This window comes from Arvicola amphibius, chromosome 1, assembly GCF_903992535.2.
Source record: "Arvicola amphibius chromosome 1, mArvAmp1.2, whole genome shotgun sequence".
Taxonomy (NCBI): Eukaryota; Metazoa; Chordata; class Mammalia; order Rodentia; family Cricetidae; genus Arvicola; species Arvicola amphibius.
This window is the reverse complement of record NC_052047.1, coordinates 65,939,917-66,053,028: the sequence shown is the minus strand read 5'-3', so window position 1 is coordinate 66,053,028 and position 113,112 is coordinate 65,939,917. Positions and strand designations below refer to the sequence as shown.

The 113,112-nt window shown below is 42.2% G+C and overlaps 2 protein-coding genes and 1 pseudogene across 4 annotated transcripts; 1 reads left to right on the top strand and 2 right to left on the bottom strand.

The window, feature by feature from the left end:
- Positions 1–18,939: 18,939 nt before the first annotated feature.
- Nsd2 (nuclear receptor binding SET domain protein 2) lies at positions 18,940–89,558 on the top strand. 3 transcript variants are annotated; one of them, XM_038327989.1, is made up of 23 exons: positions 18,954–19,077; positions 19,842–19,911; positions 34,742–35,364; positions 37,943–38,102; positions 44,709–44,875; positions 45,912–46,391; positions 51,853–51,997; positions 56,046–56,164; positions 58,212–58,293; positions 59,382–59,506; positions 70,090–70,221; positions 71,091–71,214; positions 72,030–72,230; positions 73,444–73,623; positions 73,880–74,036; positions 74,163–74,368; positions 78,675–78,778; positions 79,042–79,311; positions 80,194–80,310; positions 85,523–85,664; positions 85,933–86,039; positions 87,454–87,658; positions 88,968–89,558. In XM_038327989.1, the coding sequence occupies exons 3-23, from the start codon at positions 34,771–34,773 to the stop codon at positions 89,237–89,239; spliced, it is 4,089 nt and encodes a 1,362-aa protein (XP_038183917.1). In that variant the 5' UTR covers positions 18,954–19,077; positions 19,842–19,911; positions 34,742–34,770; the 3' UTR covers positions 89,240–89,558. The 3 variants fall into 3 exon arrangements, with proteins under 3 accessions (XP_038183924.1, XP_038183917.1, XP_038183928.1); XM_038327996.1 differs by lacking the exon at positions 19,842–19,911 and having other exon boundaries at positions 18,940–19,077; XM_038328000.1 differs by lacking the exons at positions 70,090–70,221; positions 71,091–71,214; positions 72,030–72,230; ... (8 more) ...; positions 87,454–87,658; positions 88,968–89,558 and adding an exon at positions 62,120–67,880.
- On the bottom strand, positions 47,504–48,265 carry LOC119818797 (annotated as a pseudogene).
- Positions 89,559–92,373: 2,815 nt separating the features above from the next.
- Positions 92,374–112,728, bottom strand: Nelfa (negative elongation factor complex member A). Its single transcript, XM_038348931.1, has 11 exons — positions 112,424–112,728; positions 101,638–101,809; positions 100,330–100,491; positions 97,749–97,838; positions 96,191–96,321; positions 96,036–96,105; positions 95,388–95,476; positions 94,570–94,681; positions 93,474–93,745; positions 93,224–93,323; positions 92,374–93,125 (listed from the first exon to the last, which is right to left on the bottom strand). Exons 1-11 carry the CDS (start codon positions 112,631–112,633, stop codon positions 92,941–92,943), a joined length of 1,593 nt encoding a protein of 530 aa, XP_038204859.1. The 5' UTR covers positions 112,634–112,728; the 3' UTR covers positions 92,374–92,940.
- Between the last annotated feature and the right edge of the window lie 384 nt (positions 112,729–113,112).

Genomic DNA, 113,112 nt, shown 5'->3' with positions numbered 1-113,112 from the left:
GTGACTGGTGGTCAGAGAGAAGAGGGGAGCCAGCCAGCCAGCTGAGGGCCAGCCAGCCATCTGAGGGCCAGCCATCTGAGGGCCAGCCAGCTGGGAACCAGCCAGCCAGACATGGAGGAAGCAGGAAAGCAGGATGGACAGTGTGCAGATGAGGTAAATGAGCCTCAGGGCAGCAATAGGTTAATAGAAATGGGTTAATTTAAGTTTAAAGAAAAAAGAGCTAGCTCGAAACGTGCCTAAGCTAAGGCCAGGCATTCATAATTGATAAGTCTCCATGTCATGACTTGGGAGCTGGCAGTCCACGAAAGCCTGCTCCAGACACCAATAAAGACAAGTAGCCCAGGTGATCCAGCCTCTCAGAATGCCTCTGTTAACAGTTTCCTCACACTCCTGCATCCACAACAATTTCAAGGCTATTAGCTGAGATGATCCAGCATCACAGACTATCCAATCAAAAATTAAGATAAGATCTACACTTTCCCATCACACAGAGACTAAACAAAAAATAATACAACTAGCTCTCCCAAGACTTGACCATTAATCTCAATTTTCTCAAGGTCCCCTAAAGATGTCGTTGCCCTCAGACAACAGAAAGTAGTTTTAAATAATGACACCCACATTTTCGAGAGCTGGGGTGGATGACTTTTTTTTTTTGTAGGGTATGAATGTTTGTCATCATTTAGGGGGGTTGTTTGCAAATCGTTACTGGTTATGGTAAGGGAAGAAACTAAGCAAGGGAGGTGAGATTCAAGGATCACATTCTGGAAAGGAAAAGGGGGGATATAGGAATGATAGGATAAAAGGGTATTGTTGAATCTACTTTGAACTAAAAAGCAACTATTAATATCAAATACTTAACACTGGTATGGATTTTTAGTGTGTATATATATATATATATATACATATATATATACACTAAAAAGCAACTATTAATATCAAGTACTTAACATTGGTATGGATTTTTAGTATATATATATATATATATATATATATATATATATATATATATATATATATATTGGTTTTTCGAGACAGGGTTTCCCTGTAGTTTCTAGAGCCTGTCCTGGAACTAGCTCTTGTACACCAGGCTGGCCTCGAACTCAGAGATCCGCCTGCCTCTGCCTCCCGAGTGCTGGGATTAAAGGCATGCGCCACCACCGCCCGGCCATATTTTTAGTATATTGATATAAATTAAGGTTGTTTTTGTTAGGAAATACTCTATGTCTCTACTCTTGTTTAAGGTATTTTTGTATATTAACTAAGTTTCTCTTGTAGTAGGGACATTGACCTGCTGTTTCTTATGACATTCTGAGGCTTCTATTTCTTATTAATAGCTGATAAATTTCATCATTACGTTGAGCTAGAGGAACTGGTAGACCATGTATCTGATATGTGTAAAAAAGGTGCGGGCCCACCTGCTTGCCCTCTCTCTTCTCTCTCTCAGCTGGGTGCTGGGTTTGGTTCCTGTTCCCAGTTCGTACAGAGGCCTGTGATCTGTGAGTTCCCTCTAAGTAAAGAACTCTTTTACTATACTTAATTCTTAGCTACTGTGGAATTATTTTATTTGCATTTGCCTTCATTTCTCTGTACTGCCAACTCCCACATAATCACATGGAGACTTAATTATGAAAGCCTGGCCTTACCTTAGGCTTGTCCCATTAGCTCTTACAACTCAAATCAACCCATTTATTTTAATCTATGTCTGTCATGTGGCTCATTACCTCATCTCTGTAACACTCTTGCTGCTTTCTCTGCCTCAGGCTGGCAACCCTGCCTTTCTTCTTCCCCGAGCACTCTCTGTCCCCAGAAGTCCCACCCAAACTCTTCCTGCCTAGCTATGGGCCATTCGCAATATGAAAACGATCACAGTGGCACATCTTCACACAGTGAAAAGAAATATTCCACAACACTTACCTGTCAGGCTTTCCTCTGGAACCCAAAGAAACATGTACTGATTATTGCCAAAACTTTGTCATAACATCCTTATCAACCAAAGGTTTGAATCATGTAATTGTGCCCCCTCAAAGGTTTATACAAGTCCTAATCAGGGGTACCTGACTTTACTTGGAAATAAGACCCTGGCATACTGTCTTCATAGGAAAAGAAATCAGAAACGGGTTAAGCAGGCAAGAGGCCATAAGAAAACAGGGGCAGAGATTGAAATGATGCTCACAGGAGCTAGAGATTGCAGGTAACCATGAGATAGCTGGAAAGAGGCAGGAAGGCCCTACCCAGAGCCTCCTACACCGACATACCCAGGTGTGGAGCATTAGCCTCCACAACTGTAAACCAGTAACTTTCTTGTTGGGCAAATTCTAATTGGTCTTACTCATAAAAACCTGGAGCCAGATATTGGGGTAAATGCTGAAATATCAGAGACAAAGGAGCAAGCCACAGCCAACTCTTATCTTGCTAACTCCTCAGCTGAAAAAAAGGTCGAGGGCCTGTCTCTCTCCTCCTACCTTCTACTCCTCTCTCCACCCAGCCATATCACTTACTGTTTGTCTTTACAGACAGACCTGTCTATCCTCCAGATCTCTATGGTTAACTAGTGGCTAGCTCCACCCCATGATCTTTAGGCAAACTTTATCTGACAGAACACAAACAAAACATCACCACACTTTCTGTTGTTCAATGTCTAAGAAACTAGTAACGGGGAAACCAGATTCCAAATCGAAAGGTAATGCTATAAAACAAAACATGAAAAAAGAAAAAAAGGGACTCATTAGATGGCTCAGAGGTTAAGAGCACCTGCTGTTCTTGCACAGTATTGGAGTTTGATTCCTAGCATCCATATGGTGGTTCTCAACCATTTGCAACTCTAGTCCTATACAACCTCTTCTGACTTCTGCAGGCAGCAGGCATGCATGTGGCCCATTTATAGACATACAGGCAAAGCAGTCATACGCATTAAAAAAAGAGGGCCAGAGAAATGGCTTAGTATAACCACTGTGTGCTGTTTCCACAGAGGACCTGAGTTCAGTTCTCAGTACCCACATCAAGTGGCTTACAACAGTCTATAACTCCAGTTTCAGGTGGCTGTTGTGGGCTATTTGTACACTGAGAAGAGGTATTGCTGTGGTTGGTGTAATAAAAATCTGCATGGCCTATAGCTAGGCAGGAGAGAGAGGAAGAGGGTAATCGAGGCGCAAAGGAGACACCAAGGAGATGTGGAATGAGTCAGACACACAGAATGGGAGAGAGGTAAGAGCCATGTGGCAGAACACAGACTAATAAAAATATGGGCTAATTTACTTTATGAGCTAGTGAAACAAGCCTAAGCTAAGGCCAAACTTTCACAATTAATAATAAGTCTTGGTGTTGTTTGGGAGCTGGCAGCCCAAAGAAAAGCTTGATTACACATGGCATACAATGTGGGGGCATGTATTTCCACAAAGGACCTGAGAAGTTTTTAAAAGTTCCCATGGTGGCTCACAAACATCTGTAGTGAGATTTGGTGCTCTCTTCTGGCCTTCAGGCACACATGCAGGCAGAACACTATACATAATAAATAAATCTAAAAAAATTCCAAACATACGAATGTACTGATATTTCATTTATATTTTATATTTATTTGTTTGTTTGTTTGTTTTCTGAGACAGGGTTTCTCTGTAGTTTTGGAACCTATCCTGGAACTAACACTTGTAGATCAGGCTGGCCTCAAACTCACAGACATCTGCCTATTTCTGCCTTCCAAGTACTGGAATTAAAGGCGTGTGCCACCACTGCCTGGCTTCATTTGTACTTTAATAAATAAAGCTTGCCTGAAGATCAGAAAGCAAAACAGTCATGCTAGTCAGCAATACAGTCCAGACAGTGGTGGCACACACCTTTAATCTTAAAAGAGAAAGGTATTTTCCACTTTAAAAAATGGGGAAAAAAACATTACAATGTAGGGATTTGGGTCTCTGTATGATAATATGCTAGACAGTTTGAAAATGCACCCATTAAATGAGAGTATATCTAATTCAGATGGGATTTATGTAATGTTAATTGTAAACACTATCAGCTTTATTATTTTTGTCTTATCACTAAAAATGTGGTTAATCTGAGTGCTAAAATACAGGCCTTGGAAAAGCCTAATAAAACAGATCACAGAGATATTTAAATTCAAGCAGAGGAATTTAGTGGAGAATCAATTTCAGCGTTACATTATAAGAATAGAGAAGAGGGGGCTGGAGAGATGGCTCGGTTAAGAGCACTGGCTACTCTTCCAAAGGTCCTGAGTTCAATTCCCAGCAACCACATAGTGGCTCACAACCATCTATAATGAGATCTGGCACTCTCCTCTGGCTTGTGAGCATACATGGAGACAGAATGTTGTATACATAATAAATAAATAAATCTTTAAAAAAATAGAGAATAAAAGCCTAAAGTTTTCAGACTAACTTTAATATATCCAGTATATATTACAGGATTTGCCAATTGGCAGAGGCTTTGTAAGAGCTGAGTGGACTCTTGTGCCAATGTTAGATTTCAGGAGATTCAAGGAAGCAATAGTCTCATATAGCATGCATTCACCTTTTGTGGTCAGTTTGTAGTAGAACTATCCCTAAAGACTGGATAGAATTGGCTAAAGGTGTTTTAGAGCCTGGTCCACAGTTACAGTGGAGTACCTGGTTAGAGAAAAGGCTAAGATTATTGAACAACAGAGTAAATCTAGAGGTAGGGAAACCTCCCAAAATCAAATTCTTGGAGAAGGAGATTATGCTACTATAGAAAGGCAATCTGTATATGATGTCCACACCCTGGATTTGTGCCATGCAGCAGCTTTGAATGCTCAGGAAAGAGCTAATTGAGTGATTTACTAAAGTTATACAGGGCCCAAAGGAAGCCTTTAGGGATTTCTTACGAAGATCAACTTCAGCAGTAAATAAAATAATACCAAATTCAGAAGCTAGACAAATAGTAATTTAATCTCTGGCTTTTGAAAATGCCAATTCCTTATGCAAAAAGATAATTAGATCAAAGGTCAGAACCTTTGGAGGAATGGTTTTGAGATATGATTAATACTGAATGTCATGAACATGATGATACATGGATAGGAGAGGTGATTTCCAAAGGTTTGAGGAAAAATTGAAATGTCAAATGTAATAATTGTGGTAAACAAGTTCACCTTAAAAGGGATTATAAGCAGGGCTCTCCTAGAAACAATGTTTTTTTCTAAGAATAATCCATTCAAAATGCCCCTTCCATTCTAGATTATGTGGAAGGTTTGGCAAAGGTAGGCATTGGTCTAATGAATGTAGGTCAGCGAGGAATATTTATGGTAATCCTTTGCCATCAGGACACTCCACGAAGGTCCTCTCGCAGGCACATATGCCAAGTCCAGTGCAGTCATTTACTCCATTGTATTGGAAACTCCTTTCCAGAGCAATCAAAGAACCCAGGGTCTAGTGTAAGAAACCATACCGCTCTGGATAATAGAACAGAGGAAGAACAAAAATTCAGGAGAAGCCATAAAGTGAGTATTTTGGCAAACTTCTATAAATGATCAAAGACCAAAATTAAAAATGATGTTGTCAGCAACTGATGGAAACAGAGGCAGAGACCTGCATTGGAGCTCCCAAAGCCCAGTTGAAGAGTGGAAGGAGTGAAAATATGAGCAAAGAGGTTAAGACCATGCTGGGTACACCCACTGGAACAGTCTACCTGAGCTAATGGGAGCTCACTAACTCCAGCCAGACTGGGAACGAACCAGCATAGGACCAAACTAGTCCCTCTGAATGTGGTTGACAGTTGCATGGCTGGGGCAAACTGAGGGGTCACAGGCAGTGGTGCCAGGATTATCCCTACTGCATGTACTGGCTTTTGGGGAATGTATTCTCTTTGGATGGATACCTTGCTCAGCCTAGATATAGAAGGGATGGCTTTAGACCTTCCCGAAAGCAATGTGCCTTACCCTCTCTGAGGATTGGATGGGGGTGGGGTGGGAAGGTATGTGGAGGGAATGGGAGGATGAAAGGGAGTGGGAACTTGGATTGGTATGTATAATAAAAAAGATAGTTTGTTTTCTTTTTTATTATTTCATGTGCATTAGAGTTTTGCATGCATGTATATCTGTGTGAAGGTGTAGGATACTCTGAAACTGGAATTACAGGCAGGAATGAGCTGCCATGTGGATGCTGGGAATTGAACCGAGGTCCTCTGCATGAGCAGCCAGTTCTCTTAACCTCTGAGCCATCTCTCCAGCCCCTTGTTTTCTTTTTTAAAAAAAAAAATAAAAAAGAAAAAGTGATATCATTGACACAGGTGTGGATGTAACAATAATTTCATCAGAATCTTGGCATCCAAATTTGCCTCTTCAGGATATAAATTTCAGTGTTTAGGGATTTGAACTTTATCTCAGGTAAAGCAGAGCACAAGATGGGTTGAATGTATAGGACTAGAAGGAGAGAGAAATATTAAAACCATCTGTGGCTAACATGGCAATGAGTTTGTGGGGACGTGATTTGTTACACAATGGAATACTCAGATTAACATCCCCTAAATTCAGAAACTAACCATAGATTAACATATTTCTGGGAAAAAATATTAGAAGGTTTTATAAAGAACAGTCACTGGCCATTCAGGTTCTGCAAGAACAGTGCACAACAGCTGCTGATCTTCCAAAGGCACTAACAGACCCACCTCTAAAAGGGTTAACAGACAGAACTGTATGGGTTGTGCAATGGCCTTTACCTATAGAGAAACTGCAGGCTTTAGAACAATAGATACAGGAGCAACTAGATGCTCAGCATATTGAAGAATCAAGCAGCCCTTAGAATTCTCCTGTATTGCTAAAAAGAAATCTAGAAAATGAAGAATGGTAACATGAGCAATGAGCTCTCTACAGTCTCACATTCCTTTGCCTTCCTTATTATCGAAAGGATGGCCTCTTATAGTTATGGCTTTAAAAGATTGTCTCTTCACTGTACCTTTACAAGAAGACGGAGAAAAATTTGCCTTCACAGAGCTTACTTATAATAATTCTCAGCCTGCTGAGAGATATCAATGGAAGATTCTCCCACTGGAAATATTAAATAGCCCCACCCTGTGCCAATATTTTGTAAGTTAGTCATTGGAAATGATACATAAGCAACTTCCTCAATCTATAGTTTACCATTAAATGGATAACATTTTACTGCCTGATTCAAATATAGATATTTTAGAAAGAATGTTTGAAGAAGTAAAGAAAAATTTGCCCCCCCCCTTTTTTTTTTTTACAAGTTGTGCCTGAAAAAATACAAAAAGAAGATTCTATTAATTATTTAGGCTATACAATAGATTCACAAAAATTAGACCCCACCCCCCCGGGCTGGAGAGATGGCTCAGTGGTTAAGAGCTTTGCCTGCTCTTTCAAAGGTCCCGAGTTCAATTCCCAGCAACCACATGTGCTCACAAAAATCTGTAATGAGATTTGGTGCCCTCTTCTGACCTTCAGGGATACATGCAGGAAGAACACTGAATACATAATAAATAAATAATCTCTAAAAAATATTAGACCCCCAAGAAGTGCAAATTAGGAGAGATTGATTGCAGACTCTTAACGACTTTCCAAAGATTGCCAAGAGATATTTCCCATCTATGGTCCACTATTGGGATAGGTCCTGATGGCCTGATTAATTTAAACAAAACTTAGATGATGACAAGGACTTAAATGGTTACAGGGAATTATTAGCTGAAGCTGATGGAGAATTGGCTTTCACAGAAGGCAAATGTGGATTGTGTGGCTCTGAATCTTAATTGCATTCTGGTCATATTACCCTCCAAGCATTCCCCTACAGGAATGCTGAAGGAAGGTATTATCTTAGAATGGATTTTTTTTTACCACATAAACTAAGTAAAAAGTTAAAAATTTATGTGAAAAATGTCTGTAAGTTAATTCTAAAAGGAAAATTGAGACTTTGTCAATTAGCACGGATAGACCCAATGGAAGTTATAGTACCTTTTTTTTTTTTTTTTTTTTTTTTTTTTGGTTTTTCGAGACAGGGTTTCTCTGCAGCTTTAGAGCCTGTCCTGGAACTAGCTCTTATAGTACCTTTTAATAATGATGAAATTGACAAATTATGGGAAGAAAGTAAATCATGGCAAAGAACTTGTAGTAATTTTTTTGGAAGATCTTAACAACTATTCCAAAAGCAAGAGAATTCAACTTATAAAGAGAACTTATTGGATCCTTTCTGGCATTGTACAGAACATACCAATAAATAGAGCCCCTACATTCTATACTGATGCAAATAAATCAGGAAAGGGAGGTTGCAAATCACAAAATTTAAGTAAAGTGGATAAAAGACTTTATGATTCTGTCCAAAAGTCAGGATTGTATGCTTTTCTCATGGAACTAAGGGATTTTAAAGAACCTCTAACACAGTTACTGATTCACAATATGCAGAAAGAGTTGTTTGCATATTGAAACTGCTGACTTTATACCAGATGACACAGAATTGGTTTTATTATTTATTTAGTTACAAGATATTAAGAATAGGACTCATCCCATATACATAACACACATCATTACCATATGGGTCTGCCAGGTCCTTTAGCACAAGGTAATGCAGAAATCAATCAATTATTGATTGGAAATGTGCTGAAGGCCTCAGAATTTCATAAAAAAATCATGTCAATAGGAAATGTTTTAAAAAAAGACTTTTGCCTCGCATGGCAACAATTCAAGGAAATAATATAGAAATATCCTACTTGCTCTTTATACCTCCACTGCCTCCAAGAAGTAACCCAAAGGGTTCTCAAAACAATGAAATATGCCAGATGGATATGTTCCATTTTGTAGAATTTGGAAAACTAAACTGTGTACAGCACAACACTGATACGTACTCAGGTTTTCAATGGGCAACTGCTCGGAGTTTGGAAAAGGCTGATTTGATAATCACACATTTGCTAGAAATTATGGCCATCATGGTTATGCCTGTACAAATAAATACAGACAATGCTTTTTTTAAAAATATTTTATTTATTTATTATGTATACAACATTCCTTCCATGTATGCTTGCATGCCAGAAGAGGGCACCAGATCTCATTAAAGATGGCTGTGAGCCACCATGTGGTTGCTGGGAATTGAACTCAGGACCTCTGGAAGAACAGTCAGTGCTCTTAACCTCTGAGCCATCTCTCCAGCCCCCAGAAAATTCTTTTTATAATATAAAAAAGTTTTTGCTTTTTATAATATAAAACATATTGCCGGTATACCACACAACCCTACAGGCCAGGCAGTTATAGAAAGATCAAATTGAACCCTGAAGGATATGTTAAATAAACAAAAAGGGATAATAAATAATCCCAGAAATAGATTGTATAATGCTTTATTAACTTTGAATTTTCTAAATGCTAATGAGAAAGGAACAACAGCAGCATAGAGACATTGGATAGTAGAAAAAACTATGGAATTAAATCAGCCGATATAAAGATGTACTGAACCTCAGAATGGAAACCAGGGTATGTGTTACATTGGGCCAGTGGTTTTGCTTTGGTTTGCACAGGAGAAGAAAAGCAATGGATACCATAAAAAATGATAAAGAATCAATTTGAACAATAGACACCTCTTAATTAGTAGAGATGATATTTCATTAAACAGCATGCTTGTTTAATCTAAATTAACCTATAAAACTAACAAATGCTTTTTTTTTTTCGAGACAGGGTTTCTCTGTAGCTTTGGAGCCTGTCCTGGAGCTAGCCCTTGTAGACCAGGCTGGCCTCAAACTCACAGAGATCCACCTGCCTCTGCCTCCCAAGTGCTGGGATTAAAGGCGTGCGCCACCACCGCCCGGCAACAAATGCTTTTCATTTGATCAGATATAACTTGTCAAAAGAGAATATCCCCAAAATTAGGGTTGGGGAATGGTTTTATTTCTGTATTTGCAAGAGAATAAAGGAATGCAGCTAAGGAATCTGAAGACCACTGGACAAATGAGACATCCGAAGAAAAATGACAATTCATTCAGAAAAAAAGTCTCGAGAAAAAGAGTAAATTGGCCTACTGGTGTATCACATTCCTAACATGATAAAATTTTATAAATCTCCCCAAATCTTTGTTTCTGCTATTCTCTACAGACATATAATGCAAATGGTCTTTTTGTACTTTCAGTCCAATTAAAGATTAAGGCTGGCTTTGGAGTTGGAGCATGGCTTTCTCTTCTCTAAACCCAAGCATGCTTATTAAAGTAAAATACAAAATCTATGTCTCATGTCAGAAGAGCCACTTGATATGGGACAGAAGAAAAACAAATATTTAATCACCACTTTATTGCCACTTATAATCCTTTGGTTTATAATGACTCTTTAACAGCTTTTCTTAAGGTAAAAGATTTATAAGTTAATATGTATATACACAGTTAAAGTTTTTATGATGATATTAATGGTCATAAAGAGTACTAACTAATTCTAGAAAATGGTTTCATCTACACTTCTGTACATAATTTTGGGTTTGAGTCTCTATCAGTTTTCTGCAGTGAACCATAAGCACACGTAACAGTGACCTTTGAAGTTTCCAAAAGAAAGATGGCCCCCCCCCCCCAATGATGAATCCTTCAGGACTATAATAACACCACTAAGTTGAAAAACACCACCTAAAGATTGGCTTTGGACTACAAACTGCCCAGGACAATTTTGAGGTGGCTAGCTAGGATGGTCCATTCTAAGAGACTATTCTAGCCAGGACTCAAGTCCAGCACTTTCCCAGGACTTAACAATTAAAAAAACCCAAATTTTTCTTTTCAGGATCCATCCCTAAAGATGCTGTTGCCTCAGACAGAAGGAATTAAATTTAAGAATATAAATTCCACATTCCCAAGAGGTGGGATGAGTGGTTATGGATATTTGTCATTGTTTAGGGTGGTTGGTTACAAGTTGTTATTGGCTATAGCCAGGAGGAAAGTTGAACAAAGATTAGATACAGAATTTTTGTTTTGAAAAGAGAAAAGGGGGTATAGATATGATAGGACAAAAGGGTAGATTATTGAATCTACTCTGAAAAGAAGAAAGGAAGGATATAGATATAAGATAAAAAGGAAGATCATTGAATCTACTTTTAAAAAGCAACTACTAGTTTTAAATGGTTTACTTTGGATTGGATTTTTGTATATTGTATACAAATTTTGTATATTGATATAAATTTGAGATTATTTTTCTGGAACATACCATACAAACATTTCTATCCTTGTTCAAAGTATTGTACCTAAACAACTCATTCAACAATATAATGCAAATTTCTAGTCCTTGAAAATTATTATTACCAACTGTTTAGGATAATAAGGAAATGCAGATTAGTAGTTAATCAGCTACAATAATCGAACTCGTAGTCACATTGGGCATGTTTTCAAAGTCAAACAAAGATATATTTTAGATAAACAGATCATCTTCAAACACTTCAGAGATGTAAAGAATATGGCATTTAAGATGTTTTAATAACATAGGTTCTTTTTTTAATGACAATGAGACATGTCTGCTCCTGGCAGCACCAATCTACTTCAGAGAAGATAATGGATATCGAAGAAACTCCACATGGAGTCTACTTTCTTTGTGGCAAAAGTAAGCCATTGGGCAAGAAAATGTCCTTGCCTCGATTGCTGACAGTGTGCTGTCTGAATTGGACAAGCAGGACACAAAAGAAAGTGACTGCCAAATTGTTAAGACAAGGATGGAGAGCCCTTCAGAATATCCTGATTCACAGAGAAGTCTGTCAGATATGTTAGGGCTGTAGGCTGAAGGTGGATGTCCCAGCGTTGCAGAGGAACATTGGTGACTGTCTGTGCAGCTAGCTATTTCTGCCATTTCTCACAGCTTTTGGAAGTCACTTGCTTGAACTTCCTGCTTACTCAGTTAATATTATCTCCTTGTGTCTCTGAGGGAGATGAAGACTAGATAGTTAATAGTTTTCCTTGTTTACCAGGTGCAGAAAGCAAGTTATGATAGAAAGTAAATTAAGCACAAGACTTTGGACTCACCAAGATAGGACAGATATGGAGTATTTTCTCTGAATTTGTCAAATGCAAATGGACAAATGGACTAGACATTGTTGATGTATTTATAGCTTGTATATATTGCATATAGTCATTGTACTTATTGTATATACTTTTTCTTATATATTAGTTATAGCCTTTTTATTTTAGAGAAAAGGGAAAATGTGACATTTCATTTGTATTATTATTATTATTATTTTGTTTTTTCAAGACCGAGTTTCTCTGTATAGCTTTGGTACCTGACCTGGAACTAGCTCTTGTAGACCAGGCTGGCCCCGAACTCACAGAGATCCACTTGCCTCTACCTCCTGAGTGCTGGGATTAAAGATGTGTGCCAACACCACCTGGCTCATTTGTATTTTAATCAATAAGGCTTGCCTGAAGATCAGAACACAAAACAGCCAGACTAGTCAGTCATACATGCCAAACATTGATGGTACACATTTTTAATCCCAGCAGCCACACTAGTTAACCATACGGCCAGGTGGTGATAGTGGTGTGTGCCTTCAATTCTAGCACTGGAGAGGATATGGCGGGATGAGATCAGAACTTGTTCTCTTTCAGTCTGAAGATTTCATAGAGGTAAGAGATCTCTAGTGGCTTGGCTGCTTTGCTTTTCTAATCTTCAGGTTGAACTCCAACATCTGTCTTTGGGTTTTTATTATTTGTGTTACAATCATTAATCTCAAATATTTTACAATGGTATGCATATTTGTATATTGATACAAATTTAAGGTGTATGTTTCTACTCTTGTTTAAGGTATTTTTGTATATTGATACAAATTTAAGGTTATTTTTGTCATACTGTATATATGTTACTACTTTTGTTTAAGGTATTGTACCTATGCAGCTCATTTAAAAATTTAATTGGGGGTTAAAGAGATGGCTCAGTGGTTAAGAGCACTGACTGCTCTTTCAGAGCACCTGAGTTAAATTACCAGTACTCACATGGCAGCTCACAACTGTCTGTGACTCCAGTTCCAGCAGACCCAACACCTATGGTAAAATACCGATGCTTATAAAATAAAAATAAATAAATTCAAGAAAATGTAATGTACAATTAAGAAATACAGGTTAATGGCTAGCTATCTATAACGATCATCTTGTAGTCATGTTAGGTATGTTTTTAAAGTTAAACAGAGATGTACTTTAGATAGACAGATGGTCAACACTTTTAATGTTGGCATTTAAAATGTTTTAATAACATGACTTTCCATGACAGTGAGACATGTCTGCTCCTGGCTACACCAATTTACTTCAAAAAAGGATAGTGGACATTGAATAACCGTCACATGGACTTTGCTTTTATTGTGGCAAAGTTAGCCATAGGAAAAGAAGCTGCCCTTACCTTGACTGCTGACAGCATGCTGTCCAAATAGGACAGGCAGGACACAAAAGAAAGTGACTGCGGAAATTTGCCAAGACAAAGTATAACAGTCCTTTAAACTTCCTGCTTCACAAGAAAGTCTATCAGATATTCTAGGCCTGTAGGCCAAAGATGAATGCCCCAATGTTGTAGAGGAACCTTGGGCGACTATCCAGGTAGTCAGCTGTTTCTGTTATTTATAGTTTTGGAAGTGGTTTACTCTGCACTTTGTTTACTCAGGTAAAATTATATGCAATTTGATGTTTCTCTTCTGCCCACCTGTTCCCACATGCCTGGCAGCAGCTTCCTAAATTAGCACACAGGGGCTTATATTAATTGTAAATGTTCAGCCAATAGCTCAGGCCTGTTACTAGCTCTTACACTTTAAATTAACACATAATTCTTATCTGTGTTTAGCCACATGGCTTGGAACCTTTTCTCAGTACAGCATTCTCATTTTGCTTCCTCTGCATGCCTCCTAACTCTGCCCCTTTCCTCCCATCATCCTTTGTTTGGTCACCCTGCCTATCCTTTCTGCCTGGTCAATCAGTGTTTTATTAAACCAATTCAAGTGACATATCTTTACAGTGCATGAGAGGATTATTCCATAACTTTTCCCCCTTTCTGTCTAATTAAAAAGGAAGATTTTACCTTAACATAGTAGGATTATATGCAACAAAACAGTTATCAAGTAAGAATTACAGTTAAAATATCCAGTCTATTTCTACTTGGCAAAATTAGAGAATATACTCTATTATATATCTTATCTTTGTGAGTTTAAAGTTTTGTACCTAATTTATCTTTTTTTAAAAAATATTTTTAGGGTTTATTTAACTTTTATTTTATGTGCATTGGTGTGAAGGTGTCAGATCCCCTGCAACTGGATCTTCAGACAGTTGTGAGCTGCCATATGGGTGTTGGGAATTGAACCCGGGTCCTCTGGACGAGCAGTCATTGCTCTTAACCACTGAGCCATCTCTCCAGCCCCCCCAATTTATCTTTTATCATAACCAAAGAAAACCATAACTATCTAGTCTTCAGTATACAGGAGGATTATTCCACAGCAATTATATCCTTCTTGGGTCTCTGATGGGGTTGAATACTAGGTAGTTATAGTTACAGTTTTCCTTGCTACCAAATTCAGAAAAGAAACTTACAGAAGAGATTTTAAGTTTGTAATGTTGAGAAACATAAAACCTTACGTTGCCTAGTTGCCTATTTTAACGTTTTAGGTCTAAGAAGATTTAGGATGATAATACAGATTATAATAGAAAACGGTTTAGGTACAAAACTTTGGACTCACCAAGAAAGGATAGATAATACAACACTTTCTCCAAATTTGCCAAATGTGGATATATTTCTTACTTGATAATTGTTCTTATTGTGCATAGTTTTACTGTGTTAGAGTTAAAACTGTCCCCTTTCCTTTTCTTTTGAGACAGTTTCTCTGTGTAACCTTGTGTCCTGGAAGTCATTCTGAAGGCCAGGCTGGCCTTGAATTTACAGAGATCTTCAGACCTCTGCCTCCCAAGTGTTGGGATGTGCCACCACCACCCAGCAAACCTTACTGTTTTATTTAGATAAAAGGGAAGATGTTGTGGAGTATTTGTACACTGTGAAGAGGTATTTCTTTGACTGGTGTAATAATAAGATGAATGGCCAATACCTAGGCAAGAGAGATAGGTGGTCCTTTGGGCAGAGAGAGGAAGAGGACAATTGAGGCCCACTGGAGGAGGCACCATGGAGACATGGAATGTGTTGGATACAGAGTGTGAGAGAGGTAAAACCACATGGTAGAATGTAGATTAATGAAAATAAGGTTAAGGTGGTATAAGAGCTAGTGTGGCAAGCCTAAGCTAAGGCTGAACTTTCATAATTAATAAGTCTCCATGTCATTATTTGCAAGCTGCTGGCCCAAAGAAACATTTAATTACCGGTGCCCTGACACTCTGGCACCTGCACTCACACGCACATACCTATAGACATTCACATAATTAAAATAATAAAATTAAAAGGTTTTTCCTTTTTTGGTTTTTCTTTTTTTTTATTTTTTTGGTTTTTCGAGACAGGGTTTCCCTGTAGTTTCTAGAGCCTGTCCTGGAACTAGCTCTTGTAGACCAGGCTGGCTTCGAACTCAGAGATCCACCTGCCTCTGCCTCCCAAGTGCTTTTTTGGTTTTTCAAGCAGGGTTACTCTGTGTATCTCTGACTATCCTGAAACTCACTCTGTAGACCAGGCTGAACTTGAACTCACAGAGAACCACCTGCCTCTGCCTTCCTGAGTGCCGGGATTAAAGGTGTATGCCACTGTTGCCCTGCTAAAAAATTCTTTTGAGACACGGTTTCTCTGTGTGACAGCCCTGGACGTCTTGGAACTAGCTCTGCAGAGTAAGCTGGATCCCAGCTCCAGGTGTTCATCTCTAGATGGCAGCATTATTTTTGGATTTGGAATCTGGTTTCCCATTACTTGTTTCTTAGACAGAAATTTACTGGTTTACACACCTAGATATGTCGGTGTAGGAGGCTCTGGGTAGGGCCTTCCTGCTTCTTTCCAGCTATCTCATGGTTACACCTAGTAGGAGATTACTCTCCCAGGGCCTCTGATGGGTTGGGTGATCACCCTAGGAAGCATCCTTGGTAAGAGATGGGTCTGCAGTTGTTCTGGGCTGTGGTTTGTGTCTGGAAGCATCTACTGAATCCCAATGGCAGATATCTCAGGCCTCTGAGCCAGGACTTGTGTGAAAAGGGGTTCTTAGTCAGAGTTCTGTCACATGCTGTGATCTGTCTGATAGGGACCTTCGGTAAGTGGAAAAGCCTTGCAGAGCTGCCCAGGAATCCAAGAGTGTTCCTTGCCTGGGTGGGACCTCAGGTGGAGCCTTGGTTTGGAGAAAGTCAACTCTCCAGTCTAGAAAGCAGAATGATCACTTCTGGGGAGGTTGGAGGGTAGGAAGTCCTTCATTGCTTCTGCCTGGGCTCAGGGCCTTCCCCCAACCCCCTTTTTGGAGACAGAGGCCACCTAGGGCATGGGAGGAGGGGCAGCCCAAGCTGCATTTCCACTTGGAAGCCCTCTTTATTTGGCCTGGGACAGAGAAAGACTGGGGTCAGAGTGCACACATCTCCATGGAAACAGCAATGAGCCTGGCCCCTAGGGGACCCTAACCATAGTAGGGGGTCTTAGGATTTTTTTTTCCGTTTTTGGCTAATGGGCCTGGGCCCTATCTTTGGCAACAGCTTTTTACAAAGTCCCAGCCATGAGGCCTGGAGGAGCAAGCAGAGAAGTGGACTTCAGTCAGGGCCACACGGAGCAGAGACTGAGCCTTTTAGGACTGCAGGCTCCAGGTAGGAAAACAGTGCAACAGCTAGAATGTGGAGTCTTTAGAGACAAGCACTGGAGACCAAAGAAAGGTTAGCTGTGCTGTTGTTCCCGTGTCCTGCTCCACTCATGGTCCACCTGGGATCTGAGTCCCACCAGGCTGCCTAAGGCTTCTCTCCAGGAATAGCTCCTCGGATGGTCTCAGAATGTCCAGACTGCTGGTACAGACACCCTACAGAAAGAAAATATTGACTTGGATCCTCTTGGGAAGGATGCAAACCTTGGTGGATGAATTCCTTTTTTTTTCTTCCAGGATTCTACCCGTGGAGCACTATGTAGGCACCTTTTCTGCCTGGGAGAATTAGAACATATATAAAGTACTATAACTGCTCAGGAGTCCTAGGTGAGGCTGGCTAGACTCACTGAAGGAGGCTTATGAAGGCTCAAATGGAGTAGGCAAAAAAACAGCCTCAAATAACATTCAAGATAATTCAAACACACTTGCAGGTTTTGAGTACATCTGCGTGCTGACTGTAGTACTCTAAACGCAGATTTCTTTTCTTGTGTTGTGTTGTTTTTTAAATGCTTCTGCAGCCAAATCTGATATCAAGTAAGCTCATGGTATCCTACATGTGCTGCAGGAATCTAAAAGGGTCTAGGGAGTAATGCAGTGAGTGGGCCTAAGGGGACAGAGACTTCTTTTCCACTGCCAGAGGGGTTTGACCATACCTAGGTAGATATGTTCCAGGGGTCATGGTGGCCCATGGTAAGCACTGGCATGGACATGGTGAAGCTAAGCATCTCATTGTAGCACCCATCCTGCCTAATGAAAGGTGAGGAAAGCTAATAAGGAAGGCCTTGAGCTACTGTGCCTTTGGCCACCCTGATAGCATCAAGCAGACAAGTCTGTTCCAGCTGGGCTCTGCAATCCTGCCCTCCACCCCACCCCCAGCCTTTCCTGGACTTAGAACCTCAGGGTTTCAGGTCTTGCTAAGTTTCCTGGACAATGCTTAATTGAGGGTTTTTTCCCCACACCCCTTTCAGTTCAAAGCAGTAGACCAGGAATATCCCTGAGGATTAGGGGAGATTTGTAGGCTGTGGAAATAGCAAGTAAGTATTCTCAGGGATACAGCAAAGGGATGGGGCTGTCTTGGGCCACGACCCACAGCAGCACCCAGAGTTGGAGTGTGGACACCAGCTGAACCTGACAGGAAGTGGAGGCAGGAGAGCTGACAGAAGGGAGCAGTGGACAACAAGCTGCCAGTGGTTAGAGAGGGGCCTGCCTGAGTCCCACGAACTGAGCCGTCTGGGAGCTGTCTTTAGGAACCTGAGAACATTCGGCAGCTGGCTTGATCCAGGGAACACCGGAGACAGGGACTTGGGCCCCGGACTCCAGGGAACCAGAGACTTAACTTGCGAGTCAGACCTCCCAGGACCACCGCCCTTCTTGCGTCTCCGATCGCACTTCCCCGACTCTGCGCCACGCGCACGCGCTCCGCGCAAAGCACTCGGACTACCCCGACCACGGGGCTACGTTCCGATCAGACGTAGCAACGCTCTCTGGAGACTCTGCTTCCTGACGCCCTGCCGGGACGCAAGTCATTCATCTTTGACAAGTGATTCTCCCGGGCTTCTGACAGCCGGTCCGGCCCGGCGTCTCAGGACGAGGCCAGGCTCTGACCGCTGGACCTGGAGCACCCCGCTAGCACGCTCAGGGACGCGCGACCCGCCCGCGGACAACTCAGCGTCGCCGTGTCCAGCTGTCCACGCCGGGAGGCGGGCGAGCTCCGGCGCGCCACGCGCTGCTCCCGCCAGGCACAGGAGCTCGAGGCCCGAGCACTGGGCGGGGCCGCGGCCTCCCGCGCTCCCCATCTGCCCGAGGCCGTGTGCCCGCGTCCGCGCCCACGCCGGGCTCCGGGGCCGCGCGCGGCGATTGGGCGGTGGGCGTGACGTCACCGCGCCGGGGCTCGCCGCGGTTGCGGAGCTGGCCGCCGCCCTCGCGCCGCTCCAGGAGCGGGAGCGGGAGGCGAGCGGAGCGGGCGCGCGCCCGGCTCCTCAACAACCGCGCTCGGGACCACTGTCTGCTCCGCGCGTCCCGCCGTCCGTCGCCCGTCGCCCTCCGCCCTCCGCGCGCGACCCCGGCGCGGATTTGAAAAGCCCGGTCCGCGGGCGCCTAGAGGCGGCAGCCAATCAGCGGAGCGCACTTTTCCCGCGGCTTCTGGGGGCGGCGGCGGCCCCGGCGGCGGCGGCGGCGGGCGGGAGGCGCGGGGGCGGGGTCGGCGCCGCGCGCGGAGAGCCTCGGCCTGGCCGCGCTGCGCCCGCCGCTGCCGCCGCCGCCGCCCCCTCCCGCCGCCCTGCCCTCCGCGGCCTCTTGTCCGCCGCCGCCGCCGCCGCCGCCGGACAGCTACTGCCGGACAGCCGCCGGAGGATGCGACGCAGTGCAGGTCACTGGGGCCGCCGGCCAACCGCCGCGGGAACTAACCGCTCGCCGGGGAAGGGAGGCCGGGCGGTCGAGGCCCGAGGGCTGAGGGGGCGGCCTGAGGGGCTGTGGGCCGGGCGGCGCGGGCAGGCCGGAGGTGGACGCACGGCCTGAGGCGAGGGCGGAGGATCTAGAGGCTGGGAGGACTCGGCCTGAAGCGCCGGCCGGACGCGCACGACCGGCGACGGCTAACGGGGCGGCGGGCGCGCGGCCATGTTGGGCCCGCTGGCCGGGGCTGCACCTGTGCCGGGCCGGCGGGCGGCCGCCTTTGTTCCCGCGGCGCCGGGCGGGACGAGCGGGCCTTTGTGCGGCGCGGGGCGCGGGGCCGGGAGGCGCGGTGGGAGGGGCGGCCGGGTGGACCAAGAGGCGCTTTTTGTGTGCGGAAGCGTCCGGCGTTGACATTCGGGGCGCCGGCCGTTGGTCAGTGCGGCGCCGCGGTCGCCGGCCCTTGCGTGGCCTCGCAGGTGGAGACGAGGCTGGCTGGACCCGCGGACCCGCCCGGGGATGTGGCCGCGCCTCATGGGGCGCGCTCCCTCGCTCGGGATGCAGCTCACAGCCTAGAAGGCGCAGGGCGCGGCGAGCCGGACCGTGGCGACCGAGCGGCTGCCGACTGCCGTGGTTTAAATCTCGGCATTTAAAAGATGCTTGGGTTTGACTTTCTGTGAGAAGAAAATGGATGAGGATATTGCTTAGGACCCGTTGGAACACTGAGCTTTTCTCCCTTCTCAGCTCAGGACGAGGTTTGACATTGACGACGAAACGGTATGAAATCGGATGTTCTGACAGGAATCATTTCCAGGTAGATAATTGGGGTGTGCGTGTGTTATAACGGACCCCGTAAGGAGACCAGTCCGATACCGAGCGAGTTCAGAACTAGGGGAGAGAAGTGCCTGAGTACTGCCAGCCTACTCACAGACTTTGAAGGCCTTGGCTTTTAAAGGCATTAAATTTCAAGATTGTGCATGTATTATATCCTATTCCGTGTATTTAAAATAAGATCATCACTACAGAAAAGTTTATGAAACATTTCAGGAAGCTGAGACTTTGAACTCCTTCCTTTCCCATGTTTTAAATTCTGGTTACATATTTAAGTACACACACACACACACACACACACACACACACATATTTAAGTACACGCACGCACGCACACACATATATGTTCACACATATACGAATGCACACACATATATACACACACTGCATATATATGTATATGCACAGTTACTAAAAGTAGCACGGAGGGAGCAAGTCCTGTAAACACTGCTTTTTCTGTGTGTTCTCCTATTCCCCAGACCTAGAGTTCAAATCTTAACTGCCGGCCAGGGACGAATAAGGTCCATGCCTGCCGTATACACTCTATTACTTTGAGTCATTTCCTTTTCTTTCTTTCCATTTTCTCTTCTGCCCAGCGACCTTCATTTTTGGGTTGATGGCTTGTAGTATGTGGACTTAATATTTGCTTGTGAATTTGTGTACATTTTTGTGAATGACTCTTAACATATTCAGAACAAAAATCCTTCTATTTTGGCCTCTGATTATAAGGGTCAACATTCCATTTTAAAGAGTATTTAGATAATTAACTTAATTTCGAAATATTAATGGACAATTCTTATGTCTCCACAGATGGGATGTGTTCATTTTAATGTTATAAACTATCATAACTTGAAGTTTGTGGAGACATACAGAGAAAAACAGTCGGACTACAAATGAGATTACTAAGTTGTTTTATGCAGCCAAGCTGTATGGGGCTGTTAAGCCGCTGTCTGCAGAAATGTGAGGAACCAAAAGAAGACTTAAGTCAGAACTGCAGAATGAGTCAGGCGTTAGAGACCCTGTGGGTTACTTCAGGGAGGAGTCTAGCTTTTCATCTATTCAGGCATCCTTTCCAAGAAGTACTCAGGCTTTAAAAAGGTTTACTCACATGGCAGAATGTGAACTAATTAGTTACTTCCTTTTTTTACAGTTTTGACAATTCAGTGTAAAACGTGAATGTAGGTGGAATTAGACTAAGAAGTGCTGGTGAGAAGATAGGAAACACTAGTTAAATGTGCCCTATATGAGCTGTAAAATTGAGTCTCCTTACCAAGTAATTGCACATGTAAAAAACTGCTAAAATAATCTGAAGAATATAATTTGAATATATTATTTTTAATTTAGCAAGTAACTTTTTTGCTGAATTACAACTTTAAATGGTGAGAATTGAAAGCAGATTTGAGACATGGTCTTGATAAGTAGCTATGGCTGGCCTAAAACTTGCTATGTAGACTAGGATAGCCTTGAACTTTGAACTAACTGTCTTTGTGTCTGAAATTACAAGTATGAAATGCCCAGGTATTGTGTATATGTGTTGCAGGCTGAGCCCTTGACCCTTAGGCAAGCTCTCAACCACTGAGCTACATTTTTATATTGTATTTTTTTTTTTTTTTTTTGAGGAGATAAGTATCTTGGTCACCTGACTGCACTCTCCTCTTTCTCCTCAGTCAGTAAAATCAGAGTCTCTCTCTTCCCAAATTTGTGGTGTTCTGTCCTCACTCGGGGTCTTCGTGCAGGTTGTTTGGCATGGGCCACTGATTGTTGTCACTTTCATAGCACAACACATGGCCTTTTAATAACCTCACCTTTTGGATAAGTTCTTGGATATGGGACTCTTGTTAGTCTTGGACTCTCTGGTCTCTGCTTTCAACTTTACATGTCAGAAATTCAGTTAAACTACTAAGTGGGCATATGGCTTAGGGTAAGCAACCCATTTAATGTTAGCATATAACCTCTTTGCCTCTCTCTCTCTCTTTTTTTTTTTTTTTTTGGTTTTTCGAGACAGGGTTTCTCTGTAGCTTTGGAGCCTGTCCTGGAACTAGCTCTTGTAGACCAGGCTGGTCTCGAACTTACAGAGATCCGCCTACCTCTGCCTCCCGAGTGCTGGGATTAAAGGCGTGCGCCACCACCGCCCGGCTTTCTTTGCCTCTCTTTAAGTCATATCGGAGTAGGAAAGTTCCAGAAAGCTGAATATGTCAGAGAAAGAATTGAGCTGAGGTCCCCCTTCAAGTACATCTTAGCTTGAGTTTCATCCTGGAAGCCAAGCCCTGTGGTTCCTACCTGTTTTGTTTGGAAGGCTCTTGTAGGTAGACTACTTCTTGGGGCTTCCCTTATCTTTATCTGGTCTCTCTTCTAGCTAAATAACATTCAAACAAACAAATGTTTTAGCTAATGAGGCCTGCCTCTGTTGGCTAGTTTTTGCTCATTATGCTAAATGGAGATAAGTTCGTGAAACATTGCAAGTATGTAAGTACAGTAAATGACAACAAGAAGCAAGAGTTTCTGTTTTCTTGTTAGGAAAAAAAGAACATAAAATATAGAACTATAAATGCAAAAGGAGTCACTTATGCAACTAGATTAGGCTCAGTTTGCCTATCAGTATGGCTTGTTAGTTTCTCTGGAAATCATTATTTATAGTGGATATTGTGGGAGACAAGAGATTTAATGTTAGTCCCTGGAGATCTGACACACCTCTTCTGGTTTTCTCTGGCACAAGAAATGCATATGATGCATATACATACATGGAGGCAAAAGTCTTATCCACATAGAATAATAAATCTTAAAAAATTTTAATTAAAAAGATTTATGTCTGTGTTTGTGTGAATGTAGACTGGGTATGTTTGCCAGTATGTGAATGTAGACATGTGTTTGCTGCTCTGGAACTGGAGTTAGAGGTGGTTGTGAGCCTCCTAACATGGATTTTGGGAAGCAAACTCAGGTCTTTGGGAAGAGCTGCAAGTGATCTTAACACTATTTCTCTGGCTTCCATTTGTGTGTGTGTGTGTGTGTGTGTGTGTGTGTATGTGTATGCAAGTAGAGGTCAGAAAACAGTTTTCAAAAGTTCTCCTTCCACTGTGGGTTCTAGATTTGAACTTAGGGCACCAGGCTTGCACTTTTGTTCTTTTATTTGCTTAGACATCTTGTCGGCCCCATCCCATCTCTTTTTGCCATATTTCCTTTTGGTTAATTTTTATTCCTGTTTCCTACCTTGTATGCATACTCTACCATGTGTGCATGGTTTTTTTCTATTAAATTTCCCACTATATCTTAGCTTGAGCCTCATGCTGGAAGCCTGTTTTAGAAGCAGCCTGTTTGGAAAGGCTCTTGTAGGTAAGATTTTACTATTTATATATTCCCTCATCTTATTATCTGGTCTCTTACTATCATCTGTTTTAGCTATACCTCTTGCCTGCCCTAAACCCTAATCCTGCTGTGCCTCAGAATACTATTTGTTCTCTCTGGAGTGTTTTACAAACGTCTGTGTCACTTGATTTTTATCCTCAGAGGCTTTTGCTCAAACTTCTTAGGCACTGTTGCTGACTGCTAGTTTATTTACTCCCTTGATGCTGGGTGTGGTTGCTCATTCTTTTAATCCCAGCACCCAGGAGGCAAAGGTAGGAGAATTTCTGAGATCAAGACTATCCTAGCCTACTTAGTGAGCTCTAGATCAGCCAGGACTACATAGTAAGACCCTGCCTCAAAAAGCAAACAGACTTAACTTGTCTGGCATTCCCTTCAGTCTTAGCTTTTTTCTCTCTCTTTTCCTGTTTTTTCGAGATAGGATTTCTCTGTAGCTTTGGAGCCTGTCTTGGAACTTGCTCTGTAGACCAGGCTGGCTTCTAACTCAAAGAGATCTGCCTGCCTGTGCCTCCGGTGTGCTGTGATTAAAGATGTGCGCCACCACCACCTATCCCTTGTGTGATATCTTAAAGTGATGTGGATGAAAGGGTTGTGTGAGTGTAATTACTTGTCTTGGTATGTGAGAAGAAAGGAGAGCAAGGACTGGTAGCAGAGGTCAGTGAGGAGGTCTGTAGACTAGGACTAGAGTAGAGCACTGGACATAAGAGATGGGAGTAGGAAGAAAGCACAGATACAAGAGTATGAGCTGATGTGTGTTTTTAAGTTACTTATTTGTGTGTGTGTGCCCTTATGTGCTCGTGCCACGATTCATGTCACCATGCTGTGGTGTGCATGTAGAGGTTAGAGGACGGCTAGCAGTTGTCTCTGTCTACTGTGTGGAATGCAGGAACCAGACTCAGGTTGTCAGGCTTGGTGACAGACACCTTCACCTCTTGAGCTGTATCTTGGATCCATGATGTACTTTTGAAAGGCTGGAGGGGTAAAAAGGAAAAATGGCCAGATATTACGGTAATTATAGTATGAAAATTGGTTAGTATTGGCCCATTTTTACCTTGTTATAAACCAGTCAGACAGAAGAAGGGCCTAGTTTGTGACCTACCTTTGTTCTTTCTGAAAGGAGGCTTTGATCTTTTTGTTTTGGAAAGTACCCTAGATCCCTCCTAGTGTTCCCAGGGTAATCAGAAGAATCTTTAGGTCTGGAGGATTCCCTTTATTCCTGGACCATCGTCTAGTTAGTCCTTTGTTGTCTCAAGATAACACTGTCATGCTGCCCATCTCTCTTAAAATAAGCTTGATTTATTTTTTAAACTTCAGTGGTATTTTTACTTTATATTTATTAGAGTTTTTGTTTGTTTTTTGAGACAGGGTTTTTCTGTAGCTTTGGAGCCTGTCCTGGAACTAGCTCTTGTAGACCAGGCTGCCCTCGAACTCACAGAGATCCGCCTGCCTCTGCCTCCCAAGTGCTGGGTTAAAGGTGTGTGCCACCACCACCTGGCTTATTTATTAGATTTTATTTATGTGTATGGGTGTTTGTTTCATTTGTATGTTTGTACATGGGTCATGTGTGTGTCTGGCACCCACAGAGATCAGAAGAGGTCATTGGGTCCCTGGGACTAGATAGAGTTATTGGTGTTTGTAAGCTACCATGTTGGTGCTGGAAATAACCCAGATTCTCTGCAAGAGCAGCAAGTCTCTTAACTGCTGAGCCATCTCTCAAGCCCCCTGCAGTAGTTTTGAATGGCTCAGATCTTGTCTCTGGAAACCTGCTTTCACTGGTGTTGCATATTTGGAACTGAAGCCCAGATATACCAGATGTACTTGTGCCAAACTTGTTATGGTTGTGTCAGGCCTCCAGCATATTGTCCAGGTTTCCGTATTCTTTTAAAATAGTTTTTCAAGGGAAGGATCCTGTCTGGTAGCTCGGTACCTTTAGCACCTGGATATAGAAGGGACTCAGTTAACAAATGGAGGTCAGTTTGGGGTATTTTCCTAAGGATTTTTATTTCATATGATTGTATAGGTTTAGTTTTTTTTTTTTTTTTTTCCAATTAGAAATAGAGGTTTGACTGGGTGCGGCGGCACATGCCTTTAGTCCCAGCACATGGGATGCAGGGGCAGATGGGTGGATCTCTGAGTTAGAGGTCAGCCTGATCTATAAAAATCGAGTTCCATGACAGTCAGGACTGTTACATGTAGAAATTTTGTTACAAAAAAGGCAAAAAAGAAAAGGAGAAAGAAAAAGAAATATGCTTGTATTGCTTCCTTTTAAAGATTTGAAGTTAGAAGTTTATGTCATCTATGTGGAGCTTTGTTCTATGCAGCTTAAAAAACCCCTTTTATTGTGTGTGTGTGTGTGTGTGTGTGAGAGAGAGAGAGAGAGAGAGAGAGAGAGAGAGAGAGAGAGAGAGAGAGAGAGAGAGAAGGAGGGTGGCTTTTGGTTTGCATGTAGGGATCAGTTGTACAATTTTAAGGATCCTGGGCCCTCTGCACAGCTTTTGAGTTGCAAATCTTTTTTTCCCCTTCTTATTTTTAAAACAGAGTTTCTCTGTGTAGTTCTGGCTGTCCTGGAACTCTACACCAGGCTGGTCTGTAACTCAGGGATCTGCCTGTCCCTGTCTCAGTGATGTTCCCACGATGCTTTTTTTAAAATTTTTTTTTAAAATTTACTTTAGTATTTTATGTCTGTGAGTGTTTTGCTTGCATGTATATATATAAGCCAAGTGTGTGCCTGGTGCCCAAAACTGTCAGAATAGGGCATTGAATGCCCTGGGATGGAATTTAACCTAGTTGTGAGCTACAGTGTAGGTGTTAGGATAGAACCTGAGTCATTTGTAAGACTCTTGACCACTGAACCAACTCCCCACCCCTGCAAAATCTTTACCTCACCTTAACTAAATATCACAGCAGGAAATCCCAAAGATGTTAGTTAAATAACTTGCCCCAAATCACTATGCTTTATGTGATAAAGATTTTGCAGGACCTGGAAAATTACAGGTCTGCTGCTTTAGAATTTTTTTGTTTTTTGTTTTCTTGAGACAGGGTTTCTCTGTGTAGCCCTGGCTGTCCTGTAACTCGCTTTGTAGACCAGGCTGGCCTCAAACTCACAGAGGTCTGCCTGCCTCTGCCTCCCAAGTGCTGGAATTAAAGGCGTGTGCCACCACCGCCCAGCCAGGAAAAAGTTTTAACCTAACTATATGTAAGTGGGATAGAAGGGGAGAAAGCCATTACAGTTTTATTTATGCATCACATTTACTTTCTATATATATTTATATTTATATACATGTATTGATTTGTTCAGTTTTAGTTTTCGAGAGAATCTTGCTATGTAGCTCTGGCTGGTTTGGAATTTGGTATGTATAACAGGACAACTTTCAACTGTGGTGATTGGTCTTCCTGTGTCAGATTTCCAGGTGCTAGAACTGCAAGCATGTGCCACCATTCCTGACTCCTGCCATTCGTTATTTCTTATTTTATTTTTATTATTACTGTTAACCGTGTGTATAATGCTTGTGTATAAGAACCCCATGTGCCATGGGGTGCATATAGAGATTAATTCTCCCTTATCTCGTTGAGGTAGGGTCTCCTTTTCTGTTTCTGTTGCTCTGCATGCCTCAGTCTAGCTAGCCCTAGAACTTTCAGGTGATTGTCCCATCTCTGCTTCTTATCATGCTTGTTAGAGTGCTAGGATTATAGATGTATGCCACTGTATCTAGCTTTAAAAAACAAAACGGTCTCACTGTGTAACCCTTGCTGGCCTGGAACTCATTATGTAGACCAGAGTAGCCTCAAACTCAAAGATATACCTGCCTGTGATTAAAGGTAGGCACCACTACACCTGCCCCCAGTTTTTTGTGTTTCCAAAGATGGAATTCTTTGTTAGGTTTGCTTGGCATGTGCTTTTATCTGCAGGGCTTTTCCCCTTACCTGCCTGCCTGCTTGATTGGTTGATAGATTCATTCCCTCCCTCCCTCTTCCCCCTTCCTTCCTTCCTTCCTTCCTTCCTTCGGGTCTCATATAGTCAGGACTGGCTTTGAACTCACTCTGTAGCAGAGGATAACTTTGAACTTCAGATCCTTGGGCCAGAGAGATGGCTCACTGGGTAAAAATACTTGTGCACAAGTATGATGACCTTAGTTGATCCTATAAACTACAATGGAATGAGTGAATTTACTTCCAAAAGTTGTCCTCTGCCACACTTGATGTGATATGTTTGCTGTGTCAATTATAAACACACATCATACATAAATGCAATAATAACAATAGTAATAATTACTGTTTTTTTTTTTTTTTACTTTTAATTCTCTTGCCTTCACCTTTTAAGTGCTAAGATTAGTGCATATACCACCATATTCAGTTTTGTGGTCCTAGGGATTTAGTCCCAGGCTTCCTGCATGCTATGCTGAATGCTATATAATATATAAGCCCTCTACTACCAATTGAGCTATTTCCCCAGCATATTCTCTCTGATATTTTTTCTTTTTTGAAGAACTAACTGAAATAAGCCCTGTGACAGTAATAAGCCAGAACTCTTGACCATGAAGTTTAATGACCCATGAGAGAACAAAACAAGAGGGAAGAAAAGACAAAAGATTTTGTTTTTGAAAACCTGTAGGATAGTCGTGGGGAAAAATATCAACTCCAAATTTGATGAAATATCCACTTTCAAAAACTGATAAAACTACTGAAGAGAGAGGAACATTTTAAATTGTGCCATAGTACTGCCATTGGCAGAAGTTAAGGACACAGGAAACCTCAAGACTAGCAACCTGTTATCTTCTACAGGGAAAGACAGGAGAGGACTGTAGATGACAAGGGGTCAGAATTACAATGACAATATGTAGGGCTTATTTGCATCTGTGTCTGGTCAAATATATGACTAAATACCGTTTATATTTGAGGAAATTAGACATTAGAGTGCTGAGTACTGAGGATATAGCTCTGTAATAGAGCTAAAGGCCCTGGATTCAGTTTCTTGTCACCCCAATTTAAAAAAATTTGGAACAATGTCTAGATTTGTTACTAAGAAAAAGAATGTTAAAAATTCTGTTAGGTGTTATAAGCAACACAAGAATGTCTAATTTTAAAATGCACACAAACATTTACTAACAATGATTTGCAGTCTGGGATTTATTTCACACTCTTAACAGGAGACAGGGTGAGTATGTGGCTAGATCAGAAGTGGATGATGATACTATGAGTATGCAGGTTCTGCCTGCTCTGCCCATTTTATGTATATTAAGAATTCCCAGAACAAAAAAGTAACTCTTGAAGGAAAGAGCTAGGTACATCTACTACTAGTATAACTGTTGGTATCAGGAAAAACTTCCTCATGGGTGATTTGGAGCAGAGCTAGAAGTGGTCTGGGTGTCAGCTCAGTAGAGGGTAAGTATGCATATTCAGGAGGGAGAAAAAAAGCCTGGTATGACTAGAGTAGATAGTGAGGCAGGAGAGAATCTGGGCAGATGTATGAAATGTTGAGAAGTATCTTTTAGCTGTTGGTATTTTTATCCTGAGACAATGTTAGGTTTCAGTAGTGTTTTAAGGGAGTTAGGTTATGTGAGCAACATAAATTTATGTGCTTTGGAAAGTCTTTTGTTTTGAAACAGAGTTTCTCTGTGTAGCCCTGGCTGTCCTGGGACTGACTCTGTAGACCGGGCAGGCCTCAAACCTACAGAGATCCCTGCCTCTACCTCTTAAGTGCTGGGAATTAAAGGTGTGAACCACTACCACCACCGTATATATATACACTACTTTTCCTTTATTTAGTTTATTTATTTTTACATGTATGGGTATTTTTCCCTGCGTGTTTGTGCACCACACCATGGAGTGCCCATAAAGTACAGAAGAGGACATCAGTTCCTCAGGGAACAGAGTTACAGTAAGCGTGTGAGTGCTAGGGATTAAACCTGGGTGCTCTGGAAGAGCAACCAATACTCTTAACTGCTAATCAATCTCTCTAGCCCCTAATAGGCCATTTTTCACTCACCAAACCAAATCACACAGCCACATCAAATTTCAAAGAGATTAGGTGTTCAAACAGACACACAAAGCAGAGAAAACTGGAAAGTGTCTAACCTGAACAGATATGGTTACTGTAAACTGGTTATTTATAAGTACTCTTATAGGGTGGCTCACAGCCATCCATTTGAAATCTGTTGCCCTCTTCTTGTCTGCAGGCATACATACAGGCAGAACACTGTATGCTTAATAAACAAATCTTTTTAAAAAATGGTTTTTGATCTGCTGATATACCATAACCTATATCTGTGGGTCTCAAAGTCTTGTCCCCAATCTGGCAGTATCAATCTGCTCAATAATTTGTTAGAAATTCAGATTCCTTGGTTCCATCCTAGACTCACTGAATCATGGGCACCTGCCTGTCATCTGTGGTCTAGCAAGTCCTTATTATAGTTCTGACACCTAGGAGTTTGTTGATTGATAAACTAGTTAGGAGATTACAGTGTTAGACTTGGTAAGAGATAGTGATGATGATTGGTTAGTGTTGTAACTAGAATATGGAGAAATGGGGTTTAAGTAGGCAAAACTTTATCTTCGGTTTTCTTGAGACAGGGCTTGATATATATATATATATATATATATATATATACATGATGTATATATATCTGTTCTGATATCTATCTACAGGAATTCACTATGTAGAACAGACTTTCCTTGAACTCACAGAGATCCACTTGTTTCTGCATCATAAGTCCTGGGACTAAAGACGTGACATGACTCAAGATTTTTTTTGTTTAATTTATGTATATGAATGTTTTTGTCTGCATGTATGCTCTTGGTGAGGACCCAGTTTTGGTTTCCAGCACCCATATAGCAGCTCACAACTGTCTGTAACTCTGTTCTACCTTTTTGTGGATTCTAAGTATTAAATTTAGGAGGCAGGCTTGTTTCATTGTTGATTGTTAATCACTTTATCTGCTGAGTCTCAGTTTCCAGTAATTCTTATTTCTTCTTTTAAAATCTTAAGAGATTTAAAAGAAATCCTGCTTCTTAGAGATCTATGGAACATAGGATCTAGGACATGCTAGGTAAGAGTTCTTCCACTGATCCATCCTAACTTAGTAATCCATCCTAACTTATTCTTTTGGATTCTTAGTGATAAAGACTTCATCTTTCAAGTTCTGAAGTTTCAACATTGATCTGGGGGGGCTGTTATATTTACCTTTCTCTGAGAATAGGAAGCTCTTAATCTGAATGCTAGGTTTTCTTTATTGGTCATCCCTTTGAAAATTGCCTTTCTCTCATTCTTCCCTAGCTTCCTAGAACTTTCTTTAGGATGTAAGCTCCTTGAAAGCAGTCTTTGTCTACTTCCAATGGTGTGTATATGTCGGGTTACATATATATGATAAAAATTAGCATTTTGGGCCAAGCGGTGGTGGTGCACGCCTTTAATCCCAGCACTCGGGAGGCAGAGACAGGCGGATCTCTGAGTTCGAGGCCAGACTGGTCTATAAGAGCTAGTTCCAGGACAGGCTCCAAAGCAACACAGAGAAACCCTGTCTTGATAAAAAAAAAAAAAAATAGCATTTTGACCATTTAAATGTGTACATGTTGGTCTGGAGGATGCAGCTCAGTGGTAGAACATTATTTACTTAGTATGTGTAAGGTCCTGGCTTCAATCCCCAGCAATGTTTAAAAAAAGAAAAAGAAAAAAAAAAAAACCCAAATCTTAAAAAGCCAGATGGGATCTCTGTGAGTACAGAGTCATCTTGGACTACATACTTAGTTAGGAAGATCCTGGCTCAAAAAAAAGTATTTTTTGTGATAATCATAATTACATTGTTTTAATTTTAATAAATTATTTCAGTCAGAATCTAACTCTTTAGCCCTGACTACAACTTACTGTGTAGATCAGGCAGACATTGAAATTGTGTAAATCTGTCTGCCTCCACCTCACAAGTGCCAGCTTCAGGATTAAAGGCCTGTACCACTATTCCTGGCTCTCAACTTGAACTTAAAAAAAAAAGATTTATTGTACCTCCTTCTGTATTCAAAGATGTGTCCGTAGGCCTATGTCAACATCACAGGACAACTTTGTGAAATTAGTTATCTCATTCCAACTTTTCTTGAATTTTGAGGATTGAATTCATCTTCCCAGTCCTGCAAATGCTTGACTGGCTGAGCTATTTCTACCCTCCCCGAAGCATTTCTTGCATGCCTGCTGCTAACAACTTTTTAGTTTGTATTTCTTTTTTTTTTAAATTTTTATTTATTATGTATATAGTGTTCTGTCTGCACATATGCCTACTCGCTGCCAGAAGGGGCACTACAGTGAACCATTACAGATGGTTGTGAGCCACCATGTGGTTTCTGGGAATTGAACTCAGGACCTCAGGAAGAGCAGTCAGTGCTCTTAACCTCTGAGCCATCTCTCCAGCCCCCTTAGTTTGTATTTCTCTCAGTGCATTTGGTCATTATTCTTGGAGGATATTTTTATATGTAAAATTGACAATTTTTCTTACAATACTTGTACACTGCCTTCTGGCCTTTCTTTTTTTAACTAAAATAATTTTTTATGGGGCCTGGAAAGATGGTTCAGTGATTAAGAGCACTGGCTGCACTTCCAAAGGACCCAGGTTCCACATGGCAGCTCACAACTGTCTGTAACTACAGTTCCAGGGGATCCTACACCCTCACACAGACATACATGCAGGCAGATTACCAATGCACATAAAAAGTAAAATTAAAAAAAATTATGTGTATAGGTGTTTTGTCTGCATGTCTGTCTGTGTAACATGTATTCCCAGTGCCCAAGAAGTCTAGTAGGGGATGTCGGAAGGTTGTGAGCCTCCATGTGGGTGCTAGGAATTGAACCTTGGGTCCTTTGGAGGAGCAGTCATTGTGCTTAATCATCTCTCCAGCTTCTGGCCTTGGTTTCTGATAAGTCATCATCTATGTTACTGTTTGTAGTTGTACTTTTCTTTTGGACCACCAGTTCACAAAACGACATGGACACTAATGAAAGCTTGGCTTTAGCTTAGACTTTTCCCCAACTAGTTTTTATAACATAAATTAACCTGTTTCTATTAATCTACTGTTTGTCACATGGCTCAGTTACCTCTCCTGTACTGTATGTCCAACCTTTTCAGTGCCTCCTTGGCATCTCTTGGACACCTAGGTTCATCTCTCTGCCCAGAGGTCCAGCCTATTTTCTCCTGTCTACCTATTGGTCATTCAGCTTTTTATTAAACCAATCAGAAGGTGCCTTGACAAAGACATCTTCACATTATACAAAAATACTATCCCACAACAACTGTTTCGTATTTGAAAGGATATTTCAATTTTTTGTTGGTGTAGATTGAGTCTAGATAGATAGATACATGCTAGACAAACACTCCACTAGTGAGCTATATCACCCAGTCGATGATATATCTATTCATTACTTTTTTTTCCAGAGCGTGGCGAAATTGTATTCTCCCCTCTCCTAATTTTTTTCCTGTTTTGTTGTTGTTTGTTAGCTTATTTATGTTTGTTTTTTGAGACATGGTTTCTCTGTGTAATAGTCTTGACTGTCATGGAACTCACTCTGTAGACCAGGCTGGCCTTGAACTTACAGAGATTCATCTGCCTCTGCCTCCTGAGTGCTGGGATTAAAGACATGCGCCAGCACTAGTCAGCATTTTTTTTTTCTGTTTTTAAAGTTTGAGTATTTTAATCTATTTTCAGTGTTTTTGACTTCTGTTTTCTCCCATGTGCTTTAATTTTTTTTTTGTTTTTTTGGGTTTTTTTTTGTTTTGTTTGTTTTTTAGATAGGGTTTCTCTTTGTAGTTCAGGTTGACCTTTAAAACTATAGACCATAGGACTGAAGAGGTCACTCAGTGGTTAAAGGTGAGCATTGTTCCTCCTGAGAATCTGAATTGAGTTCAGCACTCTTGTCAGGCAGCTATAAGCTAACTGATAACTCTAGCTCCAGGGGATCTGACACCACCTGGCCTCTGCAAGCTCATGATGCTTTGTGTGTGTGTGTGTGTGTGTGTGTGTGTGTGTGTGTATGTGTGCGCGCGCACACACACGAATAAAAAGTAAAATACTATTTTTAAAAAGAATCTATAGACCAGTTTGGTCTTAAATGCAGAGAGATCCTCCTGCCTCTGCCTCCCAAGTGCTGGGATTAAAGGTTTATACCTCCACAACTAGCTTCCTGTGTGTCTTTATCTTAAGATAGTCTTTTAAGATTTCTCAGTGGTTAAGAACATTTGTTCTTTTTGCAGTGGACCTAGGTTCCTATTCCAGCACCCACATGGTGGCTCACAATCTAATTCTAATCCATGGGATCCAGTGTACTCTTTTGACCCCCATGGGTACTGGGAACTAAATGCTTCTGTGGTACATGGACATATATGCAAGCAAAACACTAGTGCACATAAAATACATCTTTAAAAGAAAATCATCCATTGACATTTTGAATTGTTTTGATACAGTATTTGTTTTTTTTTTTTTTTTTTTTTTGAGCTTAAATGTGGAGTTTATTGAGATGAAATGGGGGAGGAAAGAGAACAAGAGAGAGACAGATGCGGGGGGGGGGCGAGAAAAGAGAGAGAGACAGAGGGACACAGAAAGCTGCATCCTCTAGAAATGGCAGAAAGGAAGAGCTTGATACAGTATTTCTTAGCTACAGATATTCCATTCTCTTCTCTTTCCCTTATCTTTCTCAGTACTTAAGATTGGTGCATACTAGGTAGTCATCCTACTACTGAGTACATCCCTAGCTCTCTATACTTTTAATTTTGAGACAGAGTATCACTAAGTTAACCAGGCAGGTACTGAATGTATTCTGTAGCCCAGAAAGGTCCTGAACTCATCATCCTAACTCAACCTCCAGTGTAGTTCAGATTATAATCCTACTCTGGTATGGTAACATATGGTCTTTTTAAAAATAATGTCTGCTTCACTCTTGTAATTTTTAATTAATCTTAATTTAAGTTTTTAAATGTGCATGGCTATTTTGCTTGTTTATTTGTGTATCACAAATATTTCCAGTTCCTGCAAAGGCCAGAAAGGGTGTCAAATCCTTCCACTGGAGTGGAAGGTGGTTGTGAGCTACCATGGAGTTACGGGAACTGAAACTGGGTCCTCTTCAAGAGCAGTTAAATGCTCTTAAACTGCTGAGCCAGCTCTCTAGCCTACAAATTAAATTCTTAAGTTGGGCATCCTGCTACATTGGTTGTTGGTGATAGTGATATACCTGAACTTTGTTCTCCTGACTCAATTGTATTTTCCCTTTTACAAATGATTTGTCTTTTCAGTTGTATTGTGATATTAAATTGTCATCTGTAGCCTAAATTATTATATACAACATCATAAATTACCTCAAAAGATAAAACAGAATAAAATCCAATTTCAACAAAGCTATATAGATATTGGCACATTTATCCTAGCTTTAAATGTAATGTTACTTTTTTTTCCTTTTATTTTTTTCTCTTTAAACACTGTAGAGTTCTAAGAACCAAAGCATCTGGACTGGATGGAATTTAGCATCAGAAAAAGCTCTCTTTCTGTTCAGAAAGTTGTAAAGTGCATGAAGATGAAGCAAGCACCAGAAATCCTTGGCAGTGCAAATGGGAAGACTCAGAACTGTGAAGTGAATCATGAATGTTCTGTATTCCTCAGCAAAGCTCCACTTTCTAACAGCCTACAGGAGGGGGTCATGCAGAAATTTAATGGTCATGATGCACTTCCCTTTCTTCCAGCAGAGAAGTTGAAAGATCTTACTTCCTGTGTGTTTAATGGAGAACCTGGTGCTCATGATGCTAAATTGTGTTTCGAGTCCCAGGAAGTGAAAGGAATTGGGACACCACCCAATACTACCCCTATTAAAAATGGCTCTCCAGAAATTAAACTGAAAATCACAAAAACATACATGAATGGAAAACCTCTCTTTGAATCTTCAATTTGTGGTGACAGTGCTGCTGATGTGTCTCAGCCAGAAGAAAATGGACAAAAATCGGATAAGACTAGGAGGAACAGGAAGAGGAGCATAAAATATGACTCTTTATTGGAGCAGGGCCTTGTGGAAGCAGCTTTAGTGTCCAAGATCTCAAGTCCTGCAGATAAAAAGGTATGTGTGAAGGATGCTTTTGGGTTATGTGACAATAAATGGTGAGCTTGAGACCCATGTGCCATACCTTAAAAAGTATGATGAAAAATGGAAGGGATGGGTAACAACCCTGGTGCTCACAGTCACTGTCTTTTGCCTTGGTCCTGTGCAGGTACTGAATGAGGCTTGGCTCTTGGTTGGTTGTTGGGCTTCCAAATACCTAGAGATCACCATCTTTAGATACCATAGCCACTAGTTTTGTCACTTTAGAGGCCTAGTTGGGTTTACCATTCAGGATTAAAATGTCAAAAAAAAAAAAAAAAAAAGAAAGAAAAAAGAAAAGAAAAAAAGAAAGCCAGGTTTGGTGGTCCAAACTTTTCATTCTAGCCCCTAGGAGACAGAGATAGGTGGATCTCTGAGTTCAAGACCAGTCAGGGTTACATATTAAGACCTTGTCTAAAAAAGCAAGAACAATTATTTCTGTATCTAGGTTTGTCACTTTTCATGACCTTGCTAGGTCTACTGCTCCTATGGGTTCCATCTCCCAGGTGTTCTAGACCAGCTAGTCACCGGAGATACATTAGACCTAAGTAGATGCCGTACAGTGAATGACGGAGCAGAGCTGTGTTATACAGAGGTGCTCGTGTCATGTTTTCTGCATACAACACTGTCTACTTAGTGGTTTCCTCAGTCAAGTGGTTCAGCAGTTGACTGCCTCCTTGACAATTAGACTATGTTGCACACCTTATTCTTGGTTTTTACTGCAGAGCCCAATACTTTGTATATAAGTGGGCATGTGCTGGTTAATCCATCAAAGACTGAGGAGGAAAAGTCCTGACTTCAAGTGGAAAGACATGTGGTTCTTATTTTCTTAGATGGTTTGTGTCACCAGTGTCCTAAAAATGACCTTCAGGGTGGTCCTGATGCTTGAGTGAATATAGATGATCATATAAGACAACTAAGTGACATTGGCCTTGGTGCAAAGAAATAGGGACACCAAAGCAGATCCTTACTCATCCAGGCTGGTGGCTTGGAGGGTACTAGGTATTTGTTGACGTTCAGTTGCAACAGTGGTAACACTGGGAAAACTCCGAGCAGGTAAGTTGAAGCTCATAATTTATAATTGTGGACATCATGAAAGTTGAAATATTTAGTTTCAAATTGTAGTTGTGAAATTTTGTTACCACAAATAAAGAACAGTTGAAATTTCCTTGAAATCCTTAAATCTACGAAGTACTTTCAGGGTTTAAAAACAGTGGTTTTGATGATCTATTCTACTCTTGCTAATATAATTCCAAAGGTAAATCTGTGTTCTTCCTTTTTTTTTTTTTTTGGAGGGGAGGGGAACATGATCTCACTATGTAGCCCTTGCCTGGAACTCAAAGATATCAGCTTCCTAAATGCTGGAATTTGGGATTAAGGGTATGTACCATCATGCCCATCCCAAAGATAATCTTTTAAAAGACCAGTATAACAATCTGGGCTGATTTTAGAGTGTTTTGGATATGCCTATAGATGTGGTTAACCTTATGCTTTCACAGTTCTTTGAAGAGGCCTCTGAATATTGTCACAGACCAGACTTTTATTCCTAGTTTTGCCACTTGATTTGGTTAAAATTACCATCTACTTAAACAGTGAGGTAATACTGAGATGCTGTGCAATCATTTGAGTACTAATATCTCATGGAAGAATAATCTGATTCTCCAGTAGTCTCCAGTGCCATGCTTACAAATCTATAACAGGCATTGAGGTTTGAGAGTAATTATGAAGCAGGAGCAGGACCTAGAGAGTGTCTTGGGGAAGAATTGCCCTAAAAGGATGTTCAGTTTACCCATGTTCCAGAGATTGAGAAACTGAGCTTAGTTGAGCTTTGAGCACTCAAAACACATGCTCACACATGGGTACAGAGCACTTGTCTTTATTGGTGGGGTTAGACCCCTGCTTCAGCACAGGAGATTGGTATGTTGATTGGGACACATATTCTCAAAGACCATCTAACAGATACATGTGTGGTCAGAGTAGGGGGCAATATGTTTTGAGAGTTTTTGAATAAAGCATACCTGCTATGTGTCCAGCTTTGTGATAATCCTTGAGATGAGAATGAGAGAAAGCAGTTGTGAGAAGTGATTGATATTAAAGATGAAACCTAAAATACATTAAAGGGGGCATTCTCTGAAGGTTGAATTTGGGACCTTAAGTATGAAGAAAAATGCTCTTCCAGTGAGTTATACCCCCCCAGTCATCTCCATACATTTTTTTTAAAAACGACTTTTATTTATTATGTATACAGTCTGTCTGTATATAATATATTTATTATATATAAGTCTGTCTGCTTATATGCCTACTTGCCAGAAGAGGGCACCAGATCTCATTACAGATGGTTGTGAACCACCATGTGGTTGCTGGGAATTGAACTCAGGACCTCTGGAAGAGCAGTCAGTGCTCTTAACCTCTCTCCAGCCCTCCATACATTTTTCTGAACCTTTAATTAATTTCTGATTTTAAACCTCTGATTAATACTTGTTCTTTATAGATAGAAGACTGAATTTAAGGTAAGTTACTGAATGTTAATATTTGTCTTTTGTTGTTCACTTTTCAGATTCCAGTTAAGAAGGAGTCCTGTCCAAGTACTGGCAGAGACAGCCTCTTGTTGAAATACAATGTGGGTGATTTGGTGTGGTCCAAAGTGTCAGGTTACCCTTGGTGGCCTTGCATGGTTTCTGCTGATCCACTCCTTCACAGCCATACTAAGCTTAAAGGTACTAAATCTTTACTCTTTTTTCCATATTCCTCTTCTACACCAAACCTTTCTAATTTGCATGTTTTTCCTTCTTTGCTAAGTGACCTTACTGGCTACTTTTGCATCTTTGCCAACGGTGGGTGATTGGTTCTGATGTGACACTTTTATTTCCTATGTATAGTCTTCATCTGATTGAACTAGTACTAACAGGAAGTGTTGAAGAAAAATCTTTTTAGATTTATTTATGTGTGAGTGTTTTGCCTTCCTTTTTTTTTTTTTAGTTTTTTTCTTGTTTCTTTTTCTTTTTTTCTTTTCGTTTTGTTGTTGTTTGTTTTTGTTTTTCCAGTTTCTCTGGTTGCTCGCTATGTAGACCAGACTGGCCTCAAACTGACATCTGCCTGCCTCTGTCTCCTGAGTGCTGGGATTAAAGGTGTGTACACCACTATTGCCTGGTGTGTTTTGTCTTGTATGTACATGAACCACATGTATAACGGATGTACATAGAAGTCAGAAGGTATTGGCTGTCCCGAAACTGAAGTTATGGATGGTTGTGAGCTGCCACATAGGTACTAAGAACTGAATCCCCATCTTCTGCAAGAACAAGTGCTCTAAACTACTGAGCCATCTATCTCTAGCTGGGGAAAGAGTATCTACCGTTGTATTAGCTCCCAAGTTTTGTGACAAAAATTACTACTTAAATATATAGTGATTGCTTATTATAGACTACTATTTTATGATATAAGTTTGAATTACAAAAATCTCCATTTATTTCATTAGACTTGGGAAGGGGTAAAAGTTAGAAATGATAATCTTTGATTTAGAAAACTTGAATAGATAAATTTGCTCATGAAATAGTTAAGTAATATATTTAAATTGTAATGTTATTGATACAAAGCAAATACTTAAAAATAATTTAGCACATAAGTATGTTAATTGCATAAGAACAGGTTTGAGAGGAAAAGTAACAGGATCTCGCAGTTTGAGTGGGTTTGGTTTTTGTTTGTTTGTTTTAGACTTGGTCTGTGTAGCTCAGGCTGGCCTTGTACTTATGATCCTTCTACTTCAGCTTCTGGTGCTGGGATGTGTGGTACTATGCCCACCAAGGTCTAAATCATAACCTCAAGCATGTTGATGCCTATCTTTTGTCCTTTGAACCTCTATGGTCTTTTGTCTATGTGACTTTCTGTATGCTTTATTCTTATTTTGTACATAGTTGGCCTTTTCTTTGTTCTCAGATTTAGCTCTGAGGTAGTTTTGTGTCTTGTAGAATTGACTGTGAGTACATAAATGCCTACTGTCAACTCAGGAGCTCAGTAGTCTTCACAGAATCTGGGGAGTGTCTGGGCATACCTCTCTCTAGCTCAGAGAGCCAGGGGTCACACTGTGGACTGTCTTGATGAGTAGTGATGAGAGAAGAAAGCACAGTACACAATTGGATTCCTGGATGTTTAAAGGGGACAGGCTCTCTTAAGTATATGTATGGGCAGGGGTCAGTGATGAACATTTTCATACAAATTGTGACTCATGAATACTGGATTTTTCAAAAGAAAAGATTACTAATTAGTGATGCTGAATAACTGACTAATTATGTGGTAAAATAGAATATTAGGGCTGGTGAGATGGCTCAGCAGATAAAAAGTACTTGCCCAGTAATCTTTTCTTTTTCTTTTTCTTTTCTTTCTTTCTTTTTTTTTTTTTTTTTTTTTCCTAGTAATCTTGATGATCTGAGTTTGTTTTCTGGAACTCAAGGTAGAAGGACAACAACTCATGTTGTTCTGGAAAGTTATGTCTCTCTCTCTCTCTCTCTCTCTCTCTCCACACACATAATAAAAAATTAAAAATATTTAGAGTAGAACATCAACTTTTACCATATGTTAAAATAAATTTCTTTGGTAAAATTAAATATTTACTTTTTCTGTTTCTTTGTTTTGTTTGGAAAAGGTTTTCTCTGTGTAGATCTAGCTGTCCTAAAACTTGCTCTATAGATCTGACCTCAAGATCAGAAATCTACCTGTCTTTGCCCCCTGAATGCCATGTGCCATCACTAACTACTTTTATTATCTTAATTATGTGCATTTGGTGTGTGTGGGTATGTATGTGGAAATATGTGCACATGAGTTCAGGATTCTAGGAGGCCAGAGGCCTAGGATCCCCTTTCAGACAGTTGTGAGCTACTATGTGGGTGCTAGGAATTGAATTTCTGTCCTCTAGAAGAACAGCAAGCACTCTTAACTGCTGAGCCATCTCTTCAGCTCCCAAATAATTTTTTTTCAAGACAGGGTTACTCTGTGTAACAGCCCTGGCTGCCCTTGAACTCAACTGAGATCCTCCTGCCTCTGCCTCCCAGGTGCCAGGATTAAAGGTATGTGTCACCACCGCTTGGCCCAACTAAAATTCTTAAAGGTTAAAGATACTCATAAAAAAGAAAAGTGTGTTGAGGCATGTCTTTAATCCCAGCACTCAGGAGACACAGGCAGTCAGGTATCTCTGAGTTTGAGGTCAGGCTGGTCTACAAAATAAGTTCCAAGACAGCCTGTCTAAGTGGGGGAAAAAATTAGATTATTTTGGCAAATTTTTAGGTAGAAAAGAACTTCAGAAATACTATACTTAAGCTAAGTGTGGTGGTTTATTCCTATATTTCTAGCACTGAGAAGGTGTTATAAAGAAAAAGGTTTAAAGTTGAAGTTAGCCTAAACTGCATAGTGAGGTTCTGTCTAAAAGAAAAAAAAAAAGTATTAGGGCATGGTGACACACATCTTTAGTCCCAGCACCAGGGAAACAGATGATTAATTCTCTGTAGGCTTGAGCATGGTCATGGCTGCATAGTGGGACGTTGTCACAAGAAGAAAAAGTAGGACCTTGAGAGATGACTAAGTGATTAAGAGCACTGGTTGCTCTTCCAGAGGTGCTCAGTTCAATTCCCAGCACCCATATGGTGGCTCACAACTATAATTATATTTAATTCTATACAGAAGCCAGGTGGTGGTGCACGCCTTTAATCAGAGCACTCAGGAGGCAGAGGCAGGTGTATCTCTGAGTTCGAGGCCAGATGGGTCTATAAAGCAAGTTCTAGGATAGCCAGATGTAGCAGGCTTTCTTGGACCATCAGCCTCCAAATAATGACACAGAAACTTAGTATTAATTATTGTTATGCCATAGTTTAGGCTTGTTTCTAGTTTTGTTTAACTTAAATTAACCCATTTTTATTGATGTATGTACTGCCCCTAGGCTTGTTTACCTCTACTGTCTGTCCTGCTTTTTTGTTTCCTCTGTGGCTGGCTGACTGGTCCTTGATTGACTGGTGGCTCTTGACTGGATCCCCTTTTTTGTCTGCTCACCAACCCCACCTATCCTTCCTTTATCTAGCTATTGGCCAGCTAGCTTTTTATTAGACCAATCAGGTGCCTTAGGCAGGCAGGGTGAAACAGCAACACATCTTTATGTAGTTAAGCAAATGCAACACATCTTTACATAGGAAATAATTATTCTGCAACACATCTTGACATAGTTAAACAAATTTCTATTCCACAGCAGCCAGAGCTACACAGAAAAACCTTGTCTTGAAAAAACAAAACAAAAACCCTCTCTACAGTCTCAACTGAAGTCTCAAGGGATCTGATGCCCTCTTCTGGTGTGCATATATGCAGACAAAGCAGCCTTACACATAAAATACATAAATAAGAATTTTTGTTTTCTGGTTTTTTTGAGACAGGGTTTCTCTGTGTAGCTTTGGAGCCTGTCCTGGCACTTGCTCTGTAAACCAGGCTGGTCTCAAACTCACAGAGATCCATGCTTCTGCCTCCCAAGTGCTAGGATTAAAGGCATGCACCACCATGCCCAGTTATAAATAAGTTTTTTTAAAAGTAACATTTTACAGACTTTGGGCCAAGCTATAGTAATCTGTTTTATCAATAGATAGATACATCAAGATTTTCCTTTCTGTGTTATTAGCTGTTTTTATTTTTTGAAATAAGATTTCTCTGTGTAGCCCTGGCTGACCTGGATTTTGCCCAATAGACCAGACTGACTTTAAACTTGTAGAGATAAACCTGAATCTCCATCCTGAGTACTGGGATTAAAGGTGTTTGCCATCACCCTGTGCTAGGCATTAAATTGTTTTCTTCCTTAAAAAAATACTTTTTTTAGAGTTTGTGTGTATTTGTGTGAATTTGAATGCAGGTTCCCATTGAGACTAGACATATCAGATCCCTCTAAATTGGACTTAGAGTTGGTTGTGAGCTACGCAGTGTGGGTGCTAGAACTTGGCTCCTTTGGGAGAGCAGCAAGTGCTCTTAACTTCTGATCCATGTCTCCAACCTGACATTAACTATTTCTAAACATCACTTAAATTAATAGCAATTCATTATATATAATAAAAGATTCTCTTCACTATGAACTATGACTCATATCTATATTAACTTTCAATACTATGAAAAGATTAAGGTATTGGCAAAAGCCATAAACTGCTTGGTGTTCCTTTAGTTTTTTAAAAAAAGATTCTTATTTTTAAAGTAATATTATATACAATATGTACTCCTGCCTTCTCCTCCCCAGCTGAGAGGTAATTTGTTTTGTTCATTTGTTTTTGCTTTTTGAGACAGGGTTTTTCTGTTTATCCCTGGCTGTCCTGGAACTCCCTCTGTAGATGAGACTGGCCTCAAACTCACAGAGATCCACCTGCCTCTGTCTCCCAAGTTCTGGGATTAAAGGTGTGCATCATTTTTCTAATGTTGAGTATTTGCCTGTGTGTATTTATGTGCATTGTGTGTGTGTAAGTGCTGAAGGAGACCAGGAAAGGCACTGGATCGTCTGGAACTGGAGTTTTGGACAGTTATCAGTTACCTGGGTTCTGGGGACTGATCAGACATGAGTCCTCTGTAAGAATATCAAATTTCTCTTAACCACTGAGTCATCTCTCTGACATAAGATTTTTTAAAAGGATTTTATTTATTTATTATGTATACAGTATTCTGCCTGCATGTATGCTTACATGCCAGAAGAGGGCACCAGATCTCATTACAGACCGTTGTGATTGCTGGTAATTGAACTTAGGACCTCTGGAAGAGCAGCCAGTGATCGATTTCTCCAGCCCTTAAATTTTTTTTAAAAATATACTTTATTTCTTTTTATTTTATATGTGTGTTTGTCTGAATGTATGTTTGTGCACCATGTATGTGCAGTGCATATTTCTGAAGGCCAGAAAAGGGCATTATGTCCTCTAGAACGAGTTAAAGATGGTTGTGAGCTGCCAAATAGGTGCTAGAAAATCAACCCAGACATACATGCAAGCAAAATACCTATACACATAAAATAAAAATAAAATAATAAAAATAAAAACTAGCTAGGCACGGTGGAACACTCCTTTGATTCCCGTACTCTCAAAGCAGAGGGTTGTTTTAGAAGGTTGGACTCGCCTTGAGCCACTCTTTTTTTTGGGGGGGGGGGCTAGTTGAGACAGTGTTTCTCTGTAGCTTTGGAGCCTGTCCTGGAAACTAGCTCAGACTGGCTTCGAACTCACAGAGATCCACCTGTCTCTGCCTCCCGAGTATTGGACTGCCCAGCCATCTTGAACCACTACTAGAGGCATCTTCTTTGGTTTGTTCCCCCATGCTACCCCCAGATAAGGTTTCTCTGTGTAGCAGCCCTGACTGTCCTAGATCTCGTTTTGTAGACCAGGTTGGCCTTTACCTCCCAGGTGCTGGGATTAAAGGCATGTATCACACCACCTGGCAATTGGAGGCATCTTTGAAAGATTCAATGAAGATGTTTTTCTTCTGGGTACTTTAGCTATCCAGGAAGTCTATTTGTACTTTCTTTAGGATAGGGTAAAGATTTTTTTTCCTATTATTACTGAGATCTGCCCTTTCGCCTGGCTTACCTGTGTTCTACCTCTCCTTCAACTCCAGCAAAATTTGAAATTTCAGGGTATAGTAGTCTCTTTGCTCATCCCTCTGGCTGCATTGAGAGATGTTTCTTCCTGTGGCTAAGAGTTATAGCGAGGAGCTCGCCTTTAATCCCCACACTTGGGAGGCAGAGACAGGCGGATGTCTGAGTTCAAGGCCAGTCTGGTCTACAGAGTGAGATCCAGGACAGGCTCCAGAGCTACACAGAGAAATCCTGTCTTGAAGAGTAACATCAGGGAATGCCTGAGGGGGGTTGCTGTGATTGCAACAGTTCTTTGAGGCATTCTGCTCTTATTCTAAGCATTGTGTCCATGGTGGCTAGAAGAGGGCATCAGATCCCCTGGAAGTGGGTGGGTCAGTCATCAGTGGGTAAGGATAGATTGGTTACTGAATCAAGCCCAGTGTATTGCCCTCATGCTGCTGTTTGCTCTTTTGGAAGTTCTCTTTTGCTGATGTCTTGTCCTGTCTAAAAATCTCTCTAAGAAGATATTGAAAGGGGAAAAGAATGTTCTTCAGCTTCTTCCTAGTCTACTTTTGTATTTTCTCTGATATCTCTGATTAGTGAATTTTCCTCTTGGGCATGGAATATTGAAGATAAAAAGGTAAAATTTATGCCGAAATTATGCACAAACTACACCAAGTAAAATAATTTTAAAGCATTAGTAGATTTGCTCAGTTTCATCCCAAATTCTGATATTCATGGTTTTTATTTTTAAAATTAGGTCAGAAAAAAAGTGCACGCCAGTATCATGTACAGTTCTTTGGTGATGCCCCAGAAAGAGCTTGGATATTTGAGAAGAGCCTTGTTGCTTTTGAAGGAGAAGAACAGTTTGAAAAATTATGCCAAGAAAGTGCCAAGCAGGCACCCACGAAAGCTGAGAAAATCAAGGTGATAGAAGACCCTTTAATGTGTTTTTAAATAAAAATTTTAATTCTTACCAAGTTTATTTTATTTTGACCTTATAGTTGCTTAAGTAGTTTCTTATGTTGGTTATGTACCTTGTTTTATCTATTTTGATGCAGAGTGTAGACAGACTACCCCTTTGTTTCTCAGCTACCCAGACCCAAATAATCACACAGAAACTATATTAATTACAATACTGCATGGCCAAAAGCTTAGGTGTGTTCCTACCTCTTATATCTTAAATGAACCCATTTCTTTTAATCTGTGTATCACCACAAGGCTGTGGTTTACCGGCATCTGTCTTCTTCAGCAGCCATGTGATGTCCCCTTGACTCTGCCTACTCTTTATATCTCTGTTCAGATTTCCCGCATGGCTTTATTCTGCTAAGCCATTGGCCAAAACAGCTTTATTCATTAGCCACTAAAGCAACTCATATACAGAAGGACTTCCCACATCAGCAGAATCTTACTATATAGCCCTGGCTGGCCTGAAATTATGTAGGTTAGCCTGAATTCATAGAAATCCTCCTGTTTCTGCCTCTGTAGTCTTGGGATTAAAGATGTCTGTTATCGGCAGGGTGATGGTGGCACACACTTAATCCCAGCACTTGAAAGGCAGAGGCAGGAGGATCTCTGTGTGTTTGAGGCCAGCCTGGTCTACAAAGAAAGTTCCAAGACAGCCAAGGGTACACAGAAAAAGAAAAAAGAAGAAAAAAAAGATGTCAGTCACTATGCCCAGCCTAAATTTATCATGTACTTTTACCCAAGTATGTTATTTTTCATTTATTTGATGACTCACAGAAATAATTTATTTTTTGATTTTTTCTTTTTTATAAATTATATTAGGTAAAACTATTAGAGTTGATTTATAGTTTAAAGAAACAAGAGTTGTTAGCTGAATTATATCTAAAATTTTAATTGTGTTTTTATAGGTTTTCCTTATCTGATATTGTAAAAGTGCTTTTAATTGAGTTACCTTTTATACTGTATAATAAAATTCATAACGATTTTTTTTTTCCAGTTACTAAAACCTATTTCAGGGAGATTGAGAGCCCAGTGGGAAATGGGCATTGTTCAAGCAGAGGAAGCTGCTAGCATGTCAGTAGAGGAACGGAAAGCCAAATTCACCTTTCTCTATGTGGGGGACCAGCTACACCTCAACCCTCAAGTGGCTAAGGAGGCTGGCATTGTTGCAGAACCTTTGGGAGAAATGGTACACTCTTCAGGGGCCAGTGAAGAAGCTGCCACAGACCGTGGGTCTATGAAAGAAGAGGATATTCCCATGAAGAGAAGGCGAAGAGCCAAGAGGTCTAGTTCTGAGAACCAACAGAGTGACCCTGGCACAGAAAAGAGTACCCCTTCAAAGATGGCAGAGGCTGAACCTAAGAGAGGAGTAGGATCTCCTCCTGGGAGAAAAAGGTCCGCAGCTTCTGCTCCACGGAGCAGGAAGGGAGACTCAGCATCCCAGTTTTTAGTCTTCTGTCAAAAACACAGGGATGAGGTAAATATGCTGGTGGGTTCTGAGTTGTCATGCCACAAGATTTCCAAATTTGAGGAACATTCCTGTATTGCAGAATCCTCTTATTTCTTAGTATGCTGCATAAGCACTGTTTAGTTTTTTCTTTTTTTAATTTTCTTTTAAAGGATTTTATTTATTATGTATACAGTGTTCTGCTTGCAGGCAGACATGCAGGCCAGAAGAGGGCACCAGATCTCATTACAGATGGTTGTGAGCCACCATATGGTTGCTGGGAATTGAACTCAGGACCTCTGGAAGAGCAGCCAGTGCTCTTACCAGTGAGCCAACTCTCCAGCCCTTGACCATTTCTTTTTCCTTCCTCTTAAATCACATGTTTATGGGGAGAGGGTACAACAGTGTATATGGGGTCAGAGTACAGCTTCCAGGAGTCAGTTCTCTTTTTCCATGTGGATGGATAGCAGGCTTGATAGCAAAATGGTAAGATTCTTTAAGCCTTTAGTAGTAACAAATCACCCACTGTAGGTCAGACAGTTTCAGAGTGGTTTATATAAATAATAACTTGGCATAGCCCTATGTAGTGGGTACCATTTAAAGGGTGTATACCCCTAGGATCCTCTAATTCAGCAATTCTCAGCCTGTGGGTCAAGACCCCTTTAGGGTTTGGAGGAGACTTTCACAGGTGTCGCCTAAGACCATTGGGAAAACATTTACATTATGTTTCATAACAACAAAATTAGTTATTTCAATAACAACAAAAGTAATTTTATTGTTGGGGGCTACCACAACATGAGGAACTGCATTAGAAGGTCACAGCATTAGGAAGATTGAGACCTACAACTCAATAGTATCTTGGAGTACTACACAAAAATAGTAACAGGTATGAGTCCAATATTTGAAGGCAGCTGCTGATTTTGAGTCTGTCTTGTATGTGATTTGTCTTGGCCAGTGTAAATTGAGTCTTGACTCACTTTGAGAGCTTCAGGAAATAATCAAAATAAAATGTGCTTTCATACATCTTTAATCCCAGCACTTGGGAGGCAGTTCAGGCAGAACTCCGAGTTGGAGTCTAGTCTGGTCTACAGAGTGAGTTCCAGGACAGCCATAGCTTCACAGAGAAGCCTTGTTTTGAAAAACTAAAAAAAGTGCTTTTTCAAAACCCAAATTGTACCCAAAATAAATATACCAAAGTGGGATCCCACAGGGGAAAGGTATGAAGGGCCCGGGGATACAGGTAGTGAGACACTGGGGCTAAGCCAGCTTTGTGCTCTGCTGGAATTCTGAGGTTTGGTAAGCATGGATGCTTAGATGTAGTGCTAGGGTGTACTGAGGGCTGTACTAAGCCTAGTAGGGCCAAACGTTGGGCAGGTGGGGTGGAAAAGTAGGTCTTCTGTTCTTCTGAGTACTGTTCTTCAGGAGTCCCAGCATCCAGTAAGTCCAGTCACACCAATGGAAATTGAAGCCTTCAAGCATAGTGATGCGGCCAGCTCTTGTAGGCACACAATCAGGAGGCTTTCTGGGTGGCAGATTTGGCACTTCAATCCCTGGCAGCAACATTACTCCTTGGATAGCAAACCAGCCCCCAAATTGGGGATGTATGCACATACCTGCTATGTGCTGGATCCCCCATGGGTCAGGATCCACCTCTTGTCCTTGGTAGTAGTAAGCAGCCCCTGCCACATTGGCTGCAGTCTGGGCTAGAATCTTAGGGCGCCGGTTGGAGTGGACCTCATAGTCATCAATGATTCCATTTGCAGTTCTGGAAACTTCTCTGCAACACTCCTCAGGTGGTAGGACACGCACTGATCCACAGGGTCTCTCAGTGGTTGAAGGTGGTAACTCTTTAAGAAGGGTTTGAGGGCTTTGTCAAACATAACAGGTGTGCTGAGTACCAGGAAGGCCAAAGGAAAGCACAGCACTATTCAACTCTAATTGTCAGTGGTAGTTGTGATCTGTTCTTATGGCATATTGTATCAGAATGGGTTTAGTAAATGTTGAAGAAAGCCAGCTGCTGAATGCTAGGTAGATAGAGTCTGCTGCTTCTGTAAAGTCTGAAGAATACAATATATCCACTCTTTATTTGTACTTCAGTATCTACCTATGTTCATCCAAAAAGAGTAAGTGGTCAGCTGAGAGGGTGTATGCTTTTGCCCAGGTGCCAAGTATGCCCAGAGATGTGTTAACACTTAGTAGCAAACTATGTTTAACTATTGGATTTGATATGGTACAAAATACTTAGTAGTATGTGGTCAGTTTCCATGTAGGCAGGGTATGATGATAAGCTCTAAATGGATACCACCAGTATTTGACATTTAGGCTGGAACATAATTGGTGAGGAACTGTGTGCTCTTATCCTTTGGAAGTTGGGCAGGGCTATGCCAAATGTGAACTCTAGCTAGCTATATTCCAGCATGCTCTAGGCTGTTTCTTTGGCATCTAACCATAGAAAAATTAGGTGCTTGGTTAAGAGAACTGGATGCTCTACAGCAATTCCCAGCAACCACATGGTGGCTCACAAACCATTTATCATGAGATCTCGTGCCCTTTTCTGGCATGCAGATGTGCATGCAGATAGAGCACTCATATATAAATAAATCTAAATATTAAAAGAAAGGAGAATTTAGATTACTAAATTCTCCATTCTTATTTCTATCTGGGGCCCACGTTCATTTCACCTAACCCTTGTGGTACTAAGAATTGTAACTGAACTCGTAGATTAGCACTGTGATGAGAACAATGTAGACCAAGGTAAAGGTGTATAGTAGTTAAGAGTTCACTTACATATTCATCTGTCCTGTTCCACTCAAGCCTCGAACTGTGACTGTGAGGCCCACTAGGGCCGTTACGTTGGGTTCAGGTGCTGTTCAGAAAAGGATGGCAGTGTTCACAGTTCTATGTTATTCATCCCCAAAGGCTGTTTTTTGAGGTAGGGTTTTTCTATGTGGTCCTTCCTGTTCTAGAACTCTCCACGTAAATCACCCTGGCCTTGAATTCACAGAGATATACCTGACTTTGCCTCAGTGCTGGGATCTGGGATTAAAGGCATGTACCACCATGCCCAATTAAGGCTAGCTTTTTGTGTTGTTTGTTGTTGTTGATGCTGTTATTCGGTTTTTAAATTTTTATGTATATTTAAAAGTATATAAGGCAGAGCTCTGTGAGTTTGAGGCCAGCCTGGTCTACAAGAGCTAGTTCCAGGACAGGCTCCAAAGTGACAGAGATACTGTGTTTTGAAAAAAACAAACAAAAAAAAAGTATGTGTGCATGTGCCTTCAGAGGTAATAGAGGTGTGAGATCACTGGAGCAGGAGTTACAGGCAGTTGTGAACTGCCTCATGTGGGTGCTGAGAATTGAACTTGTGTCCTCTGCAAGAATAATATATATTGTTGTTTCTAACTGCTTAGCTATTTCTTCAGTCCTCAAAACTGTTTTTTTTAAAAACATTTTAAATGATTTATTAATTCTTATTTTATATGCATTGGTGTTTTGCCTGCATGTATGTCTGTGTGAGGGTGTTAGATCCCCTGGAGTTATAGAGAGTTGTAAACTGTCATGTGGGTGCTGGGAATTAAACCTGGGTTCTCTAGAAGAGCAGCCAGTACTCTTAGCTGCTGAGCCATCTCTCTAGCCTCTTTTTTTTTTTTTTTTTTTGGTTTTTCGAGACAGGGTTTCTCTGTAGCTTTGGAGCCTGTCCTGGAACTAGCTCTTGTAGACCAGGCTGGTCTCGAACTCACAGAGATCCGCCTGCCTCTGCCTCCCGAGTGCTGGGATTAAAGGCGTGCGCCACCACCACCCGGCTCTCTCTAGCCTCTTAAAGCTGTTATAAAAATGGTCTTGAATTAGTCAAGGGCCAGCTTTTGAGGCACATACTTCTCTTAGGCCACCTGAACCCTGTTTTGCTAGGGTTATTGGATAGAAGACCCAAGACTTTTGAGGATATTTGGTTGCTACCTTTTGATTTTGTGTGTGTGTATGCATACGTATATGTTCATATGGATATCAGTACTTATGCATATACCTGCATGTGGAGGCCAGAGGTCAGTGTTGAGTGTCTTTTTAAATTGTTTCTCCATCTTATTATTATTATTATTATTATTATTATTATTATTATTATTATTATTTAAAAAGTGTGTGTGTATATGTATGGCAGGTCTTGGTGGGTACTCATACTTTGGTTTATCTGTTGTGGTTAGAGGACAACTATATGGAGTTGGTTCTCTCCTTACATTTTTACTTTGGAGCCTGGTGATTGAACTCAGATCCTGATTTCAACCTTACAAATACAAAAGCTCATGATCTTGAAATAGGTGGTAGGCTAGAGTATGTTTCTGAGCTTAGTATGCTTTTTTTCTTGTGTCTTTTCTCTATTCCTACTTCTTGAATTCGACTGCATATTAGAAATCCTTGGGAAGCCTTTGAAGTATAGATGTCAGACATATATAGATTGACTTGATCTTAGGTAGGATCTAAACACCATTGGCTTTAACTCTGTGGTTATTGCCATCTGCAGTTAAAGCTGGGAGTTGCTGCTCAGTGATTACTGTGTACCCAAACCACCTAGAAGACTTGTGAAAATGCAGATTCTTTGCTAGTAGGTTGGGAGGACCTTTAGCATATTCCAAGGGTACTGATACTCAGTAAGTAGAGAATCTGTTGCTTTAGTAGACCAGTTATCTTTGTGCTGGTTTAGTTTAGACAAAAATTAGGGCTTGCTTGTTAACTGTCGTCTGTATTTCTTATCTATGACTTGAAATGAAAGATGGAGTGTGGCTACTGTAGTTGGTGAGGATGACATACTAGACCTCACTCCATGCTCAGAGAAGCATTTTTGCACAACTTTCTGGACTACTAATTTTTCAAGGATGTCTAGGAAATTATGATTTAAAAAAATGACTCAGTGGCCGGGCGCTGGTGGCGCACGCCTTTAATCCCAGCACTCGGGAGGCAGAGGCAGGCGGATCTCTGAGAGTTCAAGACCAGCCTGGTAGACAGGAGCTAGTCAGGCTACAAAAGCTACAGAGAAACCCTGTCTCAAAAAAAAAAAAAAAAAAAAAAAACCTCAGTGTTTTTTAAAAAGTACTTTTTGTTTCGTTTTGTTTTGTTTTTCGAGACAGGGTTTCTCATTGTAGCTTTGGTACCTGTTCCTGAACTTACTCTGTAGCCCAGGCTGGCCTTGAACTCACAGAGAACCTCCTGTCTCTACTTTCTGAGTGTAGGCATTAAAGGCGTGTGCCACTACCGCCCGGCTAAAAGTACATTTTCTACTCATCATTTTTCAGTTATTTTCACTTAGAAATTTTTAGTGAATCACTGAATTGGTTATGTGCTATTTTTCTCTGACCCAAATTTTCTGGACAAAATTCTATACTGTGGGAATAAAAATGCTACATACTCAATTTCATAGGACTGTGTATTTGGTTTTATGTAAATCAAAATGAATTTTGTGAGTGTAGAGTTCTTATTGTCCTCCTTTCTGTGTTCATAGGTTGTTGCTGAACATCCAGATGTCTCAGGGGAGGAGATTGAAGAATTACTTGGATCCCAATGGAGCATGCTCAACGAAAAGCAGAAAGCACGATATAATACAAAGTTTTCCTTAATGACCTCTGCCCAGTCTGAAGAAGACTCTGGTAAACATGCACCTGTATATATGTCTTTTGCTTGGGTGTGATGTGTAGATTGTCACCACATGAACAGTGTGCATGATCCCATCAGTGCATGTCATTATCATTTCCTCCCTTATCACCAGTGCGGTTCTTGATGCTGTTCAGGACCTCACTTTATTGTTTACAGAGTAGGGATTCTGGTTGAAGTATTTGAAGGGGTGGTATAGGAGAGAAGAAAAAAGGAAAGGTGGGTGGTTCTAGCACTTTGGGCTTAGTGGCATGGGTCAGGCCCAGTGGAGAACAATTAGTTCTTGTCAGAACTTACACAAGTGAAGTGACTGGTTGACCTTCACTTAGGTGTCTCATTTCTAGGTTTTCAGTTTAAAACTTTAAAATATACTGCATCAAATACCAGTTTAGGCTATGGCAAGATGAGGAAGACCTGGAGAAAATGTGTAACAGTGGTGAGGTTTGTTACATGTAAGCACTTAGACACACAAGCTGGGAAAAATAACCCTTTTAGTGTAAAAATAAAGTGTAATGTATTTGAGTGTTAAATAAAAATAATAGTCTGTAACTGTAAAGGTTCATTATTGAGTTTTGGAGATGCTAGATATCAAAGCTAAGGCATCCTAGGTTGTCCTAGAATAACTGCCAGGTATTAGATTGTGACAGTACATACACTAGTAGCCCCTTTGCACCTCCTGGAGATACTCATCCTAATTTAGGGCTTGCTAGGTGTCTGAGTTACTTTGCTGCTGCTATAACAAAGCAGCATGACCAAGGCAACTTATAGAAGAAAGTTTATTGGTGGCTATTCTGCTGACTTAGTGTTAGGGAACTCCGATTTCTTTCTTTTTGGTTTTTTGAGACAGGGTTTCTCTGTGTAACAGCCCTGACTGTACTGGAACTCATTCTGTAGATCAGGTTGATCTTGAACTCACTGAAATCTGCCCGCCTCTGCCTTTTAAGTGTGTGCCATTACTGTCCTGCAAACTCAGATTTCTTTAGGAAGGGCTCTGTCTAATCCTAGGTAAAGTAGGCAATGCTCTGGGTGTTCATGGGAAAGAAAAAGAATCACCTCATACCTCACAGTGGAAACCCTGCTGCTGGTCGGTAACGTTGGACTTAGTGTTTAAGGTTGTGAGTGCAAACCAGCTGAAGTGTCTAATTGGGTGTGCCACATGGTGTTCATGACTCCTGTAGTGGCTGTGTGAGCTTACTCCTGCTGTCTCTGTCTCAGACTCTGCAGGCAGACCTACAGTGATGTGGTTAGGAATAAAGCCTAGTCAAGATTTTGTTAGGTCTTGTTTATACTAGCTGAGAGTTAACTGACTGCTTGATTCCTTCAATAGTAATTTGAATTCCAGACCTGAGGAACAGCCCTGTGCAGTTGCTGGCACCTAAAGCATGGCACTTTCGCCTCCTCCTGAGGCTTTCTGGACATGGCTGTGCTGGTGTGTTCTGTCCCAACAGGTAGTGAGTATGAGAATGACAGTGTTCTTAAGTTTTGTAAACAGTGAAGCCTGCTGGCATAACTTGTAGTCCCAGCTACTTAAGAAGCTGAGGCAGGAGGATTCAAGCTATGTCCAGCCAGTGTAGTGAGATTTTTTTTTTTTTGTCAAAATAAAAGGTAAAAAAGATGTCTGGGGATATAATTTAAGTCCTGGGTTCTATTCTTAGTACCATACGCATACATACATAAATACAACAGGAAGTTTGATAAGTCGAACCCTAACAAATAGTTATGCAAGTGAAAATAATTTGTATTAAAATTAAACTTTAGCACATTCAAAGTGGTTGTCTCTCTAAAATTCTCTTGCCTTCCTTCATATCTTTTGAGGTCAGTGACATTTGGATACTTTATCATAGATTAATGATATTTCCAGACACCTAAAATAAGGCACTGTCAAATGTATAGCAGGAAGCATATAACTTTAAGATGTAGATGTAATTTTGCTTCTTAAAAAATATTTAAGAGAACAAATAGTAGCAACTTTTTTATAATTTAATTTATTTATTATGTATACCTACAGGCCAGAAGAGGGCACCAACCTCATTACAGATGGTTGTGAGCCATCATGTGGTTGCTGGGAATTGAACTCAGGACCTTTGGAAGAACAAGGAAAGCTCTTAACCACTGAGCCATCTTTCCAGCCCTAGTAGCAACTTTCATCTGTTTTGTTTTGTTGTTTGAGACAGGGCTTCTCTGTGCAGTACAACCTTGGCTGTCCTGGAACTTGCTATGTACCCCAGGCTGTGTAGTTGGAAATTTTCGTGTCTGAACCACCTGCTCCCTAATAACTGGCAGCCGCTTCCCAAGTAACTGATTTGGAAGTTTAATATAAATTATAAATGCTCGGCCAGTAGCTCATGCTTGTTACTAACTAGCTCTTACAACTTAACCCATTTCTATTAATTTGTGTGCTGCCCTGAGCCTTGTGGCTTTTACCTCTAACCCATTTTGTATGTTCAACTCATGCTCCATCTGGCTGGTGACTCCTTGGTGTAGATGGAGCTGTGGGCCGCTTCCCAGCTCCCAGTCGCTGGCTAGCTTTACCGAAAATAATTATACAGAAACTATTCATTTAAACACTACCTGGCCCATTAGTACTAGCCTCTTATTGGTTAATTCTCATATCTTACTTAACCCATATTTAGTAATCTGTGTAGCACCACAAGGGGTGGCTTACCAGGAGACATCTTAACCTGCCTCCGTCTTGGAGAGGAGAGGCATGGCGTCTGCCTATGGCGACTGCCTGAAGCGTCTGCCTTCTCTCTCCCAGAATTCTGTTCTGTCTACTCCGCCTACCTAATTTTCTGTCCTATTAAAGGGGCCAAGGCAGTTTCTTTATTAACCAATGAAAGTAACACATAGACATTCCTCCATCACCTTGGACTCTGTCCTTCCTCATCCTATCATTCTCAGTTTGACTTTTGTACCTGTCTTTATCCTGTTCAACTATTGGCCAGTCAGCTTGTTTATTAAAACCAATTATAGTGACATATTTACACAGTGTACAGAAGGATTATTCCACAGCTAGGCTGGCATCTACCTGCCTCTGCATCCCAAGGCATGTGCCACCACCTGCTCTTAACTTTTTTTTAGATCTGTTTTCTTTCATATGGTTGATTGCTTTGCCTACATGTATGTATATGTACATAGAGGCCAAAAGAAGGTGTTGGAATTACAGATGATTGTCAGCTACAATGTGAATTCTGGGAATCAAACCCAGGTCCACTATAAGAACAAGCACTCTAAACCACCGAACTATCTTTCTAGCCCTTAAGTTGTAGTTTTTTAAAAGTTGACTTAAATTCTACTTGTCATTACATGTTACTAAATAAATGCTTTTCTTCACTTTGAGACAGTGCCCTGCTGTATAGCCAACGCTGGTATTGGACTCAAACCTTCTCATGCCATGCCTTTCTTCTTGTGTGCTGGGATTACCATGTCTAACTGTAAACAATTTTTTAAAAAAGACTGGTGCTATTAAGTGATCCTTCTATACACTGTGTTACTCCATTGGTTAATAAAGATCTGATTGACTGGTGGCCAGGCAGGAAGTATAGGTGGGACAGCCAGACTAAGAATGCTGGTAGGAAGAAGAGCAGAGTCAGAGAAGCCTCCAGGAGAGACAGAGGGAGCAAAACATGATGGAGGACAGGTAAAGCCACAAGCTATCTGGTAGTATGTAAATTAATAAAAATAGGTTAATTTAAGTTGTAAGAGATAGTTAGTAATAAGTCTTGAGCTATGGATTGAGCTTTTGTAATTAATACAAGCCTCTGTGTTAGTCATTTGGGATAGGAATACTCCCCTTTTAACTTGGTTATATTTAAATTTAATGCTATATTTTTAATGTATATTAAGTACAATGGTAAGATAATAATTAGTAAAATATTTGTGCGTTCCTGTTCTGTTTTGCAAAGAATTGTTTTATAAAACATACACCTTGGACATGTACCTGGTTGCTGAATACCTGTCACTGTTTGCATAATGAATGCCAGAGCATGTTGTGAACTCTCTTTTTCCTCTGCATTTATCCCAATTCTCATTCTTCATTCCAAGGTAATATAAATGGAAAAAAAAGAAATCACACAAAGAGGACAGATGACCCTTCAGAAGATGTTGATGTTGAAGATGCACCCAGGAAAAGGCTTAGGACAGATAAGCACAGTCTTCGGAAGGTAATGTTCTGGGCTTTCCTGGCCTGTAAGAATATATGCTAGAGAATTCTTGAGATTCAGCCAAGAAATAGGCAGTGAGGTATTTTGGATTCTTGCCAAAGTGGTATTCAGAAGTAAGTCTTGCCCACCCCCCCCTTTTTTTTTGGTTTTTTTTTTTTTGTTTTTGTTTTTTTTTTTTTTTTTTTTTTTTTTTGGTTTTCTTCAAGACAAGGTTTCTCTGAAGCTTTAGAGCCTGTCCTGGAGCTAGCTCTTGTAGACCAGGCTGGTCTCGAACTCACAGAGATCCGCCTGCCTCTGCCTCCCGAGTGCTGGGATTAAAGGCGTGCGCCACCACCGCCCAGCAAGTCTTGCCCTTTTTCTCCATTGCAAAGACCACTGAAGAAAGGACATGCTCATTAACAATTAGGAGCATCACCACAGAACAATTGATACTAGTCTGTTCAAGAAAAGAACATCCAGATGCTTTGAGTAATACACAATATTTTGATTTTATGTGTTAAAAATTACTCTTAGGTTGAAGGGGATTAGTTCAGTGCTAGATTACTTAAGTAGAATAAGCCCAATATTTAGTTTCATTGCCAATACTAGTCAAAACATTTTGTCTTTAGGGATTATTATTTATTCAGTGTGTGGATGAGGTGCATGAAACACATCAAAGATACTTTGCACAGCAATAGGAAGTTAAAGAATCTATGATAGACACTGGAAATGGATTATATGAATTTATTCATTTTGTTAGTAATTCATGATCTTGTTTACTCACTGGGAATCCAGTCTGGGCATCATAGAGGCAAAATTGAAACTAGAGTATGGGTGAAAAGGCAACTCAGGGCCTTGAGCCTCAGTATTGCCAGCATCTGTTATGACAACTTGCTTGGTACCTTATTGGAAGTGAAATTGACCAAGATCCATGTGTGCAAAGCAACAGTGGATTTCTCTGTCTGCTATTTGAAGCTCACACAGAGAGAGTGAGCCTTTTAGCACCATTTGTATCAACTGTCTAAGATATCTAAATAACTTTTTGGTAAATTGAATTTAAAGGATTCTCACCATTATGCCCAGAGTTTTCATTTATTTGTTTTTTTTTTTTTTAATAGTACTAGGAATTGAATCCATGGTTATGCCAGGCACATGTTCTACAACTAGCTGGTCCACCCTTTTTATTTTGAATCTTTATTTTTAATAAATTATTTGTGTGTGTGTGTGTGTGTGTGTGTGTGTGTGTGTGTGTGTGTGTGTGTGTGTGTGATTGTATTCCATGGAGGCAACAAAAGGGTGTATAATCCCTTGGAGGTCGAATTCCAGATGTTTGTGAGTTGCCAGACAAGCGTGCTGAGACCCAAACTTTGGTCCTCTGCATGATCAGCAAGTGCCATCTCCTCAGTTTTTCTTTTCAAAGTGGGATATTACTAAATTGCCTGGCCTGGTCTTGAACTCACTCATTAGCTCAGACAAGCTTTGAGTTTATGATTCTCCTGCCTCAGTCTCCCAAGTAGCTAAAATTATAAATGTATAGTGACTGACTCAGAATGTTGAAACTCTTCCCCCCAATCTTTAGCTGTGGAAGGTGTTTTACTATTGATCTCTGAGAGCTAAATATTCTCTAAAATTTTGAAATCCCCAGTGTAGTAGCATTATGTGTTACACTAGTAATGCTGAAACTGATATAGAAGGGATGAATATTTGATTGGACCTTTTGAATAGAAAACTAGATTTCCTCTGCTTTGGATTCAGTGGGATGTTTAGGCAGCACATGAAATATAACTTATGTAAGGTATCTTAACAGAACTGTGGCAGGTATTGGCACAGCCCTGCCCACAGTACCCGTCTGACAGCTTCTAGCATAGGAGGTAAGAAAAGAATCAGTTCATAGTATTTAAAAAATCAGTTTGGGAAACTTTGTTCCTCTTGAGTATGAGGAACACATTTTCAAAGGAAGAAGTTTCTATTGTGTAAATTTTCAGCAACATGTGTTCATTCACATTAGGAGAATTTTTTCCTTTATTTTCTTTCTCTTTGTCTTGCCCCCCCCCCCCCCGAATAATAGAGAGAGACAATCACCGACAAAACGGCCAGGACAAGCTCTTACAAGACCATAGAGGCAGCCTCCTCGCTCAAGAGCCAGGCAGGTAATGTGGTCAGGCTCCTTTATTCCTGGCTCCTCTGGGTGCCTGGGCGGGTAAGCAGGGCAGCCTGCTCCTGCTCTTGGGGAGCCTCTAGTGTGGGCACCTGAGAGATATAGAGATAAATGAGAGCAGGGTTGGGGAACTCCAGGGATGCCTCAGAAGAATCAGCAATTAAGCTAGGATCAAAAACAAGTATAAAAGATCTTGTGGAATTGAAAAATAACTGATTTAATGTGCAAATTGTCATAGCCATATTGAAGTTACTTTTCTCCTGATTTTTCACTTAACTTTTTCAATTTGAAATTTTATTAGAAGAGAAATTTAAACCAGAAATACTCAGATTTCTTTATGAGTTGTTATTATAAATTCTTTCACTCTAATTTAGGCTCCTGATGGTTCATACTTACCAACCAAGAGTAAAAGTCGTGACTAGTTGTTTCTATTTCATATGAATAAGAAAGCAGCTTAAAGGATTTTCTATGAAAAACAGCTAAGCAGTAAAAAGGACAAAATCAGACCCTTTGACCTGTTGGTGGGTTATCCTGTTGAGACATCTGTCTAATAGATTAGCACAGGCGCTCTCCTTCTCCATCTTTGGGGTGAGGAGGTATGGTTGGAAAGACTGTTTTCTTTGTGCTGCAGAAGATGATTAGGTTTTAAAAAATGACCTATTTTTTAAGCAAACACTTGTGGATGATTGGAAATTTGAACATAGAACGACTATTTTTAAATATTAAAGTGATAATGTATTTAAGTTTTTACTTTAAAGGTATACACTAGGCTTTTTATGCATGAAATTCTATATGGAATTTGCATCAGTTATAATGGGGGGGTCATGGATCCAAGTGTGGAAAAGCTGCACTGGCCTTGGGTTGTTGGTTGGGGGGGCTGTAAGCAATAGTATGTGGGACTCATTGTATAGTTTGCTTTTTTAAAAAAATAGAGTCAAGAGTTTTTTATGATAAAAAGTTAAGCCCTTACTGACAACTAAGGATGTCATCTTTACAACTTCACTTACTTCACTTATTTAAAGCAGTAAGGAGGTGGAAGATTTAAGATTTTAAACTTTATAAAATAAACTTACTTTACAGCAACGAAAAATCTGTCCGATGCTTGCAAACCACTGAAGAAGCGAAATCGGGCTTCTGCAACTGCATCTTCAGCACTGGGGTTTAGCAAAAGTTCATCTCCTTCTGCATCCTTAACTGAGAATGAGGTAAAATAATGACGATAGTGATATCATGGCATTCATGTGAAGGCCATTAGTTACTCAAGTTGCAATGTGAGTGAAAATCTTATTTTAAAAGAATTATGTTGGTATTCTCCATAGGATAGGTGAGATTCAGGTGTTCTTAGCCATCTAAAATTCACAAACTTGAAAAAAATAGTGCACTGAGCACTTTGAATACAAATACATGCACATGGTGAATGTGTAAGTGTACATACATATTTCAGTCTTGTTGCAGAGTAATTGTTACAGTCTGTTTTAAAATGGTCTGTTCTGTAAACCTCACTCTGTTTTCTCACATGAAAGGAAATTCACACTGGCTTTACCAGGACATGCTACGATGGCCACTCTGAGCACTGTTGGCCATACTGATACTGACCACTGTACACCCACACTGGTGGAACGGAGGGGTTCAAAATCCTGTGGGGAAGCCAAAGGTTTCTTGGTCCTCATGCGTTGCGTGTCTCTGATACTTTGTTCTGGCATACTTCAGATGTGACTGTGGAGGCAAGTTAGAACTGTCACTATACTAAGATTCCTATGTTCTCTGAACTTGCAGAATATATGATAGCAGAGAAGTCGGTGTTATTATAACAAGCTGCTGCTGCCATCACTGTAGTATAGCATGTAGATGGTGTTACCAGTTCTAAAGTCTGACATTGCCAAAACAAGGAGCAGCTACAAATGAAGGGTGTTTGTTGCTTTGTTTTTGTTGTTTTTCTGTTTTTGTTTTTATTTTTGTTTTTTTTTTTGTATAGAGGTAGTTTTAATTTGATTTCATTTTAGTGACTACCTTTATGGATCTTACTTTCCATTTTTAATTTCTTGTTATCTTGGTCTCTATAATTCTGTGGTTTTTTTTTTTTTTTTTTTTTTTTTTTGATTGTAGACTGGAGATTTATTTTCACAATATTTGTAAGGAGTTGGTAACCTTGGCCTTCATGGAACAGGATAGTGATGTGGGAACTAGACAGTTCCCTTTCTCCTTTTGGATCAAAGGCAGCACTTCTGGTCTGGCCTCTACTGTGGTCCCTAGTAGAAGGTTGGATGTGTCTTTGCTGTTTCTTCCCATTAGTGGAGGACTGGGCTTTCCATTGCATGATGATCAGGGACCTGGTTGGCCAATGGAACACCCTTGAGAACTCTGCTGTTCACTGCTCTGAACTTGAAAGTGTGGTGTAAATTCAGACTGTTCCCTTGGTATGATGTCAGTCACAGACCAACTCAGTCATAATCTCAAGTGCTCATATTCACAGGTCTGGGACTTGCTGATAGTTGTTATATGTAGAAAACTAAGCATTTTGTTTAAGTGTGTACATTCAATTCATTGCTGAGCTTTTATCTAAAATATTACTAATACAAAAAGACTAGTTTTATACAAATTATTTTCCATTTTCCTCTCTTATCCACATTTAGATTAGCAGTCTAGAAAATTAAATAAAGATGATCTAAAGTTCCAGATAATCATGTTAAAAATGGAAGGTTTCTGTTCTAGAAACCTTTTCATTAAGACATTTAAGTTGGAATTTTCATTTATGATTTTTTTTTTAAGTGCTGGGGTTGGAACCCAGGGACTTGTGAATCCTGTTCTACCACTATGTTATATTCCAGCCTTATAAAGATTATAAACAAGTTTTTCTTCATATTTTGGTTTAGTTGTCCAAGTGATATTTTACTTATGTTGTTGTCAGAAATGGGAGAGAGAAAAATACTGAATTACTGAACTTTTGTCTGTCATTCTTGATCATCAGCATTGGGTATTGAAGGTGACAACAGTGAGGGTGGATCAGAGACAGCAGCTGGTATCATCTCTGGCTCAATAGTCTGAACTTGGAAAGACTAAGATAAAGCATTTTGTAACAAGACTTAGTTGCAGTACCAGAAAGTTGGTAGATGATTTAAGTACATTTTATATTATGTAGGCGATGCATTGAATTAAAATCCCTTCTTATATTTTGAAGTTGGTAACATAAATCTCACAGTATACATTACATTCTTTATATAAAATAAATTTCTAGGCCTTCTGTATTGGACTACTTGTATGACTTGTGTGACTATTCTTTATAGCTTGTTTTATAGAGTTGCACTGTTAATTTAAAAAGTAGATTTATCCAGTATGCGTCAGTAATACTGACCCCTACAGTGAATGTTTACAGGTGTACAGTGCTGAGTGCCTGAAACAAATGAGCAAAGCATTAGTGTCATGAAAAGCTGTGGAGACTGTTGAATCTAGTTCTAATGTGAAAATTACTCTTCAGGGAATCAGACCACCTCTTCGCTTTGGAACACTTATGTTTTGCATGTTTATAGTTCCCTCCCTTTACACACTTGATTGAAAGAAAGAGGATTATGTAGGGTTGGTATTACAAGACATTTTAGGTCATGTTGTATTTTAAATTCTTGAAAAATGTATATGATAATTTTATATTGGAATAATTATTAATTACATGGTATTACATCACCCCAATGGAGAGATTAAAATTGCACACTTGCATGACAAAGACCTGTGAAGGAATTGATGTGATTTAAGTGTTTTGTAACTTCATTTTTTGTTCCCTTAGTAGAGCAAATTCTTATTTTTTTCGCCTTCACTGGTAACAGCTTTTATGGGAGCCCACATCAGTCAAGTTGGACTTGAATTCAGCCGCCCTGTACTGCACTTAGAATGATGTAATACCCCAAGATGTCTGCTGCAGGTGGTGCATCATCGTATACACTAAGTGACATTTCTATCACAATCATTTTATGGAAGATGTGTGATAATCTGTTTTTACTGGTATTAATAAACACATACAATGAAGAAAACAGATAACAAATTTTAAGACCAAGGTAAGATACCCAATCAAGGCCATTTAATCAATCACATTCATCTCATAATAGAAACACATTCATATCCTAAAGACTAATCTGAAGTTCAAGTTGAGGAGAAGGCCCTCCAGTTGAGGCTGTCCCAGGACAGAACTGTGACAATGGCACCATATTGAAGAGTTAATGCTCATTTTTTCTCTCTAATTCATAACTTACTGAATTTTTATGGAAAAATGTCAGCATCTGTTCACCATCAATAAGAAAAAATAAACAGGACACATTAAGGGGTCCTTCGTCAACTATTTTCATTGCCAATGAGATGTATTCAGTATTGTAGATAGTAAACCAGTTTCCCACATAAAAGGCAGGAGGAGTTTTGATTCTGTCCTTTTTTACTTGACAGTTTTACTATGACACTAGACACAGTAGATTTTTAGGGGAAAATGCCATTTACAGTATCATTGTGAACCATTCAAGTAATGATCCAGTCACTGATATCTAGAAGACACTATAATCAGGTTATTTACAACAACCACATCATCAGTTGCTTTTGTAGAACATCAGCATCATGTTTTAAATGTTGTGGTCCTGGATGCCCAGCTGGGGCATACTCAGGTGCCCGCATGTTTGCATGGGAAGAAAGGCTCCAGTTGTCCTCAGCTCATGAAGCAGAGCTTGTGCTGTGCACAGGTGTGTGTCCGGTGACCAGGCCGTTCCACACAGACACCTCAGTATTGGACCTGTGATGAAAGTTTTTGAGAAAAAATTTTGTTCCAAACCATTAAATAATGTAACGCATGTAAAACACATAGAGTGCCTGGCACCTTGCAAGGACTCAGTGGTTCACTATTGTGACAGTAATGGTTATTACAATAAAAATAATAAAATCACCACCATTCCATTTTTATCCAAAAGTATAAATTTTTCTTTGGCATGAAAAATGATCCTCTTGACTGCATCATGCATGTGTGGATAAAATAAATCCAGAAGTAGCAGAACCCTAGCTCTGTTTGTGTGACACAGTAGGGTGTTGGACTGTGAGGTTGTGGTCTGGTAGGTCACTCAGTTGGCTCTGCTCAAATGTAATGAGAGACATGACCTCAGAATACCTAATGTGAGCATTTTAAGTTGTACTGTTCTTAAAGGACATGAAAGATCTCAGGTAAATTAATTTTTTAAAAAAATAGAAATCACAAAAGTGTGAAGAAATATAATGATGTAGACATGGCCCTGGTTCAAGAAATGATTTCTCAAAAGACACTATACTGAAAGGTCTTGGACAGAAATGAAGGGATTTCATTTGAAATTAGAGCATGATGAATTTCAAGTGGGTTCCCAGGATGCTAGTATGCATGTATTCTAGTATTCTAGCTAGATACAGCAGGAATCAGCCACAAGACAGTCACTTTGCTCTGTAGTGGGGAAATGAGAACTTCACAACTAATGGTGATGTCCGCAACATGGTACAGTTAGTATCTTCTGAGTTTAGAGAGTATGAGGGGAACAAAAGTGGGGGTCATGGAATATTCTTCAAATAGGGAAGACGTAGCCAGCCCACCTGGATCCTCAGGATTCTGGAGTGAGTGCAGAGTAATAGTCCTCCATGTAGGATTTTCCTGCCCCAGCAACCAGCGTTAGTCTTACAGTAAATAAGCAGAATTCCATGTCAGCTCTTGACTGACCTTTCCTAGAAGAGATGAGTAGGAAAGAGGTGACTCTTAAACAAGTGTTTATCAAGAAGCAATAGCTTGTCTGCTAAGAGTACAAAAATTATGGAAGAAATTTGTTATGCTATAAATTTAATATGGAATTCCTTCATTTTCTATAAAAATGTCAAAAACAATGCTACCTCTCTAGCCTTAGGTCTTTTGAACTGCCCAGTGTTGAGTTTTGCTTCTGCCGTATAGAGGATTATTACCATTTGATCCTATTTGGCTTCCTTCAAACCATTGTTTGTATACTATGTTTGCCTAGCAAGGGGAGGTAGCTCTCTGATTCGAAAGAGGTGAAGACTTGGGTGAATGTATAAAGGTTTGGATTGTAGCTGTTGTAACAGTGCACGTTGGCTGTTACACAGAGCAGCACACCAGGGAGTACACGTGCTGGATAGAGAGAGGCCTGTGCCCAGCAGCCCGGTCCTTCAGGAGCTCCTCAATCAGCCCCTCTGCTCCAGATGGACTTCTGCCTCCCTGGCAGCTTTTCCTCAAATGAAAAGTGAATGTTGTCCTTTAGTCACGATGCCTTTAAGTGTAGTTGTTGCTTAAAACTTTATTATTCATATCTATTTGCATCTGTGTTTCCCAACACAAAACAACTCTGATATTTTTTAAGAGGATGTCCTGAAAACCAACAAGAAGTGTAAGCATGACAAGGAAGTAAAATATCATAGGATCTAAGAGAAAAGGGTTCCTGCTCCATGCATGAGAGCATCCATTCTACCCACTGCCTCTGAAGAGGTATAGAACAACCTGATTCTGGCATGGGGTGGGGAGCTTTTAAGGTTGGTCTCTCAGCCAAGATATATCTAATTCTGGGTTACTTGAGATAGTTCACACAAAAGCACCAGAAAACTTAAAATAGTGTTCTCTGGTGCTGGAAGGCAGATGAGGGACAGGGCCTTTTTATTAATGATAGGACATGTCACAAGAAAACTAAGAAAAAAACAAGAAAACCTCACTTGGCAACATGTTCTCATGCCATGGTTGTGTCTGGAGCTTGTGGGCTGGCTAGATGAAATAGGTTACTAGTTCCCATTAAGGGTCTGTAACAGAAATACAGAAATGCTATATAAAGAAGGAACTAAAAACATAAGTAAACATCTCATTTCTCAAACAAAAATTGGTGCCTGTGTTTATGTAAAATTTAAATGATTAAAGAGTGCTCCTGAGAAAAGGTCTCTTAGCCTGGAGTGATGGCCAGAACTCAATTTTGTTCTGTCTATATCCTTCAGCATTGGTGTGTATTCTATATAAGCTCCTAGCTCACTCAGCCCACTTGAGTGTAATGAGGAACCCCAAGTGAGTGGTTCCTTGTTGGTCTCAAGTTGCTTTATGTGGGTCTGAGATGCCCCATGAGATCATGGCTCCCTTCTTTAGGAAATGTTTATCCAGTGGCAGGTAAACCATAGGGTCATTAGTACTTAGTAAGTTTGCTTTGTTTCTCTGTCACTGATTCTAATGTACTATATGTCTTACACACATTCAAACATGTAGGTTGCTGATCTACCTTGATCCCTACTGTCCAGGTGGACTTCTGTTAGGGATCCCAAGGACCCTTTGGATTGCTAAATGTGCAGCACCTTCTTATCAGTAAATCCATTATCCCAGTTTTTGAAAAGTTAATTACCAAGGACTGCTTTTTATCTTTGAGTTAATAAAATTCAAATTATCTTTGCTAGAGAAAAGTAGAAGGGCTTTTTCTAACATGCTTTCAGAGCTTTTATTGCTTCTTACTGATATTTAGAAAGCTTTTTGAGTTTCACTTTTGTTTTAAGAAACATCAATTTCTGTATATCTTAGCATTTTTGGTGATTGAAATTGACTTTGTTCCTTTTAGGTACTGTTTTTATTGTTAGATTATTAGAATTTTTTTCACTAATTTTCTTGTCAGTGATGAAAAAATGGTCACCTAAAACAGAAAAGTATATTTGCATTTGTCCTTGTACAAGAAGGGTAAGAGACATGCTCTCTTGGGCTTACTAGCAAGGGTGTCTTTCCAGGAACCTGACATTTTGTCAGACCTGTGTGTACATCCATATTTATAATTTCTTTCTATTCCATGTAGTTGTTCAGCTTTTAACATATAACTTTGGCAGTATTTTTAACTTGCTAGCATTCCAGGGGTATTCTGCTTTTAAAAAACAACTGGGATCAGGTGGCGTCCTAGTCTTGATACAGGGACATTTTGCCAGTCATGTGAACTAAGAAAGCAGGTAGACTACTGGTTCTTGTTCTCAAGCCTTCCAGGTGAGGACACATGGCCTGTTGTTGCAGCTGACTGGACCACATTTAGAGATCATGTAAGGGTAAGGACTGGCCTTTATGGGAGCAGTAGCTGTGCAGCTGACTGGCCACTACTCTCATGTAGTCTTTGCTTCCCTCTTAGGCTAACTGTATAGAAACTGGCATAGAATAGATGAATATGAAGCACAATGACTTTCTGTGGACTAAAGAATTTTTTGGATTTCTTTTTTCTTTTTTTTTCCTCTCTTTCATATTCTCAGTAACTCATACCTGACTTTAAATTAAGAAGCAACTAGGAGAATTCTAGTCTGTATTAACTTTAATAAAAAATATTTTGGACTCTAGGATTTTAGAATGGTTGACTTAATTTAAAATTGTCTTAATTCCACTCTTAATATTTCACTGTGATGTTAACTGGAAGCCCTGCTTGAGATCAGTCTTTTAATTTTAGATCGTTATATCTGCTGAGCACAGGATTCTTACCATTTGTAAATCTAAAAGTCTGTGAACGCACTTCTACGCTTCTTCCTTTATGAAATCATAACTTAAACATGAAAATAATGTTGGTTATAGAAATATTTATTGTTCAAGGTCTGTAATTGTGTTTTAAAATGATGTAGTATTCAACTTGTGAAGGGAATTGTTTTGTCAAAAAAATTAAAAACTCAATGTATATCTGCCCACGGAAGGGCAGGGGTCTACTTTGTGGCCATCGTGGGTAAACCCCAGTTGCACTCATTGAGCTTTTCTGGTGGCCACATAGCTCCTGGCAGTAGGTTGGAAGATGTCTACTGGGTCACATGATGTTTGGTAATGCCATCTTCAAAGTCCCTGTAATAGATGAAGGAGACGACATTTCCTGTTTGTGAAGGAATGTGTGTCTAAGGAAGGTAGGCAACTCAGTACTGTCCCTTACTGAGTAGAAAGTGGAGAAAGTATTTTCAAACTCAAGAAAACTTTGGAAAGTCAGGAACTAAGCTACTTGGAAATATGTGCCACAAGCATGACCTTGGTGGACACAGGAAGCCACAGGAAAATTCTTGACAGTCTATGTCCCATCAGTCACTTCAGTTTTCTTTTTTCAAATACATTCTGTTGGATACTGAATAGGTCATAGATGTCGTAGACTGAGATCTGGGACTGTGTTGGGACCATTCAGGTGATATGTCACTTCCACAAATGGCATCTCCAAGTAAGCTGTCACCTGGTACACATGGAGGTGGAGCCTGCAGCTGGAGTGAGGCGCACACTTGGCTTCTACTTGCAGGTGGTTTGCTGAGCAGAGAGCTGAGGGGCCCTCTTGACTGGGTAGGGGTTTCGTCCATTTGTGGGGGAGGATGTGGTGGGTGAAGGTGGACCTTCTACAATCTGTCATGGACTGTGATATTGTAAGGTCTATATTCTGTATGTGGATAACAGACCCAATCAGGAAACGAGCCTTATGTGTGTCATTAACATTTATATTTCCATTCAAAATATGTATTCAGTGTTTATTTCCGCAAACAGACTTTGTTAATTTAGGAAATATCTCCAAGTGGAAACGTGCTAACTTTCTGTAAATCTTAAATAAAAGGTGCTGTTCCTTCCTCTGACCCAGGACTGGTTTGTGTTTTCTGTCTTTCTTTCCATTCCTTTCTCTTTATAGTTTTTAAGTTTGTTTTATTCACACTAAGGGAAGAAGTGGGTTGGTGAATGGAGCATGGGCTCTCTTCCATGGATGCTGTGCTAAACATCCTTTGGGTCTCAGTTCCTTCGTCAGATGGGTCAGCCTTGTGTGGCTATGGGAGCTGCTCTCTGAGCCAGGGCAAGCTAAGTGACTACTGATTCCTAAGGACCTGGGCTTCCCTAGTACTCACTTCAGTCTCAGAAGTGCTCAGATCCCCACCTGTGATCCCCATATCTGATGGACATACTAATTTGGAGTTTAAGCTCAGAGCATTTTAAATGACCTCTTTCTGAATGTTGATGTTAAAGAAGTGGGAGGTGAGCTGATGGGAGAGGGACTGGCAGTGGGCCCTGTAGTTCCAGCTAGTCAACCTCTTGATGACAGACTTCATGATGTGACACTAATCTGGTGTTCTTAATGCTATTTCCATCTTCCTGCACAAGGTGAGAAAATTGAGTTGAAAGGCCTTTTCCCCCCCATGACATCCTTGTTGCTAGATGTGTCTAGTGAGACTAGAACAGGTGATCACACAAAGCCTGTCCCTTGTTCCAGTGAACCATCAGAGCCACAGGAGTCATTGTTAATTTACAGCAAGTTAACATTGAGTTCAAATCTGAAAATGCCTTTTTTTCCCCCTCTCCCATTGCTCCCAATAATTTCAATGATATAAATCTGGTAAAAGCTCATCAGTAAGCCTGCATAATCTGGGCCAGAGTCCCTGGTGAGGTTGTTTGGTTTGGTTGTTTTTTGTTTGTTTTGGTTTGGCTTTTTAATCTGTTTGTTTTGTTTTGTTTTTTTTGTATTGGGTTTTTCTTTGTTTTTGTTTTGCTTTTCAACAGGGTTTCTCTGTGTAGCCCTGGCTGTCATGGAACTTGCTTTTTAGAGCAGGCTGGCCACAAACTCACAGAGATCTGCCTGCCTCTGACTTGAGTGCTGGAATTAAAGGTGTGTGCGCCACTGCTCGGCTTGTTTTTAGTTTTTAATGTGGCCTAAATACAATTTCTAGCTTTGTGTTAGCTGGCAGATAGCAAGCCTATAACGTAATTACTTGTGATTATTGAGGTAAAATAGTTTTTTGCTTTATCTCCAAATTTCAATTTTCAACACTAATATCAGTTAAACACCCCCCCCCCAATTTAAGCACTTGAATTTGATAGACAAAAGGGTTTTCTGTTTACCCATTTTAACATTTATGGCTAGTACTTGATAAGCAAGGACAGGATGCTCCATGCAGCAAGGGTGACGTTGTAACTGGATACTAATCTCTGTTCAGTGGAGGAAACCCAGTAAAATAGATACTTCCTCTGTACACTGCATTTCTCCCAAGTTTTTTTTAAACATTTATTTATTTATTATGTATACAATATTCTGTCTGTGTGTATGCCTGCAGGCCAGAAGAGGGCACCAGACCCTGTTATAGATGGTTGTGAGCCACCATGTGGTTGCTGGGAATTGAACTCAGGACCTTCGGAAGAGCAGGCAATGCTCTTAACCTCTGAGCCATCTCTCCAGCCCCCTCTCCCAAGTCTTTTTATTAGACTCCAGTGTTAACAAGACAGGCAGAGGTTGTTTCTTGCCTTTCTGTGGGAGAGGAGCAGTTGAGCTGTGACTAGTTAACAGTGAGAGAATAGACAAGGCACTCAGGCTGTAGTGCAAGTCAGTGACTCTCCTGAGTCTTGAATCAGTTCCAGGGGAGCACCATGCTTCTGGAAGAGCACAGTGTCCTCAGCAGAGTGAGAAACAGCTTCTGTGAAGTCTTTTTGTGACTTCACGTCTTTTTTTTCTTTCTTTTTTAGTTCATGTTGTATTTGGGTTTGAACACATTGGATAGGAAGCTGAAAGAGTATATTGTTTCCAGAGCTCATCTCAGTTTACTTAGCAAAGATAATTGGATTTTCATACGTTGCTTTACTTAAAGGAATATGTCTTATATACATATGTATATTAAATATTGAGTAGAATTAGGTCCACTTCTGAGTATGCTTTGTAACTTTTGCAAGTTTTATTACTTCCAAGCCGGTGATATATCTGTACCGCATCACTGGGCAGTAGGGCTGGAAGTGGGCTGTGTCCAAAGGATGTGGCCACCTGTTTTCTGTGGCTAGTGAACTGTCGTCAACCTCCTTCATCTCCAGGTCTCAGACAGCCCAGGAGATGAGCCCTCAGAGTCTCCGTATGAAAGTGCAGATGAAACACAGACCGAAGCATCCGTCTCGTCTAAAAAGTCGGAGAAAGGAGTAGCTGCCAAAAAGGAATACGTGTGTCAGGTGAGGGATAGGCGGTGTCTGATGTGTTGGTGAGGGCTTCTCCTGAAGTCACAGAAGATGAGAGTGAGTTTCCAGCATCCTCTTTTTCCTCCAGACCTCTCTTCTGCCCCATTACCACTCACAAGTAGAAGATACCTCTTTGGAAGGGCTAGACCACTAGCAGAATTCTGGTATTAAGTTGCCTAAGTTAACATTCATTCTCAGGTGGGATGTTTCATGTACAGCACCAGTATACATATGGGAGTTTGAATAGTTCTTGGGAATGTATGCTGTAAGAAATAAGGTGCTAGGGTGATGTGGTGCCCTTGCTGCTTTCTTAGTTCACTGGGAGACCAGTCATGGGCTGGGGTTACGGTGTGACTAGACCCAACAGTGGTATTGCTCTGGTCAGTGTCCTACATGGGCTGGATGCTGGGTTGATGATCTTAAGAAAGCTACTCACCTTTCTGTGCCTTAGTCGCTGCGCCATCCTGAGTTGTGGTCAGTGCTACTATCCATGTGAGACTGCTGTTTTGTCCACAGTTGAAATGGTTGACAGGCAGCTCCATTGCTGTCATCTGTGGAAGGATGGCTGGCTTGTGAAAATGCAATGGGTTTTGGGTTTTTGACATTCACGTCTGATCTGAAACACCCTGTATGTATCCTTCAGGTTTTGATCTTTTGTTTCTTTAGCCCTTGCTGAGGGATTAACATCTTTTTGTGTAACTTGAACTGGCTGTAGTCTGTAATCCTGCTAGGCATTTCACTGTGTGCAGGTACTTATGTTCATCTGCATGCCAGAGATGGAGTCAAATTGCCCCACGTGGTGAGGAGAGTCCTGAAAGGGCTCTGACTAGGTGTGGGTTCATGCCACCCTCTGTTCCCTGCAGTTGTGTGAGAAGACAGGCAGCCTCTTGTTGTGTGAGGGGCCCTGTTGTGGAGCATTCCACCTAGCCTGCCTTGGACTTTCCCGAAGACCAGAAGGAAGATTCACCTGCACTGAATGTGCCTCAGGTAAGTTCCAGTTTCTGAAGCTGGGGATTGTGTGTGGAGGTTGGTTCTGTTTGTCCCTTTTTTATGTGCTTCCTCAAGTTGTATATGAGACATTTGGCAGAGAACAAGTTGCACAACATACTGACTCAAAGGTTGTATGCTTCTAAGTTCTTCCACTGTACTGTGGACTTTACTATTTGAATGACAGTATCACTGAGCAAGTAGTTCAGGATACAGCGACTGGTAGAGTGAGGGAATAAAAGGCTGTGTACTTTTCCAAACCCTTCCTGTGGGGCTAGCACACACCTTGTTCTATAGGTGACGGTTATGAAGCTTGGCACTTCGAGACAAACAGTTCTGCCTAACTAGTAGTCAGCTATAGAACACTGGTATTTATAGAATGCTCAGTCCATTACAAAGACTAGATGCCATTTGTAGCTTCATTTTCAACAGCGAGAACTTAACTGGGGGGCTAGTGCTTCTGCTTCTAGTGCCTCAGGATTCGGCCGACAGTCTTGGATCACAGCGGTCCCTGCTCCCTACTAACTAGACCCAAGAAGGGTCGAGCCGCCCAGACAGCCCAACAGCAGTAGAACACTTTAGATGTCAGTCTTCTCCAGCCAGAGCAAGTCTTTGCTGCACTGGTGAGTGGGCCAGGAAGCTGGAGATTTGATGACAGCAAACTCAAATGACTTGGCTTTTTTCTGAAGAAGGCTTAGATTAGTCAGCAACACAGGCTGCCCCAGAAAAGTTGCTTAATTATAGTCGCTCAGAACTGCAATATAACTCTTGTTATCTGCACCTTCCTCTTACCCCTTTCTTTAACCACTTGTTAGGGATTCACTCATGTTTCGTGTGTAAAGAAAGCAAGATGGAGGTGAAGCGCTGTGTGGTAACTCAGTGTGGAAAATTTTACCATGAAGCTTGTGTAAAAAAGTACCCTCTCACTGTGTTTGAGAGCCGAGGCTTTCGCTGCCCTCTCCACAGCTGTGTGAGCTGCCATGCCTCAAACCCTTCAAATCCACGGCCATCAAAAGGTACAGATAGATGTGATGGGGCCTTACAACTTGGGTTCACTCGCAGTGTATAGGTGGGACCACTGATGTTAGACAAGTGTTATGAACTCCAGTGGTCTCCATTATCTCCTGTTATTCTGCTGACTCATGAGTCAAACGTTTTGTTTTGTTCTTGTAACATAAGACTTGCCCCCATTCTATTCTTTCTATATCAGTTAGCACTTTCAGATTCTTGATTCTCAACAAAGAATACTACCTGAGTTGTCTCTGGATTCTCTTTGCTCCTTCTTAAAGGCACTTTTATATATAAGGGAAACTTCTATTTGTAATACAAGAGACAGAGCCATGGGCCTAACATACTAGTCAAGTGCTTTACCTCTGAGCTTCATTCCCAACTGGGAAATATTTTAAAATCAGATTACATATGTGGAAGATAAGGGTAGCTGTGTGGGGTTGGAGAGGGCTGGTGCTGTGTCCTTTTGTTACAGGGCTTCTCTGGTAGGATATATACACACACACATATATATATGTGTGTATATATATGTGTATATATATGGGGGGGAGGGAGGGAGGAGCACTCGCAACATTTAGGGGCACAATGCTACCAACATCTGCTAGGAAGGGTACCCAGAAGAGACTCACAAATCCCAAATGATAGTAGCTCTGGTTAAGAATTGCTGGTTGATTGGCCATGCTGTGGTGGTGCATGACTTTAATCCCAGCATTTAAGAAGCAGAGGCAGGTAGATCTCTTGAGTTTGAGACCAGCTTGGTCTACATAGTGAGTTCCAGGACAGCCAGGACTACAAAAAGAAACCTTGTCTCAAAAAAAAAAAAAAAAAAAAAAAAAAAAGAGAGAAAAAGAAATGGTGTAGAATGTGTTTTTTTTTTTTTTTAAATATTTATTTATTTATTATGTATACAATATTCCATCTGTGTGGATGCCTGCAGGTCAGAAGAGGGCACCAGACCTCATTACAGATGGTTGTGAGCCACCATGTGGTTGCTGGGAATTGAACTCAGGACCTTTGGAAGAGCATGCAATGCTCTTAACCGCTGAGCCATCTCTCCAGCCCAGAATGTGTTGTTTTAATGGTGTTTCTCAAACACTGCTTTGAAACACCTTTGCATTGATGGAAGATAGTGTTATTAAGTATCTCCAGGCTCTTCCATCATAACTTTCTGATTCATGGGAGTCAACAATATTTGTAGTCCTCCGTGCTTATTTCCTTTAGGTAAAATGATGCGATGTATCCGCTGCCCTGTTGCCTATCATGGAGGAGATGCCTGTCTGGCAGCAGGATGTTCAGTGATTGCTTCTAACAACATCATCTGCACAGCCCATTTCACTGCTCGGAAGGGGAAGCGACACCACACCCACGTCAATGTGAGTTGGTGCTTCGTGTGCTCCAAAGGTAAGGATGGGTTCTGCTGTGTGTGTTGCTGCACACACAGTTCTGCTAGTACCAGAGGCATCACCTTGGCTCTTTAAACTAAGTGGATTCCATAGACACAGGAGACGACTTTGGTAAAGCAATGCCATTGGGTGTTGACTTATGGATTGACATACTGACACTCCTGCTTCCATCAGGTTTGTGCCAGTTACAGGCTGAGAGAGAGGGCCTAGACTGACCTGGTGAGACAAGCTCAGGCTGGCCTGTTCTCTTGTAGGGGGAAGTCTTCTATGTTGTGAGGCCTGCCCAGCAGCCTTTCATCCTGATTGCCTGAACATTGATATGCCTGATGGCAGCTGGTTCTGCAATGACTGCCGGGCTGGGAAGAAGCTACACTTTCAAGACATCATTTGGGTCAAACTTGGGAACTACAGGTATGAAATAAAATTTTGTGCTTTTGTGTCTGTATTTATTTAAATGTTTTTGCTTTACTTTACTAAGTATTGGAAATTTTGTCACTCTTAAGAATCTGTGAATCCTGTTTTTAATGTTTATAATAGGTGGTGGCCGGCAGAAGTTTGTCATCCCAAAAATGTTCCCCCAAATATTCAGAAAATGAAGCACGAGATTGGAGAATTCCCTGTATTTTTCTTTGGGTCTAAAGATTATTACTGGACACATCAGGCACGAGTATTCCCATACATGGAAGGGGACCGGGGCAGCCGCTACCAGGGAGTCAGAGGGATTGGAAGAGTCTTCAAGAATGGTATGGAGATTTCCCAATGGCATGTAGATGGCATTCTTATATGCTTGTTAATCCTAATTTCTGTTCTTTTGAAATTTGATCTCTTTAAAAATTCCTAGACTAAATATTCTATCTCTACTTCTATAGTAGAAAAAAGAAAGTTTGCAGTCTGATGTGTCTCTTGATACATATGTTTATGCTGTTGGATAACTTTTTACAATATTAGCTTATAATTAATTTCATTAAAATGAAATAAGGCTTTTTTGCCAGACAGTAGTGTTAATCCCAGCACTTTGGAGGCAGAAGCAGAGGAGGATCTCTGAATTTGAGGCCAGCCTGGTCTATAGAGTGTGTTCCAGGACAGCCAGGGCTACACAGAAAAACAGTGTCTTGAAAAACCAAAAAAAAAAAAAAAAAAAAAAAAAAAAGCTTTTTAAAAGATATACTGTGTTTAGAACTAATTATAAATATTTCCCATAACTGGCCTTTTGTACGGCAGCTCTGAAGATGATTTCCCATGATTGGAACCTTAAGTTCCAGCTCTCTGTTTCTAACTCTTCAGTAGACACAGTTGTACCTTGGGTATCTTACACGGTGTTAGGGTGAGCAGACCAACCAGCATGCTGTGTCTTGATTCCACAGTCTAGGAGATAGTGTCAAAAGTGTAGTTAAGTTAGATAATGACTGGGGCAGGAAGGAGATAGGAGAGAAAAGAGTGATGTTGCATAGTAAGATTTAACATTTTCTCTAGATGCATAGTGAGTGTGGACAGTAGGAAAAACTTCAAGTGCTTACATGATTTATGCAGGGAGAACTAAAGCTTTGTCCCTGCTTGTTGTAAGGAGGCTGCTTGTTTGTTTCCCAGCTGCCCAGACTCCCGAAATAATCACACAGAAACCATATTATTTAAATTATTGCTTGGCCCATTAACTCTAGCTTCTTATTTGCTTTTATATCTTAATTTAACCCATCTCCATTAATCTGTGCATCACCATGAGGTCATGCCCTACCAACAATGTTTCAGTACTTCTGTCTCCAGCAGCAACTCCATGGCTTCTCCCTAACTCTGCCTCCTTTCTGCATTCAGTTTAGTTTTCCCTGCCTAACTCTGTTCTACCCTGTCAAGCCAAGCCATTTTCTTTATTCATTAACCAGTAAAAGCAACACATAGACAGAAGGACCGCCACACCATTTCCCTTTTTCTATTTAAATAAAATGGAAGGTTTTAACTTTAATATAGTAAAATTACATATAATAGAATAGGTATCAAGCAAGAATTATGGTTACAATATTTATACCTACCTTTATCTTCTATCATAACTAAGGAAAACTTTAATTATAACTATATATTCTTCAACTCCATCAAAGACTCCAAAAGGATATAATATTACGTAAGTAAACAGGAAGTGTATTGTAAGCAATTGCCAAAACTCTAGAATTGACAGAGACTTCTTGCTGCCTGGACAGTCACTTCTGTATTGTTGAAGCATCCATCTTCAGCCTACAGGCCCATAGTATCCTGCAGACTTTCCTATGAAGCAGGGAATTTCGAAGATAGTTCCACCTATATTGGCAGTTTGTCAGTCACATTTTTCTGTGTCCTACAGAATGTCTAGCAGACTATTTTATGAAGCAGGAACCCCAAAGGATAGTCTCATCTTTAGGCAAGTTCAGCAGTCATTTTTCTGTGGGTTCTGCATGTCCAGTTCATACAGTTTAGCATCAAACAGTTCAGCAAGGACAGTTTCTTGCCAAAACGGCTAGCAAACTCTATAAGAAGCCTCTTTGATGCCCATCTTACTCTTGAAGTAATTGGTGCTGCCAGGAGCAGTTGTGTCTCATTGTCATGAAAAGTCCTAAGTTATTAAAACATTTAAATGCCATATTCTGAAGGTTTCTGAAAGAATTGAAGAATAATTATCTAACTGAAATATCTCTCTCTATATCTAAAAAACCTAACATGACTACAAGCTTGACTATTTTAAATGATTACTAACCTGTATTTCTTAATTATACATTACATTTTTAAAAAAATTTTTCAAGACAGAGTTTCTCTGTAGCTTTGGATCCTGTCCTGGAACTAGCTCTTGTACACCAGGCTGGCCTCAAACTCACAGAGATCCACCTGCTTCTGCCTTTCGAGTGCTGGGATTAAAGGCGTGCGCCACCACCACACAGCTATACATTACATTTTTAAATGAGCTGCACAAACACAATACCTTCTTAATCAAGACAGAAATATACATACAACAAAATTAATCTTGTTTGATCAATAAATTAACATCCATACCAATGCAAAGTATTCATCTCTATATCATATTGCCCTTTAAATGTAAACAAACATTTACAAACAACATTTGGGAGTTTGGGCATAGTTCTTTCCAAACTGCTTCCTGCTTTTTTTTTGGGTGTGTTCATGGCGATCTTTTGGGGAGGTGTTAGTCCATCAAACCACATTAGTTTGGAAGGATTCCACAGGTTGTCAGCCTCTGTGGAAACAAAAGAAGAACCTCTTTTCGAAAGCCACAAATCCTTAGACCTGAATTTTGAAGTCAACATACCTTTAGAATATATATGCTGGTTTAGTTTAACAGTCTGTACAATGAAAAGTCTCTCTGTACTTAGCTCATTCACAGTCAAAATATTCAAAGAAAACACAGTAGTATAAATAATCCAGACTCTCTGTGAATTTTCCATCTTTATGTAGATTATTTTTTTATTCCTTTTACTCTATGACTGTCTGTATTGTGTCTCTTTAAAGACTTTGTTTTATTTATTTTTTAAATGATTTACTTCTTTTCCAACCCTCTGTACTCCTTTTCTTCTCTCTCCCAAGCCTATGTACATTTATCCAACAATGTGACCCATTTAGATGTCTTTTATCTGGATTTGTCTTTATTGTGTATCTGTAATCCTTTTCTGATTAGAAGTGCTTCTTAAAATGCTAAGCCCTTCTTATGAACTTAAGCAGCGGCATTGCTAGAGGAAATAGGGCCCTGCCTGCTTGCCCCACCAGTCCGACATGGCCGAAGTCTGCTCATTGCCTCTGAGACTGCAGGGCGCGATCCATCCTCACCACCTCAACTCTGATAACTATTTGGCCCATGCTGCCACCAAGTAATTTGCAGCATGCTACCCAGAAGTCCCATTTAAATGCTCGGCCTCCTGAAAGAGCCAGAGTTCTCATGCTGGCAGCATGGCCCAGAAAGCTGCCATTTCAAAACCACTTAGCTTTTTTTCTGCTACTGTTGAATCAGGAAAACCTCTCTTAAAGGAACCACGGCGTTAAGCAGTGCTAAAGTCTGTTTTTTCTGTGTGTTTGTCTCAAATTACTTTTTAAGCTTTTTTAGGTTTTACAATGGATTTAGTCAACCACAGTGGGATTTGCCATGGTAGATGAAAATGTATGCCTTAGGAGCTGTTGGCTCCTTGCTGCTGAGAGTTTAGCAGATATCAAGCAACAGCAGCCTGTCCTCTTTCCTTGATGCCTCAACATTCAGGGGCTTCAAGAGGACTTGAGTAAGAATGGATAGCTAGTAGCCCAGCAGTGGTGGTACACACCTTTAATTCCAGCACTTGAGAGGCAGATGCAGGCTGATCTCTGTGAGTCTGAGGCCAGCCTGTTCTACAAAGCAAGTTCCAGGGCAGCTAGGGCTGTTACACAGAGAAACCCGTGTGTAAACACACACACACACACACACACACACACACACACACACACACCCCAGATAGCTATCAAAAGATAACTTGAAAATCATTAGAAAGGAGAGATTCTGGTAGAGATTGGGAACCCAATGAGTTTGATGTGGTATCAAGTGGTGAAGGTGGGACCCCAGGCTTCTGACTCCTGATACTGACCTGCTATTAAGTCGTGCCTGCTAATGACTGACTAGCAGCTGCCAGCTCAGCTCAGCCACTGACCTGGCCTCACAGTGACATTGACAGTTTGCAGATTGGGTGTTGATATGGCCTCTGTTGATCTGAACTGGTGCTTCTTCTCAGAGACCTTTTACTTTAAAAGGAATAAAAGTTCACTTTTTTTTCTAAGTACGTATGTTCCAAGCACTGATACTGTTGCCTTATCCTTAGAATTCAGTATAGAGAGTGGGTAGTGCTTGAACTCCCAGGCTTTGTGCAGAGCTGGCATAAATCAGCTCCTAGTGTTTAGTCACTGGGGAGGCAGGCATTTGTCTGCCTTTTACAGTATTTCATAGCCCTTAGCTTCAGGGAAACCAACAACAGTACTTAGCAGTGAATATGGAACTCCTTAAAAGGTCAGTATATTTATTTACTGAAATATATTTCTCATATCCTATTGGCTTTTTAGCACTGCAAGAAGCTGAAGCTCGTTTTAATGAAATCAAACTTCAGCGGGAAGCCCGAGAAACACAGGAGAGTGAGAGAAAACCTCCACCATACAAGCATATCAAGGTGATGGGCATGTCAGGATTATGTGTACATGTTTGTGTTTTCCTTCTCAACAAAGTGGTTCTGATGTGGCTCTTGGGCTACAGATTTTTCAGTTCCAGGTTATGGCCATTAAGAGGTCTGTCAGAAACTATCTTTGTGGGCCCAGTCATGATTATCAGAATGCATATTTCCAAGGTGGGCCCTTGAAGGCACAGTATGAGTGGGCAGGGATCCAGGACTCTATTTACAAAGTAGAGTCAAGACAACTTGTTTTTTTCTTATAGGTGAATAAACCGTATGGTAAAGTCCAGATCTATACAGCTGACATTTCTGAAATCCCAAAGTGCAACTGTAAGCCCACAGATGAGAACCCCTGTGGCTCTGATTCAGAATGTCTAAACAGGATGCTGATGTTTGAGTGCCACCCGCAGGTGTGTCCTGCAGGGGAATACTGCCAGAACCAGTGTTTCACTAAGCGCCAGTACCCGGAGACCAAGATCATCAAGACAGATGGCAAAGGGTGGGGACTGGTTGCTAAAAGGGACATCAGAAAGGTATGCCATATGTCCCCTTGCTTTTTATACTGTGTAGTGATTCTTAAGTGTATGCTTGTGTGTGCACTGGAATACGTGTGGATATGCATGTGCCCTGACATGTATGTAGAAATCAGATGACAAGTTTCGGGAGTCAGGTATCTCCTTCCACATGAGTCCCAGGAACTGAACTTGGGTCCTCAGACTTGGTGGCAAGTACTTTACCCACTTCATTATCTCACTAGCTCTCTCCTCCCCACTTGTAAGAATTAATGGCTCACCTTATTCCCTCCCCTCTTCCTCCCTCTCTCCCTTCTCCAATTTTGGTGCCACAATTTTGGTGCCCAGCATTCAGGAGGTAGAAGCAGGCAGAAGTCTGTGAGTTCAAGGTCAGCCTGATCTACAGAACAAGTTCTAGGACGACCAGGACTTCACAGAAACCCTGTCTCTAAAAACAAAACAAAAACAAACAAACAAAAAAAAAAGATTGCTGAGATGCACTCTTCTCCAGCTTTATTCCTTGGTTGCCTCAGCTGTTGCTTCATGTAGACTTGCTGTGGAGCCTGCCTGTCAAGTTCTTCATAACCTCTTTCCTATTAGAAACCTGCATGTAATTTACTACTTACATGGATAGTGGGTTAACAAAGATGCTCCTTTAAGGCAAGACATTGTAGAAAACAGTCTGGGATGTTGCTACTCTGCATGATTATATCTGCCACTGGCAATCTTTATTTATAAATATGACATTATTTGAACTTGAACTTAATGAAGGAGCTCTAGGAACCACACCCCTGAGGTATTAACATGTTATCCTAGACTAATTGATGGTGTCTTGGTATCTTGAACCCTGATTCTAAGAATTGGCTGGTATGTACTCAGTTGTTACATTCTTCTGATTTCCAGGGAGAATTTGTTAATGAGTATGTTGGTGAGCTGATTGATGAAGAGGAGTGTATGGCAAGAATCAAATACGCTCATGAGAATGACATCACTCACTTTTACATGCTCACCATAGACAAGGTAATGGGAAGTGTGTCTTTGCTATTCATTTATGACATCTTGAACATGGACCTGGAGGGTTCATTACCTCTATAATTGGCCCTTGTATTTTGGTGATATTCTCATTTCATCTCCTTAGTAACTTTTCCCAAACATCTGCATATTTTTTCTAAATGTAGAGCTGCCTTTGGCATTGAACATCCTAAGAGCCATGTGTTTCCAGTACAACATAAGAAGTATATCAAGATTCTTCTTAATATCAAGGGGGAAAAAAGGGAAAAAGCATAGACATGAGCATTACATGTTATCTGAGCTACATTGTAGAGTGGTTTTGGCTGTGCTGTGCTCTGTTTGCTTATGAATCCTGTGCTTTCCCTCTCTGTGTGTGTTTCCAAGGCTCACTTCAAACTTCTGAGTGCAAGCACTTTTCTGCCTCAGCTTCCCAAATATGTGGAATAAGAGACTTGTGCTATTCCCTAAGACTTTGTAATTCATAGATTTAAACATCTGGAACCTAGTTGATAGATGTTTTTAATATTCTTGGAATGAAGGTAACTAGGTAACTAGGCCTAGGTAGAAAAGTGCATCAGAATGGTACTATTGTGCCTTCCGTTACCAGTCAGCTCAAAACCCAGCAGAAAAGTGGGGCTCTGTTTAAAAGACATGACTTAAATAATGCCTGAAAACAAGATAGGAAATGGCTATGGACCAGGCATTTTGATTCTGGTATCTGGGACTATAGGGCCTCTGTAGAAATTGCAATGGCCCCAAAGTCCCCAGCCAGCAGTCCCTCAGGAAGCTTGACCATTCTCATTCTATGGAGTAGTATTGGGCTCCTGTCATTTGCTATAGGCTGTGGGGGTTGGGCCTTTTAGTGAAGTTATTGTCAGGACAAGATTAAATTTTTTTTTTTTTTTTTTTTTTTTTGGTTTTTCGAGACAGGGTTTCCCTGTAGTTTCTAGAGCCTGTCCTGGAACTAGCTCTTGTAGACCAGGCTGGCCTCGAACTCAGAGATCCACCTGCCTCTGCCTCCCGAGTGCTGGGATTAAAGGCGTGCGCCATATTAAAATATTTTTAAAAAGATACAGGAGATACCCAAGCCAGGGATATGCCTATAATTCTAGCTCTTTGGAGAAATAAGGCAGTAGGATCCTGAGTTTGAGGTCAGTAATTACTGACCTCATAATGCTGAGGGGGTGAAGGGGAAGGAGGGAGAGCAAGCAAGCCTATGTGCAGGGATAGAGCAAGTTGTTCCCAGCTATCCCTGAAAGGATTGGCGGTGGTGGTGGTGGTGTGTGTCTGTTTCTATACATATACATGTATGACATGTATGTCTGTGCATACATAGTAAAAAGATAACGTGAACGTGGAAAAATATCAGGTGGGTGGGATACACTAATCTGCCATTTACATCCCCCCACTCATGGATTTGAATTTAAAAAAAAAATTAAAAGAAGTGGTTGCAAAAGGTATGGACCCTAGAGCTTAAGAGGTGAGTAGCATTTCTTCCTTCAGGCTCTGCCATGACACAGAATTGATAAGATAAACAGTGAGCAGGTTCGCAGAGGACCTTCTGTAGGTTATTCTGGTTTTCTGGGAAAACTGCAGGCTAGGATTTTGGAGGGCAATGAAGAAAAACCAAGACTCACCACTGCAGTAAATAAACTGAGCCCAAGGGATGCTCTGGTACCCTGTGTGGGGATAGCTAAAGAGGCTGCTACTCATTTCCCCACTTCATTTTCTACCTTTCCCCCTTTGGATTTATACATTGAAAACTAAGCCTTTCATGACTGAGCCTGCCCTTGAGAAAGTATAGGCTCAGTAAAAGCCACAGAGATGGTCTGTTTTAAAAAGCCTAGAACATCAGTAGAAGGAAAATCATTAACAATGAATGAAGAACAAAACTCACGGCCAGAAGAGGTGAAATAATCTGATTTTCAGAGTTACTATATTACTAGTTTTAAATGTCCAGTTTTCGGCGGAAAAAAAAATCCTAAGACCTAAAAAGAACAAAAAAGAATTAATTCTAAAGAAGATCTTAGGCAGGCGGATCTCTGAGTTCAAGGCCAGCCTGGTCTACAAGAGCTAGTTCCAGGACAGGCTCTAGAAACTACAGGGAAACCTGTCTTTTTTTTTTTTTTTTTTGGTTTTTCGAGACAGGGTTTCTCTGCAGCTTTTTTAGAGCCTGTCCTGGAACTAGCTCTTGTAGACCAGGCTGGCCTCGAACTCACAGAGATCCGCCTGCCTCTGCCTCCCAAGTGCTGGGATTAAAGGCGTGTGCCACCACCGCCCGGCAGGGAAACCTGTCTTGAAAAACCGAAAAAGAAAAAGAAAAAAAAAAAAAAAGATCTTAGCTCTCTAGGCAGAAAACTTTGAAATAACTTTTGTTGTTTTTGTTCTAAATGTTGGAGAATCCAGCTCTAACCCTATAAATTCTAGGCAAGTGCTTTACCACTGAGATATATTCCTAACCCTGATTTTGAACTAGCTTTATAGCCCACACTGGCCTTGAACTTGGAATCCTCCTGTCTCAAGGCCACCTAGTGTGGAAATTACAGACACAGGCTGCTGTGCCTGGTCTGTATAACAAGGCTTTTAAGTTAATTAAAGACCTCAGAGGACTGAGCATGGTGGCCCATACCTATATTCCCAACACTTGAAAGGTAAGGCATAAGGATCCTTCCCATGTATGTAAAGGATTAAAGAGGGTACCCTTATAAATGTATTTATTACAATTAATTATACACCTAAAAATGGTTAAGATGTGGTTAGGCATATGGCTCTGTAGTAGAGTGCTTGCCAGCATGTGCAAGGTTCTGGGTTCAGTCTCCAGACACACACACACACACACACACACACACACTAAAACAAACAAAACCAGTAAACTTTTATGTCAGGTGTACTTTAAAATAATCAAAGAATTTGAGACTGGTTTAGTTGGTGAGATAACTTGCTGCACAGAGCATGAGGACCCAAGTTCAACCCCCAGCATTCACATAAAAAGCTGAGCATGGTAGCACACTCTTTATAGTCCCAAAGCTAGGGAGGGGGAGACAGGAGGATCCTTGGCTTGTTGGCAAGACCAGGCTAATTGGTGAATCGTAGATTCCAATGAAAGAATTTATCTCAAAAACAAAGTTTGGTGGTGAGGTAAGATCACTCATTGGATAAAGGTGTTTGGCAAAAACCTGATGACCAGAGTTTGATCCCCAGGAACTACATACATGGTGGAAGAAGAGCACCACCTCAAGAAAGTTTTCCTCTAGCCTATACACATGGCACACACAACAAATAAATAAGAAAGGAAATGGATATTTAAAAGAAAATAAAGACGGAAAGTTTTAGAGAAATAGCGTCCAAAGTTGACCTGGCCTCTACGTGTATGTACACACATATACACACACTGGAATGTTTTTCTGGAGGACCTAAGTTCAGTCCATAGGACTCACATCAGGCAGCTCCCAATTGTCTGTAACTCCAGCTCCAGATCCAGCACCTTCTTCTGGCCTCTATTTGTAATCTTATTCATATAACATATAGTCAGAGAAAAAAAAAAACACATAAATAAAAGTAACTTTTAAAAAAATATTCAGTTGGAAAGCTCTCAAGTCAGCTAGCCTGGAGTACATGGTGCAGTGTTAGAAATCAGAAACCCTATCTCAAGACCGAACTGGAAGAGAGAACTAACTTCTAAACAGCTGTCACACATGTGCCTGCAGTCACACTGTGCACTTTTTAAAACATGTATTTACTTTGTGTGTGCATATGTATGACCGTGCATGCTATGGCACACTTGTGGAGATCAGAGACAACTTTTGGAAGTCAATTCTTTCTTTCTATGGTATGGACTGTTGGGCTTCAAACTGAGGTCATGGGCTTGATGGCAAGTACCTTATCTTGTAAGCCATTTCACCAGCTGGTAAATGTACAAATACAGCTGAGGCTGATTCAGTGATAGATTGTTTGTCTACTGTTTAGAAAACCTTGGAGTTTAAAACAACTATTATAGTAGAAAGCAGATCATTGCGCTACGGTGTTTCTGCTTTTATTCTCCTGAGGTGAATTCTGAGTTCTGAGCTGAAGTGATATCCTTTGTGAGCATCCTGAGTGGCTAGGACTGCAGGTATCTACCCACCAAGTTTGACTTCTCTGCTTACAACAATCAATTGGTGCTCACTTTGGAGGTTTCTCAAGGGACCTATATATTTACTACCAAGAGAAACCTCCAAAGTTAGCACCCACTGGGTGGTGCAAGCATAGTCTTCCAGTGTGGTTGCTTTTGTAATGCTCTGTGGTCACAAGGCACAGCTAGAGGTTCTCTTGGCACAAATTCATCCCTTCTTGGACATATAATTTTGTACCAATTCATCTTTGATCTCAGAAATAAACACTGAACAGCAGAGATCCTACTGAGCTGTATATTTGGTCTACAGGTTTTCAGGGAAGAAGCTACAGCTGTGTATCCACCTGCCTATCTTCTTTCTTGTCTGAGCCATAATAAGTGGTTCTTATTCCTCCATAGTGCTTGGACCCTTGAATTTCAGTGAGTCAGTTCCCAGGGCCACTGTGTGCTTGCATTTGTGATTTTGCAGACTGCTATCTCTGAACTGTCAGCCTGTGCCTGTCCCTCTTATGGCAGCATAGCATCGGCGTCATGGGCAAAGTCCTTTGTTTCCAGCCAGTGGGAACTTGAGCATGCTGCTTGTACCGCCTTTGCTCTCTAGGAGTGGATGCTGCTTGTCTATTTTCATTGGAGTTTGCTGTTGTCTGGCAGTGCTGGTTTTGTATAGACTCTTGCTGCCTTTCCCAGGGCTGTGACACTTGTATTTCTCCTAGCTTATTTGTGGCTGGGGTGGTGTTATAAGTGCCAGTTCACAGTCTTCACTCTCACCTGGGCTCAGTCTCTCCTCGTGTTCTGCCCTTACGCAAGAATCTGGACTGGTTGAGGGTTGTCTGGTCCAGGTGGACAACAGGATACCAAGGTTTTCAGTGTGACAACACTGTATCATCTGATACAACCTATGGCATTAAGAGTCCCTTTAGAGATAAGATGTTAGCTGGGCATGATGGCGCATACCCTTAATCCCAGCAGAGGCATGCAAATTTCTGTGAGTTTGAACCTAGTCTGGTATAGTGTGAATTACAGGACAGCCAAGGTTGTTACAGAGAGAAACCTTGTCTTGGAAAAAATAAAATGAAAAATTAAAGATGTCCTTGACTTTTTATCCTGCAGGACCGCATAATTGACGCTGGCCCTAAAGGGAATTATTCACGATTCATGAACCACAGCTGCCAGCCCAATTGTGAGACCCTGAAATGGACAGTGAATGGGGATACACGGGTTGGCCTGTTTGCTGTGTGTGACATTCCTGCAGGTACATCACTGGGGTCCTACAAGTTTCTGGTGCCATATGGACAGGCAGAGAGGCACTGGCTGGTATTTGGTGTGGTCGGGTTTGGAAAGGCTCTAGGATAGTGATTTGAAAGCTTTGTTTGGGATATCATTTTAAACAGCAAATTGATGAGGTATATGAGCCATGCCAGGGTGTATATGAAGGGCATATGTTTTCTTGAAACGGAATCTTTGACATCCACTGCCACAGGAGAACAATGGCCTCTAACATTGTATTGTGTCTCTTTTAGGGACAGAGCTGACATTCAACTATAATCTTGATTGTTTGGGCAATGAAAAAACAGTCTGTCGGTGTGGAGCCTCCAATTGTAGTGGGTTTCTTGGAGACAGACCAAAGGTAAGGACATCACAGCTTTCTGTGAAGCTGAAACACATAGCTCTGGTGGCATACTAGAGGAAGGTTGCATTCTGGTGAGCCATAGACCTGTTGCTGTGTCAAGGGCAGGATCCATGTAGCATGTGGGTTGGGGTTAATGAAGTCTTCTCTCAGTATAGGCTGCTTGTTAAGATGACTTCACTGATGTAATTCCTGTGGGGATTAGCCTAATTAAGCATCAACAGATGTGTGACTTAAACATCAGAAACATGGATTCAATCTTGAAGGCAGGTCCACATTTGCTCCTAAGTTTCTTTGAGTCTTTCAGGCCTCTTTTCCAGCTCTGTTGGTGACTAGTCATCTTTGTTGTTCCTCAGGTTGTAGAATCCTTACTCTAGCATTCTGCTGCTTCACATGAGGTGCCATGTGGTGTTTGTCTTGACCACTTCCCTCCATTGTCCTACTACTATTGTTTACATTGCTGTGTATAGATCTCTCAGGGCCCATACTTACTAGGCAAGTGCCCTCCCACTGAGTCACACCTTTGGCCACCAGTCCCTTTCAATCTAGTCACAAGTCATGCTGGCTTGATGTGCTGGTATTGTAATTATATGCATTTTAAGATAAAGTCATGTTCCAAGTCCTTGGAAGGACATGAATTTGGGGGCACCCCTTGTTGGAACAAAGGTTAGGACAATCATAGGCACCTCCAACCTGAGCTGGCATCTGGGCACACCCAATAGATGTTTTCTGAAAGACTGCTTCTTTGACACTAGTTTGCCCTTATGTGTTTTAGTTAGGGTTTTATTATTGTGAAGAGACACCATGACTATAGCAGCTCTTATAAGGGAAAACATTTAATTGGGGCCGGGTCCAGAGGTTTAGTCCATTTTCATCATGTCAGGAAGCATGGTTGCATGCAGGCAGACACGGTGCTGGAGAGGTAGCTGAGAGTCACATCTGAATCCATAAGAAGAGAAAGCCACACTGGGTGTGGCTTGAGCATTTGAGACCTCAAGGCCAGCCCCTACTAACACTTTTCTCTAACAAAACCACATCTACTCCAGCAAGGGCACACCTCCTAGTAGTGCCATTCCTTATGGGCCTATAGATTGGCTTTACTCAAACCACACCTATACTGCTCATAATTGAGTTCTTAGCTTCTATATTGTGCTTTTTTTTGTCTTAGCAGGAGTTGCCCAAGGTATAGTAGGCCATGACCTGCTTTGTGTAGGTGGCATGCCCTTCTATTTTGTGATGCTAGAAATGGAATCTACAGCCTTAACTACACCTCCAGCTCAGGCACCACTCACCATGTCGGAACAGCCCAGGAATCTGTTTCCTTTTTGGGCATCTTTGTAGTTTCCTTTTTTTTCCTTTTAACTGCTTCCATCTATGTTCTTTTAAGTGAACTATTCTTAATTCTTTATTCTAGACCTCAACATCCCTTTCTTCAGAGGAAAAGGGTAAAAAGGCCAAGAAGAAAACCAGAAGGCGCAGAGCCAAGGGAGAAGGAAAACGGCAGTCAGAGGATGAGTGCTTCCGCTGTGGTGATGGTGGACAGCTGGTGCTGTGTGACCGAAAATTCTGCACCAAGGCCTACCACCTGTCCTGCCTGGGCTTGGGCAAGCGGCCCTTTGGTAGGTGCCCAGCACCCATGCAGCTTCTGACAACTAGCAGTACACTTGCTTGCCATTCTTATTCAGCCTCGCCTAATCCACTGGGTCTTATCTAGTTGCATATTCATGGAAAGGTCAATGTGGTAAATGTCCCCAGTCCAGGGAACCAACTGGAACACAGGGTGGGAGCAGGCAGTAGCTTCCAAAGCCCAGTGTTGAGTGGTCATCTTATTAGTGCCAACATCTAAAGTGACATGCACTGTGGCTCTACTGAAGAAGACTGGTTTTGTCATTAGGCGGCCTGGTTGTAGGACATGTGACCTAACTCTTTTCCCAGGACTTGTAGGCTCTGTCCCTAGAGATGACACAGGACTGGAAGACAATAGGCTTTTCCTCTTACATACTCAAGAGTGGTCACAGCATCAGAACGAAAAGTTAGAATTTCAAAAGAAAAATTGTAAACATTTGACCCAGAGACAAGAAACCTAATAATGAAAACCATATATATTTAGATTTGACAGTTATCCCTAACCCTAATCTTCAGAGATTCATATCTAAGCATAAAACCATTTCTTTATAAATAAGCAAGTCCCAAGCTGGGTGTGATGATGCACACCTTTAATCCCAGCACTCTGCATTGGCAGGTGGACTTCTTGAGTTTGAGGCCAGCCTGGTGTATGGAATAAGTTCCAGGACATCTAGGGCTACATAGAAAAACACTGTCTCAGAAAACAAAACAGAAACACAAAAGGGCAAGTCAGGGCAGCTGTTGCTATCAGTAGATTCTGCTAGGGACCAACAGCAGTGAGCTGCCCTTGGTGTCTTGTGTAATGCTCCAGCTGGCCTGTATGTATACTGTAGTCTGCAACACTTGTTACCTACCTGGCCTTTGAGCACCAACTACTAGCTTCTCTCTGGCAACTGAAATGCAGTCTCTTGTGTTAATTTGCGCTTATGTGACTAGCCAGTCTTACTTATTTTCGAGGCAGGGTTTCCGTGTACTTTTGGACCCTATCCTGGAACTAGCTCTTGTAGACCAGGCTGGTCTTGAACTCACAGAGATCTGCCTGCTTCTGCTTCCTGAGTGCTGGGATTAAAGGCGTGCACCACTACCGACTGGCTGACTAGCCAGTTTTAAAAGTAATTTCTACTTAGGTATGTTGGTACAAGCAACGCAAGCAGAAGATGACTAGTTCAAGGGAAACATACTTTGTGGATATTAACTCAGTACAAGATCACATGCTTGAGTTCCTTCTGGGCCCAATCTCAACACTTTTCAAGCCCTGAAAACGTTAAAGCTTGTTTGCTGATGGTGTATTTTGTTTTGCAGGGAAGTGGGAATGTCCTTGGCATCACTGTGATGTATGTGGCAAACCTTCTACCTCATTTTGCCACCTGTGCCCCAACTCATTCTGTAAGGAACACCAAGATGGGACTGCCTTCCGTTCCACCCAGGATGGGCAATCCTACTGCTCTGAGCATGACTTGAGGGCAGAATCTGCAAGAAGTACCAAGACTGAGAAACCGTTTCCAGAATCACTGAAGTCAAAGGGGAAGAGGAAGAGAAGACGGTGTTGGCGAAGAGTCACAGAAGGCAAATAGCGCTTGGTCAGATCCAGGGGTGGCATGGGACAGCCAACCCTGCCTGTAATGGGAAGGCAAGCACGGCACTTGCCCCAAGGACCCAGCTCATAATGCTATGACATGTATAGGCCTCCTTGGGTGGGAAGGAGCACCTTCTACCACTGAGCCATCCTCAGCAGCTGTGCTGCGTCTGCACTGATGCTTGTCAGCTGCACACTCAGCGGTCCAGGACAAACAAGCCTTACTACGCAGCATCACCGCTACACTTGAATCTGAGACCCAACGTCAAGGTGCCCTCCCATTTTTATTTTAGATTAAAGTTATGATTGAAGATTAACTGGCATGTGAAATGCTTTTATCTTATCCAAAATGTATAGAATAGAATTTTCTAAAGGTCACTATTAGCTCTATCCTGATGGTTCAAGCTTCTACTCACATACTGCCCCCACTCAGGACAGACTGGGACTCAGGCACTGGGCTATTCCTAATCAGGACTGATCATTATTTTGCTCTTTCGAAACAGCCTATGTTCTTCATACTAATGTGAATTTTTCCCTCAAAGTGCTGTTGCAAGATTCCTCTCATGACTTTCCTTTGTGTGGACTTGACAACCATGATGGCAGTGTGTCCTGTGCAGCAGTGCAGCTGCCTTCATTGTGGCTGTTTCTCTGATGTCTTCTGAACCCACATTCTTGATCCAACATTTGGGGGAAAACCTTGTATATTTTCTTCAATTGGTTTTTCTGTTTCTGGCATTTATTCCCAATATACTTTTGCTAAAACTGTTTCACAAATTATTACCAGCTAAAATGTATTTGAGTTGTCAGGCAGATGTAAAGTATTGAGCAAGCATGGAGGACACGAGGCACACAGCCTGAAGCCTGGACTGATGCTTGCTGATGTGCTCTCCTCGGTGCATCTGTTCGCTGAGCCCAAGCTTCGTTGCTCTTTCCACCAGGGCACCACATGGTCTCATGGTAGACAGGTCTGATGGTACCTGTTTCCCTAAAAGCCCAGCCCAAGGGCTAATTAGATTCTTTGGCAGGCTTCTTTCTGCCTTCTCAGGAGTGTATCTTGGCCCTGGAGAGCTTGGACACTGAGAAAGGAGACCTCATGCATTCCATTGGGAGGAAATGTGTAAGCAATGTAACAGAAATTGGTTTTAGAAAAGCCACAAAGCAAAAAAACTTAAACTCTATCCACTAAGTCCCTAGCACGGTTTGCTACTGATGTCCTGCTGCCTTCCAGCCTTGGAGAACTGCAATCGCCATTGAGAACAGGATTAACCATTCTTAGTAGTCAGGGTTGTGTGTCAGCCATGACACTTGCAAGCCTAGCATGTCATGACCACCCCTTTGCCCCTCTCTAGTAGTAGTCCCCCAAAAGTTAAAGCAGCTTTGCAGGCAGCCTATGGCTTGGCTTCCATAGGCACAAGCCTAGTAACCTCTGGAGACATCTGTTTGAGCAGATGAGACAAGGAGCATTTTTCAGCTTAGAACTCAACCTGGCTCAGACTGTCCTCTTAAAATATTAGATTGGCTCATAAATTTGTCATCTGTGCCCTAAGTTTAGAAGGCTGGTGTGGTGATAGGCCAGACAGCCTCTTCACACGCACACAGCCCCTAGGCCCCAGGGACTCCCCGGGGGTCCATCTTGTTAGTTGTCTACCAGCTTCTTCGAAAGAGCATCAGAACTGGTTTTGCAGCACATTGTGGGGGATCAGATTAACTTTCTTTTTTAATGTTAAGTAAATCTTGGGAATTTTGGTTCCAAATTACTATTTATGATCTTTCTGAAGGAAATATTGTGAATTTTTTAGACAACTTATCTTCCCAAAAAGTATTGAGTAAATAACACTAACTCTGAAAACCAACCGAAGACCATTATACAAATCTGAGTAAAGTAACTCCCGGGGTGATGGTCTTTCCCACAGAAGGGCCAGCTGTGACTCGGGATGTGCCAGGTGCTCTGATGAGCCTGAAAGATGTGTGACTTTCTGAGCATCATCTCCAGTTGTTGTTTTCTTTAATGTGAAGCAAACCAAATGAAACCTGCCCAGATTCCATGTTCCTTAGGCACCTTCAGTATCCAAAAACCAGCAAGCTGTTCCCTATACACGTGTGTGCCTCTGCAGGGTGGCAGCAGCCCAGGGGTGCAAAGCCGGTGTCCATGCCAGCATTGGTCTAAGCGAATGTGGAACTATAGCATTTAAACCTAGGCACCTGTAAGCCAGTGCATTTCAGAGTGACAAGGGTTCCGGTGCTAGTTCCTGAGGCATTTCCTGGCACTGGCACCTAGGACTCCCTGGGTCCCAGGCAGGCACACTCAGGTTGGCATTTCTGATGACTTCCAAGTGATACCTGTAACACGATGTGTGAAGTGCCCATCTTCCAGAGCTACCTTATTTTTAAGAATTAAAGATAGAAATGTTTTGATTAAAGTTAATGCAAACACCTGTCAGTTGCCAAATTTCTTTGTCTACAAAAGAGTGTAGCTGATGACTGTTAGTCAGTAGAATAAACGCTGTGTCCATATGTATCATGGTGTCCCCGTATCCTGTTGAGATGTGAAATGACCTATCAGAAATTAAATTTAAGTTTAAATGTGCCTACTGGTGTCTAAACTTCATACAATATAAAGTCAGGTTCCTTTTAGGAATGCTGGGTACTGTCACCAGGTCTGATAGTGAAGGCTTAAAAACTTGAAGTTTGGGAGGGAGGGGGGAATAATATTGAAATATAGACAAGAATTACCAGTTGGGGGAAAATAGCATTTAAAGTGGAAAGTTGTGTTTGGAAAACTGTATTGAGTATTTTTTTATTAAAAAACTTTAAAGGCCTTTTTCTCACACTTCTTTTATATGGGACTGTGTTTGACTCCTCCAGCTTCCTAGGTGCTATGAACTCAAGGCAGCAGGCTTAGGCCCATTTCCCAGTGCTATGGCTGTGGCCTTGACTTTCCTGTTGCTGCCTTCGACTGTGGCCTCACTCTACCCCCAAGGCTGCCTTGCCCATTACCTACCTGTTTTGTTTCAGGCAGTCTTGTTATCTCCCAGCCCTGCTGCTTCTCCCTCTGGGATTCTGACAGCTGTATAGGAAGGGGTTTGGTCCCAGGGCAGGGAGTCAAGCTAGCTTGAAACATAGCTCTGTGGGTTTTCTTTAGAAAAACTAAACTTTAATACTCATACCATTTTACAATGAAAATAGGTACCCAGAGACAGGTTTGAAATGTTTACAACTGTACAAAAGACATATACAAATCCCTGGCAGGCAGTGGCATCGAGGCTGGTTATAGCCCCCCTCACACCCTAGCCTGTCGGGTGTCACCTTTGGTCCCCTCAGCCTTGTGAGGGAAGGCATGCACAAGCAGAGGAAGTCCTCTCAGCCAGTGCAGTTTTTTAAAGAAAAAAATAAAAAAGGTAAAAGTCTAGCAGGCACTAAAATGAAGTTGTAACTTTTTTGGTTTCGCATTTAAAGTGTAATGTTGAATCAAAAAAAATGTATCTTAATCACACAAAAAAAACTAACCCATTAAAATTTTAAAAAATAAGCCTAAACTCCCCAGAGAAATGACCTAAAACTTAAAACAGCCTGGGGCCCAGTAGTCTGTGGATGGCAGGTATTGGGTGGAACACATCCTTCGGTATCTGCTCAGGTCACTTAGCATAGCCAGCAAAACTTGTCTTCTGGCCTGATGCAGGTCAACAGCAGAGATGGCACTTAGGACACATTGGTCATGGGCTTGTACTTCTTGAAGCGTGTCCACTGGCCTGTGGCGTAGTTCATCTCGAACACTGTGTCCACTAGCATGGTGGTACTGCCCTGGCCGTCTGCCTTGGGCAGATCCTCTGTGTGCTCGCTGAGCTTGATCTGGATCACATCCCCCTGCTCCGGGCATGGGTTCTCTGTAGGGAGCAGGGGCTGCTGGACTGGTGCCTGGGGCCAAGGAACCCATCCCCCACCCCATGGGGGGCACCTCCCCAGGCTAGTAGCACAGACGCACCTCGAGAGCCAGCCATGAAGCCCAGGATGAGGGCCTTCTCTGGCCGAGTGACCTTGTTTGCTGTCTTGAACATCTCCTGGGCAGCAAACATCTGTTCTCTCTGTAAAGAGAGGATGTGGGTGCAGGGGCTGCTGGGCCCACCCATTGACCTTGCCAGGCTCATCCCATAACAACAGCCCCCACCCCCTGCTGCAAACAGGCAAAGCTATGCCATCCACCTAATGGCTATGAATCCTGACAGGGTACTTACCGTGAGAGACAGGTTCTTCTTAGGTTGCTGCTGAACAGGGGCAGGCGCCTGGGTCTGCGGGGCCACCATGGCCACTGGGGGTGTCTGAGCAGTGGGGGTGGCAGCTGGGGGAGTAGTAGGTGTCAGAGGCGAGGTAGGTGCTGCAGGTGTTGGTGTAGCTGGGCTCAGGCCACTGTTATACATAGGTGCTCTTTGTTTAAATTGAGCTGGCAGTGTAGGACTTGGAGCATTGGGCTCCTCAGGGGGTCGGCTGGAATCCCGGGATGGAGGGGCTGCAGGAAGAGCAGGTTTACTAAGGAGAGTTATTCAGGAAAAGGAGTATACTCCAAATCTAGTCATCCCAGTCTCCAGGCTGCCTGCTCCAGACATATTCTGGAGAGACAATAGGCTCAACTCAAATCTTCAGGTTCTGACAGCAATTGTGTCCCATACTGGCCTGCTCTGTCTTGCTCCAATCACTGCTGACCAGAAACCCTTGCTGGCCTTGGCAGCTAGGGACATGTGCCTTGTGCACTACCACCCAGCAGGGCAGAACCTATGTCCTCAGGCATTTCTAGATCCAGAGACTAAGTTATCCAGAACTCTGGTTAGCTCCTGACCTATGACGAGTTCCCTATAAAGTGGGTGCTGGTTACAAGGCACTGGAAAGCAATTCCCCCAAGCCTCGCACCCTTTTTGCTCAGCAGGGCTTCTTAGATGACCCTCAACCCACTAACGAATAGACAAAGCTGAGCCCAATGGAAGCAGCCTCCCTCTCCCGCAAACAGCTGACCAACCTAAGCTATATGTCTGACCCTGAAGGAATTATCCCCTCTGCAGTATCCTTCATCAGAGAAGAAACAATCCTCATGACCCCACCCACCCACCCAGAGATCAAGGTGCCAAAAGTGGCAGTCTTGGCAGCCACTCATGCACTCAAAACAGGACTTCGGGCATATTTCTTGGCCAGGAGGAGTTCCCTCCACGCTGCCTGAGATCAAGAGCCAATGAGACAGGCGCCTTAAAGCTGAGCAGCACCACGTATTCAAGGCTACTTCCTAGGTGCGCATGCTAGGGCAAGTCCTTGTGTGGGCTTAGCATACTGCAGGCTACTCACCTGGAGGAGTCTCAGAGCTGGGGATGTAAGATGAGGCAGGGACCACACTGGGGGTAGAGGGCAGATAACTTGTGGAGGGAAGTGCTGGCTCGCTATTCAAAGACCCAAGTTTCTGGAAGACAGAGGCCATGATCCCTTCAGGCAGATCTCAGGGTTTTAATACACCTCCCAGACAGCCTCCATCAGCCCCTGCCCATCAATGGAGCAGGACGACTCATATCCCCAGGACAGGGACAGTGGCTTCTCCAGGCCATAGGTCCCTGGTTTTAATAATGCTGGACTCCAAACTTAAGCCATGGCTACCACCCCATGGTCCCAAACTGACACCTGGAGAAAGAAGTTCAGCAACGCAATGACCTCAGAGACAGAGACCATAGCATGCAACAGGGCCACACTGCCTCTACACATGCAACCTCTGCACCTATGGCTCTGAAAACCTATTTCTATTTCCACAGACAGCCTCTGGGGAAGAGCTGTGCTGGCTGACTCACCTACATGCAAGACCTGGTCTCCAGGGCACTGGGGACTATACCCACTGGACAGAGAGGAAGATCAGGCGCAGAGGTATGAAGACAGCCCAGGCAGTAATTTCAGTATAAAGCAGGTATTCATTCCAAACACGTGGCTGATGCCAAGTCAGGCTCTGGCTCCCTTTGCCACTCACATACATTTACATACATACACATCTGCATACATGTACACTTTTACAGGACACAGCTTAGTGGCTAGCAATCAGGACAAGGTGGGGCATATTATTTTGACAGTTGAAAGATGTATGTAGCATGCATGCTCATGGCTGCACTGCATGGAAGCCCTACCTGTGTGGACACCAGGCCAGCAGCATAGTCAGGAGTGGCATTTTCAACAACTGTCTCTTCCTTGGTGGGCTTTTCCACCACTTCTGTGTCTACCAATAAAGAGAGTTGGTTAGTGACTCTCTGACCCAGCTCCAGTTCAGAGGTCACAAGTGTCCCCTGGTCTCTGCAGAGAATAAATGTAATCCTAACACTTGGAAAGTTACAAGCTTAAGGCTAGCCTGGACTACAGTGTAAGACCTTGTCTCAAAAGCCATTCCTTCTCTCCACCCCCCCTCCACCCGCAAATAAAAGACTCCTGGGAAAAGTCCCGTTACCACTGTGGTAAGATAAAGCACTCAGGTATACTGGACCCAGAAAGAAACCCCAAAGCCGCCGGGCGGTGGTGGCGCACGCCTTTAATCCCAGCACTCGGGAGGCAGAGGCAGGCGGATCTCTGTGAGTTCGAGACCAGCCTGGTCTACAAGAGCTAGTTCCAGGACAGGCTCTAAAAAAGCTGCAGAGAAACCCTGTCTCAAAAAAACCAAAAAAAAAAAAAAAAAAAAAAAAAAACCCCAAAGCACCGAGATACTACTCAGGCACAACCAACCATAGCACACTACGCTACAGTGCCTCTAACCTCCCTCCAAACTTGAAATGCCCCATACACACCTAAAGTCTTCCTCCTCCTCTTTGCCTCTCGGCCAGCACCAACCGTATTCAGCTCAGAAATATCCAGTAGCTGCCAAAACAAGTACATTCCATACTTAATTATAGAACAAAGAATCAAGACTTGGCCTTGCCAGGGATGAAAAGGGATGTCCCACCTTCACACCCCTTTCTTTCTGCAGTGGTGTCCTCGAAGGTGGTATTGGGGTCCGGTTCCCAGAGGGACTGAAGACGCTGGGTGTGGTGGGACTTCTGAAGGGGGCTTGCTTCGGGATGCCTTTGAGAGGGGCTACAGAAAAGACTGATGTCAGTGGAAACAGCAGCTTTTGAGCACAGGTGGGTTAAACAAGGCTGCTTCTGCCTTGGGGAAGCCTCATACAAATTAGTCTCTCCTATCACATTTTGTGTTTTGTATATTTCATCCCGGGCTAAACAGAACTCGAGGCTGGGCCAAGGGTGGTGGCACATGCCTTTAATCTTAGCACTGAGAGCAGAGGCAGGCATATTTCTGAGTTCAAGGCCAGCCTGGTCCACACAGTGAATTTCAGAACAGCCAGGGCTACACAGAAAAACCCTGTCTCGAAAAAACAAAACAAACCAAACTCAGGGCGGGAACAATGGCTCAGTGGTTAAGAGCATTCTCCTAGAGGTTCAACTCCCAGCCCCTCTGCTAGTTCCAGTCGCAGGGGATCTGGTTCACCCTTCTGGTCTCCAACAGCACTGCATACAGGTGCAGACAAATCCAGACAAAGCACCCATACACATACAATAAAATAATTTTTAAAACAATTAAACAACCACTCAGACTGTTTTTGCCAGGGTCACTGTGGTGAAGGGACACTGGTTCAGACTGTACAAACCTAACATCTCTGAAGGTCTGCTGGGAAGACCCAGGCTTGATACTCTGGAAGTTCACGACTCTTATCCTTTCTGGGAAGGCTGGAGTAATGGAAGATAACAGCTGTCTGTGACACCAGAGACCTTCAGACCTTATAGGACAAGAACTATCCAGCTATTCTCTCTGCCCAGAAAAGTGCCGACACCAATGTATACCTATATACATTTGTTATCGCCTGGGAAGCCTTGTGCTACAAGCTGGTCATCAAACGTGGACACACAGTGATCGTCAGACTTCCCCTTTAAAGAAAAGTTTCTGCAGTGCCGGTCCTCAGGGACAAGGAAAGCAAGGTGGAGCCTATGCTGTGGCAACAAACGGCAGCAAGGGAAGAGCCCCGCCCTGCAGTAATAATGGTAGAATGGTGACCCATACTGTAAACTCTCCACTACTAGCTCTATGTCTGCTTGGGGGTTATGGGAACTTGGTATGCCAAGACACCAGATGAACCTCATTCTATAGCTGTCCTGCCTGCTGGGCCCTGGACATGGTTTGAGGAGTCCTGTCTTCTTGTACTTCACAGAATGCAAAGCAGACATTCATATAGGCACATGCATGAAGAGCCAAACTGCTGTGTGACCCTCCATCTTGGAAACTTGCCCTGAGCGCTCAGCCTAGCCAGCCAGCTGTTACAACTGTTACACCCAGGAGGGCAGCTACAAGTGACAGAGCAACAGCAAATGTTCCTCCAGCTGGTCTGTTGCCGGCTCACCACACACGGCCACCTCCCTCAGGACTCATGTCTGACTCCTTCCTTTCCCATCAAGTCACCCTGCCTGGCAAGCAGCCAGAGCGCTGGCCTGAGGACACACGGAGCTTACTTGTCGTGTCCATCTTGCGGAGCAGCCCCCGGCCCTTGGCGTGGAACGGCACCCCGGCACTTCTCTTCAGCTGCTGGGCTGTCTCAGTGGCTGTGTAAAGAAAGCCACAGGGTCAAGGGTCTCTTAGATCATAGGGCCTCTCAGCCCATAAAGTAACCTCAACAAAAGTGATTCATAAAAATACCCAAGGTAACTTCTTTGTATAACCCAGCAGGAATGCAGTCAGTAATGCACTGACCTTACAGCAAATATTCCTTTAAAAAAACAGGAAGGACTGTTTCCTGGTGATTTGTAAAACAAATACAAATCATTACCTACCTACCCATATAATCTAACATTAAGTGAAAAATTAGTGGAAATTTTTTGCTACTCTGTCAGAGCTTCTAAGAAGTCTATTTTTCACTGGGCAGTGGTGGCACACGCCTTTAATCCCAGCACTCAGGAGGCAGAGGCAGGCGGATCTGAGTTTGAGACCAGCCTGGTCTAGAGAACAAGTTCTGGGCAGTCAAGGCTACCTATTCAGAGAAACCCTGACTCAAAAATACAAAAAAAAAGTTTATTTTTTTTTTTAATTTTCATCGCCATTCCCAGTAGCAAGATGAAACAGAAGGGTGAAGGGTGACAGGAGACATGGGCTACAGCATGTGGGGGCTTTGGTTTCCTTGGCGGGAAAGAAGGAAGTGGACAACTGCTCACTGCATGGCTTCTGGGGTGCCAAGTCTCATCCTGGGTGCCTGTTTCTAGGTGTTTCTGAGGATACACTGATGGGGCAACAGTTAGTTAAGACCAACTTAATTTCCACTATATCTCCTCCAAAAGGGCACTGCACTCGCCTGTAGCCATAATTCAATCCACTGAGGCCTTCCCTTTGCTCTGGTAACCAAAGCTTGTTTTGGGACAGATCCTGGCGGCAACAGATGGACAGAAAACAGAAAAAAGTCTGTCCCCTGGGATGGCCCTGACTTGGCTGCCTGTCTTCATCTGTGGACTCTCAGACCCCTGCCCAACCCTGCTCCATTCACCAGGGACTCTTGTAGCCATGGAAGGACTAACACCAGGGCTAGTATAGCAGGCGTGTTTTCTCTTCTTGTGTCCCTTAACAGGAAATGTTAAATTTCCCTCTTAACCGCACTGGCTTTCTAAAGTGATGACCTAAGCCAAGAAAATACCACTGATGGGGCACTTGAGATCGCAGCAAGATAGAGTCTTCCATTAGCACAGAGTGGATGCCAACTGTGAAAGAGCTCAATGTTAAAGAAAAGCCGTAATAAAACAATATCAAACAATAAACCCACCACTTGTAAGCATATGTTCACGGAGTAGCTTGACACAAGCTTAAATACAGCCAAGACTGTGTTTGGAAGTGGAAACATCACAGCCACCTGCTGCACCCAGAGGAACCTGGAGCCTGAGAGGGGTTGGCATCTCACAGGTCCCTGCAGCCATCTTTACAGGAGGCCCAGGCCTCACAGAGTTCTACATAAGTCTGAGAAAGAAACAGATTATCCTGGAGTGGCTCGGGAAAGCTGCAGGGTTAGACTGAAGGCAGTGGCCGTGCTACTGACTGTCGACAGCAGAGACCTTTCAGAGCAGCTCAGTCGGCCTGCACCACAGCTACCAGGCAGCACAGACCGCAGCCACTGACACAGCCGGCTCCAGGCTCTTCTCAGATTCCTCCAAACCATACTTGCTGGGCTTGGTGCAGGTCTGGGATCCCAACACTCAGCAGGCTGAGGCAGGAGAAGGCAGAACTCAAGCCAGCTTAGGCTACCCAGTGAGACTGTATTCCAAAAACAAAACAAAAAACCAGAGCTATTTACAAACTTTAGTAAATGTTAACTGTACAGCTAAAAGAACAGTTTATGACCCGGGCAGTGGTGGCACACACCTTTAATCCTAGCACTCAGGAGGCAGAGGCAGGTAGATATCAGTGAATCTGAGGTCAGCCTGACCTACAAAGCAAGATTCAGGACAGCCAAGGCTACAGTTTATGGAAATTTATGGGTTTTTTTTTTATTTTTAATCCTTTTCATTTGTTGGGCTCTTGTTTGTATTGTTTTGCTAAAATGAGGTTTTGAGCTGGATATGGTGGTGGCCCACACCTTTAATTCCAGCACTCAAGAGGCAGAAGCAGACGGATCTCTGAGTTCAAGGACAGGCTGGTCTATAGAGCTAGTTCCAGGACAGCCAGGGCTATAACAGAGAAACCCTGTTAGTCTGAGCTCAAGTGATCTTTCTGCCTTAGTATCTCAAGCAGCAGTGACCCAAGTACACAATACACCCAACTTAAAACCCATACTTCAATGTTATTTAGCTAAAGAACACTTTCTCCAGCAAGTAAGTGCCTTCTACACAAACCGTTGTAAGACATGATTTAGGAAAGCACTTAATGAAATCCTTCAACCTCTTCTATAATAGAGACCAGATCAGGACACAAGCGGTAGTCTCGTATCCCGTCTTGGCCGGCAGAGTCTACGTTGTGAGATTACAGGCACCACACTTGAATGCGTGTTTCTAAACAACAGTGACCTCACACAGAAAGACAGCACAGAGAGAGCGGGGTTGTAACCCGGGTACTCACACTTCTGTAGCAGCTCTGCCCGCAGAGTGGCACTCTTGGGCTTCCGCTTCAACTGAAAATGCTTCACTGGTGGGGTGAGGGGCCCGGCAAGGGTGGTCAGGGCACTCTTGTTCAGGTACTGGCACTCCAGTGGCAGCATGGCAGATGCCTCACACTCGCCCACTGTGGAAAGCCAGAGTGTCACGGAAGTCAGAGCCCGTGCACCAGGGAGCTCAGGCTGTTTGTGACCCTCACAGCTCACATGCCAATGGCTCCATGCAGGCTTTCATTTTACAGGCATGGCAGCTTTCTGCTTTGGTTTCAACCCCTGTAGTTCCCACCATTCCAGTCCCACCATTTCTAGAACCCAAGATCATCCAAGTGGGTCAGGAACAAATGATAGGCCTGCCACCCTAGAGGAAGGCTCATCAGACTCTCCAGCGGCGTTTTAAAAACAAGAAATGCTAGAAGACAAGGATTCCTCACTTATGTCAACTACAAGCCATGGGACTGCAGAGGTGCAGGAACCACAGCATACTGTGTAGAGCAGCATGGAGAGCAGTAGCCCGTGTCCTAACGACTGGGCAGCCTCAACACCAGGAAAGCCCTCCCACTTTAACTACAGAGCACCGGTGGTTGGTCACCCTAGACACTGCTCAACCGCGGTCTTAAAAAACTACCCATGTGTGCCCCTGATTCAGTGTGCTCACCAAGCGGTCAGAGCCTGAAAAACTCCAAAGAGTTGCCCCAGTCAGTTACATAACAAGAGAAGTAGATTCATGAGAAGTTGCTTCATCCTTCTGCTCCCAGAAGAATCAGCTACCCCAGCAATGGGGATGTGTGACCTGTGCAGGCCAGTGTTCCTAGACTGCAAATAAAAATCAAAACCCCAGAATGTACTAGGGCCTCACAAGCAGCCATGTAGGGGTATATAGCCTCAAGCCTTTATTTTCCAAAGAAGGAGAAGGCACCAAAGGCGTGGAGACTCCTACTGTCACTTCTCTAAAACCACCTCAAGTTCTAGCAACTTATTTGTTGATTTTTCTTTATGATTCTGTATTCATTATGTAGAACAGAGAGAATGTTTTAGGTTCTGAAGACATAACGTGCAGCGTTCAACCCTCACGGAGCTTACGGAGAGACAGCAAGTACACCATGGATGAGTCATCTGAATACAGACGTAGCATGCAGGAGACAGGGCTGTGTGAGTCAGACTGCAGCATGAGGAAGGAGCGCCACAGCACGCCACACCTACAGTGTGATATGGACAACCCAATTCTAAAGTGAGACCCACTTCTTCCCATTGTAAAATAAAGCCAGACTACTTACCTTTTTCTCTAAGTTCTCCTAGGATGTCTTGAACATTGGGGTTCTGCTCCTCAAGGTCTAGATTCAGTGAGCCCGTGTCAGGAAAGGATTTCAGAATGTCAGCAACCATAAGGACCCAGGGGTCTGAGTCCAGGGTAGCCAGTTGGATAATATCCATCAGAGCGCCCTTCATCTGCCAAGACAGAAGATGCCAATTACATGCTATAAAAGTTCCCAGCCCCGCTTCCCCTCCTGGAACAGTGACAGCTTCAAATGCCTCCTGCCACGAATCTACCCATTTTCACACTGACCTCTGGGTGGCCTGTGACAGTAATCACTGTGATAACCTGTCGGGGAATATTACTTTAACTATGTAAAGGTGCATTACTTTTGTATATGCTGCATTTGTTTAATTATGTAAAGATGTGTCTGCTATTTCACTTCGGCTAAGGCACCTGACTGATCTGAAAAGCTGAGCAGCCAATAGCTAGGAAGAAGAGAGATAGGTGGGACTGGCAAGCAGAGAAAGTAAGTAGGAGGAATCTAGGCTCAGGAGAAAAGGAGAAAAGAGAAGGATGTGTCAGCTAGCCAGACATGGAGTAACTAGGGAAGTAGGACATACAGAAGAAAGGTAAAATAAACCCCAAGGCAAAACGTAGATGAAGAGAAAGAAACAGGTTAATTGAAGTTGTAAGAGCTAGTGGGACAAGCATAAGATAAGGCCGAGCCGTCATAATAATAAGTCTCTGGGTCATGATTGAGGAGCTGGTTGGTGGCCCCGAAGCCTGTTACACTTAGTGTTCCAAATTTCCACATAGAGCCTGAGAAAGCTGAAAAGAGAGAGAGAGAGAGAGAGAGAGAGAGAGAGAGAGAGAGAGAGAGAGAGAGAGAGAAGAAAAAGAGGATACAGCTCCTTTAAGAGGCTCTGCAGAACCAACAAGCTAAGTAAAATCACCTGCCACAGTCCCAGGCACCAACACCCCAGGGTTGGGGCAGCTGAATGCAACTCCTGTTGAGACTGAGCAGCAGCCTTCAGGCTGGCTGTAATGGACCCAAGGAAGGAGCAGAGCCAGTCACCAGGGCCACACAGCAGTAGCTTAAGGTTTGTTCACACAGTCAGATGGAAGAAAAAAACTCTAAATAGGTTACAGTGTGTTTAAAAGTGTGCAAAATGGCTCAGAAGTTAAGAGCACTGACTGCTCTACTAGAGGTCCCGAGTTCAATTCCCAACACCCACATGGTGGCTCACAACCATCTGTAATGAGATTTGGTGCTCTCTTCTGACATACAGCCAGGACACTGTATACATAATAACTAACTAAATCTTTAAAATAATAATAAAGTCTTTAAACAGAGAGTAAAGCAACCAACAGGCACATAAAGGTGGGAAATAGAGAGTCTGGATCCTATGATGTTGACTTTGAATTTTTTGAATGCTGATGAATAACCACAGATGCTGAGACAAGGGATTGTGAAAGGAACTGCTGAATTAAACCAGCCTAAATATGCTGTAATGATGTTTAATACCATTAGTTTATAAAGAAGATCCTTTGGCCTGCAGCGAAGCAGGACAGAGCCAGGTGGGAAATCCAACCAGATATACGGGGAGAAGAGCGGAGTTGGGCAGAGGTACTAGAGAACAGGTAAGGATGAAGCCACATGACAAATTACAGATTAATAGGAATGGGTTAACAATGTGCAAGAGTTAGTAAGCAGTAAGTTTGAGAATTTGCAAAAAGGTTTGTAATTAATATTATACCCCTGAGTGATTCTTTTAAAAGTAGCTGCAGGACCAGGCAGGACAGAAAAGCATGTTTACAAGATACTTTAGGGATACCTTCACTTTAAAATGGAATTCAGAAAATGTATTGTGTTGGGGAAGACATTATGCTTTTGTTTCCTTAAGAAACAAAAGACTGTGGATTCCTTCAAGACTGATAGAAATCAGGTTTGGTCTGGGTAGGCCTCCTGAAAATTTTGGCTACAGACATAAAGAAGTAAACCAAGAAAAAGTACATGACAGGTGACATATGCTGAACAGTTCTAAGACTGGACAACAAAAGTTACAGCTACTTTTCCCAGGAGTTGACCTTTACCTCAATTTCCTCAGGGTCCCCTGAAGATGTCATCATCCTCAGGCAACAGGAAGCAGTCAAGAGAACACAACACCCACATAACACCCACATTCCCAAGAGGTGGGGTAGGTGAGCTTTGGTCATTTAGTGGGTTATGGATGTTTGTCACTGTGTAAGGGGGTTAGAGGAATATAGGGTAAAAAGACAACTATTAACCTCAAATATTTTACATTGGTATGAATTATGGTATAGTAATACAAATTTTAATATATTTTGTTATACTGTATGTTGTTTAGGGTATTATGTTTATGCCACTCATGTAAAAATGCAGTTAGTCATCTATAATAATCAAACTTGTGGTCATGTTAGGCATGTTTCAAGATCAAACATTTTTAGATAGATGATGTTCAAACATTTCAGAGACTTACGGAATATGCATCTAAGACGTTTAATAACCTAAGGCTTTTTGTGACAGCAAGACCCATCTGATCTGGCAGCACCACTTTACTTCAGAAAAGGATGATGGGCATCAAAGAACCTCCATATGGAGTTCGCTTTCATTGTGGCAAAGCTAGCCGCTAAGCAAGAAACTGCCTCGCCTCAACTGCTGACAGTAACTGCTGTGAAATCTACACAAGTAGGACATACAGGAAATGACTGCTAAACTTTGCCAAGACAAGGTACGTCAGTTCTTCAAATTTCTTGTTTCATAGAAAAGTCTGCCAGGTATTCTAAGCCTATAGACCAAGGATGGACTCCCCGACACTGCAGAGGAATCCAGGCAGCCAGATGCGTCTGTCATTTCTATAGTCTTAGAAGTGACTTGCTGGTGTGGATTATTTTAACTATATAAAGATGTGTTACATTTGTTTATGCTGAGGAATATTATTTTAACTGTGAAAAGGTGTGTTACGCTTGTTTATGCTGCCTTTGTTAACAATGAAAATATGTGTTACATTCGTTTCTGCTGTATTGTTTAATTATGTAAACATGTGTTGCACTTTTTTCACCTTGCCTGCCTAAGTCACCTGATTGGTCTAATAAAAACCTAAACGTTCAACAGCTAAGCAGGAGAAGGATAAGAAGGGCTGGAGAGCAGAGAGAAAAATAGGAAAAATCTAGGCTTAGAGAGAAAATGGAGAGAACGAGGGAGAAAGAGAGAGACACACGGGCCAGTCAGCCAGGCAGCTGCCAGACAAGGAGAAAGCAAGAAAAGTAGAACAGACAGACATGCAAGAGAGAGGGAGAGGGAGGAGAGGGGGGAGAGGGAGAGGGAGGAGAGGGGGGAGAGGGAGAGGGAGGAGAGAGAGGGGAGGAGAGGGGAGAAAGGGAAAAGGGGGAGAGGGGGAAGAGGGGGGAGAAGGGGTAGGGGAGAGGGGGAGAAGGGGTAGGGGAGAGGGGGAGAAGGGGTAGGGGAGAGGGGGAGAGGGAGGAGGAAAGAAGGGAGAGGGAGAGGAGGGAGAAGGAGAGGGGGGAGAGGAGGGAGAGGAGGGAAAGGGAGGAGAGGATGGAGAGGAAGGAGAGGGGGGAGGGGGGAAAAGAGGAGAGGGGGGAGAGGGGGGAGAGGAAGAGGGAAAGAAGGGAGAGGGAGAGGGAGGGGGGGGGAGGGAGAGAGGTAAAAAGCCGCAAGGCAAAATGTAGATGAAGAGAAATGTGAAGTTATAAGAGGGACAAGCATAAGATAAGGTTGAGCATTCGTAACTGATGAGAAGTCTCTGATTTGGGAGCTGGTTGGCAATCCAAGAAAGCCCGCTACAGAGTACCTTCCTATCCAGGAGCAGCACTTCCATTTCTGTTGTCTCTGCAATCATCTGCATGCTTACACAAGGTATCCTTACTTCCCAGCCATACATTACGGTGTTAGCAACTCCAACTAATTCTGCATCCCTCACTGATTCACTGAAACACCTTTCTCTTTGATGAAACTGGTTGAAAACCCCAGACCCTGAATTTCCTGTAAACAACTTGTTATGCTTGCAGCTGCTCTGAGCAAAACAACTTGTTTTCCTGTGTTGCATCTGCTCTGAACACCGGACCCTCAGGAGTTCCTGAAGAAGTTCCTTCCATGACAGACTTTATAAACTCAAGCTGAAATAAGTGACTCCCTAAGAGGTTTTTAGTTATGGTATCTTTTTAAAGAATCATTCATTCATTTATTATTGTAGAATGTTCTGCCTGCATGTATCCCTGCAGGCCAGAAGAGGACCCCAGATCTCATTACAGATGGTTGTGAACCACCATGTGGATGCTGGGAATTGAACTCAGGACAACTGGAAGAGCAGCCAGTGCCCTTACTAGTGAGCCATCTCTCCTGCCCTGGTTATGGTATCTTATTATAGTGATAGAAATCAAACTAAGACAACAATATATTAGTTACTTTTCTATTGTTGTGATGAATATCATGACCAAGGCAATTTACAGAAGAAGAATTTACTTGGCTTTAGGGTTCCAATATTAAAGTCCACCATGGAGGGAGGAGCGGCAGCAAGAAAAAAACACACGGCTGGAGCAGAGCTAAGTGTTCACATCCTCAACCACAATGACGAAGCAAAGAACGAACTTGAAATGGTCAGAGTCTTTAAAATCTTAAAGCTCACCCCACCCCCAGTGGCATACTTCATCTAGGAAGGCCACACCTCCTAAGCATCCCAAAGCTGTGCTACTAACTGGGAGCCAAGTATTCAAATCCCAGAGCCTATGAAGGACATCCTCATTCAAATCACCCCCAACACTCACACCAAGAAAAAAGATAACTAAGCTAGTATTAATGTCAGATAAAAACTGTGACAAAGGCCAGACATGGTGGTTTATTTCTTTAATTCCAGCACACAGGAGACAGAGACAGATGGAGCTTTGTGAGTTTCTGGCCAGTCATGGCTGCACCGTGAGTGAGACTCTGTTATTAAAAACAAACATAAAGGACCTAAGGGCCAGCAAGACAGTGTAGCAGTGAGTAAAGACTTCCCACTAAGCCTGACAAGCAGAGTTCAATCTTTGGAAAAAGCCTACTCCCACAAGGTATTCTGTGACCTCCACATATAAAGTGTGCAACATAATAAATAAACGTAATAAAAATTAAATAAGGGGAGATAATCTTTATGAACACTTATTTTTAAAAGACCTAAGGAAAAACATTGACAAATACTCAGATCTCCACCTGCTCCTCAGTTCACAAGGTAACGGCAACAACTACCAAGTTATACATACCTATTAACACGAACCTAAAATATACAAAGCAACAGCTGATATGGAGGAACAGGCGAATTCAGGATGCTACAATGGGGAGATCAACAGTATAGTAGATCATGAGTACAGTAGGGTAAGAAAAGAAACCAATAAATCCCAGTTACATAGAGAACAGTCACAACAAGATCTCCGCCCAGAGCCAGGTGTTTGCCTTTAATTCCAGCACTCAGGAGGCAGAGACAGGTGGATCTCTGTGAGTTCCAGGCTGGCCTGGTCTACAGAGTTGAGTTCCAGGACAGTCATGACTACGTAGAGAGATCCTGTCTCAAAAGACAAAACCACCATCAACAAAAAGAAGACTATCTCAGCCCAGGTGCTATTCAGACTTCTTACCTAATGTATTTCTATATATCATTAGCACATAAAATATGAAATATATGAATATAGGCGAATCATAGAACTTAATGATGATTCTAAATAACTGCCCAAACCTCCTCTAAGCTACAAGACTAATATATATATATATATATATATAGTGCGTGTGTGTGTGTTTGTGTGTGTTTTAATACAGCTTCTCTTTGTAGTCCTGGCTGTCCTGAATCTTGTTCTATAGACCAGGCTGGTCTCAAACTCAGAGCTCTGCCTACCTCTGCCTCCCAAGTGCTGGGATTAAAGTCTTGTGCCACCACCTCCCAGCAAAGTTCTATGCTATTAAGACTATTTACCCTGTTAGCTGAGAGTCTGGCTCAGCTGGTAGAGTACTTGCCAAGCCAAGTCTGAGTCTGCATTCAGATCCCCATACCCACATAAGAGCCTTGCTCAGTGGCTACACAGCTATAATCCAGCACTACAGAGGTGGGGACAGGAAGAGCCCAGGAGTATGCTGTGAGCAACTGAGGCAGACACCTAATCTGGACTCTGGCCTCCAAATGCACGTATGCACATATACTTTCACAGATGTACTCATATGAATGAACATGTAAACACAAAGAGACTGACAGATACAAGTGCTAGGGATTAAGAAAAGCTGAAGTCATTCCTGAGGTGAGGTGAGGTTTTACCTGTATGTCACTGCTACAGGATATCTGATCACACTGTGAGCCCTGAGTTTGCCTTATTACTGGAAAAACCTATTTCTAGTGTGGTGCGGCTCAGTCCTTGCACACACCTTTAAGTCAAGCTTTCTGCTTGAATAATGTAAACAGGATTAAATAAAGTCAACCACAGATCAAGAGGTAGAGCAAGCAACCAATTGACAGGAAGTGAACATAGTATTATTAAGAAACCGTAGAGTCTTCACAGACCTCGAAAGAACGGTACTCAACTTCTTATGGAAAAGCAAAAAACCCAGGATAGCCAAAACAATCTTGTACAATAAAAGAACTTCTGGAAGCATCACAATCCCTGACTTCAAACTCTACTACAGAGCTACAGTACTGAAAACAGCCTGGTACTGGCATAAGAACAGACAGGAGGACCAATGGAACCAAATTGAAGACCCGGATATCAATCCACACATCTTTGAACACCTGATTTTTGAAAAAGAAGCAAAAAATATCAAATGGAAAAAAAGAAAGCATATTTAACAAGTGGTGCTGGCATAACTGGTACATCAACATGTAGAAGAATAAAAACAGACCCATATCTATCACCATGCACAAAACTCAAGTCCAAATGGATCAAAGACCTCAACATAAAGCCAGCCACACTGAACACATTGGCATAGGGAACCACTTCCTAAATATAACCCCAGCTGCACAGACACTGAGAGAAAAAATTAATAAATGGGACCTCCTGAAATGGAAAAGCTTCTGTAAAGCAAAGGACATGGTCAACAAAAAAAGACAAAACGACAGCCTACAGAATGGGAAAAGATCTTCACTAACCCCATATCAGACAGAGGTCTGATCTCCAAATTTTACAAAGAACTCAAATGAAATTGGTCACCAAAAGAACACATAATCCACGGGGGCTGGAGAGATGGCTCAGCGGTTAAGAGCATTGCCTGTTCTTCCAAGGTCCTGAGTTCAATTCCCAGCAACCACATGGTGGCTCACAACCATCTGTAATGAGGTTTGGTGCCCTCTTCTGGCCTGCAGGCATACATGCACACAGAATATTGTATGCATAATAAATAAACAAACAAATAAATAAAAAATACATCATCTTAAAAAAAAGAACACATAATCCAATAAAAAAATGGGGTACAGACCTAAACAGAGAACTCTCAACAGAGGAATCTAAAATGGCTGAAAGACACTTAAGGAAATGTTCAACATCCTTAGTCATCAGAGAAATGCAAATCAAAACAACCTGAGATTCCATCTTACACCTGTAAGAATGGCCAAGATCAAAAACACTGATGACCACCAGAGATGGAGAAAACGAGTTATTCCATGACATAACTAAATTTACCTATCCACTAATTCAGCCTACAGAAAGTACTAGAAGGAAAACTCCAACCCAAGCAAATTAGTTGCACCCACTAAAACAAAACCAACTGCTGTAGGAATTCCTTCAGCCAGAGGCCTTTCAGTTAGAAACCTACTTGGGGGTGGCCTCTTCTACTTTAAATGCTGATGTAAAGAGTGTGTTTGCACTCTTCCGGCTGCTGGATTCAGTTTGTTTCCCAATTCGTGCAGCGGCTGTGATCTGTAAATCTATCCCTAAATAAATAACCCTTTATTATACTAAAAAAAAAAAAAATACTGATGACAACTTATGCTGGAGAGGTTGTGGGGAAAGGGAACACTCCTGCATTGCTGGTGGGAATGCAAGCTGGTACAACCCCTTTGGATGTCAGTGTGGTGATTTCTCAGAAAATTAGGAAACAGCCTTTCTCCAAGACCCAGTCGGGCTGAGATGGCTCAGAGGTTAAGAGCACTGGCTGCTCTTCCAGACATCCTGAGTTCAATTCCCAGCAACCACATGGTGGCTCACAACCATCTGTACTGAGATCTGGCGCCCTCCTCTGGTGTGCGAGCATACATGGAGGCAGAATGTTGTATACATAATAAATAAAACTTTAAAAAAAAAAGACCCAGTAATTACCACTTTTGGGTATATATCCAAAGGATGCTCAATCGTGCCACAAGGACATGTGCTCAACTATGTTTACAGCAGCTTTGTTTGTCATAGCCAGATCCCGGAAAAAACCTAAATGCCCCTTGACTGAAGAATGGATAAGGAAAATGTGGTACATTTACACAATGGAGTACTACACTGCAGAAAAAATAATGACATTTTGAATTTTGCAGGCAAATGGATGGAGCTAGAAAACATTATTTTGAGTGAGGTAACCCAGACACTGAAAGACAATTATCAATATACTCACTCATAGGTGGTTTTTAAACATAAAGCAAAGGAAACCAGCCTACAAACCACAATCCCAGAGAACTTAGACAACAATGCGGACACTAAGAGAGACTTACATAGATCTAATTACATGGGAAGTAGAAAGACAAGAAAATCTAGATGTGAAGTAGAAAATAGAAAGACAAGATCTCCTGAGTAAATTGGGAGCATGGGGACGTTGGGGGAGGGGAGCAGAGAAAAATGTAGAGCTCAATCAAAATCAATAAAAATCAATCCAAAAAAAAAAAAAAAAGAAAGAAAGAAACCATAGGAAGTAAGAGGGAGTCAGGAGGACAGACAGAGAAACATAGGAAGTAGAAGGGAGGGGCATTCAGTTGGAAGAGAGGTTTTGAGATGGCTTGGAGAAAGGCTTCTGGGATGTCAGCTGAGAAGGAAGGTCAGCTTTCTCTGCCTCTCTGAGCTAGGAGGCTTTCACCCAGCATCTGGCTCCAGACTCTTTATTGGTAAAATTGAACAATTGAGATTTTGTTAAAAACATGTCACACACCAAGACACGCTGACAATAAAGTGACAGGAAGTAGCTAACACATTATTAGCACAACCAGAAATGACTTTAAAAAAAAAAAGCTCAAACACCCACAGCAGAAGCAACAAAGACAGTCTGCAGGTGGTGCCGGACCGTTCCAGAACCACACTGCAGAGCAACTCTCAGCTTCACAAAGCACCTGTCCTGGCCCATGAGAGAAGGGGGTTCACAGCACAGTGCTAACAAGACCACAGGGAAGGAGACACAATCACCAACTGGCCAAGAACCAAGAGCTTCATCCCAAAAGCTACGCCACAGCTGAGAAACAGCTGCGGCATGTCACCAAAGACAGGAGCCAGCATTTATTAAAAAGAATATTTCTCCAAAGCGACAAGTCAAGAAAAATAGACAATCATAGAAAAACAAAACAAAACTGAACAACTCACAAAAAAGAAAGCCAAACAGAAAAATAAGCAGACGGCAATATTCAACCAAACATTGAGGAATATCTACACATTTACTTGCCCTACATATTTTAGCATTATTTGACAATATCACTTGGAAAAGCCCACTTGCCATAATCCTGCTTCCACCTACAATTCCACGTCTAGAAAACTGAGCACTCTAAAAATCACTTGAACATGTAAAGCCGGTGCCAGTGACAACTGAACAGGTTAACAGGAAACAAAAACACGAATGAACTAGACACAGCCTAATCATCCATATGCGGTGTGCTCGGAGAACGGAAGACCATAATGCACGAAAATCAAACCGCAGCAACTCGGATGAATCTGTCCAGGTGTCTCCCGACAGAAGACACACCCACACCACCCCCGAAATTTTGTATGTAACATGGCAACATGCTGCCATTCTAAGTTCAAATGACGCAAAACTAAATACTCGTGCTAGGCATGTACACACAATCTACAATCCTGCGTATGATAGACAGACAGATGTGGGGACTGCTCTTGTGGGGAAGAGAGGGAAGCATGGACGGGCTATAGAGAATCCACCCTTGTTCTCTTGATTGGAACAGATAACGAGTAGGTCGTTTAGCGATCAGTATTTGATGAACTGAAAAAACATGTAGCTTTGGTTTTTGGCGCAACAAAGACCAAAACCAACCTTAATGATATAACAGTAGCCAGAAATGTTTAAAAACTAGGGTGCTTCGCTGAGGTGGCCCAGCTCTGCAATCCCAGCCCTCCAGATAGTGATGCAGGAGGATACCAAGTACGAGGCCACCCTGGGCTACACAGTGAGACCTTGGACACATATCGTTTGTGCACATGTTTGCAGGGCATCGTATATTTTGCAGAGATGCAACGTGGAGTAAGAATGCACTGAAACAGACGACAGAATAGAGGAAGCTAAGCAGACTGACACTCCGTGAGGCAAAAGCAACAAAATTAAGGTCAGCGGTCCCTTGAAAAGTTACACTAAGCGCCCCAAACCAAGGGGTAGCTTCGGAACTGCGGCGTCCAGTGCTCCGCTCCGGGCCAGCTCGGCTGGGGGCGGTTCGGGCCTTGGGCCCACGATCCCCGCCCGCAGACAGCGTCCAGCAGCGGAAGGCACTACGGCGTCGGGCCGGGTGGGGAGCCCCGGCGGCGCCCACCCGGAGATGCGCGCGGCCAGCGGGAACAAGGAAAGGCACGGCGCCAGTGCCGGCTGGAGGCGGGAGCTGCGCTCCGGCCCGCGCCCTCACCTCGTCCACCGTGCGGCGCGGAAGATGCAGCGTCCCGAGGAGCAGCTTGAGTTTCACGGCCGAGGAGAGGCGGTGGAAGCAGAGGCGGATGTTATCGATGACCGCGGCGGTGAGCAGGGACGCGATGCTGGGCGGCGCCCACAGCTCGTCCGTAGCGCCCAGCTTGTTGTGTAGCCACAGGCCCGTGTCGCTCTCCCTCATGGACGCCATCTTGGCGGCAGCGGCGAGCGCGAGCCGGCATCTTACGCGGACGACTACGCGTCCCCAGCGAGGACCCCCAACATGGCGGCTCCCGTGGGCGCGGGGCGGGGCCTCGAGCGCCGGACAAGCGCAGTGGCGGACGGACGCGCCCTCCCGAGGCTTCTAGCGGAAGCGCGAGAGGGTGAGCGTTAAGGCGCGGAGAGGAAGCCTGTGGGTTTCCGTATCGCATCATGGCGGCGCCCAGGCGGGAACCGGGCAATGACGTAGTCTGTCGCATCCGAGCGCGATCAAGGTGCTCCTGAGACGAGGGTTAGCGCTCTGTTTCACGTCCGCTGCTCAGCGGGCGCAGATCTGCAGAAGTTGCTGGCCTCGTTTCTCACAGCCTCGCTTCGCAGCCTCTTCCCGTTACCCATCCTGCAGGCAGTGCTGCGATGGGACCTTTAAAGTTATTTATATTTTTATATAAAAATGGATCTTGGGGATGAATG

What these genes read in the sequence shown, in the direction of transcription:
- Nsd2 (XM_038327996.1), top strand. Translation starts at nt 34,771, where the DNA reads ATGGAATTTAGCATCAGAAAAAGCTCTCTTTCTGTTCAGAAAGTTGTA. An exon ending in GTGCTTCGTGTGCTCCAAAG is followed by an intron (nt 73,624 to 73,879) that starts GTAAGGATGGGT and finishes GTTCTCTTGTAG; the next exon opens with GGGGAAGTCTTCTATGTTGT. An exon ending in GTCAAACTTGGGAACTACAG is followed by an intron (nt 74,037 to 74,162) that starts GTATGAAATAAA and finishes TGTTTATAATAG; the next exon opens with GTGGTGGCCGGCAGAAGTTT.
- Nelfa (XM_038348931.1), bottom strand. Translation starts at nt 112,633, where the DNA reads ATGGCGTCCATGAGGGAGAGCGACACGGGCCTGTGGCTACACAACAAG. An exon ending in CGCGCCGCACGGTGGACGAG is followed by an intron (nt 101,810 to 112,423) that starts GTGAGGGCGCGG and finishes CTGTCTTGGCAG; the next exon opens with ATGAAGGGCGCTCTGATGGA. An exon ending in CCGCAAGATGGACACGACAA is followed by an intron (nt 96,322 to 97,748) that starts GTAAGCTCCGTG and finishes TCTTTTCTGTAG; the next exon opens with CCCCTCTCAAAGGCATCCCG.